At 43.4% G+C, this 140,841-nt stretch overlaps 10 protein-coding genes and 3 long non-coding RNA genes across 24 annotated transcripts; 7 read left to right on the forward strand and 6 right to left on the reverse strand.

The window, feature by feature from the left end:
- Nucleotides 1-4,922: 4,922 nt before the first annotated feature.
- LOC146300730 (uncharacterized) lies at nt 4,923-9,482 on the forward strand. Of its 2 annotated transcripts, none has more exons than XR_014766609.1 (3): nt 4,923-5,022; nt 7,881-8,034; nt 8,315-9,482. It is a non-coding gene; the product is annotated as an uncharacterized LOC146300730 (long non-coding RNA). The 2 variants fall into 2 exon arrangements; XR_014766613.1 differs by having other exon boundaries at nt 4,930-5,022; nt 7,984-8,034.
- A 1,020-nt stretch (nt 9,483-10,502) lies between these two features.
- LOC146300731 (telethonin) lies at nt 10,503-11,856 on the reverse strand. Its single transcript, XM_084705334.1, has 2 exons — nt 11,619-11,856; nt 10,503-11,335 (listed from the first exon to the last, which is right to left on the reverse strand). The coding sequence occupies exons 1-2, from the start codon at nt 11,750-11,752 to the stop codon at nt 10,927-10,929; spliced, it is 543 nt and encodes a 180-aa protein (XP_084561460.1). The 5' UTR covers nt 11,753-11,856; the 3' UTR covers nt 10,503-10,926.
- Nucleotides 11,611-13,212, forward strand: LOC146300732 (uncharacterized). Its single transcript, XR_014766614.1, has 3 exons — nt 11,611-11,722; nt 11,903-12,022; nt 12,402-13,212. It is a non-coding gene; the product is annotated as an uncharacterized LOC146300732 (long non-coding RNA).
- Nucleotides 13,213-18,459: 5,247 nt separating this feature from the next.
- Nucleotides 18,460-19,868, reverse strand: mrpl32 (mitochondrial ribosomal protein L32). Of its 2 annotated transcripts, XM_084705423.1 has the most exons (4): nt 19,696-19,716; nt 19,553-19,598; nt 19,142-19,332; nt 18,460-18,995 (listed from the first exon to the last, which is right to left on the reverse strand). In XM_084705423.1, exons 1-4 carry the CDS (start codon nt 19,699-19,701, stop codon nt 18,741-18,743), a joined length of 498 nt encoding a protein of 165 aa, XP_084561549.1. In that variant the 5' UTR covers nt 19,702-19,716; the 3' UTR covers nt 18,460-18,740. The 2 variants fall into 2 exon arrangements, with proteins under 2 accessions (XP_084561549.1, XP_084561541.1); XM_084705415.1 differs by having other exon boundaries at nt 19,553-19,868.
- On the forward strand, nt 19,844-22,114 carry psma2a (proteasome 20S subunit alpha 2a). The gene is made up of 8 exons (XM_084705403.1): nt 19,844-19,976; nt 20,354-20,430; nt 20,608-20,740; nt 20,956-21,078; nt 21,246-21,327; nt 21,490-21,563; nt 21,670-21,727; nt 21,847-22,114. Exons 1-8 carry the CDS (start codon nt 19,936-19,938, stop codon nt 21,961-21,963), a joined length of 705 nt encoding a protein of 234 aa, XP_084561529.1. The 5' UTR covers nt 19,844-19,935; the 3' UTR covers nt 21,964-22,114.
- Nucleotides 22,115-22,643: 529 nt separating this feature from the next.
- atad2 (ATPase family AAA domain containing 2) lies at nt 22,644-36,251 on the forward strand. 4 transcript variants are annotated; one of them, XM_084705365.1, is made up of 28 exons: nt 22,644-22,981; nt 23,276-23,430; nt 23,550-23,602; nt 23,704-23,857; nt 24,094-24,175; nt 26,917-27,004; nt 27,083-27,259; nt 27,517-27,634; nt 28,218-28,334; nt 28,492-28,600; nt 28,722-28,837; nt 28,997-29,171; nt 29,317-29,405; nt 29,832-29,991; nt 30,149-30,239; nt 30,486-30,800; nt 30,978-31,101; nt 31,268-31,454; nt 31,667-31,852; nt 31,966-32,101; nt 32,485-32,681; nt 33,663-33,822; nt 33,973-34,095; nt 34,247-34,393; nt 34,637-35,233; nt 35,366-35,499; nt 35,610-35,738; nt 36,074-36,251. In XM_084705365.1, exons 1-28 carry the CDS (start codon nt 22,808-22,810, stop codon nt 36,104-36,106), a joined length of 4,326 nt encoding a protein of 1,441 aa, XP_084561491.1. In that variant the 5' UTR covers nt 22,644-22,807; the 3' UTR covers nt 36,107-36,251. The 4 variants fall into 4 exon arrangements, with proteins under 4 accessions (XP_084561491.1, XP_084561508.1, XP_084561517.1 ...); XM_084705382.1 differs by having other exon boundaries at nt 34,640-35,233; XM_084705391.1 differs by having other exon boundaries at nt 27,089-27,259.
- A 613-nt stretch (nt 36,252-36,864) lies between these two features.
- On the forward strand, nt 36,865-43,001 carry zhx1 (zinc fingers and homeoboxes 1). Of its 3 annotated transcripts, none has more exons than XM_084705438.1 (3): nt 36,865-37,209; nt 37,657-37,919; nt 38,057-43,001. In XM_084705438.1, exons 2-3 carry the CDS (start codon nt 37,757-37,759, stop codon nt 40,450-40,452), a joined length of 2,559 nt encoding a protein of 852 aa, XP_084561564.1. In that variant the 5' UTR covers nt 36,865-37,209; nt 37,657-37,756; the 3' UTR covers nt 40,453-43,001. The 3 variants fall into 3 exon arrangements, with proteins under 3 accessions (XP_084561564.1, XP_084561556.1, XP_084561572.1); XM_084705430.1 differs by having other exon boundaries at nt 37,660-37,919; XM_084705446.1 differs by having other exon boundaries at nt 37,737-37,919.
- Nucleotides 43,002-43,122: 121 nt separating this feature from the next.
- c2h8orf76 (chromosome 2 C8orf76 homolog) lies at nt 43,123-45,524 on the forward strand. The gene is made up of 6 exons (XM_084669521.1): nt 43,123-43,362; nt 43,648-43,749; nt 44,019-44,162; nt 44,241-44,581; nt 44,709-44,841; nt 44,960-45,524. The coding sequence occupies exons 1-6, from the start codon at nt 43,258-43,260 to the stop codon at nt 45,143-45,145; spliced, it is 1,011 nt and encodes a 336-aa protein (XP_084525647.1). The 5' UTR covers nt 43,123-43,257; the 3' UTR covers nt 45,146-45,524.
- Nucleotides 45,525-46,507: 983 nt separating this feature from the next.
- On the reverse strand, nt 46,508-50,133 carry sack1a (scaffolding CK1 anchoring protein A). Its single transcript, XM_084705517.1, has 4 exons — nt 49,028-50,133; nt 48,766-48,930; nt 48,486-48,610; nt 46,508-48,210 (listed from the first exon to the last, which is right to left on the reverse strand). The coding sequence occupies exons 1-4, from the start codon at nt 49,526-49,528 to the stop codon at nt 47,679-47,681; spliced, it is 1,323 nt and encodes a 440-aa protein (XP_084561643.1). The 5' UTR covers nt 49,529-50,133; the 3' UTR covers nt 46,508-47,678.
- A 142-nt stretch (nt 50,134-50,275) lies between these two features.
- tbc1d31 (TBC1 domain family, member 31) lies at nt 50,276-60,131 on the reverse strand. Of its 2 annotated transcripts, none has more exons than XM_084705477.1 (22): nt 59,711-60,131; nt 59,346-59,409; nt 59,127-59,242; nt 58,774-58,952; nt 58,481-58,632; nt 58,184-58,343; nt 56,649-56,849; nt 56,330-56,500; nt 56,031-56,110; nt 55,725-55,871; nt 55,386-55,519; nt 54,991-55,124; nt 54,541-54,720; nt 54,206-54,438; nt 53,730-53,882; nt 52,929-53,064; nt 52,591-52,683; nt 52,032-52,178; nt 51,455-51,649; nt 51,177-51,330; nt 50,904-51,068; nt 50,276-50,768 (listed from the first exon to the last, which is right to left on the reverse strand). In XM_084705477.1, exons 1-22 carry the CDS (start codon nt 59,712-59,714, stop codon nt 50,632-50,634), a joined length of 3,135 nt encoding a protein of 1,044 aa, XP_084561603.1. In that variant the 5' UTR covers nt 59,715-60,131; the 3' UTR covers nt 50,276-50,631. The 2 variants fall into 2 exon arrangements, with proteins under 2 accessions (XP_084561603.1, XP_084561595.1); XM_084705469.1 differs by having other exon boundaries at nt 59,346-59,492.
- A 303-nt stretch (nt 60,132-60,434) lies between these two features.
- Nucleotides 60,435-65,442, forward strand: derl1 (derlin 1). Its single transcript, XM_084705528.1, has 8 exons — nt 60,435-60,800; nt 61,835-61,946; nt 62,141-62,205; nt 62,914-62,940; nt 63,156-63,251; nt 63,347-63,399; nt 63,660-63,770; nt 64,204-65,442. Exons 1-8 carry the CDS (start codon nt 60,648-60,650, stop codon nt 64,379-64,381), a joined length of 795 nt encoding a protein of 264 aa, XP_084561654.1. The 5' UTR covers nt 60,435-60,647; the 3' UTR covers nt 64,382-65,442.
- A 105-nt stretch (nt 65,443-65,547) lies between these two features.
- On the reverse strand, nt 65,548-75,473 carry zhx2a (zinc fingers and homeoboxes 2a). Of its 3 annotated transcripts, XM_084705497.1 has the most exons (4): nt 75,129-75,473; nt 72,726-72,862; nt 67,098-69,729; nt 65,548-66,424 (listed from the first exon to the last, which is right to left on the reverse strand). In XM_084705497.1, the coding sequence occupies exon 3, from the start codon at nt 69,568-69,570 to the stop codon at nt 67,108-67,110; it is 2,463 nt and encodes an 820-aa protein (XP_084561623.1). In that variant the 5' UTR covers nt 69,571-69,729; nt 72,726-72,862; nt 75,129-75,473; the 3' UTR covers nt 65,548-66,424; nt 67,098-67,107. The 3 variants fall into 3 exon arrangements, with proteins under 3 accessions (XP_084561623.1, XP_084561615.1, XP_084561631.1); XM_084705489.1 differs by lacking the exon at nt 72,726-72,862; XM_084705505.1 differs by lacking the exons at nt 72,726-72,862; nt 75,129-75,473 and adding an exon at nt 70,073-70,320.
- Nucleotides 75,474-97,898: 22,425 nt separating this feature from the next.
- On the reverse strand, nt 97,899-110,441 carry LOC146300742 (uncharacterized). Of its 2 annotated transcripts, none has more exons than XR_014729682.1 (3): nt 110,180-110,441; nt 110,047-110,103; nt 97,899-98,223 (listed from the first exon to the last, which is right to left on the reverse strand). It is a non-coding gene; the product is annotated as an uncharacterized LOC146300742 (long non-coding RNA). The 2 variants fall into 2 exon arrangements; XR_014729680.1 differs by lacking the exon at nt 97,899-98,223 and adding an exon at nt 108,408-108,825.
- Nucleotides 110,442-140,841: the final 30,400 nt, after the last annotated feature.

Genomic DNA, 140,841 nt, shown 5'->3' on the forward strand with positions numbered 1-140,841 from the left:
ATGTTACATACCCTATTCGGACACCTTAAGGAACAGTGTGAAATACCCCAAAAACCCAGTCAATCACCCCTTTAAACAGGGAGTGCCCAGGGGTGTGAAGTGTCTTTTATGATATTCTGGGCTTTTTTGAGACAACGGGATCTGTGTAGGTCTTCCAGTGCGGGGAGAGGGCAGCCAACAATCTTTTGAGTGCTGTTAATGACCCTCTGGAGCTTTTTCCTCTTAGCCACTGTACAGCTGGTATACTAAATGCATATGCAGTATGTGCGGATGCTTTCAATGGAGGCTCGGTAGAAGGACCTCCATGTGATGTTATTCCTCCTGAGTGTTCTCAGGAAGTACAGTCTCTGCTGGGCCTTTTTCAGCAGCTCAGAGGTGTTCACACTCCAGGATGAGCTGTCCTGTATGTGGACCCCCAGGAAGCAGAAGCCTGCCACCCTCTCCACACTTCACTCCACACACGTGAAGTGTAACAAGTTTACTTTGCACGCTGTGTTGGTTGACTGTGATGGCACAGAGCACTGCCCAGCTTCTATGTCCAAATCTGTGCTCACTTCATTTTCAAATAGCAGCGCAGCAGCCTGGTGAACAGCAGAGGTGGATAGTGTCAGTGTCATACTTTGCTGAGGTCATCCATGTACCTGCAGTATTAAAAAACAGGACACAAATTTGGAACTACAGTCAAATAGTAGCCTTTGCCTCAGATAGGACAGTGGGGAGCGACAGGACACAAGTGTGAGAGAGTTTGCCCCAGCCAGCTGCAACACAGGTAAGGGCACCATCACAAACTGTTTAATGACACACCTTTTGCATATTCTGATTGGATAGCCAATAACTTGTCATGCAACACCATAACCATCTATTGGCCCTTATTGTTAGAAGTAAGCTAAGCTAAATGCAAGTTCCATTGTGTAGTCATTGCCATGATGATTGTTCTTTTAAATGTCTCAAAGCATAAAAATGTCACTTTATGAGGTTATTTAACATTAATATAAGTTCCCCTAGCCTGCCTTTGGTCCCCCAGTGGCTAGACATTTTGATATGTATAAATCAAGCCCTGGTATTCTAGCAGGCGCTGATTAATGCACAGGCTTGCCTAGGCTGCAGCCCCACGTGTGCAGGGAGCCCCCGGATTGTTTTTTTATATTTTAAATGTACTTCAGCGGGAACAATATAAAGACCCTAATTGGCCCATAAGAAACTTTTTCTTTTTTAATAAGCAAGTTATTGGGTAGATGTGACTTGGGTCACATCTGTCCAATCAGCTGCTGCTGGTCAAATCATGTCAATCATATTCATTACTCACTGCTATTGCTAGATGCACAGCTCCAACCTCCTTGTTAAGTTTGCTGACGACACAACCATCGTGGGCCTCATCTCTGACAGTGACGAGTCAGCCTAGAGAGAGGAGGTTGACACCCTGACATCATGGTGTCAGGACAATAACTTCTCTCTCAACATCAGCAAGACCAAGAAGATGATTGTGGACTATAGGAGGCGGCGGCAGGAGGAGGAGCATGCACCCCTACTCATCAATGGATCTGAAGTGGAGAAGGTCAGCTGCTTCAAGTTCCTCGGGGTGAACATCAGCAACAACCTCACCTGGTCTGTTCACACGGACAAGGTGGTCAAATCGGCCTATAAGCGCCTCTTCTTCCTGAGGAGACTGAAGAAGTTTGGTATGGACTCAGTCATCCTCACTAACTTTTACAGATGCACTATAAAGAGCATTCTGACTGGTTGTATTACAGTGTGGTATGGGAGCTGCACAGACAGGGACCGTAAGGCCCTACGAAGTGTGGTCCGTTCTGAGTTCATCATCGGCAGGAAGCTCCCAGCCCTATAGGACACCTACTACACACGTTGCCTAAGGAAAGCCGGCAGGATTCTAAGAGACTGTTCCCACCCATCCTTCAGTCTCTTTACCCAGTTGCCTTCTGGAAGGTGTTACCGCAGCATCCGGTCGTGCACACGCAGACTGGACAACAGTTTCTACCCAAGGGCCATCAGGCTTCTGAATGGACACTAATATGGGCATTGATTTACTGCACACTAGTCACTTATACATTGTCACTTTCAGCTACTGGTTGCGCTATCAGTAACATTGCACTACTGTACCTCACTGTACCTCGCCACCAGGCTCCTGTATGGTCATTGGCATAGTCACTGATCTGCAATTTGCACTATTGTACTGTACTCCACTTAGGTTAGAATAGGTTATAGGGTTGAAATAGGTTTTATGTGCATTTAGGGTTACTATCGTGTAATATTTATTGTTATCTGTAATTTAGAAAGTTTTAGTATTAGGGTTAGTGCAGTCTATTATTTATTGCTATCTGTATATTTAGGAAGTTTCACTTATTTAAGCTCAGCATAGACGTAAATTATGTTCTGTGTACTTATATGTTATGTTATGCCAGGTGCTTGCGTTGTCTTGTCTTAAGAATTTCAGTGCCCAGTCTGACCTTGTGTTGTTCTGTGTACCTGACAAATTAAAAAAGACTTGAGACTTGGTACTAGTAACTTTAAAATAGTGACTAGTACGTTTATAGAAATAGATGTTAAAACGGCTTGCCATATGCCATAGCTTGCAGCTGTCAGTCACAGTAGGCTACCCATTCTCGTGACGTCACATAGATGACGATTCTAAGATGGCCGCTCCCTGTTGTTAAGTAGTAAAGTGTAAAACGTTTTTATTAACAAATGGAACATTTTGCTCTTTTAGTTGTCAGATAAAGTTTTGTGACCTTATTTTAATAATATGAGCCGTATTTCATAAATCAGTTCAGTTCCACTTTAAGATCGCTAAAGTGCCCACTAGATGACAGTGTGAGAGCACAAACGGTAAGGGCAGAGCGTCTGGTTACTGTGATGGGTAAATTGTGGCACAACAGCAAGCAAAATAACATTACAATAAAACAGGTTAGGAATACACAGGGTTGAAGACAGCTGGATAGTACACAGAGTAGCCTTATTCAAGAAATGAAACACAGGTAATACCCATGGCAATATACAAGTACTATTCATACAGGGAATGTACAAAATAATTTTTATGTAATTGAGACTAAATGAAAATGTACAGGGTCTGTTTTTTCCTCTCTGGATGGGGATGGGAACCTATAGAGGAACCTATAGTGGATAGAGACCTGTGTTAGTCAGAGCATGTTTGAACAGAATTGTAAATTAGTGGAGCAAGGAACAGAGTGCCATTAATTAAACCTGAGCAAGGAGCGCACATTATTAATGGTCCAGTTTCCCAGACATGGATTAAACCTGTAGTCCAAAAGTAAGAGAAAAAGGACTAGGCTTAATCCATGTCTGGGAAACGGGGCCATTTCGGCTGTAAGAACAAATACAGTATGTAACAAATGTGAACAGATTTAATCTCCATGCCGCTATGTTGCATTGGCTGAGCAGCACCTTTGGCCAGGTATCTGGTGCATTCCTTTGCCTATTTGGTAGGTTACTGAATGTTTGAATCACTTCTGACCATACATGGGGCATTGCGCACACATTGTTTTTTCACTCACATTTTGGTGGTTGTAAAGTTTCAGCATAATACTTTTTCATGCCAAAACGAATCTTTAATAAATGTGTAAACCTTTCATAAATTATTTACAGTCTCTTTGCATGCTCTGCGCTTAGTCATTATAGGCTATGGTTGCATTCATCCCCGTTCCCCAGTTTAAGTGCATAATTTTTGTAAAATGAATGACACTGACTAGTTTGCAAATATGAAATAATAGCTATGTAAGAGCCCACATGATCACAGTAGGACTACGTACACTCTAGCACAGACACTATGTCAAAAAAGGGGGTGGGTATGTTGGTCCCAATGATTTTATTCAACGATGTTGAATACAAAATAAAAAAAATGTTGGTCCCAATGTCAAAAAGGGGTGGGTATGTTGACGCCAACCAATAGCATGGAAGCATAGATGGTCCAAAAGTTTACCCGTGGTTGAGACAGGGCCGCATTATGTAAGCAAGGCGGCAAGGGTGGTCAACACACGGGGGCAGTGCTTAACATTTTGCTCACCAGCCTCTGTGGCTAGTGGTTTTCCAAAGTTACTAGCCACTCAGCAATTTCACTAGCCAAATTTTTTTGGGGAAATTAAGTTTTATTTGATTAAAGTTGACTACGGTTTGCTACATGTGTCGCCAATCTTCAGCTCTTATATGTGTAAAGCTCCTTTTGTATGAAAATATGCAACTGATTAAGACAAAAAGAGTAGCTCATTGCATATAACAGGGTGAAAAGATGTATTGAAAATATATGAACGAAACAGAATTTCTTTTTGTCCAGTTAAATATTTACAAACACAATTATTTTAGTCTCTTCATTTTCGGTTTCACTTTCATCACCAGTTTTTCTCTTTTTTTGTCTGCCATCCGGGTTTTCCTACACCCGTTATGTAGCCAGATCCCCACCCCTCGCCCCGTTGCTTGAAGCAACGGCCCCGGTGGATGTAGGTGGTGTTGCATTTAGGTTCCCGACTCTTCCGGTCGTTTTTATTCTATTAACTCCAGTCAACATTTACAAAACTATCTCCCCCAATAATTTTTGTTCGATTCTCGCACCTGGCTCATACTACTAGCTTTTTTTCATAGAATAATTGTTCCTGATTTTTGCTAAGTTGGAAACCAATACGAAATGGGTAAACTAGCACACCATTTATTTGCCTACGTCAATAAAAGTTGCCTGCAAATGTGCTCGCGGGTACTAACAGGCAGTAGCGGAGCCAGAGGGGTGTCCGGGGTGGCATTGGACACCCCTGACATCTGATTGGCCACCCCGGGTGCCACCCCAAAATGTAATTCGCTATTGGAAATTTGATGCTGATTGACATCTCATTTGACCTCATTAGAGAGAGGCATTTATTTTGCTGCGTTGCGGTGCATTATTCAAATCGAAGAGAGACTGTTGCCAGATACAGAAGAATAAGAACAGCCAGCAGAATAGAGAATATTTCCACAGCTTCACAAGCTCTTTTCGCGATTGACAAAGGCATAATATTTGAAGTAAGTTTTAAGGTTTGGATTGGGTTTAAGTTTCCAGATTTTTTTTTACGAATGTTAATTTGCCTAGCTGTGTAAGTTAATGTTAGAACTTCGACTCCAATAACAGACAAACTAAGACAGTCAGTAGGCTTTACAGAGACATGCTAAAGTATTGTAAGTAGGTGTTGTAAGTTTTTACAATTCATATTTCAGCTAAACAGTACATGTAAATCAGCATCTGAATTAAAATGTGACGAGAAATGGGCAGTGTAGTTGCTAAGAATGTGCTTATTTTATTGATGAAGCGGCTAATTTGTAAATTTGCTCCGACTTTTCGATAACCTAGCGAGCATTGCAGTGCAGCGCCATCTACTGTTCTAGCGGTGAATAGCTTTCAGCACGCAGAGCCGTCGGAGTAGTATAAATTCAACCAATCCGTCCGACTCTGTGCGTGCGTCTGTCCGTTAACGGAGACACAGAAGTATAAATCGGCCTTAACGGTATACAAACGTTTTGTGTGGAGAAGAGAAGAAAGGTTAAGAAAGGTTAAGAAAGTTATGGCTAATGGTGGAAAGCATAAATTACTGTAAAGATTCACAAATTCTTAAATGTCTAGCTTCAGTCGACAGGGGAACAAGGTTTGTGATATAAATTAAGGTAGTTTGAGCAATTTGAAATGTGTATGTATGGAACGTAAAAGTAGCTTACTCTAGTTATATTGACTCTATGTCAAAAGCCCCTCGAGACGAGCTTTTGTGTGTGTTCGCGCGTCTATGTTGCTTAGCAACTAACGTAGGGGAGACTGGGGATGGTTGCAACACTTTTTGCATTTCTCTCAGTTACTCAGAGACTATTTGCACTACGAGACCAACCAAATGTGTATATATTAAACTTGCATCTGTTTGCTAATTACCCATACCATTTAAAGATGATTACATATGACATATGTTCACAGTATTTATTTGAATGGAAGAAGCCAGATGTTGCAACTGACCCCAACCCAGGGGGCTGTTGCAACACAAGTCAGGGACAGTTGCAACATGTTAAAAATACCTTAAATTTCACTAGTTAACTTAAAGGTGACATGACATGCTGTTTTTGGATGCTTTTATATAGGCCTTAGTGGTCCCCTAATACTGTATCTGAAGTCTCCTTCTCGAAATTCAGCCATGGTGCAGAATTATAGCTACTACAAGTAGTCCCACAATCAGCTTTCCTCAGAACGCGCTGTTTCTGTGTCTGTAGCTTTAAATGCTAATGAGGAGGAGAGGGGCGGCAACATGCGCTAATGTTTACAACGGATGTATCGCAATGGCTCGTAGCCCCCGTTGCTGTAAGATGCCTCGAATTTAGCCATTGTCATCTGATCACCCTGGTTTGCAGAGATGCACACTCATTCATTTCAATGTGGAGAAAGGCGGGTATCGCGAGCCATAACACCAACAGCAGAACGGTTATCCAAATAACAAAGAAGTGTACAACACTGGCGTTACAGCGTTTGTATTCACACACACACTTGATGCCATTTATCTTTAGCAACACTGTTGCCAACAGTCTCAGTTGTTAGCTGCAGAGCTAATGTTACAGCCACATTCTAAGGGTAGCAAGCTAGGTAACCATATACAGTAAAGCAACAAAATGATATAGCTTTAGTTAACTTACTTGTCCAAGTTTTGTAGCTTGACCAAGGAGATTTAGTAATTATCCAGAATTTAATTTCAGCAAGGCCAGCTTTGTGTTGGCTCAAGTTCAGGAAACAGTAGTGGCTGAAATGTTTGGCGCAGACAGGCAATAGGCTACTTTGGGAAGTTGTGTAGGCGCATTTCCAGCGAAAATAAAATTGAGATATTGGTTGTGCAGAGGCTCGGATGAAGGAATTAAATAAAGATTTGAGCTTGCATTTGTACATCCACGCACTGAGCAACTGTTGTGCTTCGTTTGTTTGCTCGCCATGATGTCTCTCCAGGAAAAACCGATATCGCACTTGCCCTTGCACGGTGGTACTGTAGCTCTGTTTCTCATGGGCGGGCCAGATGATCTGGGCGGGCAAAGCATATGAGAGGGGAGGTAACCTTTCTCGTATCTACGTCACTTGGAGGAGATTTTCAAACAGAGCGTTTGAGCCTTCATTTTGTCAAAGATGGAGAAGAACACCCAGGGCTTTGTTTAGACCTATCGAAAATTCTAGCCACTGGGGGACCAAAGGCAGGCTAGGGGAACTCATATTAATGTTAAATAACCTCATAAAATTACGTTTTCATGTCATGTCACCTTTAAGCTTTTTGTCTCAATGAGCATAGAAATCTGGAAATATTAACTAATTTACTTTAATATTAAAGTATTATTTATTTATACAATAATATTATTGTATTTTATTTAGTAATATTGATCACATAAGTTATTGAGTTTTGTTTGTTTATGTGTAGAACATAGGCCTACATAGATTCAGTGCAGGTGTTACAGATGCTATTCAATATCTCCATATTTCAGTGTCAGACAGGAAGAATTGAACAATTTGCAATCTGATGCTTGTTGCAAAATATTGACGTGTTCATGTTGAAAAATACTGTTGTGTGGTCTGTTTTGATATGGATGCTTAGGTTGCTTGTTGCAACCGTCCCCAACCCTATCAGCCATGACAGAACATCATGTGCCAGCTAGACACACTGACCTTGACACATGCTAACCATCTCACTTAGAAGTCAACAAAACAATAATTCAAACTAAGTACGTTTTCATTAATTCATACAAAAGGTCAGGACAGTATGACAAAAATACAGCTCATTAAAAATTTTACTTTCATACTACCAAAACAAGTTTTGTTCAATGAATGCAGCAGCAGATGTTGAATATGTGTTCTGTCTTCTTGGTGGGGGGAGGGGTCTAACTGTGCCTGTGCAGTATGAGTGTCATCACTCTAGCATGTTTCTGATTGGAGGAATAAGACTTGTTTCAACTGTCCCTTGTTGCGACTGTCCCCAGTCTCCCCTACCGTGGCCGAGACTGTTTAACACAAGGGGAAACGATACGTAGGTAGGTAGGTACTGGTTGAAATGCGTGTGTCTCACAGTCAATGCGTCATGCTTGAGAACCCTGCAATGAGTTTATTATTTTGTTGAGAAGACTACAATAAAAAATCTTATAGTGAGAGATATGTAGAATTCCACCTGCCAAAGTGGCTTGTACGAGTGACTGCTTTACCCGCCAAAGCGGGTAAAATAATTCTACCTACATTTGGCGGGTGGGCGGGTGCTATGTCCTGCCCTACATGGGGGCATCTTAATACTTGCCCACTTGTCCTTCCATATCCCAGAGCCAACAGCTCATGGAGGAACACAAGCAGCTGCAGCAAGAAAGGGAGTTTCTGGATCAAGAGAAGAGGAAGGTTCTGGAGTCGGGTGCTGCCGGGGATGTTTTGCACCACTCCTTGGACCGGTAAAGCTAATGGCACAGGCGTGCGTCGGCCACGCTGAAGGAGCTAGAGGGAGAGCTGGTGGAAAGGCAGAGCTCCTACTGCAGCCTCATCCTGCCCAGGGAGCAGAGGCTGGAGATGGAAAGGAACCTCCTGATATTGGTTCTTGATGCCTAAGAGTGGAACTACTTGACAATTACTCTTTAACATGTTATCATGAATAAGAAATGGATTATAGCCGTGAGTTATCTTAATCTGTTATTATATTATTTATTGGCTTTATATCTTGCATTGTGTATGAAAGGATGGGTGTCACCCTGCCCCTACCTCTCATATGCTAAAGTCTGGAGTTTCTGGACAGATTCTCTACTTGATGGCTCTCACACCCCAATGTGTAAAAATTCGGTCTGATTGGTCGTCCTTGTGTATAAAGGGAATGGCAGAGTATTGTTCTGTGGATTCTTCATCTCCAGAGACATTCTCCTCAGTTCTCCCTTGTAGGCTACTCCTTGCTCACCTCTTGCTTACACTGACTTGCCTACATTTCAGTGACGTGCCGTGAGGTTCGTGGCTGGGGAGGCAGACTCTTTTAAAGTCAGATTTACAAATAGGCCTACATTAATTGAACAGAACAGCATCAATTCACCATTCAACTGTCTACTTGCACATTGACTAATGGTTATGTTTCATATCCCATATCAGCATTCTTTACACACACATATTTGGCCAAAGAAAAGTGTTACATTTATAGAGGCTCAGAGAGAGCGCATTTGCTCCGCATCCTCTGTGTTCTTAATTTGCCATCACAATTCCACAATTCATACTCATTCAATAGAAATGAAAGTATATACAGTCCAAAACAACAAGACAAATGTTGTTTTATTCTTTAAAATAACATTTTTTTTTCTTATCTGGTTTTATATAATTTTGTTATCTTTTTTCCCGCTGTTTGAAGCAAATCTTTTAGCTCCGGGCATCGATCTTCCATGATTTAGCGTTATCACTTCCAGTTTTGATTGAAAGTCCAGTTTTGAAAAATGTTAAGCTTATAAATAGGCTATGCAAGACTATAAAAATGCAAGATTATATATATATAATCTTATAATCAGTCAGGGCAAAATAATACAAATAAACGATAGGGTTCACTTTTTCTATTTGACCTTTTTAGCTAGAAACAACCATACCAGAGAATGTCTTATATATATATATATATATATATATATACAGAAAACAGTATATATATATACTTTTAAATATATATATTAGACATTCTGTGGTATGGTATATATACTTTTAAATTCAGTCTCGTCACATTACGTGACTGTTCGGTGCCAATGCTAGCTCGCTAGCCCAGCCTACAAACCACTGGTTAAGTGACTTAACTATTAACAATTCAGTATTTTTACACAAATGTTCTGTAAAAGTGGTGAGTAGGTAAGAGGTAACTATTTTTATTTTTACACGTTTGCCTTTTAATTGATTTCATTTATTTGCAATGTGTTATTCAATGTTTATATCATTTTAACCTTACTTTGACCATTCTTGCTCTGATTTAACCCATAGAGTCAAATAACGGTAACTATATTGTTTTGGCATAATTTGGTTCATGCTAATACACTGTTCAGTTTCCATCTTCCTTCAAACCACAGGGGAATTCGTTTAGGTTGTTTGGCCAATATTTAACCCCCTACATGTAGCCTACATGTGTGCTTCATGAATGTGTGTAGGTGGTGATTCAGTTTCTCGTTTAATCTTGTCCATATTATCAAATGTATCATAATTATAAAAGGTAAAATGCATCCTGGATCCACACTCTTGATTTTGTAAACACAAGATCCAAACTTGACCACGGGTAAACCTGTGGAGCTCAACCAAACAGCTACATTGTTTAGCAGCAGCACTAATCTATGGTTTGTTTAAACTCTACACCTCCTAAGCCAGATAGAATAGCTGGTACCAAGCTTGAATTAAGAGTTAGATTTGTCTTTGTAAATGTAAAAATATACCCACAATTGTGTGTAAATAGTATGTCAATGCACCATCAAAAATACATTTGGAGACCATCCTGTACGATCCTGTGAATAAAGCCTTTGTGTGGATTTACTGTTTATTAGCTTTTGTCTTCCTGATTAGCTTGACCAGTTAACATTTCACACTAGCCTATGGGTTGTATATACAGTACAATCACAGACATTATAAACCTGAAGTGCAGTAGTTTATGTGTTTCACCAGTAGATGGCGAGACAAGCACAGCCCTCTAAAGACTTTTTGATAGTGGCCTTTTGTGTTCATTCTGTTTTCTGTGTCTAATTTAGAATGATAGTTTTGACAAAAGTTATCAGAGCAAACATGGTAAATATCTATGGTACTGTTTCATACTGGAGAGATCAAAAGAAGACTTTACATGGGAACTTCGAAGTTTGTCAGTGTTTTTTTCCTTCCGGATTTTCATATGCTTGATATGCTGATTTACTGTAGCCCATGCATCAAAGTTAAACAGTCCATCATCCCTCTCATCTCTGAAAGTACAGGGAGGACTGCCGCGGTGGGGAGATGAGGCAGGAGGCTCTGAAGTTGACGCGGATGGGAGGGCTGACCCTCGGCAGGTCCTTGGTAATGAGGGAGACCTCCTGCTTGTCTAAACACACTCCGTTACTCTTCAGGTCCATGATGGACTTAAGCTGCTGCTGGAGATTTGTGGAGGAGGGGGACCGACAAGAGGCCTTGGGAAGAGTCGTCTGGCTGGGGTTGAGGGGAGGGTCAGGGACGGTGCTCCTGTGGGGGAGCTGGTGTTTGGTTATGGTTCCTCCCTGTCTGCCAAGCCAGAGAGACTGGTCTGGGCTCCTGCAGAGCAGAAGGTGGGCCACCTGCTTCTGCTCATAGCTCTCCCTGCGTGAGGTGTCCTTCTCAGACACAGTTGTCCTGGAAATAAAGAAAACTAAATGAGCTGCATGAGTTTGTCACCACTGCAGACTGTTGTCTTATAATTTTAGACCCATCAAATGTCTATGAAGTTTCCTTTCTTAATCTATCTCTATTATCAAGACATGGTGATGGCTGTGTATAGTTAGCAATATAAAGTGAAATTTACTATGCTGATGATATCTGAAAACAAGTTGTGTTCTTTCAATTAATGTTTTTCTTCTACTTTATATAAATTGAATATGCAAAGTAATTACTGTATTCTTCATAACAGAGTACTTACTCTTCCCATGGTCTAGTTTCCAGCACCAGGTCTAGCCAGGAGGCTTCATAAGACTCCCTTTGTCTTTCGTTAGAATCACTTACATCGCTGTGACTGTTCACAAGGTAGCAGCTCCCCCGGTTTAAACAATGCATGTTGTGTATATAGGTACAGTCGGATAGTCTGTACTACTAAACCTATATAGACTCTAGCTATGAATGAAGGATCTGTTTGTGTCTGAGAGCCTGTTGCTCACCAACCTTTTAAATAATGTCCAGTGCTATTTCCATCCCACTTTATCACAGCTAGGAGAATGTGTCCAAAGGGGAGTGCTGCAGGATGGTTTACATTTGTGAGGAACGAGGAGAGTGACGAATCCGACATCTATTCCGATGAGATGTAATCACACAGCGCCCCACCAAAAGGTTAGCTGCCTCATCATTCTCAACTTTCTCTTGCATCACTGAGAAATGCCTTAGTTGGAACATCACCGAAGGGAACATTTTTCCCAGGTTAGTGTCGTCAGTGTACAGAGCGTGGTATGTCATACCATGTATACCAATGCATAACGTATCAAATGAATCCTGGCAACAAGTGCATGACATAGTACACGTTATTCAGGAGGAAAATCCAATGTCAAAAGTGTCTGCCACTATACAAAGAACGTTTAACCTTCACACCTTCTGTACGTGTCCATCAGACTCTCACCATATCTTAGTTTTCAAATAATTGTGATACATTTATAGACCTATTGTAAGTGGTGACATCTTAGAGTGATGCTTGGAACCATTTGTTCTGTTTCAGATGCCATTTGGGTTCAATGCTTCTTGGAAAAGTAAAACTATTAATGTGCAGTCGCTCAAGGAAAACCAGGAAAATATTTACAAAGGCTATTGTATTCTGCTAGTAGATTTTGCAGTTGCTCTCCTGTCTTGTGGACAGACAGGAGAGACAGGGAACCTGTCACCATCTCTACTATGATGATGTGAGGTATGCACCATGGCAATGTAATCACATGACACTGTACTGTAGATTTGGATATGGATGGATGGACCTGTCCTCACATTGTTTTCTTATAGTGCTGTTGGCATGAAATATATTTTACCCTGAACTTAACAGAAGTCAGACAAAACATTAGTCATTAACAATAATAATGAAATCATTAATGTGCCTTAATAAGCATGTCACAAAACCAGTTGTTAATACTTACCAAATATACTAATTATCTAGAAATATTTATCTATGGAAAATACAAATATTATGAAATGATTACAGATGTTGCTAGAAACATGCCGTGTGTCAGAACAAGTTTTTGTGCCTTAAAAAGGTGTTACAGTGTCACAAATCCCATGATGGGACCCAAATGCAGACCGGGACTGGTAGGTGGTGAAAAAAGGTATTTATTAGTGACAGGTGAGTACAAGTGATGGTGGTAACAAACGTGCAGGTCGATGGTGAGGGTGGCTAGACATTGATAAAACACGACTGATGGGCCAAAAGACAACCTAATGCTAATGATCTAACTGCCCCTTTAAGATGGAGGAACGTCAGGCGTTGGATGGGGGGTTCCTGAGGGTCGTTCTGTTCAAAGTACAGGAATTAAGTTTCAAGCTGAGGGCCAAGTCCACATGCACGTAGTAAAAAGACACCGAGTCAACCTCTGTAGCTACACACCAACCATCCTCCACTGAAACAGGAGCCTCCGACAGACTATGTGATGAGTGCCTCAAGCTTTAATGATGGATGCAATGATAGAAGACAGTTGAGATGAACATCTTCCCCAGCCCACATTCTTCCTCTGTATGAACCATCAACTATGGATAGATAATATACAAAGAACATAGCAAACTTGTATTTAAACTTAATAATATCCACTGCAATAATGTTTTAGCCCAAAAAATCCTCATCCAATTGAATATGATAAATTATTGAGAAATATCATCACACTATGATGATGTTTTAATGTGACATATAGTATATCATATATATGACTTTCAATATAATGTATAATTTTTCTTTGCTTTGTTTTGTATATGTACCAAGACAAAACATATTGCTCTGTAGGTATGGTGTGAAGCCAGGATATAGAGCTTGAGAATCCGGAGAAAGGGGTTTCTGCATTCATAGAGAGGGGTAATATAGACCCACGGAGGGGTTGTGGACAAGACAGGGGTGTCAAGCTGCAAGGTTGCCAAAGGGGCTCTTGGATGATTAGGAGAAAAACATTATATCAAAACTTTTATACATTGTTATGTATAAAAGCAATTTACTCTATCCCAGATAGTTTGTCACTGAACAAATCAAATTTTCTTTCTCCATGGAAATAAAAATACAACCCCTACTGGTCAGCCTTTATGTGATATCTGGATCTATCTTTCTATCCCATTATCCTTTTTTGATTTGCTGTGTCTGTCAGGGGAGCAGCCGTTTGAAGACACTAACCCTTTCAAGCTGGCTCTATGGATTGTCTTGATAACCACCTTCACTGTTAGAATACATTCTGGAAAACTGCTGGCTGCTGTTGGGAACTTCATTCATCCTTGTCAGGGTAGTATTACACTTATGCTGCCCTCTGCTGACGAAAGACAACCTAACCCTGCGTGAAGTACAAAAGTAATGAGTTTTGTCATTGTACAAAATAACTTTTCATATTTGTCAAAGTCTAAGTTTCATCAATTACTGAAAATATCTTCAGCATTTTTAAGTAAAAAAGTTCACAATGTAAAAAGGTGATAGGGATAAAAGCCATTGCAGCCAAAATTAAAGGTACAGGATTGTTTCAGTAAAAATTGCCACCTTTAAACATGGTGTATAAGTTGCTGAGGCCCTATGAGAGTTGTTTATATTTGAATTTAGTTTATAATTTTACCTTGCAGCTTTAATAGTTATTTCATGATGATGTGGCAGCCACAACAGAACAGCTTAGCCAGGCCAGAGGCCAGTCTGGAGCCTAGAGAATGTCTCTGGGGAGCCCCACTTACAGGAGCAGCTTTCTCTGGTGAAACACATTACAGTTTTTCTCCATTGGTTTGGCTCATTTCACGAAACAGAAATGGCATTTTCATAACAACACGTGCCGACCTCCAAACCACTGGGCACTTGTTCACTACAGATTGGAATTTTTCATTCCTTTAATCAAATTACAATTGTATTGGCACATCCTTGTAAATGACAAGTGCAATTGCCTACAGTTTGCACACATTTCAAATGATTTAGCACGTCTTTGAAATGGTTAGGTATAATTGCCTAGCCTGGCTGCCAGCCCAACTTATCCGCGCCCACAAAAAAATTGGGTCGGGAAGTTGGGTCTGGAGGGTCTCGTATTGGGAACAACTACATAAATCCAGGATCGGGACGGACCAATGAAATTGCCAGGGCGGGCTTTATACGATGATGGACAGATGATCAACAGTAACGTAATCAACAACGTCACAAAAGAGCCCTTGGGTTGAATTCGTTTTCAACAAACAACATATTACGTTGCTCTGATTGGTTGTAGGTCTATCCAATTGAGCGAAAAGGCATTTGTTTTACGAGTTCGGTTGAAACACGCCCCGTAGTCACAGCCCAACGGAGAGTTTTCAGACTCATATTCTGACTAGAATTATGAGTATGACAACGTCAGGCTAATAATTGCCTTCAATTAGGCCAATTATCAATTGAAAATATCTTGCTGGTCTAAACTGACTGTTGCTTCTCAGTCAAGTGGTTGTTCTCTGCAAAACATATTGTCATAATTTCCTGGTGTACATCATCACCTGCATAATAGTTCACTCCACTGTCAAAATCTTTCAGGCACATAATACCATGAAAAACATCATGGTATATACTGTAATATGGATCTCTTGGATGATCTGCTTAATTGTCACGTGCAATTAGAACTTTACTAAACAAGTGGGAGCGTCACACATCCGATCACCAATCACACAGTAAGTTCAGTTAGCTGATGGGCGCTATCCAGGAGTATAAATGCTTCCATCAAATATGTAGAGCTTGACCAAATTCAGTACAATTCATGAACATGGAAGCACCTGGCCAGGGAAACAACCAAGAACAACTGCCTGCTCGAGGAAGAGGAGGAAAAAGAAGAGGAGCAAGGGTATGTGGTGGTGGAGTAGGGGGAAGAGGCCGAGGAGGACGAAGGCATCATGCTGTGGCCGATGAAATTCGGGCTACACTTGTGGACCATGTGGTCAACCTTGGCCTCACAATGGCAGAGGCAGGTGATTGAGTTCAGCCTAATGTGCCACGCTCTACAGGGTCCTCTATCATCCAAACATTCCGCAGGGAAAACAGGTATGTGCTCAGTCTACCATGGAATTATTGATGGTAGTTACTGTAACTGTAGTATTAGAATGTATATGTAATTAAAGTCAAAGTAAAACAACTAATTACAAATTATAATAGTCTATTTGTGAATTCTGATGTTTAGGACTGGGCGATAACCTGGTGTGGGTGGCAGAAAAGCAATTCTCAACCAACAGCAAGAACAAGAAATCTGCAACATTGTCATGGCAAACAATGCTATCACACTGAGAGAATCCGGACCATAATCTTAGAGGACAATGCTGGCATCTTCCAGGACGTAAACGCTGTCAGCATCTCGACAATTGACAGGGTCCTGAATCGAAATCAGATGAATATGAAGCAACTGTACAGAGTACCATTTGAGAGGAACTAAGAGAACGAAGGAGCTGCGCTACCAGTATGTACAGGTAAAGAAGTGGTGTGCACTACGCCTAGTATATTGTGCAGTCAGTGTTGTGCATTGTATATTATTACGTAGTACCAGTTAGCAATGTAGCATAGAGCCCAGTTACAGTATTGAACTTGCAGAGAACACAGAACATTTCCATGTAATTTGTTGTATGATTCTACTGCTTACATAACCATTTTGTTTACTGTTTTGTAGAGAATAATGGAACTGGAGGCGAATGAGACCCCTCACACCCTCATTTTTGTGGATGAAGCTGGCTTCAACCTGGCCAAAGGAAGACGGCGTGGCTGTAATATCGTTGGCCACCGGGCAACGGTGAATGTCCCAGGCCAGCGCGGGGGCAACATCACCATGTGTGCTGCCATTTCGTAGAATGGTGTAGTCACCCACATTCCCAGTTTTGGCCCATAAAATACACAGAAGCTCCTGGTGTTCTTGGACCGACTGCACTCCGATCTTATCCCTCTAAATGAGAGGGGTTTGGTAGGGCCTCACTTGCCTACATTTGTCATTGTGTGGGACAATGTAAGCTTTCACCGTGGCCATCCAAGAATGGTGATGGGGCTCTTATCACCCTACTCCCCACTCCTCAATCCTATCAAGGAGTGTTTTTTCTGCGTGGAGGTGGGGGGGTCTATGAGCATCGGGCTCAAAACCAGAGGTCCCTGCTCCTGTCAATGGATGCTGCTTGTGGTGATGTCACAGCAGATCAGTGCAGGGGATGGTTGCGGCATGCACTACGATTCTTCCCCTGTTGCATCGCAAGGGAGAACATCAGATGCGATGTAGATTGGAAATCTGTGGCCAGACAGACAGGAGCGCGAGGATGAGCAGGAGAATGAGGACAACAACTAATATAACTCCAGCTTTGCTTTAAAGTACTTTCTTACTATATTTGTTGGTAGTGTAGGCCGTGCATAATTTCAGTTTGTGCTTGCGTATTGTATGACAGTATATTGTGCTGTACACATTTTCTGTTAACCACGATGTATAGCAATTACAGTATTCTGGAAAGAAAAACATTTACTACAGTAACCAGTGTCAAATAACTGAGCCAAGATTGAAATGTGTACATGACAGGGTTTTTCTATGGTCCACTGCCATACTGACAAAACATCTAAACAGTTTGACCTGCGGTGTTTACACAATAGCAAAGGAACACATTTTGGGGGCACTGACTATTTGTATGAGAAATTGATTTAGTTTTGAGTTGTCTGTTTTAGGAGAGAGATGACCCTCTGCAGGTGTTCCATGGTGATTTGCTGAACAATCTAGGTTATTTTGGCAAATGTAAACCTTTAAGAATGTCGTCTTTTTTTCTCTCGAGATGAGCCAAAGCAATCGAGAAGGAACTTTTCATTTTGGGGGCACTGACTATTTATATGAGAAAATTATTTGGTTTTGAAGCATGAGTTAACTGTTTTGGGAGAGGTATGACCTTTTGAAGGTGATTTATGTATTTGTGCTGAACCATATTGGCAATTTTACCAAATCCCCTTGAAGCTTTGAGAATTTAATTTTTGTTTCAAGAATTGAGCCAAAGCAATGGAGAAAAACTGTAAAGGACTTTACTTACCTGGAACTGTTGAAACAATTGGCTACTCCAATCTTGGAACAGGTATGCATGCATCTTTTGGTCAAATTAATTATAATTGACCCGTCTGTTAGTGAGGCACCAGTCTCAAGATGCACGGCATTCTGCAACATTCTAAAACGACTTCTACAGATTTCTAATGCAATGCAAAAACGGAGTAACAGAGTAACAATTTGCCAACTGACTAGTTACAAACTACTGTATAGAAATAAGCCACATTATCGCGTATTTGTCAGAGTTGGAGAGTACTTTGTAGAGCGGCAGTAGTGTTTCCTGTGAGAGGGAAGTCTTCCTCTCTTCCAGATGGTCAGTCACAGGTGTCATGGCAGACAAATGTGTGGCAAGAGGTACTGATCTGGCTGCAGATCTAAATGTGGCGTTGATCATATTGGTTGATTCTTCCTGGGCTGCTGTAACTTCTGGAGCACCCAGCTGAGCTGACCTCTTTTGAGAGTCTCTTAGCAAGAACTGAAAGGACTGAGGAAAATGACTAACCAGTTTCAATAGCGATCATGAAAATTCTTAAAAATGAGTTAATCAATGACAAAGGGTCTCAAGACTGAAAACTTTATTTATAATAAGGTATTCTTTTAAATAATGCTAAAGCTGCATGTTCTTAACGTGTAAGGAATTCATAATTTATACACAGTGGCCCTTATATTTCGTTATGAGTGGAAATAAACCCAAGAAGAACCTGGTATGGGAAGTCACTATCAAAAAGGCAGAGCATGGTTGATGATGCAACCAAGTCAAATGGAATCCATTAATATTTGTTCATCCACAAACAGCGAAAGAATGTCACGGCACAACCCCAATAAACTGGCTACCACTCTTAGTAAAGGTTGAACCAGGAGGGGCGTTTCCTGTTCCTTTCCACTATTCTCTTGTCCTTGTCAGCTTCCCCTGGCGTCTCATTCTCATACAGCACCACTGTTTCAAGAGCTGGGCCGTTCAGGGGCTTGCCCTCCATGGTCTTGATCTGTGCCCGGATAACAGCTGTCTCCCTTCGAACCTTTTCATAGCAGAACCCGCACAGGATGTGCTTCTGTTTCAGGTGACCACACTCCTGACATGGCTCAATGTTGTTCTGGAGTTGTGTCATAGGGAGGTAGGGAAAGAGAGAGAGAGATAAGGAATTATATACCATACATGAAATTCTGTTGTCAAGAGTTGTGATAATCATACATTGTGATAAAGACATTGTGATAATCTTGAGAATGTCACAGCCCTTACTTGGACTTTGATGAGTTTTGTCTCATCTCTCCTCCTAGTCCTGTTGATTTCTATTGTGCGTCTCTTCTTGGGTGCTGCCATCCAGAACACATTGTCCAGAAAGCTGGGCTCTGTGGTCAGCTCATTCTCCTCTCTCTCATCATCCAGGGGCTGAGGGAAGAGACTTGAACCCTGGACAACCAAGGCTGGGGCTTGGTAGAATAAATAGTAGATAATACAATAAATTAACTTATCCTAGTTATACACAATCATTCGACATTGTGAACCTAAACTTACCAATGACACCAAAGTGATTTCAGTTGCACTAGCGTTAGCACCCTTCGATTGTGTTGTAATGTGGTAGCAAACAGGTTAGCTAGCTAGCTCGACTAATGTTACATAAAATATAACCGTATGAAGGTTCCAACTCACCGAGTTGTCTATCAAGTCCTGTGGCTTGTGCAAGTCTGCTCTCCAACTGTAATAAAGAACGGCTGAGAAAATTCACGAAACCAGACAAATGTATCATTTTAGAGGTGTTCATGCTGGTTTTCGACTCATGTCACGCAACTCACGGTCATTTGGGTCTGATACGTCATAGCACTGCGACAATAACCCCTTAAAAACGGGAATAGTAGTTATAACACAACATTTTTAAGTATTTCCTTTCCTTTATTTCTGTCTATGTTACAAAAATATGTAAGTAGGCAATATATACAGAACATTTTGTCCTAATGCCTCGAAAGCTTTTGCTTTAGACGCATAAACAGCTGCATCATCGATACGCGACGGCTAATCCCAGTGAATGAGCAAAGATGGCAGAAAGAGGCTACAGTTTCTCACTCACGACATTCAGGTAACTTTAAATGATTGCGTTTATTGTTAACTCTACACGTTAGAAGGGAGTATACGCTTTTCAAAACTAACTCGATCGGTGTTCGTTAGTTGAAACGTCTACGACATTTGTGTTCGCAGTATGCGATGCTGCATCGTCATTGTTGATCACGTATACAAGTCAATTGTGCTTCACAATCAAAAACCCGTTCAATTGAAAGGCTAAAGTGTTGCTTCTGCGCAGCTAGCAGTGCTGAGGTAGCCAAATGTATTTCAACGGCAGCTTCAAATGTCTAGTTTATCTACCACATTGATAGTTAGCTAAAAGACCGTGTGACTTTCGCTTTCATTTTTGAAAGCTCGGTTTACAGACCTGTTACTTTGCTTTTTCCCACACAGCCCTTCAGGAAAACTGGTTCAGATTGAGTATGCACTTGCAGCAGTAGCAGCTGGAGCTCCCTCAGTTGGAATCAAAGGTTAATATCCCGGTGTCTTAAAAATACATCGGTCTATAACATTTTACTAACCATGACTATTTATGCAACTATCTTCCATGCCATTGTCACATTGCCATCATCCTTAATATTTCTGTCCTTAACTCACCAAATTACAGATTTGAGGCGGTTGATGATAGATGACTGTTTCCCTTTCAGCAACAAATGGAGTCGTTTTGGCAACAGAGAAGAAACAGAAATCAATACTGTATGATGAGCAGAGTGTTCACAAGGTTGAGCCCATAACCAAACACATTGGCATGGTCTACAGTGGCATGGGCCCAGACTACAGGTACATACAATAAAGTGATAACACTTGTTTAGTACTTTTAATTGTAACGGTTACTTTTAATGAATAACAATGCATATGCTGCAGATGTCCATTCCATATGCTGAGACATAAGTTGAGAGTATATCATGTATAGTCAACCGCTAAGCCTTGAGATACTCTGGGCTTGCTTGTGAGTATGGATACAACAGATATGAGTAAAGTGAATGTCTTTTCAGGGTGCTGTTAAGAAGAGCGCGTAAGCTGGCCCAGCAGTACTTTCTGGTGTATCAGGAGCCAATCCCCACAGCCCAGCTGGTCCAGAGGGTCGCCTCTGTTATGCAGGAATACACACAATCAGGGTAAGGTGTATATGAATAAATATCTCATAAATTATTGAATGTATTACTGGTTGATGGTCAAACCAAACCAAGGCTGGTATATTTGTTGCTGGTGTGAATCATGCATTTGCTCTTGTGGAAAAAAATTGTCAGCATCAGAGTCATCATATTTTGTGTTTTGTTAACAGTGGTGTAAGACCCTTTGGAGTTTCATTGTTGATCGCTGGATGGGATGAAGACCACCCACACCTCTTCCAGTCAGACCCCTCAGTATGTTTCTAATTGTCTGCCAATTAAATAGTATTTCATCTATTGTAGTTTGATCTAAATTGATGAAATATATAAAATAATAAGGTAATCATACTGTATCTGACTACAGTCTGTTGTCTCAGTGCCCATCTCTCCTGAACATGAAACTTATATTATGTCCAGGGTGCATATTTTGCTTGGAAAGCTACAGCGATGGGAAAGAGCTACGTCAATGGAAAAACATTCCTCGAGAAAAGGTACGATAAAAAACCTAAACATTAATTAGTAATTGAAGAAATGTATTTGGCAAATAATGATTGGATTTATAGTAATAAGTTCAATCAACAATTTGTCCTTTCATAGGTATAACAATGACCTGGAACTTGAGGATGCAATCCATACAGCAATCCTTACGTTGAAGGTCTGTTTGTGTAAATATTGTTTGACTATATGACTGAACATTCTGTTTACATTTTTTTTTTTAACTAGCATCCTTTGTTACCATTTGTAAATGACATGGATATGTTTCATGTGTTACAGGAAAGTTTTGAGGGTCAGATGACTGAGGAGAACATTGAGGTGGGGATCTGCAACGAGGCTGGTTTCAGGAGACTCACTCCGGCAGAGGTCAAGGACTACCTGGCAGCTATTGCTTAAAACATTGCCCCTTGACATAGTTGTCTAATTCAGTGGTTTATCAGTTTTCATAAACATACCCACACACTTTGCAGTTTAGCAACATTTCTTTGATTTGTATTTCTCCTTTGACACTTGTTGACCCACTACCAAATAAAATGGTGATAATGTATTCCTATTATATTTGCCTTTGTTGATGATGGATTGATTGCAAGTACCTTTGTAGGTTTCATGGTTGTTTTGATTATTTAAATATTACGTTATTAGTCTAGTGTTCTTTATAAGACAGTAACACCAAGACATGGGCTATAATAATTTTGTCATTTATTAAATAACTGGTTGTTATTTTCAAGTAGCTACATCGTTGATGTTTTTGCTGAAGTTAAATATTTCTCAGATTATGGGCACGACCCATTTGGTTTACCAAAATGCGCATTTTGCAAGGCGCGCTAAATGTAACCCCTTGCACTTCCCCCCCAAATATGCCTCATATCCTTCCACTTTCCAACGCTGTTACAAAATATTCGTCCAGACCGGCGTTAAAATAGCCTTGAGTACATAATCTATTGTTATTCAATCCAAACTTGTATCGATACATCACCTTGATTTTTTATTTTGAAATTGTGTTAAATCAGGCTGATGTAGTATCGGGGGGGCCTATATTTCCAGTCGGATGTACACTGGACACGGTAGTTCATCTGTTCGTGACGTTTATGGCGCCAGAAATCAAGGTTTGGGAGAAGGGGTGTGCGCAAACCAGCAAACTATGTCCCTGAATTTAGAAAGATATTAAGGATTATTGAATAGTTTCATATTTTGTGTATAATACTTTTATGCTTACGTGAAAGAAGCATCATATATTAAAATGGTGATGCTACGCAGCAGCAGCGGGGGCACAGAACCAGCAACTCCGAAGAATCCTGACTTGGATATCAGCTCTGAGTTTCTGTCATTAGTTCCCGCTTCGCAGCGAAAGTCAACCAGGTTGAAAAGGGGCCTCGATGACAGCTGCAGCAGCCCTGAAAACATCACGCAAAATGTGAGTTTCTTTGTGAAAGCTAACAAGTTTTTAAGAGTATTTTGCTAGGACGTTAGCTACATAGCTTACGATGTAAGGACACGGAGAGCTTATAGGTTCAGCTGTGCTAGTGTTGTTGATCACTTGGCCAAGTTAGCATGCTAACTGCCGTGCGTGTGTGTTAATGTATAAACATGTACGAAGCTAAATCGAAAGAGACAGCTAACCTTAGATCAATTACAAGTTTGTCGCTTTAAAATATACAGCTAAGTAAGACTGCGTGTTCATGGATGTGTGGTCCGCCCAAACGCACAGGGTCACTTGGTGGTAAAGGAGGAGAACGGCAGGACCCGGGGAAGCCTGCAGACCAGGGGGCAGAGAGTCAAGCATGAGGTGTCATTTGCTGAAATGAATGGCAAGATTCCGCAGCACCCACTAGCAGAGAGCAAAACTAGCGAACATAGTACAAGGTGACTCCTGGTACATCACTGTCTGTTGTTTGGACCTCTTTGCAGGAAACGGTACGAGATAGTACTGCACTGTTCTGTACTTAAATGTCAAACTTCTAACACCATTCCTCTGTCCTCAGAAGATCTCCAAGATTGCAGGGAGATGGGAAAGCATCTAGCGACAAGCAAGCAGGTAATTGGATTTAAGATGTAATGCAGCAGGTCAGTTCAACAGCAACTTGAAAGTATTTCTTTGATGTGTGCTATTTCTATTTCCTATGGTCCAATTTACAGATGAGGTTGAGGAAGAATCGACTCCTAAACGGACCCACTTTGGACTGCGTAGCAGGGACAAAGACAGTGCTGCTGCACGACGCAGTTCCAGTATCACAAGATCCAAGAGGAACTCTAGAAATCAGTCTGTTCTTTATGACAGACTCATCACTAAGTACGACCACTGAACTCAGTCCCGTAAAGCCACAAATACCCCCTTGAAAGTGAATGTAACAAAAGCTAATTTGGTTGAGCTACCATACACAGTTTTGTTGAATAGATTCCAATGCAATTTACACTGTCCTTTCAGCCCTTCTGAGTTACACCAGCCTACATCTTTATTGTCAGGCTGTTATGTTTCAGTTCAAAGAATATTTGATAAGTCAAGTTTCTTTTTGTTCTCCTCCACAGTACAGCTGAGGCTGTGTTGCAGAAAATGGACGACATGCAGAAAATGCGACGCCGGTTAAGAAGCAGGGACACTCAAGAGGAGGTAAGGTCCTGGTTTACACAAACACACACACACACAAAGGGCCCTATCTTGCACCCAGCGCAATTGACTTTGTCAACGACGCAAGTATGATTTCTAGTTTGCACTCGACGCAAATCTGACTTTTCCCTCCACAGACGCACGTCGGTAAAGTATTTTGCAGTTTCAGAAAAACAATTCTGCCACTGACGACAAAACGTAGCCTAAAGTCAATGGCGCGTTATACAGATGCTCTTTTAAGGGCGCAAGCTTGGACCGTGCGCACTTCTGGCACGGCCAGGGTCTTTATGCGAAGCTACGTTACATTGTTTTGCTTTATGGCGTGTTAAATTTTTTCAATGATAAAGATTTTCATGAAAAATCTATGTATGTGAACTTTATTTGTAACAATTATGGCAATTTCCTCCCACGCATGTTTAACTGAAGCTAATTTGGGTGGGTTTCTTCTTCCATCAGAATCAGAATTCGGTTTATTCCCCATGTAGCTTATATTACACAAACATGGATTTTACTGTGGCGCGAAGGTGCATAAAATAAACATATACAGGTCTTAACTTAAGTAAAAAAGTACAATAGTTAAACTAACTCTAAGAACTAAACAATTTTAAAATATAACAATTTAAGAAATAAAAGACATGATAATACGAATTTGCATGTGCAGGCAATTTATTACAATGAGAAAACTGCTCTGCCTTCCCATACAATGTCACTTCTCCATCTGTTACGGCCCTGACAAGAACGTTGGCTGTGAACCGCTCCTGGCATGCGCTTGGCAAATCCGCCATTATAATAGCAATCTGCCATGGATCAAGCGCTGCTTTTAAAGGGAATGTGAGGTGATGCTCTGATTGGTTTATTGCACGTTACACCCAAACCACACCCATTAGTAATGTAGCTACTTTGGACCAACCCATTTTAGATTTGCACCAGGCGCAGTCATTTATCCCGCCGGCAAAATAGCAACCCTGCCAGAGTCCTGCCCACAAAGTTACTTGCGCTTTGCGTTTTGATACTGCTTTTCAGATCGTTAAAGTGGAACTGACTGATTTATGAAGTAAGGCTCATTATTATTAAAATAAGATCACAAACCTTTTATCAAACAACTAAAAGAGCTAAATGTTCCATTTGTAAATAAAAACGTTTTAAACTTTACTACTGAACTACAGGGCTTTGAATCGTCATGTTTGTGATGTCACAAGATTAACATTGACAGATTGACAACACAGAGGTAGAAATGGCTTCAAATGAACCAGCTAAAAAACTATGCAAAGGGGGGTGTTATTGTATAGCCCCAGGTTGTACAAACAAATTTTACAGGATAGAAGGCATTCACTATCGTGTCCTAACCCTCAAGCGGCAACCGGTTTTATGAAAATGGCTTGTAGCTATGAAGGGCCAAAGCCAGTTTACATTTACATGTATTAATTGACATTTGTTCATCAGTTGCCCCCAGATTCAGAGTTTGCAGTGATCACTTTACAGAAGTGGATTATATTTATGAACCTGTTACATAGGCTACACACACTGGCATTTTTGACATAGCTAGCTCTAGCTCCTAAATTCACAGATATGATTGTAGCTTAATATTTAACACACAAAGCTAGCTCCGTAACGTTAGCTACATACACTGTAGTTTGTTATCTTTAACCTAGCAAACAAGTTAACAACTCGACCAGTGAGCATGTTTCACACAACTTTAATGTAACAGTACTAGTAGCTGAAACTTACCAGCTATTTATAGGGCTCCAAACTTTCAAGTTTAAGTATTTTATTTTCAGATGCACAGAACAACACAGGGTCCAACCAAGCACTGAAATTCTTAGGACAAGACAACGCAAGGCTACCCAGCATAACATGACATATAAGTACTCAGATCATAGGTTACACGTATGATAATCTAACAAATATAATATACTAAACCTCCTAAATATACAAAATAATAAACAAAACAGTCTAGTAAACCGATGATACACATTATCCTATGACGACCTTATTACCTATACTGACCTAACCAAACATCTTTCAGGGAAAGCATGGCCACCTCTAAAAGATCTTTCAGCATGGGGAAGAGCCAGTGGTCAATGATGCATGATAATTTTGGTGGACGACCAACACCATGGTCATGCAGGTCTGCCTCTATGATCAGATCAATTCTGTCTCTGTTGGCATTGTCGTGCAGTTATGACAAGTAGCCTACTAGTTAGTTGTCAAGTAGCCTACACCACTCGGTGTTGTTCAACCTGTCAGTTTTAACTATATTTATATCTTCCGACAAAACCACATTTTCTATATTATATGAAACAACTGAGGGAACATAATTACGTATTGGTTCGAAAGCATACGCCATGAAATGAACAGGGATAGGTATGATGGGTCAATCTTCTTACATTTCTTTATGTAGTTTGGCAGGTTCAAATTTAGTGCAACCATTCTCGTGCCGTCAGCTGTATATGTAATTTATACGTAATATCTTCCTATTCTTTTTAAGTACATAATTTACACTACAGCTATACATTTTTCTATAATATGGCATACAGTTTTGTTATATTTTTTATGACTAAATGTATATACTATTATAATATCACTGTGTCTAATCGTGATTCAGTTCTACTTTAAAATAGGGCCCAAAGCCTGTCAGAGGGTTACCAAACTAAATTTGGATGAACACAGGTTAAAAGGTTAGACATTGCTGTAGTAGAGGAACATAATAAAATAATGACTTTTTTGTATTTATTATTTTGTAGCTAGGGATGTACACAAGGGCCAAGAGAAAGAGGTCTTCTGAGAGGACAGATGAGGATAATGAAAACACTCAGAAGAAGGAGAACGGAGGTAAGTTTCAGTTTGAGCTTTTTAATTTTCATCTACTGAGTTCTATTAGTCTTCTTGCTCTAAATCTCCTTTGTTTAGCCACAGATTACAGTGAAGATGAGGAGGTAGAAGAAGATGAGGAAGGCAACAACGAGGCTGATGATGATGATGATGATGATAATGAGGACGATGGTGAAGATGAGGAGGGGGACAATCAGAAACGCTATGATTTCAGGCAAAGGAAAGCTGTGGTTCGCTACCAGGCTCCACAGGACGGTTCGTGCAAAGCTTGTATTGCCTGCATTTGTCGCTTCATCAATGTATTATTGATAATCAACACACAAAATGTAGAACTGAAAAATGAGGAAAGCTCTACCTCCTAGAATAATATATTACAGACAAAAATATATATTTTTTAATTTATGTAGATTCCTTTCATGTTGTTATTGTACTATAACATCAATTGTAATATCTATATCTATAAGGAAAACAAATACAAATCTAATAATCCCCCCATGCCTCTCCATCGCTAGAGCCCAGGAAACCGCCCATGTACTTCAAGGGTCACTCGTCCCCCGCCAGGACAAGGAGGCGGTTCAGGTTCAGCACCTCCGGGCCAAGGAGCCCCTACAACAGAAGGAGGAGCAGCAGGTATGCCAGCTGCAGCACCACACACACTACATACACCCTGAACACTGGAGGCATAGACCATAACTCATATCTTTCACACATACACGGACACACTAGGCCTAGATCAGGTTTCCCGAATGCAGACTAAGGATTGATCTAGGTCTAAGGATACCTATAAATGGACAATGTCACAATGTGTTTTGAAGGCTGACTAGAGTACAACGTGTTCAGGAGATGTCAGTCTTTTATATTTATGTTGAATGCAGTAGAAAACCCTTGCAATCTTTTCTTAATGTGCCTTTTCTTGATGTGAATCCTTCGTAGTGGGTTTGTTAGGTAAGCTGTTGGACCAGCCTTTAGCTGTTATTAGGACCTCCATAATGGAATAGGCACTGTGGTAGGTAGGCTGCATGGAGTGGGGTACTGTGTGTCCATGGGGTTAACATGTTGAAATAACCACGTCATGGTTCTTAGCTTAAGGCCATCCAGTTGTCGTAGGAAGTGGTTCCATCTTTTGTGACTAGTCGTTCCTAGCATGACTCTGTGACTTTGCCCTGATCCCAGTGAAACTGACAAATAGACTGATGTGCTTCTCGGCCCGTAGAAGACGACACGCCATCCACAGCAGCGACTCCACGTCTTCTTCTGCCTCTTCCTCCTCCTCGGATGAGGAGAAGTTCCAGAGGAGAAGGAGCAAGAACAGAAACAGACCGATAAACAGGTGAAACGGTGATCGCTGCTTGGCCGGTTTCACCACAGGCATAAGGAACACAGTGCTATCTATCACTAAGATTCCTAATTCCACAGTGCTCCTGTAGTTAGTCTGGATGATGTTTCTTTTCCAATTGTGCGGTACTCATTCCTCCGCTGCATCCCAGGTGCCTGCCCATGAATTTGGTGAAGGAGGATCTGTTGGGAATCCACAAGGACAGGATTAAGATTGGGGCTAGTCTGGCCGACGTCGACCCCATGCAAATTGACCAGACGGTGAGTTTGATTTCTTCCTGGTGGGAATTAATTCCATCAGTTCAGTAACTTCCTGGACATCACTTTGATTAAAAATATTTCTAGATAGACTTAAGCCAATTCCCTATGTGGGTTTTTCCAGGTGCGTTTTGACAGCATCGGGGGTCTGACCACACACATTTCCGCCCTGAAGGAAATGGTGGTCTTTCCTCTGCTCTACCCCGAGGTGTTCGAGAGGTTCAAAATCCAACCACCGAGGTAAAGAAACAATGGAGGAACCAGGATAGAATGATGCTGTGAATTTAAAGCTGCGTTCAAAAGCTGAAACTTGGCTTGGAACTGTTAATGATTTGCTCATATGTTTAGGTATACAAATACGTTGCTTATGGTGTGCGTGTTTTTCCTCCTCCCCCTCAGGGGCTGTCTGTTTTACGGCCCACCGGGGACAGGGAAGACCCTGGTGGCACGAGCACTGTCTAACGAGTGCAGCCAGGGGGATAAGAAGGTGGCCTTTTTCATGAGGAAGGGAGCCGACTGTCTTAGCAAGTGGGTGGGAGAGTCTGAGCGCCAGCTACGACTGCTCTTCGACCAGGTGAGGACCTCCCCGGCAGCAGCACTGCCAGGAAACCTCCATGACAAACAAATCCCCTGGGGAGGGGGGGGGTCTGGGTGCTGGGGAGATGGGCAAGTGTGTACGTACTAATCAAACCTATCAATTTTGCTGCTCCATTCCCTAGGCTTATCAGATGCGGCCAGCCATCATATTCTTCGATGAGATAGATGGTTTGGCTCCGGTCAGGTCCAGCAGGCAGGATCAGATACACAGGTGAGGTCACACACGAGTCAGGACATCTGCTGTCAGCTTCCCCAAGGTGCCCCAAAGTTATCGAAGAGGGATACAAAAATATTTGTTTTGCTATTTCTTTTATGGCTTTATTGGACAGAGACAGTTACAAAGAGACAGGAAATGTATGGGAGAGAGAGAGGGGAAGGCTTGCAGAAATGGCCCGAGCAGGATTTGAACCCGGGCAGCTGCGTTAGGGCCTCAGTCCATATGGTACGCACCCAACCCGGTGAGCTACCGGGGCTAAAAATAATTGAGATAAATAAGTATCGTTTTCGATAATCTGGATATAAAGAAATGCAATAAATTATATCGGAAACCCAGGTCCATATGTGCAGAAGACCCTGTGCTGACGTAGCTGCAGCGTCCTAGCTGATGCGTGTCCCTGTGCTGTGTGGTTCACTGCAGCTCCATTGTGTCCACCCTGCTGGCCCTGATGGATGGGCTGGACAGCCGTGGAGAGGTGGTGGTGATCGGAGCCACCAACCGGCTGGATGCCATCGACCCCGCCCTGAGGCGGCCCGGGCGCTTCGACAGGGAGTTCCTGTTCAGTCTCCCAGACAGAGAAGTAGGAAGACACAAAGATGATTCATGATCTGTTATATTTATATATATATATACGTGTGTGTGTGTATGAGCAGTCTTGGGGGGTGGGGAGATGTATATTTAACTGAAATATCACAATGGCAGTGTAATGTTTGAATTATTTGACCTGGCCTCCGCAGGCACGTAAGGACATTTTGAAGATCCACACCAGACAGTGGGACCCTCAACCATCTGATGCTTTCCTGGAGGAACTGGCAGACAAGTGTGTTGGTATGTCCAACGTTGATTTAAAAATGACTTGCACTCTATGAAAGTCCTCATATGAGGCCTGACTTCCCAGTCTACACCTACGCAAAGAATGCCAATGGAGATTTTCCCTCAAAAGTGAATCTTCGCTCTATATTAGATTTACTTATCTGGTAAACTATTACTGAAGTGAAGCTGTGTACTAGAGGGGATCCACACAGACAAGTCCCCCCCCCCCCCCCTCACAACCCCCGTCCGTCCGTCTCCTAGGATACTGCGGCGCCGACATCAAGGCGGTGTGTGGCGAGGCGGCGCTGTGCGCCCTCAGGAGGCGCTACCCTCAGATCTACTCCTCCTCCCAGAAACTCCTGCTCGACGTCTCCACCATCTGTATCGGCTCCCGGGACTTCCTGTCGGCCATGCGTCGGACCATGCCCGCCTCCCAGAGGGCCGTGGCCAGTCCGGCCAAGGCGTTGACGCCGGTGGTACAGCCGTTAATGGGCACGGCCCTGAAGAATGTTCTGGAAGTCCTCGGAAAGCTCTTCCCCCACGTTGAACAGGGCCTCAAGAGGAAGAAAGATTCCGGTGGGTCAAGAATGACAAAATGGTGCTGTTTCGCACCCTTTTACTCCCTTGTAGTTTTGTAATGGTACAATTTTCTAGCTTTGCAAGACAACAAGGGAAAGAAAAAAAAAACTATGTGAAGCAGTGTGCCTATGATGTAATTTGATGGTATTCTACATCTTCGTGTCTCTGGAACAGGTGTTCCTGGAGGTGTGTTTGAGGATGATCTGATGTTCAGTGAGGACGAGGACTCCATCGTTAGCCCTAAGGATCTCCATCACCCTCTGCCCAGGCCAGCCAGAGAGTTCCTGAGCTTCCACAGGTGGGCCACAGTTTGACTCTTCTGTCTAGAGCTCTCACATGTCTGTTGGAAAGTACCAAGCTATCAACTATCCTTTTGCTTGGTATAGTAATCACACGTGCTAACATCTCTTGTCTCCCTCTTTCACTTTCTCTCCCTGCATCTCTCCCTCCCTGCATCTGTCCAGGAGTGTGTTGAGCCAGCCCACCTCCTACCGCCCACGGCTGCTGCTGTCAGGTCGCCCCGGGTCGGGTCAGAGCGCCCACCTGGCCCCGGCCGTGCTCCACGCCCTGGAGAAGTTCAGCGTGTACACCCTGGACGTGGCTGTGCTGCTGGGGGTCAGCTCCACCAGCCCCGAGGAGGCCTGCGCCCAGGTGGGTAGTGGCGCAGGGCTAGTCCCAGGCCCTTTGGAGGTCATCTTTGTGACTTCGCTCTTTGGTCTTTACAGTCTGTTGGACTTGGTTTCTCAAAACTGCAGACTAAAGACCAAGAACTGTACTCCTCCTTTTCTTTCTTTTCCTCTCTCTCCCCTCTCCTCTCCTTCTCCCCTCCTGTCTCCATCTCTTCCTTTGTCTCTGTCCTGTAGATATTCTGCGAGGCCAAGCGTACGTCCCCCAGCATCCTGTATATGCCCCACATCCAGCAGTGGTGGGTGACCATGGGCGCTGCCCTGAGAGCCACCTTCCTCAGCCTGCTCAGCGCCATCCCCTCCTTCTCGCCAGTGCTGCTGCTGGCCACATGCAGCCTGCCGCATGCAGACCTGGCCTACGAGGTCGGACACCACACATGACCACACACACCTTGCAGCCTGCTCCACACAGACCCATCCCACTTTGTACACGCGCCCTGCCCCAAAGCTAATCTGTGTTGTCTGTCCTTGTTCAGATCCAGGACCTGTTCCGTATGGAGTACGGGGAGGTCTACCACGTCCAGCCCCCAACCCAGAAGGAGAGGAGGAACTTCTTTGAAGACCTTATCCTCAACCAAGCAGCCAAAGCCCCTGTATCAAAGAGAAAAGCAGGTAAGATGCTCTAGTACATTATTTTTGTTGTTTTTATTATCATTAAACCTAAACAATGTTTTTGCGCCTCATTTGAAACATTGAGTGAGCATGTATACTTGATTCAACAACAGTTAGCTCCGATCAAGTAATTTGATTGGACAAGAGGCATTCCACAAGTGCTGATATTTGCCAGTACACTGGGAATTTTAACTACACTTGTACCACCAGCACTAGTCCCATTTGTGAAGGACAATGTTTGTGTTGCTTGGCAACAGTACAGAGGAGTTGTGGAACTATTTTTTGTGTTGGCCAAATAAATGATGAAATAATAAACACACTCTTGGGATATCACTTTCATTTACGAGGACCCTAATGTTTGCCCTTGCTGTCCCTCCCTCCAGTGTTACAGGCCCTGGAGGTGCTACCTGTGGCCCCTGCACCTCCCCCTCGCCAGCTGACCGAGAAGGAGCAACAGCGGCTGGAGGAACAGGAAGAGGACACTCTCAGGGAGCTCCGCCTCTTCCTGCGGGACGTCACCAACCGGCTGTCTCTTGACAAGCGATTCAAGGCCTTCACCAAGCCTGTGGACCTGGGGGAGGTGAGTGTCTGGGGCATAAGGGTGGTGGCTGGGGACATTGCTCAGTTCTAATGGTGATTAGACTCACTGTCCAGAGCTCATGTAGGGCGAACTGAGTGTTGCTCTGTCTACAGTTATTGTGATTTATTGCTGGTGCTGTCAGGCCAAATAGTGTCCTAGGGACAAATACTGTCCTACCTGACATCACAATGCAGTTCCGCAATGCCGACCTTAAATTCCTGAGATATCTACACATGCTAGCAGGAAACTGTCATGGTTGCTATACTGGTTACTAGGTAGGAAGTTTTGTATTTAGGCTTATTTAAACCAGTTTATTCTACTCTACTATTTGAAGTTTTCACTAGTTCTAGCTGGTGCTAGCTAGCTAGTTGTTTTCGTCAAAAAAATTACTTATTTAACATACATTTTAACAGACTGGGAAGGCAACACGTATAGTATTCTACCTGCACGAATTGCTGTCTCAGGAATGTCGAACGAGTGAAAACTTTAAATAGTACAGTAGAATAAACTGGTTTATAAGCCTAAATACAAAACTTCCTACCTAGTAACCAGTATCTCAGAAATTTAAGGTCGGCATAGCGACGGACGCGTCCTTGCTTCGGAACGGTCATGTGACATCAGGTAGGACAGTATTTGGCCCTAGGACACTATTTGGCCTGACAGTGCCATTTGTTGTATTTATTTATTTTTGGACAGTATATTCTTTATTTATATTATATTCATTTTTTTTGTATGTTATATTTGTACAATTTTTGTCGCCTTGTGATCATGCTGGATGTTGCCTTACCTTGTCTTAAGAATTGTGTTACCCAGAATGACCTGTTTTATGAGGTGCATATGACAAACAAATCTCTGAGAACTTTGATGTGAATAGCCCATGCACAGAGTGGACAAGTGCACACTTCAGTGTCACCTCCATCATTCACAGGTGGTGATCCTGTGTTTTAATTATATATGTTTTAACTTTTTCCTCCGGGACAGGTTCCAGACTATGCTACAGTGATCAAGCAGCCTATGGACCTATCCACCATCATCTCCAGGATCGACCTGCACCAGTACGGGACTGCCAAGGAGTTCCTCCACGAAGTGGACCTCATCTGGCAGAACGCCCTTGAGTACAACCCTGACAGAGACCCTTCAGGTAGGAAAGTTCCCAACCCCTCACAAGACAATTATTCTCACGATATCATCCATTTTATTATACAGTAACATTGTCATGATGGTGTGCGTTTGAGATTTCTTAATTGCTGAAGTAAAACAACCAAACGTCAAAACGTGTTTGTTCTTCCAGACCGTCAGATTCGCCAGCGTGCCTGCGCTCTGAAGGACACAGTCCACGCCATCATCCGAGACGAGCTGGACGAAGACTTTGAGAAGATCTGTGAAGACATCAAGGAGTCACGCAGCACAAGAGGTGAGTGTGCTTCATGTTCCCTGTCTGGAAAGACCCACAATACGCTAGACCATTTCAACAAAACTGTCATTAAGTGTTAAGTAAATGCACCCCTGTGGAGTTTGTGTCTCAAAAACGTCCCTGAGACAGCCTCCCCTTGTGTTCCCTGTAGGCTGCTCAAAGTCAAGGTTCGCTCCGTCCTACTACCATGTTCTGCCCAGACAGCCCCAGGCAGTGGAGCCCCCCACCGCTGAGGCTGCCCCTCCCAGAGACCTGCCACAGGCCTCTCTTGCAGTCGCCAGCACTCCTCGACACCCAGGTACCACCTACTGATGCCCCTGGGAATACCAGCAATACAGAACTACAATACTTAATATCACTAATCAACCTGACATCTAGCTATGTTATTTGTATTTGTCTGTGGTTCTTTAGGTCCCTTTTTAGAGGGGTACGGTTCATTAGGAAGATGCTTCCTTGATTTTCAGTCCCGTACAATCAAACTGGTTCATTCAAATTCCTTGCGTCTTGTTCCAGTGTTTCTCAAAGTGGCTTGTTCCCACAGCAGCCTATAGGAGGAAGAGGAGGAAGGGCCGCTGGTGCAACGGCTACCTGACCAGGAAGAAGGCTTCTCCTCACGCATCCAAAGACGACTCAAACCTGCCTGACTCTGGGGAAGACGACGAGGAGGAGGAAGAGGAGGCTGATGGAAAAGTGATGGAGAGTGAGGAAGGTGAAGAGCAGGAAACAGAGGGATTTGATGCTGAGCATGCCCAGATGGAGAAGGAGAGCCAGCCAATGGAGGAGGAGGAGGCTGGGGAGATGGCCACTCGGGAACCTGCAAAGAGGGACAAAGCAAACAGCCATGTGCCAGGGGAGGGTGGAGACGGGAACAGCCAGGCTGCAGTAAAAGGGGGAGAACAGACCTGCCAGGCGACATTGGAAGGGGGAGAAAGGAACAGCCAAGTGTCAACGAAGGGTGGAGACCAGAGGAGCTGTTCCCCCTTTAAAGCGGGAGACCAGAAGCTCCATGGCCCAGTAGAGGGAGGGGATCAGAGCAGCCAGGGCCCGTCAGACGAAGGAGAACAAGGCCAGAAGTCCACCACTCAGATCACCGAACCTGAGACACTAAAGCCAGCTGTGGAGGAGGAGGCGAGTACAGGTTAGTGCTAAAACATAACCACTGCCGAGTCACCAAGTGCTTTGCTTGTGCCAAGAATGCTGCTGGCTAAGTGCTGTTTGTTAATATGTTCATGGGCTCCAGTAAGTCCTGTTTTTTTGTGTCATGTCTCAGAGAAGGGCACAAGGCGTATGACCCGTGGCCAGAAGAGCCAAGTTCTGCAACAGCAGATGATCGATGTGGACAGAGCCCTGGAGATCCTGGACCAGAAGATACCTCCACTCGTCGTGGACAGAGATAAGCTTAAGGTGAAATATCGCTGCCATGCTTTTCCAGCAAGGAACATTACCCATTCGGATAAATCAGCCTCTGCTGTATTGTGGTCAGTTGGTATAGAAGCCGCTTTCTTGTGTTTCAGGAGCTGCTACTGAGAGTGGTTTCGAAAACAGAGGGCTATGAGGTCTATCAGCTAGAGAAGCTATACGCTCTGCTGTCTCAGAGCATCTACAGACACCGCAGAGACTATGACAAGACCAGTCTCCTACAGGTTGGTTGTTTATTCAGTTTTTCTGCCTTCTTTTCCTAAAAGTCTGGACATGTTGACATCAGATCTAAAACAGGCATGTAATCAAAATACAGGATATCTGAATGTGTATGGACAGCTGTGGTTCACAGCTAAAAATGAAGAACGCTATCTGCAGTTTCCAATTGTCCACTTACATAAAAATATAGATGTGAGATGAGATTTTAATTAAACATTCAAAGAGCCCCAAGTAAGACCTCACATCTTCTTTTTTCTTGTATGAAACCACAAAATTGTATTATTTATTTCAAATAATTTCATTTGTGTTTACGCATTTTGGCCTCTTTGTGTCTTTCTAGGAGATGGAGAAAGAAATTGAAGATTTTTGCTAGTCACAATGATATGACCTGCTAAAAGGACCCACACTTTTTTGCTTAAAAATTTATGAATTTTGATAGAAATATACAGATTGTATTTTGTGTATTTCCCATGAATTGTTTTTTAAAATTCTGTTTAATTAAAGGTTGACACATTTGATTAGAGTGGTCTTTCTCTTCTTTTAAATGTGTCACGCAACAACAGTGTAATGCCGCTAAAAAGACATTTCACCTGTGTTGCTGACTTGTAAGGAGAGGATTCTGAGGCTGAGACAGACATGAGATATGTCAGATATATGTCTGACCAAGCAGTGTGACAAAAAAATAACCCATTCTTCACCAGCAACAAGCTTGTTGATAAATCATGTTGGGCTTTGCTTTTACAGACCGAATGCCAGTGGATATGGCTGTGCTTGTGAATGTTTCTTTCTGGAGTTAATTTATTTTTCACTAAAGGGATCAAAATGGAGGCGGCTAAGCCTAGTGAAATAAAGTTGAAGTGGGCCAGTACTAATTTTTGTATTGTCTCTTCACTCCTGAAAAGGAAAAGTGGCGTGGACATATTTTTAAATTAAAAGGCGCATGTTGTCAGGTCATGTGAGGTCTGCTACTTTGCACTGTCAAATTATACCACGAACTCAATCGAGTCTTATGTCAAGGTTGCGTGTTACAAGAACATGAAACATGATTTTACACATAAGACTTTGATTTTGTCCACTGCAGAGTCGCTGTGGAATGACGTCAAGACGTATCACATTGAATGATGACGCCGTTTCATCATTAAAACTGCCATTAAAAAGAAATGAAATGTAGGTTTGTTGATACATTGCATGACTACATGTGACAGACTTAGTTCACCTTTGGAGCTTGTTGGTGTTTCAACAAGTTTGTTAAGCCGTAGCAGTTAGAAAGTAACTGTTGAGCTAGGGAGAATGTCAAATTCGAGCATCTGCAGACAGCGTTAGACTGGATTCGGCTGACTCCCCTCCACGCACTGTCTCGGAAGACCCACTAGCCTGCGAGTACTGCAGTCCGGCCAGGCGCGGGCTAAACGTCATGCCGAGGGCTCGCTAACCGCAGACCAGAACACATTTAAGACGTTCGCCCCCATTGTTGCTGTAAGCTATGCTTGTTTTAATAAGTTAGCTAGCTGTTGAGCTAGCTTGCTATCAGACCCACGTTAACGTTACCTGACTGCATAGAGTGGCAGACAGTGCACCTATGGTGCGATGAAACAGTACTGCTAGCATTTTGGATAAGCTAACTATAGCTAGCTAGTAGTTATGTATTGTAGAGTAAGCATTGCTATTGCTTTATCGTTTTACAGTATAATGGTTGACATTACCATTATCATAAGACAATGTGATGAGTTTTTTTAAACTAAACTGTAGACAACTGACAAGTTTACATTTACAAGTTCAGTACACAGTGCAATAAATTATTTTATATCACTGTCATTGTCTATGTAAAAACAATGCTTTAAACAGATATCAAAAGGATGACATTCCACAGTTGTATTTCAGAAGTAATACAAATGGAACTGATCTTGCTCTCATGTGTTTCAGCAGGACCATGAGGATGTGAATCCAACCATCTGCTGCGCAAAGACCCAAGTTGGAGGCTAAGTAGATTCTTCTTCTCTCAGTTTCCCAAGGAGTGTGAGCAATGTCCAGCAGGAGGAAATCAACCACACCCTGCATGTTGCTGCCATCTGATGTGGAGGAGCAAGAGGACCCAGACATGGAGGTGAGCGAGGAGAGTGTTGGAGGTACGGATGGCTCCTCTGAGAAAACTGCTGAAGCCCTTGGTCCAGTTGAACCAGACGCAGGTGAGGAGTTAGACTATCAATATGCTCTTAGTGGACAACATCAAATATACATAACACCTAGCCCATATTCTGATAACTAGTATCTCTTGTTGTCTGATTGAACTCAAAGCCTCTTTTCATTCCATGTGTATTTTCAGAGCATGACACCAGTCTACCTGAGGGGGAGGACAGTGTCATTTTTGGAGCAGTCAGACGTAGCAACCATTCAGAGGAGTCCATCAGTGACCTCATTATGGATGGGGGGTTTGTTGAGCCGGATGCTGATGGTAGCGAAGACCCAACCGTAGCTGCAATTTCCCTCAGCAAGACTCCCATCATGAAGATGAAGAGCAAATCCGAATCCAAGAGGATTGCGCTGTCTCTGAAAGCGGCAGAGGAGAGTGATGGCGTAGGGGAGAGTGAGGGAGAGCAGGAACCGATTGAAGCGCCTCTGGGCTCCCTCACGCCGGCAGAGCTGATGAGTCCGCTGCTACATGCCGAGGCGCTAAAACCTGGCCTTTTGTTTAACTTCCCCACCAGCGCTGACCACAAGCAGAAATCCGTGCTGAACTCAGCCTCGATGCTGCCAGCGGGCCTTGCCCAGGTGCTGTCAGCCCTGCAGGCGCAGCAGAGCGCTGCCCAGGCCCAACTCCTCATCCCCCTGAGCAGCATCCCCTCCTACAACGCAGCCATGGACACCAACACTCTACTGGTCAACACTTACAAGAGGTTCCCTTACCCCTCGATGGCAGAGATCCTTGGTCTGGCCTCCCAGACTAAGTTCAGTGAAGAGCAGATCAAGATCTGGTTCTCGGCCCAGCGGCTGAAACATGGAGTGAGCTGGACCCCAGAGGAAGTGGAGGATGCCAGGAGGAAGCAGTTTAATGGCACGGTGCATACAGTACCCCAGACCATTACAGTCATCCCAGCGCACCATCTCTCTGCAGCAGCCAACGGCCTTCAGTCCATCCTCCAGACCTGCCAGATCGTGGGCCAGCCCGGCCTGGTGTTCACCCAGGTGGGCACCACCAGTAGCTTGCCTGTCACCGCCCCCATCACCTTGACAGTGGCTGGGGTCCCCAACCAGAGCCATACCCCTAAGGCCTGCTCAAGCCAAACTAGCCCAGCAGGTAGTGAGTTGAAGAGGGCTACCACAATCCAGCCCCCTTCTCTGACCCCCCAGGAGAACTCCGCCCTCAGCGCCGACCATTTCGGGATGCGACCCAAGAAGTCGAAGGAGCAGTTGGCGGAGCTGAAGGCCAGCTACCTGCGCAACCACTTTGCCAGTGACGCTGAGATTGCCCGTCTGATGAAGCTGACCAACCTGACGAAGGGGGAGATTAAGAAGTGGTTCAGCGACACACGCTACAACCAGCGCAACTCCAAGAACAGCCACGTCATTGTGTTCCACGACGGCAACCGAGGTGGTGGAGGTGGCAACGCCACCATCGTCATCGATTCCAGTGATGAGACTCCTCAGTCCCCTCCCCCCGCAATTCCGCCACCGGTCAAGGAGACACGACCCAAAACCTGGAACCCCTTCCCAGACTTCACCTTGCAGAAGTTCAAGGAGAAGACTCCAGAGCAGCTGGTGGTCCTGGATGAAAGCTACCAGAAGTGCGACATGCCCTCCGACGAGGAGCTGAGCCGACTGAGGACGGAGACCAAGCTGACACGGCGAGAGATCGATGCCTGGTTCACGGAGAAGAGGAAGACCCTAGCTCCCTCGGCAGCTGCTGCCGCTAAGTCCCCTGAACCAGGTGGCGAGCAGATGGATCAAGAGGCAGCAGGCACCTCTCCCTCATCCTCGAGGAAGGGCTGTCAGACCCCACCGGGTGGCAGGCGAGCCAGCAGGGACAAGGTGGTGAAAAAGAGCCCCGAGCAGCTCCACGTCCTGAAGAGCACCTTTGTCCGAACCCAGTGGCCCTCAGCCGAGGACTACGACAGGCTTGCCAAGGAGAGTGGCCTGCCCAGGTCCTACATTGTCAACTGGTTCGGAGACTCGCGCTACGCATGGAAGAACGGGAACCTCAAGTGGTTCTTCTTTTACCAAAGCGGCAACGTGGAGGGCATCAACGGCAATAAGAACAGGAAGCGGCGGGTCCGGAACCGCGGCTGGGGACGTTCCCGGAGCAGGAGGGCCAAAAGGTCCGCTGGCATTGAGAAGTCCCCACCTGTCAAGTTTAAGACGGGCAGGGACATCCTGAAGGAGTACTATCTCAAGCACAAGTACCTGAACGAGCAGGACCTGGACGAGCTGGTGGCCAAGTCCAACATGGGATATGAGCAGGTGAGAGAGTGGTTCGCCGAGGTCCAGCGACGGGAGGACATGGGGACGGACCCGTTTGAGGGAGCTGCTGAGAACGATGAGCAGGAGGGAGGGGAGGACCGAGAGGGGAGGGAGGGGGCAGAGCTAGCACCCGAAGAGCAAAGCAGCACAGTGGTGGAAGAGGAGGATGATGAAGAGGATGATGAAGATGACACTGATGATAGCGAGGCCTGGGAGCCTTCTCGGGGGGTCAGGAGGTCAATGTCGGGCCCAGAGGACCAGTGATGGTCAGATGATCCCAGAAGTCCAACAGCACAACACAAAGAAACCAACAGACTGACAATAATCTGTGTCTTTTAAGGGGCACCAACTGAATAGGTCCCTGGTGTAAACACACAAAACAAGCACCTTTTACACTTACTGTTGTGTAGATGTATTTGTTTCTCTTGCTAATACTACCAGTTGTTACACAGAGTGGACATGACAAGATCAGATGTTTTAATATTGGAAAGAAACTATTTCGTTATGGCTAATGAATAATCGAAAAACCTTGATTTAATCACACTTATGTATGTATGTATATGCATAGAAGTTATATATAACTTCTCTATGTCAGTGAAAGACAGTTAAAACCTTCCAGTGAATCATTTGGAACATGATGAGGATGTTCCGTTGGAAGTTATGGAATGCAAGGAACGGCTGTGCCAAAGTAAATTGAATGTGTTGGTATCTGTGCTACAGATGAGCTGATAGCCGGAGGTCCAGCGTAGCATGGCCTCTTTGGGTAAATTGACATTTGTAGTACAGACAGACGTGCACTTTTGACTCATCACTTGATAAACGTGTGGTGGAATCAAATCTTGATTGGGCACCTTAGATCTCTTACACCATTAAATGGCTGTGAGAGACCAGATCTGTTTTCTCTGAACTAACCAGTATTTTGCCTTTTTTAGTCCTCTGATTGTAAATTCAAGAGGATGAACCACACTGACTGCCCCTGTTGATGTTTCAAATACAAGTCCAGATTGGATATTCATTCAGCACAATAGATCATTATTAACTAGCTTAGCTGCTTTTAACAACATTTAACTATTAACATTGTACCAGTGTCCACATTTATAAAGCTTTGCTGCCTTGAAAGTTTGCATGAATTTTGCATTCATTTAGCATTTGTTACAAAATAAGCTTTATGCAAGTTCAGAAGAGTAAGCTTCAAATGTTTTCTAATTTATGTCCAAATGCATGTTTGCGTACTAACATTGCTTTTATTTTGTCCATGTGCAGAGGGCTCTCTTTGACACTTATTGCAATCTAAATACCAGTTTACTTTGTGTGATTTTCTTTAGTCAGCTTTTTCCACTTCTGTAAGATGTCGTAAATGTCCTAAAAGCCTGTTGGATTGCTGCCTGCTAAATGGTTGAATATATTAATGAGGTAAAGACTGGATATCAACCTTTGGCCTGAGATCTAAAGCTAAATTAAGCCTGGCTCATTAAAATGAGCTCAAGTAAACTGTGGAACAGATTCTTGTCTGAGATGATTCACCAAATACTGTGGTCTTACCGCCACTCTGACCCTGACATCCAACTGAGGGATGGTTTCAGCACCTTTCGAAGAGACACACCTCTGTGCCTGACAGTACTACACATGGCTCATTAATTTTTTAGGGGGAATTTAACAGATAAGCACTGGGAGGAAAGAATGCCTTCTGCTCAAAAAGGTTGATGTTTTGCATGAGCGTCGAGCATATAAGGTGCTTGTGTGCATTTGTTCAAAAGTTTGCATGGACGCTTACTTGTACTGAAGTATATATATCAATAGAGATGTCTATGGCCCTGTCTGAATTCTCTGAAAATGCATCCTTCTTACCCACCTTTTATGTTAGAATAGGTTATCCCTCATCCTTCTTTACACAACAGTTTCCTAATATCAATGTACAGTTAGGGTTCTGTTTAAGCAAGGGAGATATAAGGTTGCATTTTAGAGAATTTTTATGGGTCTGTAGATGCCCCATGAAGTTGAATTTTGAGACTCCATGTCCTTAATTCTATAGTGCATGCAATAATCAAAACAGGAGAGCTGATTTTGTAAATATAATATTTGTTGTATTTGTATTAAGTAGCCCCCATTTTGTATGTTTCTATTTATGATCATGATGAATCCTGTCTTAAGTGTACGACATTGATTTAAATGTACAGGTTTTTGAAATGGATAAAGTTTTAGAGCGTAGTCCTTTTGCAGTGTTCCCTGTGGCTTTGTGTTACACACCTGTCAGCAACACTATGTATACAAGTTACTCCTGTACAGTAGATCAAATGTGTCTATAGAAGTTACAATTGTCTTATACAAGTAGGTAGAAGTACTGTCCTCTTTGCAATTTTTGCAATTTTTCTGTATTTACAAGGAATTCTGTAGTAGTGAGCCGAAGTTGAATACAAAAATTACTTTTAAGAATGTGTCTGACCAGAACTTCAAACATTACAGACTGCACAGTTACTTTTCCCTCTCTATTTAATTGGAACTCTAACTACAGATTGGATAATGCATTTCTTTTCGCAGCTTTATTTATTTATAGTAAAGACTTTGTTTCAGAAAATATTTTGTCACAATGTTAAGTTTCTTAATTGTGTCAAGATTTGAGGAAAGCGTGAAAGATGGTTGCAAACTTTGAAATATAAACCACGGAGATATGTTACTGTGGAGCTTTGAAAAACACTATTGGAATCAGCTTTATCCCATGAGAGATAGACTTTGTACAATGCATTTTTAAGTCTGAATCTTTGGTTAGACAAAATTTATATTTTATACTTGTTTGAGGACAAAATAAAGTACATTTCGATTAAAATACATTCATGCATTGGTCGTCATTTGTAAACATTCTGAAACCTCTCGTCTAAGACCGGAACGTAGGTTTATCCGGAACTAACGTTTACAACCCCTTTGTGTGCTATCGTAATGCAGAAATGGTACACATCTCAAATCAACACATTAGCAGAGCCTGTTTAAGTGTTTGTCTATATTAGACATTCTCTGACATCAGTTTAGGGCAGCTGGCTGGGATATAATATAGTTTTTCATACACATTGCAAAATGGATGTATTTGGGAGTACCTTTGACGATTCAATGTTCGAAGAAGCAAGAGACAAAGCCACTGTTCCTCTTTCTTCCTACAAGGCAAAGTTCTGTGCGGCAGAGGTATGAATCTAGAAACACCAGGGCCAGCTATCTTACTGACTGCTAATACTTTTACCTTAACTAGCTTTATCAAAACACTGAGTCATTAGGTGAGTTCAACTTCATGCAGCGCCGGCGTCGCCTGCAACCGCCTGCAGCCCGGCTAACTTGGAGTAGCCAATTGCATTCTCCGCTTCACGCCGCCGGTGCTGCATGAAGTCGAACAAATCTAATGATTGACTGCTGGAAGTCGAGCAAAATATTTATATAACGTTTAACGATCACTTTTGTTTTTTTTCCCCCCAGTGGTTTTGTCAGACAGATGCTACTGATACAGATGACTTGTTGGACAGGCAAAAAGTGTTCAAATTTCGAGCTGATTTGGAGTTTAGGAAAGGAAACTACCAGGTACAGTAGCTAATGGATAATTCAATCAGTCAATCAATACCTTTAATTGTCATTGCTGAGAACTGCACAACGAAATTCAGTGCCTCTCAGTCTCAGTGGTACACACATACATGGAAACATGCTACATACAACAGATCGACAAAGGGCCTAAAATGTAAAAAAAAAATATATATATATATATAAAAAATCTCTATTGTAAAGTGATTTTGCATCATTGGCTTTGTTGCCATACTGATTTTACTATCATTCCTTTTCTGTTTGTTTTTTAGAAAGCGTTAAACGACTACACCAGCTGCCTTGCATTGGTACCAGAGGGTAATCTAACCATCAAACGCGATGTGTTGGAGGCCATGGCGCGATGTCTGTCTCACATTGGACAGATGGAACAGGCAGTAGAGACTGTAGAGCAACTGGTAAGAACAATTTTCCAGTTGTGTAACTCATTGTTCTTTATTAAATAATCTCAAGTTGACCTGTGTTACCCCTTGCAGAGTAAAGAAGCCACAAACACGTGTCACCTGACATGCATCCTACTTCTGAAGGTGAACATCTACCAGTATTGCGGAGACCTTGGAAACAAGATAATTGCTCTTCAGCAGCTCTGCTGTCTCCACCCCTACAATCAGTGGCACTGGACTGCTCTCGCGAACAGCTACATCAGCCAGTTGGAGTCACTGAGTTCTCAGGCCCCAGGCTTGAGCTCTCTGCCACAGGAAAATACACTGAACATGATAGGGCAGCAGCAAGTGATTCAGTTGTACCCTACAGCACCAGAAAGGGAGGACAGAGACAGTGTCTGGCTGAAGGCCTGCATGTGTTTGCTTAGAGCAGGGTAAATGCATACTCTGATAAATGTGAACCACATCTCCTACCTCCCACATGTTGGCAGACATTGTCTTCGACAAGGACTAAGACAAGGCAGCTTCCCTTGCTCAAAGTGTGTGTGTGTGCATGTTTAGGCTGCTCCTGAGGATCTTGAGGAACCAGCAGTCATCCTTCGTGCTGCAGAGCAGTGAGAAAGCCCTCCAGAAGACAGAAGAGGCACTGCAGCACCTGCATCCAACAGAGAGGACTCTACAGCTCGTCACTGAGGTAAGACATTTAGAGGAAACTGAGCGGCATTTTCCCCTCCGTATTGTGTTCTTGTGTGTGCTTTACCACTGTGCTAGGGGAGTTCGGGCCCTAAATGGCCTCCATGCTTTGCCTGCAGGTGATGGGAGAGGATCTGGTCCCAGAGAAGATGCGAGAGGAAAACCAGGATGGGGAAAGTCTGGACAACATTAGTTTGAAGAACTTTGAGGACAGGTGGTGGAACAGGCTGCTGCAGACTGGACTGCTGGGTCCAGATAGAGGAAAACTGACCACAGAAAATACTGAAAGTGTATCAGAACCTTGACATTTTTGTTTCGAAAAATATATAGTATTGCATACCTTTCAAGCCAACACAATGGGACTTTAATATGCCAGATGGAAGGTCAACTGCTAAACCAGTATTGTAAAATAAAAACTCATACCTGGGAGGTAAAGATCATTGGTTTGCAAGTGTAACCAACAGAACAAATGACATTTGTACCCTGTTCTGCATTGTGGCCCTTTTAAGAACATTTGGTTGGCATTTTTGCAACACTATATTATCTAGAATTACTGGCAGGGTCACTCAGATGCAGGCCGCAGCTTCCTGAAGCCTACCATGTCTGGACGTTGCAGTGTGATCCGGAAATGTCACCAACTTGAAACAGACATGAATAAAGAGAAAGCCCTGAGTCATCTTTAAATGTGATTGCACATAACATATTGTGTCACACAATTTCACTTTTGTCTAGTCTACAATGTAGACGTTCTGTGAAGCATTTTAAAATGAAGTGAACATCACTTTACATTTATGCATTTAACAGACACTCATCCAAAGCGACTTCCAAGAGAGAGCTTTACAAAAGAACATAAGTCACTGATCATAACAACGAGGTAGCCCCAAACATTGCAAGCGGCCAAAACATGAAGCATACATTGTGAAAAAAACTAATAAGTGCCAAAAGTAAGAACCATAAGAGCATGCAGTTAAACAAGTTACAATTGAACAACATGAAACTCAAAAAGTGCAAGTACATTAAACAACATGAAACCCAAAAAGTGCCAGTGTACCTGTAGAAGAACAATCAAAGGTAAAATATTTCACAGCAAGTGCAAAAGTTTTAATTCGTTACAACTAACCAACAAGAGCAACAAGTCTCTCAATAAGAGTAATTGTGAACCTCGAGGAAACTAACATCAGGTCCAGCCAAGCATTCCTAAGTGCCGTTGTACTCACGGAACAAATGCGTCTTGAGCTTTTTGTTGAAGGTGGGGAGACAGTCAGTGTCCCTGATGGAGGTGGGGAGCTGATTCCACCATTGGGGGGCCAGACAGGAGAAGAGCTTGTGTTGGAACCGGGCGCTCTTGAGCGGTTGGGATCACCAGACGGTTGTCAAAAGAAGACCGTAGGTGGCGAGTGGGGTGTAAGGCTGGAGGACAGACTTGATGTAGTCGGGTGCAGTCCCGTTTACCGCAGTACCAGAGTCTTGAATCTGATACGGGCTGTGATGGGAAGCCAGTGGAGGGAGATTAGGAGCGGGGTAACATGGGAGCGTCTGGGTACATAATATCACTGCCATTATGTGGACTTGACTTTGTATGTGACGTATGACATGTTTTGGTCTTTCACCAATACAGTATTTCTGAAAATACGTAAAAGTCTATAGCCGTTGATTAATACCTTTTTCATGATTTATTTTATTTATTCAACCAGGAAGGGCTCATTGAGATACACTATCTCTTTCAAGAGCGTCCTCGACAAAATACACAGCAAAGTCATTACACCATTAAAACATGAAAAAGAACAAGGAATCTAGTCAAATAATAACATAATCCCTGGACTATAAAATCCTTAGCAAATTATGAAACAAATATTAAAACATTTACAGGTCAGAGAATAACTTCAAAATCCTTCATTAATTATTTAAAAACACTAATCTGGAAAACTTCCAGTTTAAAACGAATTTGGAAGAAGTTCTAGGCTAATATAACAGTACATAGAAGCCCTTTTACCAAGTCGAATTCTGAAATGGAACAGTTGACAGGATAACTTGCTGCAGGCGACGTGTGTATGGTTCAAAAAGTATTAAAAACAGAATGGCTTTGTACATAAAAGTATACCAGTGAGTGAGTTTACAAGGGAGTAGAGGTGCCCAGCCAACCCTTTAATAGGAAGTGCAGTGGTGCGTAAGTGTTATGCAGTTTTAAATAAATCTCAGCACTCCATGATTAAGGATGTTGATTGTCAAACTCAGACATTGAGTTGAAGCAGTGAACCTCCACGTCATCCTGTCACTTGTGCACATCATAAAAGCAATTTCTCATTATTTTGAACAAATTGTCAATGCTCAGGTAAATTCATGCACATTATCTAATTGTTTTTGCTGCTTCTGACGTTGGTCAAAATGTATCAAACTGGTTTTCTCAAGTCATTACCTGCCAAATGGTTGAACCAGTTGTCCTAATTGTAATTCCCCATGCAGTGCTGACTGTACAGTTCTGCAGTTCCGGTTAAGGGGTCTTTCCACTGGTTACAGTTCTACTCTTTTGTATTTTTTTCCTTTGTGCTATGCAGTGCTGTATAACAGTCTTGTCTTTTTTCAACATCACAATGACCTGGTGAACAAATAACAGTACAAACAGGAAAAGCATAAATGTGAATCATGTCCAATCTCTTGCAATCAATCTCCTACATACATTAACCATTAAAGTTTTGTATAAAATGTCAAAGGAACTGATGGTCATTTCGGAAAGGCTTCAGACAATCTCTACAGAAAACACAAGTTGACAAAAGGCAGATTTTTCTACGATATTCAAATATTTGAATCTAAGTGAAATTCTGCCCAGTCACTTCTGAGTTATTCAGATGACTTATGTGTGAACCACAGATTGGTCATGAGAAGATGGTGCCTATATATCAAGCCCACTGTCCCTCCTAGAGGTCTGGCATTGCTGTTTGGGAAATGCCAGGGTAAGTATCCAGCACTGAGATCACAAGAGAAAACTCTCTGGTGCGCCATGGGCCTGTTGATGTTGGTGTGCCTCTGGGGCATCCATTGGAGCCCTTGGGGGGCCATGTACACCTGCTGGTTCCCCAGGCCCAGGGAAGCTGGCTGGACGTCTGGCTGGTGGAGGTGGGGGCTGGGCTGGGGTGGGGGAGCTGCTTGTTCCAACTGGGTAAGGTCAGTTTGAGTGAATGTAGACATCGGTTGTTTCTCTTGGAGATGTAGGACAGATGGAGGAAGTTTTGACTGGCCGGTAACATAGAGACCTGGTATAGGTTGGGAACAAGCGTAGAGTCGTGTAAACTCCTGGTGGAAGGGTTGGACTGCACTGCCCTTGAAGAAGGCAGCCAGGTTCCTGTGGACCTGCCAGGAAAGCCAGGTGAAACTGCAGGAGGGGGTACCAGGAAAAAGAGGATCCCAGTTTTAAAAGGCAGACAAACAAGGTAAACCGGTAAACGAGCATTGTTAGCATTGTAACTGAACATCATTTTTACAAAAGCCAAAAAGATGCTACCATTTCGGTTGATTTTCCAAACATGAAATCAGCAACAAAGTTAAATACTTGTCAGATTATTCCATTACATAAATCAAATACCTATCATTGTTAATATCACTGGGGGCCAGTCATTCCTTTTCTAAGGTATGTGGCAGCAGACATACCTGTATGATCCAGCCAGCACCTCGATGCTGTCTAAGATGATGAACTTCTCTTTGATCTGACCAGTCACTTTCCTGCCAGACTTTGAACAGTAGGTCTCCCCTCCCACACTGCGAACAGACATATTCTGCAGCAAGAACAGAGACTTTCTGAGAATCCACATGAGCTACAGCACTAGCGGCAGCTAGAAAGCACTGCCTGTTTGGGAATGCTATGAAAATGATTTTCAACCACGTCCAGTGCACAATGTTGCATCAATTAAGTGTGTTTGCTGGAGCTCACAGTAAGATGAGTGCAGTGTATGTGGAGATCCCCACACATGTTCTCAAACAGGGCCACGTTGAGATGGTCCAGGAGGAGATGGACCGACACGCCGCGCTTCATCGCTTCCAGAATGTCACAGAACACCTCCACATCAGTGAAGGTGTCCATAACTATTGCAACCTCCTGACAAACGCAAACATTTTATTAGTACCATTTTCTTTTTGTGGAAAGATTATGCAAAGACACACCCAGACACAAACATACTTCTGATTCCTCCTACCTTGGTGGATTTGCTGATGAACTCCCTGACTAAGTCTTTCATGCTGGTAGCTCTGTCTGACTGGAAGCAGACCTCCACGGTGGGTGTGCCCTGTAGGTGGTGGTCAAATTTTGCCTGCCAGCTATCTTCCAGTGTGGGGACGGTCCTCTCAGACACAAGGGGGCAGCAGCTCTGGTCATCAGACTGCAAGAACTCGGAGGAGCGTGTCGACCCTACGCCATCTCCTCCTTCCTCCTCTGCTTCACAAACTCCGCAGCTCTGGTTCCTGGCGCTCTCCAAAATGTAGCGCTTCTCCTCAGAAGACAGGAAGTCCACCTCTCCTTCTCTGGCCAGCACTTCCTGGTAGGCCTGCCGGCCTTGGTCGAGGAGGGCATCGGTGGCCAAACGGATGTTCTCGTTGTGGCTGAGGTCTAGCAGGGCCACCGGGGAGGTGGGGCTCCTGATATCCAGGAGACGCCCTCTCACCTTACCCAAAGGCTTGGACCTCCGGTACGACAGCATAGACAGACCGTTGTTCTGCAGGATCCAGAGTGGCAATGTTGCCTTTTCTCCACCTGTGAGAGGAGCAGCCACACACACGCATCATATCTCCAACCGTCACCACCCCTTCTGTGCCCCGGAGCGTTTGGCTGATGTGTGTAGAAGGGTGTCAGACAGGTGGCGACAGCGTGTTTTGAACATGTGAGCTTTGAAGAGAGATGAGCATTGCTTGGTAGTTGTTCTGACACCTCCCTACCTGGAGGGGTGTAGGAGGGGCCAGGCAGCGGACAGTGATTGACAGGTGTGAGCATGGCTGTCACATCCCCTCAGTGAAACCTAACCGTTCACCTGATAGGCTGTCACCTGTCAGTGTGCAGCCATCACTCACCACTCCCTCCCTCCCAACTCCTGTATGAATACTAAACATCCAACCTTCCCCATCTCCGACATGGAATCTCCCCTTTCCTCATGAGCGGATAGATGAATGCCGCCCTGCACAGCTGTTACCAATCTAGGCATGCCAGATCAGTGATTTCTCGAAGGAGGAGAGGAAGGGAGCATGCATGTTGAGACTAATCACTCAGCCCTCGTACGTTCTTGTCCAGCTGTAGTGGTGTAACGGGTCTGCATCTGAGAGCAGGTTCTGCTGCCTGTAAACCCATCAGGAGATACATGATATCTCCAAAATCTCCCCTCTCTACCGTAGGTACTGGTAAGGATTTGAAATTGAAACGTGAGAAAGTCATTCACACATCATCCATAACTCAATGTTATTGATTCAGTTTTATCCAATATATATATAAAAAAAAACAAATACATAATAAAAGCACACAGGAGAGATTTAACCAATGTACTGCCATTTTGTGGGATTTGGGTGTTAGTATTTTGACAGCTGGTTGGAAATTTTGATTTGTGGTTTCCCCTCTCACTTCACCACAGTGAACACCTGGGCTGTGAGGGACTTGCTCTCAACGCTGAAAGTGAGACTATGCATTCCCAGTCCAGTCTCCTTTAAAAAACACAAAAACGTACAGTCTGTCTTTCAAGTCTAGCTATAGAAATGTCCCCAGCTCCGGCCAGGGAAGGAGGGAGGGTGGTGTAGAAGGTGTGTGTGTGTGTGGTCCTTAGGAGATGGGGGACAGAGAGGCGGACGAGAGCGTCCTCTTGGCGCGGGCCGCCAACTTGAGGCGCAGCTCCAGGATGTCCTGCATCATCTCCCTCTCTCTGGTGTCCAGCTGTTCTCTGCCTCGGTCCAGAGAAACTTGACACACACACACACACACACACAGAGAAAATAAGGAATGAGTCAGCAAAGAGGATTACACCTGTGAGCCTTTGAGTTCATTTGTTTGCTTGTGTGTGTTTGTAAGCGTCTTGCCAAAGCATCCGTACTCACAGCTGATGGAGTCGTCGGAGGCGGACTGGTTGTTGAGACACACGGGGGAGCCGTCTATCTGGGCGGGGGCCAGGGCGGAGGTGAAGGCTGCAGCAGCTGTCTCTGGTCTGGGAGGCAGCCCTCTGGTAGAGCGGGGAGACGTCGCTCTCTTCTCCCTCTGTCCGTCTGACACACACACACCTCTGTCAGTTACCATACACCATACCTCCAACCAGAGAATGTGAATTGTGTGTTCATTGTGTGTGACACAGACAGTGTGTGCGCTATACGCGCCTCGTGTGTGTTGCTGGCTGCTCCGGAGGTTGTCCAGGTGCTGCTGTGTCTCCAGTCTGTCCTGGCTGAGCTGCTGTGTCCTCTGAGTCTCGGCCACGCAGCCCGTTTGTCTGTCCTGCTGCAGCTGGCCCTGCAAACACACCACCTCCTCCCACTGAGGCACGCACGCCAGGCATGCACACTGAGTTTATATCTATATTTGCTCAAGAGATGTTTACATTTCTTTCTTCCCTCAGTATTTTCTCCTTCCCCATCCCCTCTCCCTCCTCTTCTCCTACCTTCCTGCCCTCCGTGTCCCTCAGGGTGTGGAGGAGCTGTTCCTCCCGGACGCGGGCCTCCCTGTGCAGCCCGGCCAGCCGCTCGTACCGCCTCCCCTGCTCCTCCTCCGCCCACTCCAGGCGCTGCGCCACCTGGCCCTGCCAGGCAGAGTCCACCCCCAGCTGGCCCGCCTCGGCCAGGGACTCCTCCAGCACCTGAGGGATGGGGGGAGTTAGTGGAGACGGCTGAGTGAAGAATAATTAGAGGAGCCGTGTTGAGCTCATACTGAGTTTGTCTCCCCCCCCCCCCCCCCCCCATTTTTCAGCTGTATCTATATGGTTTGTAGATCATTTACACAAAACATTTAATTCACGTCAGCTTGAAGTATTGATTGTAATGGTTAGAATGAAAATAAAAGGTTAAATAAGGTTTAATAAAAGATAAATTAGAAGGAATTGTGTGAGAATGTGTGTAGTGGCATGGGTGCGTGTACGCGCATAAAAGGTTTTTGGGAGCCCAGTGCACCAGGAGGTGAGAGAACGCAGGCGGTCTGTCACGTCTGTTTCGGCCGTGTCAGTGTGTGTTAGCATGACTCACTCTTCTCGTGGCCGGGCCCAGCTCTGGGTCATCGTCTAGGCTCAGGAGCCGCTGCTGGGCGGCCGCCTCCAGCTCAGCCCTCCTGGTCCTAGTGTCCACCTCCACCCTCACCTCCTCGCTCACACGCTCCTGCTCCCTGGCCAGGCGCTGGAGGACAAGGACACTCCATTCACTTCACATTACATTCCATACAACACAACTTGACTGAAAAGTAAACAGTACACGCTGACTGAACGATAGACTATAATGAGTGTTCAGGCCTTCATGATACAACTGCTTTAGTCTTTAAATAAAACACATTAAGAATGTGTTTGTATTGAAAGTCCTGTCATGTCAATCTACACATGTAACCATTCACTACAATGTATTTTGAATGTAATTGTATCAAATGTATTATTTGTAGAAAGTACGCTCCAAGAAGGAGATTACAGGAGAAGTGTTGGGCCCTCTCTCCCTGTGATCTAAATGTGCTTAGTTCTGCATCGGAGAAGCTGTATGGATGGAGCTCTGCTGGAGCAGTGCTCCTTGTGCAGGAGCAGTGTTCTCCAGGCTGGCCCACCTGTTCCAGCAGCTTCCTCTGAGCCTCCAGCTCCATCTGCCTCACTTCCAGATCCTGCACGGCCACCGCAGTTTCCTGGTCCCGCAGGTCCATCTGCACACACACACACACACACGTTATATTCTGTAGTACACCCCCGCAGACAATACCTGCATGCAATGCATACACAAACACAACATCACAAATAAACATGTACACACACACAAAGTTATAACACACGCTAACACCTACGCACACAGAAAACATTTACTCTTCACACTAGAACTCAATAAGAGCATTGCTGCTGGGGCAGAGTGAGGGAGTGTCAACAGCAGGTTATGTGAGAGGGCTTTCCGGACCTTTCTCTGGATGTCGTGGTCTAGTCTGTGCAGCTGGCTGGTTCTCTGGTCATGTGTGTGTTTCAGGAAGCGCGTCCTGGCAGCATCCAACAGCTGCAGCTCTTTCACCTTCAGCTCTCTCTTCATGGCTGCTATCCTGCACACACACACACACACGTATCAGAATTGGACTAATCTGTCCCTCTGTATGTATTTCTTGTATCTGTGCTTCTATATTGGCAGTTTGTGTATGTACATCATTTGTGTGTGTCGTACATCTGTTTTTACATATGTGAGTGTGTTTTTGTACAGTATTTTAGATCAACATAGATCCAGTTTCATATACGTGTAAATATGTCCTGGGGTTGTCACAATACCAACATTAGGACTTGGATACTGCTACCCTTGAAAGTATCAAGGTACTGGATACTAATGATTTCACGAAAAAGGGGGCAATTTGACTATGTAATAGTCGGTTATTTTCATTGGAACCTCTCTGTGGCCAGTGCTAATTGACGTCTCTCCAGCCCCTCGGCTCTCTCCCACGCCAGCAGCATGAGGGCGTGATGTCACACAGTCCTGCTCGTCTTAAAGATACAAGTCAGCTTTTACCACTGTACTACAGCCTTTTACCACTGTACTACAGCCTGTTTATCTCTAAAAGCCAGTTTAGTACCACAGCTAATAAATTGTATCTTGATATGGTATAATTTCTTGTTTACCATGCAACACTAATATGTCTATAGCTGTGTATGTCTGCATTTGTGTGTATGTGCATGTCTGTGTGTGTGTGTGCATGTGTGTGTGCATGTGTGTGCTGACTTGGTCCTCTGCAGGGTGAGCTTGGCCTCCTCCTCCTCCAGGATCCTCCTGCGCTGCTCCTCAGCCTGCTGCAGCAGCTCCTGCTGACTGTACCATGCCTCCTCCTCCGCCCGCCGACGCACCGTCTCCACCCGCAGCTGCTGCAGCGCCTGCCTGCACACACACACACACACACACACACACACCATGCACACACATACATGCACCCAAGCACACGCAAACACATACACGCACACACACACATGTGCACGCATTTGCGCACACACACATTCCAACTATTTAAACCTGGAGATAGTCAACTACAGCGACACAACAATGCAGCAGCAAGAAGCTACTTATATTGCACTTCAGTCGGCTAACAGAGAGCAAAAACTGGACCGGTTCACACATATTCATTGCTAACCAGCCACACCCGACTTGTTTTTGGAAACGAAACAAAATGGCGGACGTCTTCATGGCTTCTCCAGTGTCCTCACCTCTCCCTGAGGTAGTCCAGCTCCTGCTCCCGGATCCTCTGGCGCTCCTGGGACTGGTACTCCACCACGCAGGAGGGGTACTTGTTGAAAACGGGGTACTGGCCCCGGGTCAAGGGCTCTGCGTCAGCCAGCAGGCCCCTGGGGTGGAGCTCCGCCGGGGTGCTGTCCATTAGGCGGTACGCCTCCTTCACCATGGAGACCAGGTCCAGGTTGTTACGGTGGTGGAAGAAATACTGGAGGGGGGGAGGGGTATAGTTAGTACAGGAGTTAGGAGGGACAGACCTAATGTTTTTCTTTCTCTTTAAAATCTATACGGCAGGGGGGGGGGGGGCTACCTCAAAGTCCTCCTTGCGGGAGCAGAGGAGGAGGGGTGCCCTGCAGCTGGTGACGTAGGCCACTGCGGCCATGAGCAGGAAAGAGGGGTGGTTGGAGAACACGTTGTCAAACAGGCGCAGCCACTCGTCTCGTGTGAGCACCTCGGAGAACAGGGTCTCCAGCAGGGGCCATATGTACAGCTGGTGGGGGGGGGGTGGGGGAGGTGGGGGCAGGGGGAAGTAGACGGAACATGGGAAAAATATACAATTTTATCTATTGTCCTCTGTAATGCTGCTGGCTTCAACTTTATTTTCAATATTATAACTGCGCAATTAACACATATAAAATCCAATGAGCTGCTTTCCATGCATAACTTGCGTTGTTCACATTCATCATTGACAGGAGAAAAGACTTAAAAATATATATACAGAATGACACTGTCAAATCTAAAAAGATGTTCAGTTCAGTACTTGTGAGGTCACCCCACAGTCTATGAAGTGCTGCAGAAGCTCCTTGTCGTGGTGTGCCAGGACGTTTTCAGCCATGCTTAGCACGTTTAAGGGCGGGTTTGGGAAGTACTCAAACCAATGTTGGCACCAGTTCACTGCAACAAAGGACAGGACACAAACTTTCTTTATGTGATAGCCATTGGGCTGGGTTTCAATCCAGGAGGTTTGCCTGCTTTGAACAAATCTGACAGGGTAGGTGTACATAAAAAGGCCTAGTCCTTTTCTACCTGTGAGGATGGGGTAGGAGCAATGGAATGGAACACAGCCCAGCAAATAATACAACAGCTTTCCAGTAGGATGCACAAGTCATTCCATTTAAATGAACGGAAGTATATAAACGTGTGTGCTATATGTACCTATAATGGTGGCGACCACCTCGAAGCAAACCAGTGGATTATTCTGGAAGAGCTTGACGAAAGGGAAGGCCACCAGAGGAAGGTAGTCTGTCTCACCAAAGATGGCCGACCAGTGAGCCAGGGCAGAGAGGACCCTGCGCAAACAGAGGACAGACGACGACCGAGTGTGAAACACACATTGAACGATTTCACTAATCGAATATTCAAATGACTTTCAGATCAGGGAGAAGATGACACTCCGTTTTGAGGTGGCAAACGCGTGCCTGACACTATGTAAATGCACAACAGTGCAATTGGGTTCCATCCGATCCAGCCTGGTGTCAACCGTCCAGCACAGACCTCTGGAGTCCTCGCTGCAGCTTGTGGCTCTTGATAGGGTAGCGCTCCTGCAGGCTGGCGTAGGCCGGGTGGAGGCCCTTGTCCGTCAGGCTGCTGAAGGCTGCGTGGTTCTCCGGCAGACGCAGCAGAGAGCGCCACACAAACATTCTGTTGGGGGGGGGGGGGGGGGGAGAGTCTCAAATTTACACAAGATCCAATAACGGGGGTACCGTGATTGAATATTGGAACTGTATGTGTCAGCGACCGTGATAATCTTCCCCATGTCCATGTTGGCGGTGACATGACGTCTCTGTGGCTGTGACTCACCGGTATTTGGCAGGATACTCTCCAAAGGCCTTCAGTAGAGCTACCAGCCTTTTCTTGTTCAAACCGTCGGGCAGGTCGTTCTAGACAAAAACAAACCATACCAGTTCACCAAGGTTCGAAATGAAAATTTAATTATATTAAAACTAGGCCTATTAATTGTTTTTGTGATATGTCTTAAATCAAATCTATTGGATGCGCCAGGTGAATATAGAATCCTAGTGCCATCTGTCTAATATGTGGGGTACTGCGGTTCCCAGATGCAGAAAGCTGCGCTGTGGTGGCGGAACAACATCCCGCACCTCTTTGTCTTCTGCCATGGAGACAGCTGGAGGTCTGAGCCCTTTGGTCTGCACCCTCCGTCCCGATGTCCTCGCCGGTCTCTGGACCTTCTCAGACTTCACTTTCACCCACAGAGCCGACTGTTCCTCACTGTCCCCTCCAATCACAGCCTTCACCAGGGGTGGGGGTGGCTTGGGGAGGGGCAGAAGGCAGGTGTGTATATAAAGGCATATAACGGCTGATATATATTAAGATACTGTGTCGTTATTTTACGGTTTTTTACACAAAAGCCAGCATTCTGTAGGTCCTGAGGGCTTTTTAGAACCTGGGAATGGCTACCTTGTTGAGGTCCTGGGTGAGTCCCTGAACGCTGTAGATGTTAAGGCTGCCGTCGTCCATGACAGCGACCACGTTCCGCCCGCTGGGGCTGAGCGCCACTGAGGTGATGGCGTTCTCGAGGGAGCCGATGTCAAACAGGAGCTTGCATGTCTGGGTGTTGATGAAGCGCATGATGCCGTCCTGGCTCAACACACCCAGGGTCTGAGCAACACCACAACACAACCAAACAGGCACAATGAGTTCGCTGGATAGTTAGTTTGTTTACTGTCAAATAAACTTGCATAACTGTATAGAAAGAACAATGGAATTCTTGAATGCAAGGAGGTTAACTATTATAAATTATATAGTAATAATAGTAGGATCACTATTCAATTAATAATATACTCAGAACATGCTAAATGAAAGCAAAGGAAAAATGATAACACCAACTAGTATGCGCACCTCTGATTATCTCTTCTTTAACATAACCCTAAAACCTTCCCAGTTTACAGACATATTTTCAATATGCATAATATTGTATCTTAATTTTGACTTTCCAAAAAGGAAATTGATCTCAGATGCTGTTTTGGTGTAAATCAACAGCACTTTAGTGTGAAGAGACACAAGAAAATGAATAATCAGTGTTGGGGTAGTTACTCAGAAAAAGTAACTAGTTACTTCTGAAAATTTTAACTAGATTACTTTACTAGTTACTGCAATTTGAAAAGTAACTTTTTAAGTACATTTTTTAAGCAAATGTCCAAAATTACCGCAAAGATACATGGACCAACATCATGGCCCTTTCATCACTTTATTTTTCAATTTTCAATAAAGGGCATCTCTTACCCTTTCCACATAGTGTATTGTAATTGTAAACGTGTAAAACAAAATGGCATATAAAACTCAGCCATTCACTTGAACGAATATTAAGCCTGTCCACACTATCTGACCAAAGAAATATGCCTCACTTTAAAATCTCATTGAGTTGACGGCAGTTGAAAGACACCTCTCGCCTGGACATAAAGTGCATTTTACTTTAATATTTTTGTCCTTTCAAGCAACAAAGTTAGAATAATGACAATATCGCCACTGGCTGAACCCTCCTGTCTCCGTCTCATCCATTTTCCCGCCATTTTTCCGCCTGCGGCGCTGCATGAAGTCAGCCCATGTCAAACGTGCCTAAACGCACCAGCAACTACGTCACTCAAATCACTCAAATCGGTCTCTGTGGATACGATGCCCAGACAAGCAAGCACACAGGCAAGCATGCAAGTGCCACTAAAAGAGAACTTTTCGGACCGGCAAAAATGGCTTGGGTAACGCAGGAAAGCGCGTTCCTGAGATCTAGTAAAGTAGTGTAGTTACCAATATTTTGAGTGTAATGCGTTACTTTACAAAGTAAAGTAACGCATTACTATGATAGTAATATTGTTACTGTAATCCGTTACTTTGTAACTCGTTACCCCCAACACTGTGAATAATCCCCTGATATCTCTCCAAACGTCATTATCACACATATCAGAAAATCTAGAAGTTCCCCTTATCCTGCCCAGTACCTGGCTGGTGCCGCCATCCAAACTGTCATGGAGGAACTCCAGCTGTCTCACAGTGCGGACCTTGGGGGGCATCTGGACAACCCTGAGGAGCTGCCTACTCTCCAGACACCACAGGTGCAGGAGGTTGGATCGCCCCCCTGCAGCCAGGGTCTTACCGTCACTGCAAACACACACCCGAGGTTGTTTTAAAACAGCCAGTTAGAATTTTTTATATACAATTTTTATTTGTTTTACACACAGACATACACTCGAAAAACAAGTTAAATCTTGGCTCCTGTATCTGAACCTCGGACCCACCTTGTTACAGAGAAGGCCTTGTAGTGGAGCCTGGGCCCCTGGTCTGGGATAGGCAGCTGGTATTTACAAGACAGAGTGTCGCTCTCCCAGGCAAAGATGGAGTCATCACTGAAGCAGCTCAGAATGGTGTTACTCAGAGGAAGGAAAAACACCTGAACACACACAAACAAACACACACAAGGCCAAGCATCAGCATTACTATTTGAACCGTTCGATTCCACCAAGCGAGACCCCAAATCTCACTCAAGGGACTGTCTTGTGTGTTCATGACAGCCTTCTGTGAGGGAGCTCACCCTCTGCATGGCCACAGACTGGCGGACGTTGAGCTTTCTCTTCCTCTGGAAGGTGTCTAGGTCCCAGAGTTGAGCAGCGTCGGCCGAAGTGGTGATGGCGTAGCGGCCAGACCCGTGGACAGACAGGTGGGACACCGCCCCCTCGTGGCCTCGCATCCAGCTCACTAGCTGCTTGGTGTCTGGCAGGGACAAGACACCACACCCTTCACAATCAGCGCTAGCCATTTTCAGAAGTGAATAAATGTCAGAAAAAAACTGATGTCAGAAATGAGAATCATCAGAATTTCATTTGAAAAAATCACACACCAGCCACTGCCAATAACTAGGCAGTAAAGTATCAGCAATATTCCTACCTTTGTCAAAGCACTTGATGGAGTAATCTGCAAGAGCAACCAAGTATTCTGTTGTCCTGCGCAGGTTGAAGGCCAATGCTGTGCATGCTTGCCCAGTTCTCTGAACAAGTCTAAACCTGGTGGAAAAATACGAGAACACACAAGAGGCCAGCATCGTTGCAGTTAACCAATTCAGTGAGAGACAGTACATTCTTTATATGAGTAACCAAGTTAAATCACCTGTTTCTGGTGATATCAAACACATATATGTTCCCATGGTGGTCTCCAGCCAGGAATGACTCCCCTGTCGTGTCAAAGGCGACATGTAGAAAGCGCACAGTTTTTGACTGATAAGCCGATGCACTGCGAATCACTGTAACAATAACCCTGAAAAAGTCAAAATGATGATGTATTAAGTTTAAATCCCTGTTGATCTTAAGAAACTGTGTAATGTCTTTCTCTATTTATATCGTTTTAATGTAGTCGCCATCCTCACACTCTGCAAAACAGCTGGAAGTAAGTGATTTGATTGAAAACAAAGGTAAACTATCTACCTAGCAAGGTGACAACAGCACACATTAGGATACATATTTTAGCAAGCCCACCCATTGCTAGTTGGTGTTGGTTTACGATGCCACACTTTCCCCTCCTCTTTGGTTCCTATATCTGTCACCTGCATTGTATTTGAGGAGTAGACTTTTTGGAGGGTAAACTGCTACGTTGCAGTCTGACTGAACATTTGTTAGTGTAGTAGAGCTAGCTCGTTAGCTAGCAAACTTTAACTAGCCAGCTTGCTAAACCTATCGTCTGGCGGTAAGTACAGCGCGAAATTTAAAAAATGAACATAGCTACTTATGAACAGTGTGAATAAGTCAAAATGACAGAATAATTATTAACCCTTATACAATACGTCTTGGCTATACAAAGTAAAAACTGGTGTATCACATTTATAGATTTTCTTAGTTTCTAATTAACTTTTTAAATAGCCAACCATCCACTTGTTCTAGTGATGTCAGTTACTCTTTGTCGCCTGATAGTGGCGTAGTGCATGTAAATAGATTAATGCATTGTGGGTATTGAAGTTCATTATAAACTCAACAACTCCCTCTTAGCTTCTGTCAGTTAGCCCCCGCCGTCCTTTAGCTAACTTAGACAGCATTTACATTTTTATCAGTGCTTGTGCTGTTAACCATTTGGAACCACTAGGAACTTTTATTAATGCAAAACGTTAGTTTAATAATTATTAATAGTAGTATTCATTTGTATTCCTCACTCACCTGTAAGCAAATCATACGCCCCCTTTCCGCCGCTTGCTGGCTGTTCTGTATCTTGGTGGATGATGTGCAAATTTGACAGGAAGTAAGCAAAGCAAGAGCTAGCAATGAGCAGCCACGTCATGTAAACTTAACTAAGGAAGAAAACGCTTAAGCAGAGTGTAGATATCGAAACCAACTATTCATAAGCTGAACTAATCGGAGTATTTTCTTTTTTGGAGGACCTTCATTCGGCAGTGTTTATTTTTTGCCGATATCATATGGAAAGATGTCTGACATCGGGGACTGGTTCAAAAGCATACCGTTCATCACCCGGTATTGGTTTGCTGGTTCAATTGCTGTTCCCTTGATAGGGAAATTGGGATTGATCAGTCCTAAGTACCTTGTTTTATGGCCTGAGTATTTCTTTCACAAATTTCAGGTGAGTGTTGAAGTGGGGTTAATGTTGTATTTAGCTATCTTTGCGCTGTTAATTAGCTAGCTATTTGCTAGTTAGCAACGCTTGCAGGCCTTGTTGGTCCTGACTTTGAGAGATGTGAATTGTGTCCAATCACAAAGCGAGTATCAAGAACGTGAGGTTGCACTTCCGGAATGTATGACTCTTCAAAAGTCCCTACATCGCTGATGGTATCATGATGATTGTCTCTTCATAAGCAAACTTCAAGCACATTTTTATGTGAATGGCAACGTTATGATCAAGTAAATTCATTGATTTGACTAAGGGTTTGCAACTTAAATTCATAATGCCACCAGATGGTGCCATTTAATCCCATAACACAGCACATTCGAGTATCAGTAACCAAATCTATGGTATAGTTGGATGACAGACAACAGTCAGGCAGTGACTCAATGGTTCATCCACCACCCAGTCAGATTACACTGAGGCTGCCCTATAAATATACTTGTGTACATCTATGTACTGTGTTGTAGTAGGCTCATGTGAACAACTCGTATGCTACAGATGAGATACATGCTAGTCTACTAAACAAACATGCCAATGTTCAAGACACCCCCAAAAAGATGGCTACTAAGATTAAATTGTGACACTGACATTGTTTCAATAATCTATTATGTCATACATTTTGTTTATGTGACAGATATGAGCAGCAGACACACTGTAGCTGTCAGATCAGCTTAGTGCCTGGCTAGACATCCCATTCTAGGATCTCACTGTTAATTCATGCTTTAAGTCATGTCTGGGCCTAGGTGACATTAGGGAGAGTCTGTGTGCAGTCATTTATAAAACATGGGGAGCTGCAGTAGTCTATACAGACTACATGCCTCTGGCAGAATATGATTTGAACTATGAGTTTAGCATGTTTAGATCTCAAGGCCCCCTGTTGTGCTCTTAATAGGAATGAAAAACAAACTATATTCTTGTTCCCTGGGCTGAATTGTATTTTATCTATAGTGAATGTTGTCTGGTAAAATCATCTTTCTCCCACTTCTGGACAGATATGGAGACCGTTGTCCTCAACACTCTACTTCCCTGTGGGTCCAGGGACTGGCTTTCTGTACCTGGTCAATCTGTACTTCCTCTATCAGTACTCCACTAGACTAGAGACAGGTAAGGTCACACAGTGGCTGGCTGGCTGATAGACTTTCTAGTTGACTTGTTTGCTGACTACCCGAAAGCCATACTTCCATCAGTTATGTTTACTGTGGTGTCTGGATCTTAAATAATCCATGTTGTGCTGCCACTCTGGTAACTGTCTGGTTTGCCATGAAATGGTACCACTGAGTCTTGGTTGCTCTGTCTAGGTGCGTTCGACGGACGACCAGCTGACTATGTGTTCATGCTGCTCTTCAATTGGATCTGCATTGTTGTATCCTTTCTCATATGTACACTGGCCTCCCATCCCACCCGCCTGTGAGATGTATTGCTTTCCAGTGGTACTTTCATGAGCTGTTGTTAAATGCCTAGTAAACATCGGGTGACAACAATGACCCCTACCCCTGGAAGGGACATAATAAAGAGAAAAGGTGAATTTCTTGCTTAAAATGGTTTGACTCCAAAATATGTTCTTGGTTCTCAGATAAAATAATACATAGTCACATGATATATCATTCTCCATCCTAAGTATTCACCTAGTGATTACAATATGAACCAGACAGTGATTACAATTAAAAGTAAACATTCTACATGTTCTGCTCAACGCATGCTGCCCAGGCTTATACTGCTGCTGTGTTATTATGTTCCGCAGCCTGGCCAGTGTGCCAGGTTAGACTGGCACTGTGCCCGTGGCACAGTGGCATACAATCTCCCTGCACAGTCAAGCACTTAATCTAGGTCATGTGAGGCTCAGCTCACATTAGAGACTGGGTTAAGTCTCACACACACTGCCTCAAGTCTTAGCCTAGCTTTGGTCAAAATGAGGTGTGTGCATTTTAAATAAAATCTCTGTGTGAGCTGTGTGCGGTGGTGTGCTGCCTATTGTTAAATCCCTATAGCAGTGAAATCATCAAGCTGTGTAACACAGATCTAAAAATGTCACTTACTTGAAATTATGTTGTCCTTGACCCACATGGTGTAGATAACTGGCTTAATGATGGACATGCAGGTAAGCGTCTCCAATCAGAAAACTACTGATGTGAATGAAAAGGCTGACTGCAGAACTTTGTGTTCTTCAGCTAGCTATGATATTCCATTCTGTTGCTTTCACTGTTATTATAATCACATCATAGTGCTGTGTGAACTAGCAAAACAGTATAAATCTTAGATTAGATCATAGATTCTAAGATGGCTGATGTGTTTTGTGTGTGTGTGTTCCTCCAGCTCCTGATGATCCCGCTGATCATGTCTGTGTTGTACGTGTGGGCCCAACTCAACAGAGACATGGTCGTGTCCTTCTGGTTTGGTACACGCTTCAAGGTACAGCAGGCTTTTATAAAATATTCTTTAATGGCAATTCCTGAAAATATATGAATTTCAAATGTTTTCCTCACACAGTATCTCTCGTCCTCTAGGCATGTTATCTACCTTGGGTTATACTGGGCTTTAACTACATAATCGGTGGCTCGTAAGTTTTTCGATTCTCTCATTGGTTTTGGTCGAAATGTTCGTTATGACAATAGTTTTGTGTGATAAGTGGCTGGTCCAAAGACAACAATGGTATCACTCACTCTGTAAATTTATTTTACTGTACATTCATGTCATGACCTTGTGCATTCTCGACTCAGGTTTTGCCCTCTGAACTGCAGCCTCATTGTGGAAGACAAGCTACCACCTAGGGGGGAACCAAATGAGTAACCATTGCGTTCTGTTGTGTCATGCTCTCAGGGTTGTCAATGAGTTGATCGGGAACCTGGTGGGCCATCTCTACTTCTTCCTCATGTTCAAATACCCAATGGACCTGGGAGGCCGGTCTTTACTGTCCACACCAGAATTCCTGTAAGTTCCTTAGTATCAACGAACCTCAGTCCCCTTGCTCATACCCTCCAGTTTATCTCCCAATTTCCTTGTCTTTTAATATATGTGTGTGTGTGTGTGTTGAGTTCCTAGTCGCCTTACATAGAATCAGTAGGGCGTAGTAGACCAAAATCTATAGTTTTGGTTTCTTACAACAGTCTGTAGTCCCACTGCTTTACATCGCTGTAGCTTCACCTTTAGTCCTTTACCTCCTATACTTGTGAGCTTGAACTCATACACGTTTCCCAGTAGTCCCTAGTTAGCTTACAGTCGTATTGATTTAACCACATATCCTAGTATCAAATATCTAGCTCTTAGACAATAGCCTCCTACTGTATGTAGAACTATCTTTCGTATCCAGCTCTCTGCTTCCATCCTTTTCTAGAAGTCTCTAAATGTTCCTCTCTGTGTACAGGTACCGCTTCCTCCCCAACAGGAGAGGGGGGGTGTCAGGATTTGGAGCCCCTCCAAGCAGGAGACCTGCTGCCCAGGAGCAGCAGGGGGGTGGGGCCGATGGTGGTGGTGGTGGCGGCGGCGGCGGCGGAAGAGGCCGTCACAACTGGGGCCATGGCTTCCGCCTTGGGGATGACTGAACGGGCAGAGGTGGGTCTCTGGGGCTGTCACCCAACTCTGCAGGTAACAGGACAAAGAGACTGTTGACGCCCAAGTTCTCCTTCCAGAAGACCACTGCTGCGGACCTCCAGATGATGCATAAACAGAAACATGGATTTTATACTCTGGTCTCTCCTCCCCCCCTCCTTTTTTCTCCCCCATCCTTTGGACTGGTTCAGAAATGATGTTGCAGCTGCACACAAACCAGCATGTTGTTATTTTGTTCCTGCGCTCTCACAAGATGCCATATCAGATTACACTGTAATTAACCAGTTGCTCTGTGTGTGTGTGTATGTGCAGCCACATTCAGCCTTTATAGAAGATTGCATTGTTTGTTGTGGCATAAGGAGAGCCTATACGCCCATCCCTTCTCCACTGCTGCGTTCACACTCTCACACGTTCGTCTCTGTATAAAAAAGCTCATATAAACTCCATTCATAACCGGTTTCCATTTGTTGACCGTGCTGTTACGGTGTTTGTGTTGCCATGTCATGCCTGATTCTTATATTGTATGAGTTACGAACACGTTAAAATGATTCTTACACACATGGCATTTTTATTTGCCATCATGCTGGGGTAGAGCATGCCACACAAGTGGTCAGGTTGTCCTAGTGCAGCTGTAAACATGGTAGATCGCTGGCTAGAAAGTTTGTCAAATAAAACGGCAACACTGGCTAGGATTCCCTCCTTTACTATGCGCCACAGAAAAGCAACTTAAATGAAACCGTGAGATTTCACTGATGCCATGCAAATGTGTGTGATAAGATACTGAACTGTGAAAAAACATGAATCAACAAGATGCTTGGTCCACCAATATTTTAGATTAGGACGTCATCAGCATCTGTTGTATTGCTACATGCCCCGAGGTTAAGAATGGTACCAACAGATGGACTGTGACCATCGACACTTGAGTTGTCTCAGTTGCATAGCTCATGACTGCTGTCTGCTCTTTTCCTATGGGATGGGTCTGTGCCTTCTTCTGTTGACTTTTGTACAATAGTATTTTGTACTTCAATAAACAGAAGGATGCATCTCTGGTCAATACTGTCAATCTGAAATATTGAGGATGAGGTCCTGAAGTGATTCACTGAAAAGGTATTTTTATGGCAGTATCCTTTAATGTATAGAGGTACTACAAGGGACACCGTTTTCAGTTGGTTGTGTTTTATTAAGTTACAGCAGACTGATAAAAAAAAAAAGAGAGCAAGCAAGACTTCATGGTAGTCCTACAATATCCCAGATACATGAATGAACATGACACTAAAGCAGTAGAAGCGGAAGAAACAGTCTCTTATCTGCTTTTGCAATGGAACACCTAAGAGATCTAGATAGCCATTGAGAGCTAGCGCGTAATGTGCAGCAGCTGTATTGAAAAATTAGACCTATGGGAAAAAAACTAATGTACAGTGCATTTTGTCTTAATGATTGACATTATCCATTTCTTGTCCATCTTAGCGTGTCAGTACAGAATGACATGGGGGTGTATGACGATGATTCTGGTTTAACAGAAATACAGTGCACTATATATTCTATTAAGTACTCAGGATGGTTATTAAGAAATCCATTACTAGTCTGTGTAATATTTGTTTTAAGTGCCATCAATGACTAGCTGGTGGCCACATTCAAATTTTCAAAATATTACATTTCCCAACTGATTTAATGGATTTAACTTGATCTTAAAGTAGCGAAACATTCCTCATTTAAGGGGTTATAGGGGGCTCCTAATATAAATGTAACAAAACCATTTCCCTCTAAAAACATTGTACAAAGCTTTTTGCAATACAGAAAAATATTTACAAGGGCCCTTTTTTTGAAAGTGTAATAACAATAATGCATCAAGTCCAGCTTTGGCACTCAACGGTCCCGCCCCCACAGTCAGTGCTTCATGTGAACTTTCTTCAGTGAACTTCCTGTCCACATCCTGGTGTCAGAGGCAAGGTGTGATATCATTGGTTCCCGATTCAACTTTCCATAGATAATCTTCAGCGTAACTCCAGCATTCTTCAGAACGTCTGTCTAAAAGACTAAATCACAAGACAAATAGCATTAACAGTAGACACAATGTTGTCACCTAACATACCATATTTTATCTAACCACCACAAGCCTATTATAAAGTAGCTTACCTCACTGGCCAATTGGTTTGATATAACCTAGTGCAGAGACCCTATTCAGTAATCAAATAAATGGCCTATTTACACTACAGTATGTCCAGATCTGGTATGAACTGGCTGGCAACCCTCTTCCTGCCAGGATGTTTTGCTAACCGACCAATCAGGCGAAATTATAGGTTCCCTGCTTCCCGGGTGATTGGAGCAGCTGCTAGATTTAAAGAGATAGCTCACCCATTCCACAACTTGATAGACCAGATTCGTATTACTTTTTTCCAGCGGGACCATCATTCATTTCACGGATTACATAATGACTATTTAAATAAAGGATGCTTGCAAGGATGAATACACATGATCCTGCATTAGAGGAATGACCATCATACGAGGAACTTATGGTATGAGCATTTATTAAAACTTGATAAACTTGGAAAAATTGTATGCTGTAAAACTATTCAACAGCAACAGCATGAACATTCAATCCAATTTAAACAGGGGCCAGTGGCCCACCCCTCATGGCGTGGATAATAACATTACCTTTGTAAACTTCAATAAAAAAAGAATTGTTGGCATGTTGGGAGATTACCTTACCATGCTTATTTCAGCCAGTCACCCTTCCAGGGTGGTCCACCGCCAGTACCTCTGCCTCTGGGCCTAGCCGTTGCATGTCAAGACCTTTCCCCTCCTCACCCACAGCCATCGTCACTTTCACCCACCTCCCCCGGTCAACGGCGGCCTGCCCAGGCTGGTCTCGGGCACGACTCAGGTCAGACATGCTCTGTCCCAGCTTGTTGGTGAACCACTGGACTATATCCTGGTTGGAAACTGGCTGGAGTTTTGAACACTCAGGCATCTTGTCAGCCTCTTCCTCCAACTTCAAGACTTTGGCTGGGGAAGGTTGGAGAACGCTCTGGGTCTTCTCTGTGACTGCTAAGGAGCTCTGGCTGTTTTGAGCTTTGCTGTTCAGGTTCTGGAACTGTTCCATCCACTCCAAGGTTCCGTTTTTCAGCGCTGAACGGTTGTCCTTGAACCATCGGACTATATCAATGCGAGCCAGGCCTGTTTGGACCTCCAGATGGTTGTACTCCTCGGGTGAAGGCCACTGTGTCTGTGTAAAGACCTCTTTGAGGAGGCCTAGTGATTTGCTGTCTATGGGTTCAGGGATAGTGGAGGCTAAGAGGAGAGGGAGGGGAAGAGGCAGAGAGGAGGATTGGATCTTACCATCCTGCTGCTCATGAACGCCGTTCTGCAGCCCTCGATGATCCTCTGAGATTTTGGGACCCATAGAGTTCAGCAGGGCTTGCTCCAAGTTATCCCTCAATGCCCTTCGCTCCAAAAACCAGCAGTCGATCTCAGTTTTGGAGAGCCTACTGTTCTCCACCAGCTGGTCTACCTCAGCCTCCGTGGGCGAGCAGCTCCTCTGAAAGCTCTCCTCCAACGTCTTGAGCTGCTCAGACGACTTGCCTTTGACCCTCTCCAGGAGAGGAAAGTGCGTGGGGATCGTTATTTTGGGCAGCGTGTCTTTAGAGGGGAGCTCACTCTTCACCTGGGGGGCACTTTTGAGGTTGAGCAGACGCTGCTCGCTGAACCACTTCTTGATTTCCCCCCTGGAGAGACCGGTGGTCTCGATGAGGCGGTACACCTCCTCCTCCTCTGGGAACTGGCACTGTGTGTAACTAGCCTTCAGCACGGCTAACTGGTCAGGGGTCTTGTTCGAGTCTGCTGTGAAGACAAACTTTGGGGGGACAATCTTGGGGGCGGTCTGAACGGTTTGGATTATAGAGGGACGTTTGATCTCTGTCCCGACAACGACAGGGGACGCCAGTGGACGTTTGACAGACTGTGCAACCTGATTGGCCAGAGTTAAGGCTATGGGAGCACAGGTGACAGTTGAACCGTTGGCCACTTGTGTCAGAACTAAGCTGGTCTGCCCCAGAACTTGGCAAGGGATGGTCTGAAGGAGGGAGTGGGGCGATTTGGTGGACTGAGGGGTAAGCTGGGCGGGCAGTACAGTGAACGTATGAGGAACTGACTGGATGGTACCATTGAACATCTTCTTCCTGGCCTCTTCCACCTCCTCAGGGGACCAGCTTATGCCCTGCTTCAGCCTCTGGGTGGTGAACCACACCTTGATCTGCTCCTCTGGGTGTTTGGATGCGGCAGTCAGCCAGGAAAGCTCTGCCTGGGTCGGGTAGGGGAACTTGTTAAAGGAGGTGATGAGAGTCAGGTTACCATCCAAGGAAGGGTTGTATTTGGATGTGTTTAAAGGAACAGCGATTTTTGGTACCAAGTTGTAGTTGGGGGGTCGCTGTAAAGACGGCATGATGTGAGAGAGACCGTCTTTGAGAGTGGCCTCGGGGATGATTACGGTTCCGTTCACGTTCAGAGCCGTGATCTGCTTTTTACTCAGCTCCGGGGTCAGTTTTCCCAGCTGGCCTTCTGGCAATGTTCGTTTGTTGTCTGTTTTTGACTTGCCAATCTTCACGGTGGTGGACTTGCTCAAAGGGAAGGTGGCAATGTCTGCTCCGGACACGGCGCCACAGGCGTTGTAGATGACTGTGTTGCTGGAACCTTCTATTGTCTGCTCTAATATGGTCTGGTTGTTCAGTTTGACCCTCTTGAACTTGAAGTTGCTTTCACCAGGATGAAACCTCTCATTGTGCTCTGTCAAAGTGTCAAACTTCTTGGTGTTGAAGTTGCAGACTGCACATAGGTAGAGAGGGTTGAGGATGACGTTTGGGTGATTGGCATCCACGTGCTCTTTGAACTCATTGATGTTCTGGGTCGAGAAGGGGCAGTACTTGCACTCATAGCCTCCTCCTTGTTGCTTTCTTTGTGGGGGCCTTGGGTCTGTCTCTGGCCTCTCCAGTGCTGGAGAAAGCTGTGGTGGGCCACTGGGCTCCACGACTGGGGGCTGCATCTCACTGGGAATGTCCATCTGAGGCGGCCCCTCCTCAGCAGGACTGTCCCTAGACGCCTCCATCTCATCCTGCTCTGGATCCCCCTGGTCCAGAGCATTGGGCCGGATCATACAGGGGGTGGTGGACTTCCTCCGGCTGGACATTACTTGGCTCTGCTGCTCTGGCTGGGCTGTGGAGGGGGGGACAGCAGGGGGAGAAGGTGTGTGTCAGCGGTGTGGAGGCGCTGCTGGGACTGACTCAGCTGACGGTCAGTGTCAGCTACACTGGGTGACTTCATGAGACTTCATCACACAGCACCCAACCTAGAAGGGTTTGATGATAGAGATATATTAATATTTGCTCTGATTATTATCATTATTATTTGTAAACAATAACCTAAAACAAATGTAATATTAATTTGATAACCATTGAGACAAATTCCAAAGCATCCATGTTTGTTTGTGATAATTAATTAGTATTTGGCTTGGACTAACATTAACATTACAATGTTATGGTTATATTTGGAAAGAGAGCCTGTATGCAAACTAATGCACAACTTGATTTCCCTGGGTGATATTTTAATGAAGGAACAGCAGAACTAATACAGCACAGTAAAAAAAAAAAAAAAAGTAATTGATATTCTGTCTGCCTCACGCACCGACTCACATTTCAATAAAGCCAAATGAAACGACGACCAAAATGGAAATACCACTGCAGAGAACTCTTGTTGCATCTGACAATTCAAGTCTCAATCAAAGTAGAAACTGCATGAGAACTTTTATTCATCATCACTAGAAGTCACCCATTTTAGTTCTCTGGTACTGGCATCCTATCAGATGACAGGTGTGTGGAGAGGATTCGATTTAAGTTGTGCCCCATGCTACATCACTGACCATATTAGCGCAAAAATTAATAATCACCTCAAATTTATAAAACAGCTAGCACCATCAAAAAACCAAGTCGAGCCTCAATTCCTTGTTGTAGCCATGGCAACCAAAAACATAGAAAGCTGCTCCGGTGCCATGGCGATCTTCCATGGTAATCATTCTATACTGGAGCAGACAGACAAGGAGGGCAGCGAGAAGCCAAAGAGACTCAGTGTCTGACAATTCTGCAAGCCCAGGGACTTGCCAGGAAACAATAGCCTCTCACCTCACAAACTTCCGTAGACCTGAGAAGATGACGATAGGCATTAAAACAAGGTGACTCATGCTCCACCGTTACCATTGACTATGGGGAACGATTTGCCGTCTTGCTTATACCCATCAAATCCCTGTCATCTCTAAACAACAGAAGTGCGGGCTGGTTTATTTCAGGCAGGGCCGTTGTCTGATGAGAACAGTTTCAGTGCTTTGTCACTCACGGCCAACAGACTCTGCGGCTAGCCTATGTCAGACAGGGAAATGGGAACAACTGAGGTACTGATGCTGCAGCCTGTCTGACTGGACCAAGCTTGCAATCTTGGCCAATTTTAGTGCAGCATACTGGTCTTTGTGGCAAGTATCGCTAGCTAACTAGTTAGCATGTGTCAGACAGGAACAGAGGAAGAAATCCTGGCCAGCCTGCTGCTGTGGCCATGCTAGTGTGACCGGGGGCTGGGACACGGAAGGAGGGAGGGGAGCGCCATACTGGTGCCTCATTAAACTTGCAGGAGATTCACGCCGTCTCATATCACCGCTTTAGCTCGTCCTCCCAGAGCCAGACTGAGGACGAAACAGCGCAGCCCTGGCCCCTTCTGCCAGGACCTGGGCAGATCTTCTATTACAACTGGAGAGATAGAACAGCAAGATATAGGCTAGGTCATTCGACCTCAGACGATTCGTTTGAAGAACATAAAAAAGGACTATATACATTGACAACGGCCCTTCTGCACAACCGATGATGCTACCTTCTTCACACATTCCAGACAGTCACCATGAACCTTGAGGGTTCGACAGCCATCAGAAATGGAGATGGCTTGAAAAGAAGCTGCACACCAACAGCATCATTCTTAATTATTGTTGATACGGTGAAAAATAGATTACATAGTTTACAAGGCCAACACAAACTGAACGAGGCCTGGCCTGGCCTAGGACAAAGGCAGACGAATCTTACACACACACACACACACATAAAAATACACTGGCCAACCCAATAGGACAAGACACAGAGAGCGATCACCCCTATATGCTTGGCGTACTCTGCGAGACAGCAAGAGAACTTGATCTGACAGCAGGTAAACAGTAACAAACCAGTCATGCTCTCGAGACTCTCTCACACAGACACACGCCAGCTGCTGGTAGACTGTTCCAGGAGACATCTAACATCTCTACAACGTTCAAAAGACAAGAGGCTAAATCCACAAAATGCTGTAGACGGTAACGGCAATGCAGACACTGATGTTGCTAGGAATAACACTGCTGAGAGTTTGCGTACGAGGCTGCCTCGTGTGTGTTTGTGTGCAGCGTTCAGACGCAGTGTACCAGAGGACAGCGGGGGGTATGGGGAGAGGGAGGTGGTGGTGGGAAGGAGGGGAGGGGGGTCGTTGGAGAACCGCTGTGTGGGCGGAGACACATCTCCACAAGTACAGCCTGTCCCAGCAGGGGTGGGGGTGGAGGAGGGGAGGCTGTATTTGGGATCGTCGCAGAATTAATTTAAATCTCATCAAATGGCTTCCTAAAACCAACCCAACCCCCGTGGAAGCAATGCATGGAAACGGACAATCGCTGGCTCTCTGTGTCCTTGCCTCAGTGCTCTATTCCGCTAAGCCTGGGAGAGGAAAGCTGTCAGCTTTGAACAAATTCAGAGAGAGACACTATGGACGTGCTCTTCTTTTGAGCTGAAATGGTACTGCTGTTCCTATTTGACATTTAAGTTGCAAAAACATTTATGAGTTTGAGACAAGAGCTCGCTAGACTACTTTTGGGTTGGTGTGAAAATAGCTTGTGCTCTTTTTCTCTTCACAATAAATATCCCAAATAATCTGCATTGCTATTTTTGGCCAAACCAAACATGCAAGATTAACTTTTATTCAATCAACAATGGGCAAGGCTACAATACAGTCATAAAGAACTGTATTAGGTGATTCTGATATGGGTGTTCTAAATCTGACAGAGTACCGGAATACTAGCCATCCAGACCCTAAGGCCACACCAAACTACGCAGCAGTAACCAGGCAAAACATTTCCAGCACTGACTGACACTATAAATAAACCAACCTACATGCTGCAATCCAGAAGGATTCCGAATAATTGTTGGCTATGATGACCATAATCAATGGCTGTTCATATTAAGTGCATGCATGTTATCCAACACACATTCTCCCATGTTTTACTTTTACCTATCAGACTGCCTTCTCTGCAGTGGGCCGAGCTTAGAGGGCTCGCTAGGCGGGCGGGATTGGTCAAGAGCTGGGGAGAGAGTTTCTCTGCAGTAGTGATCTGTGAGAACTTCTGCCTCCTCTCTTTCTTCCAAGACCTGAGGATCAAGACAGAGGATGGGCTCATTCACTTAAACTATAAGAGGGGGGGGGGGGGGGGGGAGTGGTAGCGTGACCTGGTTCCAGCCCCTGCTCACACCTATACAATGCTCAGTATTCACATTATAAAAGTTAGAATGGTGTGGGTATGGCATAGAGAAATGATCTGCCCTATTCTCCCCCTCCGCCCTCTCAACACACACGCACTCAGAATCCTCCTCTGAACAAAAAACCCATACATAACTGTGTGTGTCACTTCCAACAGGCTATTAACCATCACCATCAATGGCAGTAGATAACGTTACTGCTCAATGCCAAAGCCCTGCTAATGCTCTGCAGTGGTTATAAGGACAAAAGCGCTTCGTTTCAATAAACAAGACCTCATCTCAAAATCAAGAGGGGCTAGTCAGCATAATATCTCAATGACTAATTAGGGTGGTGGATTATGTTTGGAGTATGAGAGCATTTTGACCTTGTCTGAACCCTTTCTCACGGCGCGCCCCCTCCTCAAAACATACATAATCCCTGCTATTCTATAATGACCTACACTACAAATCATTTCCTGTTTGTCATCTGAGGACACAGGAATCAATACTGCACATTGGACACCTACCCAGCATGCTTTGTCTAGTTGTGCAGGGATAGTGACGGAGACAGGTAGGAAGTTAAGACTATAGAGATGGTGCCCATTCCCACGAAACATCACTTTGTCCATGGCTGTGACTTCATCAGTCAGGCAAGGGGCCTGAGTCACTTCCAGATCGTGTAGGAGCTGAGCTGCAACAGCCCTCAGAGGTGAACACCCCCTGAGTCACACACAGGCAGCCATCTTTAATCAGGGCAACTGGCTGGAACAGGACGAAGGATGTATGGGGAAGGAAGAAAGGCCTGTTATCTTAAACCATGTAAAGGGCTTTTAGGGAAGATTATTGCGTTGAACTTGACAGTTCTGTCTGAAAATCGAACGTATGCGGGTATTGAGCACATGGAAAAACAGATCTTTGAAAGTGTGCTATTATTATTATTATCATCATCATCATCATCATCATCATCATCATCATCATGCCATTGGTGTAGCATATTACATTCAACTCTAGACTCCCTTTAATGCCAGTCAGTCAGCCCTAAGGTCCTGTTCTCTCCACTGGCATTATTTGACTCCATAAGCAGCAAATTCTGATAGCCCCAAATTAATCACACCACAAACAGAAAACATGTATTATTTGACCAAAACGTTTTCATTCAGGAATCAATACACGAGTTGATTGATTTTGCCCAACTCTGGCTTTGAGATATACAGCATTCAATTGCATTATGGGATGTTTACTTAGGCCTTGAGTTTTACACAGAATGACCCATCAGTAGCTAAAAGACAATAGTTAAGCTGCATCACTGATTTGAAGTTTATAAAATCACCATATGTTATCGTTTCCTCTGATAAATAACGGGATTCGTTAAAAAAAACAATGATGACTTGTTGACAATGGCAAACAACATCAGACGTAGCTTGAAGCAGACACGTGTTGGCTGCAATCAAAACAACTTGCTACTGAATGATCAGTGGGTTATATCTGAGGCTGGATCTACTTGTTTTGATAAATTCAATCGGGAGCAATGCTGCAACGAGGCGTCACTGTGCTACAGTTTCGCCACTATGAGCGTTGCAGCCTATGGCCGCGGTGGAAGGCGTCACCTTCTACATCATACCACAAACCCGAAATCAAAGTAACACGCTGGCCTCTAAAGTAACCTTCTGTGTTTTGCACTAGTATGACTTAACTATAGAACGTTCTATGAGTGGTCTGGCAATATCATTGTCCCAATCCCTATACTAGGTTGAAACGTTAAGGGACAAAATCTGCTCCAAATTCTTCTCTCGCCATCGACGTAACGCCATGTCGGCATTGGAGGCCATATTTTGCTGGTTATGTCGACATAGGGGAAAAGTAGACATGTTCCCTCCATCTCGTTTGACGGTGCACGATAATTGTACCCACAACTTTTCATGCGTGAGGATGTCCATAAACGCATTGACTTGCCTTATTTATAAGCAGACATAATGTAACTTCGCGGGTAGTCAGGTGTACACCGGGGCAACAAAAGTTCAGTGGCTAGACAAGTTGAAATATTTATACAGTGGCGTGTGCAGTCTATGAACAACAGCAGCCGCGGTGGTGGTGGAAGGTAAAGCATAAAGCTTTAACTTTTAGACTTTTTTCTCAATGTAGGCTACATAATGATATAAATACTTCAGCCGAATCTTACCTGTCCACCGCGAAAGATGTGATGTGATGCCGGGGCAGCTGTCCCAAACCGACTTGATTCCAATAGAAACACAAAACTGGGAATTATTCTTGGGATACGTCCGAATCCTACAGACAACGACTGAAAAGAATTGGCGTTCACGAGGGGATCTACGCCAAAAACCACATGACCAACTACGTCAGCATACGTATTTGCATACGATACAAGCAGTCCTTCCATAGTGAGGGTCTTATAATGGTTCAGAAAAGTTCGGCAATTGGACGTAAGAAATGGCATGCTATCTTCGACAACAAACAATCAGTCAGAGCTTGACACGCTCTGCTTCCGATTTCGGAATGAATGAATTGCTGTTGCCGAGTTCCCTCTGTTGACGTCCTCTGCGCCAGATCAACGTTCGATATCTCATGGAATATTAAGTAGCTAACTCAACACTTGGCCCTCCTTCTCATTGTCATACTCTCCGCCCCTTAGCTCCAGCATTGACGCCCCCACCTCATGCCTTGCTGCAGTGAGTTCAGGTGAGCGTTACCTTGCGGTTGCACTGACCCCATACACTCACTCACAAGCAAACTCTCCCTTTCTAATAGAATAGAATGTACTTCCCCCCTCTATTTTATGTGTGTATACAACTATACACACATCTCTCTCTCTCTCTCTCTCTCTCTCTCTCTCTCTCTCTCTCTCTCTCTCTCTCTCATATATATATCTATATACAGCATTGCATACTACTCAATCCTCAACATCAACCACAATCCTAATTACATTGGGATCATATTTAACAGTAATCTTCTGCTGCAGAGGTAGCTGTATTAATGCATTATTCATAAGAGTGAGCAGGGCTGCTCCAGTTTGTGTAGACTAATTTACATACAAATTACCACCTAATGGAATATTAATAATTCATTTACAAGGTCTGTTTTTGTGCCGTCATTGACACTGTTAACCTTGACACATATATCTTCTTATGTATGACTAAATGTACCTGAGTCTAGCATAATGGCCAAAATATTTAGGATTTCCCAGTTTGTATTTGAACTATGTCATCCACTAGATGGTGCCAAGGGATTTTATCAATGCATTCCTACTTGGTATGCAAAGCTTGATCATGAATTTGAACCCATGGCAATACGTAATATAACCAGTTTTGGTTTAATATGTTGTAGGAAGGGACAGCATATTTGAAATTATAGTCTATAAAAACAAGATTCCAAAAGCTTTATTTTTTGATGTAATGTTGTCTATTCATTCAACACAAAGATCTATCACACCCACCACATTATGAATGAGCAGCTGGATGGTTGGAGAAGGAGGACTGGACAGTCCTCTCACAATGGACGTATTCAGGGATAAATGTCAGCATGTGGATGAGAATGATCTGCATCTAGAGTTAGGTACATAAATATTTGCACACAGACACAAGTTTTGTTATTTTTTTGTTTACCAAAACATATTCAAGACTCAGTTAAATAATGAATATGTGCTTAAACTGCAGTCTCTCAGCTTCAAATTGAAGGTATTCACATCCAAATCGGAGGTAAGGTTTAGGAATTACAGCTCTATAATATGCAGCCCCATTTTTTCCAAGTGAAACAGGCCATCATTAGGCTGCAATTAAAAAAAATCCATTAGAGAGATAGCAGGAACACGAGGAGTGGCCAATTCAACAGTTTGGTACATTCTTAGAAAAAAAGAATGCACTGGTGAGCTCGCAACACGAAAAGGGCTGGACGTCCAAGGAAGACAACAGTGGTGGATGATCGCATCCATTGTGAAGAAAAACCATCCAGCCAAGTGACACTCTCCAGGAGGTAAGCATATCATTATCCAAGTCTACCATAAAGAGAATATTTTATGAGAGCAAATACAGAGGGTTCACCACAGGTGCAAACCACTCAAGTCTCAAGAGTAGAAAGGCCAGATTAGACTTTGTCAAAAACATAAATAAAAAAAAGACAGCCCCAGTTCTAGAAGAGCATTCTTTGGACAGATGGAACTAAGATCTCCCTGTATCAGATTGATGGGAAGAAAATATAGAGAAGGCTTGGAATGGCTGATGATCTGAAGCATACCAAATCATCTGTTAAACACAGTGGAGGCAGTGTAATGGCATGGGCATGCAGGATTTCCAATGGCACTGGGACACTAGTGTTTATTGATGATGTGAAAGACGACAGAAGCAGCTGGATTAATCTTTAAGTGTATAGGGATATTTTGTCTGCACAGATTCAGCCAAATTCAGCAAAGTTGATTGGATGACACATGAAAGCAACCCAGGAGGAAGGCAAAGAAGTAAAATGTTCTGCATTGGCTGGGTGAATCACCTGATCTCAACCCGACTGAGCATGCATTTCACTTGCTGAAGACAAAACTTTAGGCAGAAAGACCCACAAACTAACAACAACTGAAAACAGCTGCAGTAGGCAAAGACCTGGCAAAGCATCCCAAAGGAGGAAACACAGAGTTTGTGCAGAGAGTTTTGTACACAGGGGTGGTTTTAGCTAATTGGAGGCCCGTGCAAAGAGCAATTTTGAGGCCCCCCATAAGCCGCAATCCCCCAGAGAGAGCCCTTTGTGTATGTGAAGCGGAATATAAACCGTACTTTGAGGCTAAGAACGTTACCGTTGCGTCTGCCCAGACGCACTTATTTGCCGGACAGCTTGAATACCAATCTAACTAGACAACATTTGCAATCAAGGTGAACACTGAAATTATTTAAACTATAGACCATAACATTTTACATTTCAAAACGGAACAAACACAACAATTGAACTCCAAACAACGCTTATTTAACTAAACTAATGCCCTTAACTTTGTAGCTTTTCAGCTTGCCGCAGGGCATTCTGGGTACCATGAGCAATGCACAAGTATAGGCGATCTTACAGCATTGTGTAACACACTTCGGTTGTGTATGTCCAGAAATAAAGCCAAGTCACTCATTTAGTGTCAGAATCCATTGTTATGTCTACAAAATTAGTAAGGGATAATGCCCGATGAGGTGTCCAATATCACCTGATAATGGACTCGGCGGAAGCAACGCCTCCGCATCGTCCATTATCAGGTAATATTGGACACCTCGTTGGGCATTATCCCATATATAATGGACACCCCTGCAGCCAATCAGAATCGAGTATTCACCCAGACCATGGTATAATTTTAGATATAGTATAAGTTTGCCTAGCTTGCAAATCCGGAGGATAGCCTACTGTAGCAGACCTTTCTATGTGACAACGGACATGGGTGTTTTGTTCCTCGGGAGTTGCCTTTAGGCCTGATGCTGAAAGCATTACATGAAATCAGTGAGGGCTGTTCGAATGGTCAAGAAAAGCAGTGGTAAAATACAAGTTATGAAAAGAGACAGCCTCCGTGTCTTATTGTCCACACGATCATATATATCTAAAACAAACTTACAAAGAGCTTGGTTACACTACCAAAGTTGAATTAATGTTGTTAGCGATGCTAGCGTTATTTTGCTAGCTAGCCTAAAACATTTCACTGGGTCTTGCGGCTGTTTGATTAACTGAAATTATTATGAAATGTTATGTTCTACTAGCCATTTGCCTACTTTAGCAAGTCATGTATTTCCAAGCCCTGATAATGTAACTAAAATGACACAGTAAATAATTCCTCTTTCAAGCAATAAGCCCCCGTTCAATTATAGATCCACTCAATCATACACACTCCACCACACGACAAATTCTCCTGACAGAAACATCATGACCTGAATCATATGTTCCTTGCTGGATTTAAGATAAAAATTTAGCTATAAAGAATAGAAGAATTGTGTTTTCATGCTTGATTTGAATTGTCATTCATTTACAACAACAAGGTATTTATTTTAATTATTTAAAAAAATTGTACTATACGACGAGGCCCCCCTGGTGGGCGAGGCCCTGGGCAACTGCCCGACTTGCCCAATGGGAAGCACTGTCCCTGGTTGTTAATGGATTCCAGACTTCAAACAGTCATTACCTGCAAAGGATTCTCGACAAATTATGAAAAATGAAAATTTTATTTATGATTATGTTCATTTGTCTAATTACTTTTGAGCCCCTGAAATAAGGGGACTTTGCCAACAAACGGTTGCATGTCCTAAACGTTTCATACAATATTTTTGTTCAACCCCTTGAATTAAAGCTGAAAGTCTACACTTTAATTGCATCTCGGTTCTTTCATTTAAAATCCATTGTGGTGATGTACAAAGCCAAAATTAGGAAAATTGTGTCTGTCAATATTTAATGACCAAACTATAGCTCGGTCTGCTGAACAAGTCATTGGAAGAAAAAAAAAACCTAGTGGTCACTAGGTCAGACCAATAGGCAGGGGAATCTCCTCATCCATCACTCCTTCTCACATCCCTGTTGTCTCTTTTGGTTGCAGCTGAGGTTGCAGATGGGTAGAAGGGATGTCAGATGACAGAGCCAGATACAGAATACAGAGTATAAGCCTTTAAACCTGGTGTACAATTTTTGCTGACTTTACATTAAGGTTACATTCACTATTAAGTGACGATATGGCAAGTAAAAACATTGTTTGAACTTATATGTAGTTACACTTTGGTTTAGCAGTAAAAGTTACTGCAGAATTAAAACTTAGAATGGGAGTGGTTGGGCTTGCTTGTGGATATACATGTTGATCTTTTTGGTATCGTTGGTTTTGGTATCACAACCTTCAATAAGAATCAGAATCAGAAGGGATTTTATTCGGCATGAATGTTTGCACAAACAAGGAATGTACTTGGGCAGGGAGGTGCATACATTAAACATATAGGAATCTTGAAACTTAAATATGTGGTCTAACTATACAAAAGGAGCAAAGTCTAGCAAATGCTAAAGGGATTTAGAATAAAAAATAAAATATAAGTAGCCATAATTACAATCTAACTTAAAAATACAGATAGATAATACAATTGCCCCCTTATGACATTCACTTAACCTTACACCCTTCCCCCATACTGTACCTTCGTACACTTTTGTAAACTTACCGCTAAAACGTATTTCGATTTATTTACATTGCGATTCCTATCTACCTACAATGTTACAACTCTAGGTATTTCCATGTAATTAAATGGTAGTTAATGCATCTTCCTGTTTGACATTCTGTCCTCCAAGTGTAAAAAGTGCCTTAATCAGGTCCTTTGGAAAGCCATGTCCATAGGCTGGCTTGAATCACACCAAGTTATCATAATATACATGCATGTAAGATTACCACAGCTGTTTAGGAAGTGAACGTAACAGTTTAACATTTCGAACATTATCTACCCTACAGTGTGCAGTGACTCTAGCTGACCAATGGAGGGAGGTGTAGTCTGTCTTTCAGAACAATTGACTCACATCAGTGACTCCTCTTGGAAGGAGGTGAGGAGTGAGGGGGTCTGGCTAGCAGCATTGGCTTTGCAGACCAGTAGACTATGTTAAAGACATTTGGAAAAGATGTACTAAACAAACGTTTCTCAGGAGGCCTCTAAAACATACAATTACAAGACCACAACTTTTCCCACAGTTCAGTTGGTTGTTGGGTCTACGGAACCAATCACTAAATGAAAAATACTTAGCAAATTAATATGAAGGGACTTTGAGGGACTTATAACTCATACATTACATGTACAAGTTACTAAGCAAATCTTATTGGGCTTGTCATGTGTGTGTTCTGCTTCTATGGCATCTCCCAATTGCACATATTGTGTCAGTTCTGACACTGCAAATTTTGACCACTCCAAGCTCCTCAACAAAGACTGCATCATCAGCTTAACTACTGAGTACTGCCATGGAACTCCTACATGTCAGGTAACAAGGTTAAAGCATGAACATCCGAGAGCTTTACTCTCCATTGTCTCAAAGTGTAATTCAGATACACAGCAGATTGAACTGGCTACTAAATTTGGTGCTCAAAAGGAAACACATTTGTGGATAAAATGGCCAACTGGGAAGAATACAAGTGTCTCATTCTCATAAACGAATTGCTTGGCCTAAATACCCCAAGTAACATCCCTTAAGTGTGTAAACTGACTTGGTGGAGACAGAAATGTAGGCTCTCTAATGGACAAACTGACCAGAGTGGATCTCAGTTTCACATGACATAGCCCAAGACTCCGACACACACTCCTTTTAATTGATATGTTTAGGAGTTCAAAAGATGACTCAAACACACTTCACTCATTGAGACCTGCTTGCGTTAAACAATAATTATGTTGGATGAAAGACCTGCCTGTTGTGGATAAACTACCTGAGAATCTCTTTCCTCTTGCTCTCTCTAACTCCAGCCATATGCTCTAATTGCAAACACATGTGGCTTTGATAAAGGCTCGCTCAGTGGTGGTTCAACATTTAGTTCCCTCAGAGCAGTTACTGTAACACAGAGGAACAGTGTTGCTGGACTGACCCAAGAACCTCTTCCATCACAGACGTCAGACAGACAGATGCAGATGAAGACGACACCAGCACTCTCATGAGAAAGCAAGTCACAAAGATCCACACCCCAATAAAAGATTGTGGTAAAATTAGGTAGTATGATTTTATGGGATATCAAGAAACTGAAACAAGCAATTCTAAATGACAGGGTTTAATACATCAAAGAAACCAGTGACACTGGTACAATCAAAATATTGTTGAATGACACAGTACAGTAGAGTAAAAGCAGAGAATAATGCATCTATTGTTTCTTATGAAGGGTGGCTGACTATAACTGACAGGATTGGATTTAGCAGTGACATCAAAGATCAAGATAAAGCATTATCCCTATAAATATTTGTAAATGTGAATAAATCTCTATAGGGATCTTTGTGGGGGTTCCAGCGTGCTCACTTGTTTATGAACGAGTAGTCTTATGTTTTAAGATTAACCAAGACTCAACACACTGTACAGTCTTTTTATAACGTACTGTATTGGCCTTGTTTTGTCTTTTCATCAAGTACAAAGTATAATCTTACATTTCAACATGTTGGACTTTTCAAGTTAAGCAAAGCCTTTGTGAATAGAACAGAACAATGCTTCAGCATCTAAGTCTAAGCAGCAGTTAGTAAAGAAAGCCCCCTATGTTTATATGAGGTTTATTGCTAGACTTGGCAGTATATTCCCCAGTTTTATGTGGCATCTGACAAAATGATTTTACAGCAACCCACTTTCTCTCATTCTTTTGGGGCCATGATGAGGACTTGAATACGACCATCCATTATGTTTGATTTTAAAACAGCAATCCTTAAGGAACCGTAGGGGACCACTATTAAAGTAAAGAAGCTTGTTTCACAAATAAAAACATGTTTTTGGTATTTCTGTGATACCAACAATTTGTGACAAGAGTATTTGAGACTATCTTACAGTGACTGATCTGTAGGACTGTAGAAATCTGCCAGTCCCTCACACTCCTCCCAGAATACTTGTGCTACTGTACTAACTTAGTGATCTGGAACTCTTGGTGGGCTACAGACAAACTGAACCCAGTATCACACTGGACTTCTCCAAGACAGTTGCACATCACAACAAAGCTTGCATTCTAGACAAGCTCTTTCTTTCTATCTCAAGGTTGAATGCAAGCCCACAAAGGCCCAACAGTGTATGGAACTGTATGTAAACAGTGTGTATCAACGTGGTATCTTTGTAGCATAATCTTCAATCATAGTCAATGGGCCCATGGTAACGACTGACTGTTGGTTAGGTCAGACTCAGACAGTAAAGAGCTAAAGAGCTCCCTCACACTCCAAGATCAATAGACAGACAACGTCTCTCTGTTTCAATGATGGGGAAATAGTTGTTCTGCGCATATTCTTTTTCTCCAGTTATTAGATTGATAGATCGCATAAGCCTTTCCAGGTTCTATTGAGAAACGCAACGTATAATGTAACTGTTGATGGGATGATTCTCAGAACCCCACTATCATGCTGCTGCTTAGTTCTAGGCTTAGTGATGTACAATACCAGTCACCTCTGCTGAAACATTGGTATAACTGTGGTAGGATCGCAATGTTTTACTTTTTTATCTGTACCCTGTATGTATTTTGTTAGTATTTTGACAGTGGTTGTACATGTTGTATGCTTTTCCAATTGGACTCTGAGTCTGACAATAAAGCTGAACTGAACATGAGTGTGTCTTAAACCCATGAGGAAGCTGACTTGTCATTGTTTCTCCAAGCTTGTGGACAAGGCTGAGGACAGAGTCAGTAGGATGATCGGCTAAGTTTGCATAGGTAAAGGAAATAAAGAAATTCCTCACCTCTTTTCCCTCCTCTTCCACCTCCCTGCCACCTCTTCCTGACAAACACGTGACCTGCCGGACATTCCTGACCAGTTCAGCCTCCACCTGAATGTCTAATCCTACTTGTGGCAGCCACTGGCAGATTACGGCCCTATCCCCTGTCCTCATCTCCGCTAGATGAGAGCTAAGAGGGGCCCACAGACTGAGTGTGTATAAAGCATCTTAATTGCCCTCAAGGCCGGATTAACCATGAGGGCAACTGGGCACTTGCCCAGGGGCACATGACATCTAAGGGGCCCTGGACAATGTCAACTAAAATGTTATATCACGTTATGAACGCAGTCCTAACTTTCCTTAATGTGAGTACTTTATTGCAACTCGTAAATATTAAAATGTTATGTTAAATCACGTAAAAAACAGTCTTTGTGTAGTCTAGTACAGGGTTGCCAAATTTTCCAAAAACCTTGGCGTGAAATTTGGTGGCACAAACTCGCTGTGGGTGCCCTTCCCTCAGTGGCCTGACGAACATTGACAGTAGGCAAGGTCAACTTTTCTAAAATGGGCTTAAAACAATAACAGGAGTCAGGGGAAGAAAAAAGAAAGAAAGAGACTGCAAGATGGTGCCCGCGCATCACTTTCAGGTAAGTCCATGTTTAATCATTGTTAAATATGGGAAATGTGCTGCTAATTTAATGGTTAGCCTATGCATACACCTCAAACTTGCTGACGTTATTGCTAATGTTAGCACACTCAAATATGTTTTAACTTAGGTGAAGCTAAATTTAGATTTTACTGTTAAACATTATCTATGCATTTTACAAGTAACTGACGCCAGCTAGCTGTTACTTTCTTACTTACAGTCTGATAACATTTTAACAACTGAAAAACGGCTTGTAAAATGTTTATTTTACATAAATTCTCCCAAAATTCTGTCTCTTCTGAGATCACAGCACTCCTATTTAGGTCAGATCTGTATGATAGGAAGGATACAGGTCTGGGTCCTCTAACACCACATTTGACAAGACTCCTCTTACCAGTGTTCTGGCTCCTTTGATTTTGTCTGAGTTTGTGTGTGTGTACGTGTCTGCCTGGTTCTGCCAGACGGACACCAGAGCCATTCTGGTTTTCTTTTACAAAGACTTATAAAACCAGGGGACCATTTGTTCCATGTTTTCAACTTCAGTTATGTACAACCATCTGGGCCACAACCCTAAACCACAGTTTCACCAACAACTCTCAAAATGGATTAACTTAGTTTGTATTTGAACCCATTTCCCAGCTGTCCTGTGTCATTTTGATTTAACCAACAAATCAATTTCTCTCATTAGGTGTAATCAAGATTGTTTCTTTATTAGCTACCTCTTGCAAGGCCCGGCAATAGAAGGATATATCCAAATATGTGTGGGTAAATGAAAAAGGAAACGAAATTAGGGTCTGAATGAATGTCATTAATTTATTGTCCGGCATCGTTCAGAGGATGACAGCTGGTTGAAGCAGTCCAAACCTCAGACGCAGATGTGCGTACGTGTACAGCCAACACTGAAACCGACACAGAGGACCAAACATACACAGCCAAATCTAAATCTGTTAAGGACTGAGCAGCACTGTGGATGAACAGTGTGTTTTGTTGGTTGTTACAGCTCCTGATATCTTTTCTACTCCAAGGAACTGAAGCTAGAAGATCAAGATGGGCTTGAAGTGGTGAAACATAGCACAGTACCTACTGAATATTGACCATTTATTGTGACATAGGAGGTGGTTTGGAACCACCTTGTTTGTCATAGACCTCAAGACCTGTCCATGAGGACATAAAACAAGTTATTTTGGTTAAATGGGTAGACCGTCAGTGGGAGAAGGTCAAAATGTGAATGTGAGCAACTCAATCCTTACTGATGTGATAGCTCCCTTGGGCATCCAGGCCCCATCGGACCCTATGGTTCTGCCATTGGAACAATTTGGGGAGGTGTGGGTTTACCTGAGAGGCAAACAAGTCCACCAGTGTCTTCATAAACCTCTTCCAGATCTCAGAGTACTCAGTGAGAGTAGCTTGCCTACTCCTAACCCCTTGCTTTGATGTAATTCTATAACCCTAAACCCCCTAGAAATAGCACTTGAAACATCCTCACAAGTTCAAATTTTCTTTACTATTCTTGCAGGCACATCAGGTCCCTGCAAGCAATAAGCATACAAGCTCATGCACACACACAGGCCTGTGGTTAGGGAGTAAGGAAGACATGGGGAGAGGAGCGTAAAAGTAGGGAGTAAGATAAGTGTAATGAGGAACACGTCTGTGTGATGGCTCTCCTCCAGGTCTATAGTGTCTTCTCTTTGTTGTTGTCCCGATGTTACGTCTGTTCTCTTTCATCTAAGTGTTTATGGCAGGGGAAGACCACATCCCGCCACACACACCTACCCCCATTCACACCAAGGAGGACCCCAATGTTTACTGTTCTGTAGTAGATATCGCCTGAATTACCCATCCTCAGCACATGCCTTGTGGCTGACCATCCCACTGCCTGGTTGAGGCATGGCCTTATAACAGAGACTAATGCATTTACCTGTTATGTTACCACGTCAGTCACTGTACTGTGTTGTTGTCTTAACACCACTGTCGGTCAACCACCTTTGACCTTATGAGGGGCACACAGGAGGCTCCTTCCCGCAGTGTGTCTGTGAAAGATCAGGAGCTAGGAGAGGAAGAAAAAGTCTAAACAACAATCTACTTATTGAGATAAGCTTACTGTTCCATAGATGAACTGGTTCATGTAATCATGCGCGGTAAGTAATCTAATAGGGATATCTCATACTGACTGTGGGGCGCTATTAGAATGTTTTTGTTGTTTACAAATCAGACTTTTGTAAGATAGTCTTAGCGGTCTTGACGGGTCTTGGAGAAAAGAAACTTACATAATACTGTTAATGACACAGTGGGAAGCATCAAGTCCCTATACTTGCAGTCTGTCTCATCAAGCTTGATGGAAAACAAGACCTGAACCCTCAGTCCAGGAGCTGTGCTCACTGGATTCCAAATACACAACAATAAATGCTCAGGCTCAAGGTGGTTAGAATAACCCACTAGTGTCTCTTACCATGAGTCCTTACTCTATCCATCTGCCTGCCAACTCATCTCATATTAGCATAGACATCTGAAATGCTATTAAATACAATGTGTTACAATACAATATAATGTGTTGATTACTTGGTGAGACAACTTCCACAGATATCGTTCCACTTAAATTACATTCACTTCAAGGACATGATTCTTAACAGTATTCCTAATTAGGTGGAGCGAGAAGGAGGATAGGAGAGTTGCAGCAGACAGAAAGGAAAAAGGACATTTGCATGTACAAGCTTACAGAGCCCGGTGAACAACACAATTTAATGTAGTATATACATTTATATTATACCGTAATTCTTCGATTATAATACACAATGTTAATTTTTGGTGGTGTTTATATTCAAGGGCGGCGTTTATTCAAGGGCAGCGTTTAGTTAGTAAGAGAGATTCAGGCCGCGTTCACACTTGACTTCTTTTTTTAGAAAAAAGCGCCGTCTTCAGCGTCTATTTACATGTAACCCTATGGGAAAATGAAAAAGGCGGCCGCCTTTGCAAAAAAAGTGGCCGCCTTTTAAAAACGTCTAAAAAAGCTCTGAGCCCGACGCCTTTTTGAGTTCAATTTTTTCAACTTTTCAGAAAAAAGCTGGGTGACGTCAAGCGCCTTTTTGACAGCTGACCAATCAGGACGTGGAGAGTAGGTACGAGTGTACCTTCCCTAGTAACCTACCTTAGGCCGCGTTCACACTTGACTTCTTTTTTTAGAAAAAAGCGCTCCCTTCAGTGCCTTTTTACATGCAACCCTATGGGAAAACGAAAAAGGCGGACGCCTTTTAAAAAAAGCAGCCGCCTTTTAAAAACCTCTAAAAAAGCTCTGAGCCCGATGCCTTTTTGAGTTCAATTTTCTCAACTTTTCAGAAAAAAGCTGGGTGACGTCAAGCGCCCGTTAGACAGCTGACCAATCAGGACGTGGAGAGTACGAGTGTACCTTCCCAAGTAACCTACCTTAGTTACCAGGCTTGGGCTAGGGCTATGGCTATGGCTCCTCAAACGCCAAAACTAAAGCAAGTAATGGCATTTTATTGGCCACAGTAGCTGGCTGTCGATAAGTAACCAACGGAAAATAGTTTAGAGATAGAATTAGCCTATAAAAACTGAAGACATAAAACATGCTGTCACTTGTGATGATAACACAGTAATGAAAGAAAGTATTTGCACACAGAAATGTGAGTGTGATGACTTAACCAATAAAAACTTGAAATCCCCGCTGGACATGCTAACCAATGTGTGAAACTTCTACTGGTTTTACTATTCACAGAATTTAAGATTTTATCAACACCTATTGTATGGCTAGACCAATAATTTAATCTAAGTCAGACATGTTGACCAAATAAAACTGTACCCAGTGTCGTTAGACTGCTGTTACTCCTCTGACCTGGAAACCAACTTGAAACTTAGCAGGAATGTGAGCAATTCCCTTGATCCAATTACAGAGGGTCTTTGCATGTCAAGAGAAATTAGAGTAAGGTGCTGGCGTTCGTTAGGGAAGCTAAAGGCAGACCAGTAATTAGCCTGCAGCTCGTGGCTGTGTTAGCAAGCATGTGTGCCAGTTACTGGATAGGGGATCTCTGTAACACAATGCTTACCTGAAAATCCATGTCTCGTGCTCCCGCTGGGAAATAGGTGAGATGAGGGAGAATGAAAAACATGTCCAGTAATCAGAACAAATCCTTCAGCTTGGAGCTTGGTTTCCTGCCAAATTTCAAATAAAATGTTCAGTCACTAAAGAGTAAATCGTTAGTAGCATCAGGATTATGATTAAAGAAAATGGAATGACATTTTTAAGTCCTAAAATGTACTTGCTCTTATGTACAACTAAAATGTGTAACAATAAATTATATTGGGGGGAGGGGTATTTTGCAATACTGTTGGCCAAAAACCTGATAGAAAAAGCTGTTTTCTGTCAAGGGCTTGTTCCCTACATGGATGATTCATCAAATTTTATGAAAAGATATTCTTCCTCAATTAGATTTTTGGATTTATGAGAGCCAATTAAGTGGTCCGAATGTTTCTTAGTCACTTCAATTATTCCACTAGAGGCATCATCAGAGGACCTAAACTTGCCTGTGGTGGAAAACAGTGGGGTTCAAATTGGTGTTGCACAGAACTTTTCATTGTTGTCCAATATTATTTAGGAGCTCTCACGCTTTCTCCCGCTAAAGCAGGAGTGGGATGATGAAGGAGCCAAGACCCAGGTTTCCTACAATAAAACCAGCAACACAACACAAAAGTTACTAAATGACAATACTCAAATACACTTTTTCATATTAAGCTGAAGTTGAAGATTGAGTTTTGATAGACAGCTCTAGATGTCTGCATTACTCATCAAGTGTGACTCTTCAAACAATCATGGTCCCACAACCAGCTCTTTACACTTTACACTCTTTTAGCGTCCACTTCCTCCTGAATGTCCCTCTCTAAGTCACTAAATGACAAACCTGCTGAAAAACATAAAACAACCTATAAGTTCAGTCAAGACACTCACGTGATTGATTTCTCCATTTATTCTACACATGACAAATGGTTTTACATTGGCCGAATGGATGTACATGGGGAAGCGCTCCCTGTCTTCACTGCAGCATGCATGACATGAGGCAGGGAGCAACAAGTTAAATCCCCCACGGGGAGCACAGACAGACAACATGGGGAGAAGGGGACGGTGGTGGGCGGCAGCAACGCAGACAGCAGGTTCAACAATGTGTGTGCGTGCATGAGCGACTTTATAGCGCTGCCTATCGAGCCAAGCCTATGGCCTGAGCGCACGGCGATGGGTGATCTGACGCGCACTGCCCTAGTGCCATGCCTGAACCTGCTTCGCTCATTTAATTTAGCATTAAAGAACAAAGCACGGCCTGTCGTCCATCCGCATTGTAAAGTCCACAAATCTGCTGGTATGTTGCCAGCCATTTTCAACACCTTATCATCATCAAAGGCTCTCTTGGATCTCAGTCCACATGCCTGACTTCACTTGACAGAGAAATGTCTCCTCTTACAAGACAAGCTGAGGTTAGAGAGAACCCTACACATAGGGCCCTACTGTACACTCCGGCTTTCCCAAACAAGTCACATTAATCCTGCACACCAGGACACTCTGACCTAACGGATGACCACATAAGCAGCTGCAGCTTGTTCTCTTATCAGCTAAAGCTAGCGTGACATACGAATTACACTTAGGAGTGGCCTGCAGTCAGTAGTAAAAACAATACAATTTCTTTCCTTTCCCCACCACCATTTCTGTCTCTCTCCTGCTCTTTATCCAACTGTTCACTCTGTCCCTGTTCGTGTGTGGAAGTGTGACAGGCTTTGCTCCCAGAGGTGGAAACCAAAACATCCAGGCCACTTCAGTACAACTACACCCAGCTCTGGTCTGCAACAGAACCATGGCCGCTTTGAATTATTTAAAAAGTCGAGTTAAATTTTAAGATTCTCCATGTCTGCTCGGGTCCTTTGTGTCCATGGCCAGAAGTGAACTGGTGTGTGACATCTTTAAGTAAATCAACATCAACGTTTATACCCTGCACTACAATTTGTCAAAGCAACAAGTCCCATTGTACTGTGCCTCCATGAACCTGGAGGTCAGCATGTTCTGTTCCCAGATTCAAGTGGCAAAGTGGTGCTCTGATCAATCGCCTCCGTTACCATAGCTAAATGAATAATTGGCGGCGAACGTTAAAGGAGTGGATTATTGGCGCGGTTGTCATCCAGCATTGTGACATTTACCCACCTATGTGTGTCATCTGTTCTCTATGCCGTGAACGTACCATTGGTTCCCATTGAGCCATTTAAATGGGGACCAAGCCCCAGTTCTTACCATGATGACACCAGAAACCACACCACTCCCCTGTTAACAAGCTGTGGCAGAGACTCACCCTGGTGGAGCCCACACCCCCATGGTCCGTGGCCAGACAGTGTTGAATGGTCAGAATGAAACATATTCAAATCAAAAGTTGTTTACCGTGGGCACAGCACGGTTGGAATCGGATTCATAGAATGAGGTACTGCGTGAGACTTGAATGCTGTGAGATCTGGGATTTAATGGAGAGAATGTGAAATATTTTGATGCTTATTGGTGAAACATTATAGAGAAATTCTTCAGTCCAAAGAAAAATAGCAGAGTCCCAGTGTCAGAGTAGTGAGTGTGATGGGTTGGAGAACAAACCCTACTTCTGGTAATTTCTCAGATTCCACAACAGAACATCTCATTAGGAGGCGATAACCATGCATGAAGAGGATGGAGGGATAGAGGAAGGAGAAAGTGAGAGAGGGCCACATCACTGGTGTTTATATCACCATAAAATCTACAAGCAGATTAATCTCTTCCTGTGGCGACCTCTGGGGGAGGAGTCAGCTGATTAATCTTGCCTGGTTGGCCGTCTGACCCCTGGTGAGTCGTCTGTCAAACAGGGCCAAGATCACAATCACAGTCAGCCCTTTAAAAATGAATGAGGTTCTGTTCTGGGACGCTGTGTGGCAGGCCATGTACTCTCGATCCCAACACCACCACACCCAAATACTCTCCCTCTCATACACAAACAAATATTTTCTCTCTTTCTCACTCAATCACTTCTTTCTTTTTTTTTGCTGATCAAATATTTTTTTTTCTTTTCAAGTTTTCAACGCAAAAACAAAACACACAACACATAAGACCCCCCCCCCCCCCCCCCCCCGTGGCGACCATCCCTCCCTCACCCTTCCCTTCACAATTGAGACATATATATGGTGAGACATATATATAACCTGACATTCAATGTCAGGTTGCATATTTTGAAAAGAAAAAAAGTTAAGTACTAAATTATCAGAAATAGATCTTCCATGACAATTATAGTAAAACAAAAATAGTAATAATAATAATATTCTTAGAAAAAAGTATCGTAATTTTCGGACTATGAGGCGCACCGTTATATAAGCCACAGCAGCTAAATGTAATGATGTGTACATATATAAGCCGCAATGGACTATAAACCGCAGGTGTTTTAATGTTTAATTACCATATGTAATTAGTTGTCGGGAAAGGCGTGGCTTATAATCCGAAAATGACGGTACTAAGTTTTGTATAAATTTCAGACCATGTTGCTATCGTCGTTTCGCAGGCGCCATGCATTCTGGCAACAGAAATTTCAGAAACTGTTATGTCAAGAAATGTGTTCAGCCATTGTAATGGAGTCAGTGTATGTGGTGGTAGCCCGCGTTGAACTCTGATCTTTTTAACAGCAGTCAACCCAGATAATGCTATTCTTTTTTCTAATTTCGGAAATGGAAAAATATTCAAGTGTGGCTGTGAGGGTGCAAGGTAAGTCCGTCCCTAACAATTCTGATAGTGTAGATGTCACCTTCTTCCAGAAATGAGCCACAGGGTCACAATACCAGTACATGTGCATAAATGTTCCCACATGACCACCAGTGCACAGATCACATAACACAGGATTCTCAAAGGATTCTATAATTGAACCCCACAGTTAATCCCATTGTATGGAGTCATCATTTTGATTCAGGTCCTTTAACCAAATATTTTGTACATAAAGAGAAGTGTAAGAAGATAATAGAAAGTGGGAATACAGTAAAGACCCTATACCCTTTGGATTGCTTTTGCTTAAAATATTATGCAGGAGATAGAGCACAACTGTTGTGTTCCAGGGAACTCCATAGGTTTTCATAGAGGACCTTCATTGAAGGTACAGGAAGAAAGAGAAGCCAGGCAGTTTATATAATTTACATAGGTCATCAAAAGAACAAAGGCCATTATCATCAAAAATATCACTTGAGACATGAATACCTCTGTCACTCCAGGCAGGAAAAGTAAATGGAGCTTTACCAGTTAGGAGTGCATAGTTATTAAATATTAGGGTATTCAGATGCCATTTCTGGGCAGGTTTTAGGGATTTTTCAGCGGCACACCAGACAGTGAGAAGATAAGAGGCTATTGGACCTAATCTTTGCTTTGCTTGTTTGCAAGAGAGTGCTGAATGAATCAGATGTTGGAGTCTGTGGGGGGGAAGCAAGACTCTCCTCCACAGGCCTCCAAGAAACCGATGCATTTGGGTTTAGCCAAACTGAAATTGGACGGAGAATGAAGGACCAAAAGTCCAATTTAAAATTTGACACTGAAAGACCACCCTGTGCTCTGTGTCGTTGGAATGTGGACATTTTAATCCGAGGCTGTTTCCCTTTCCAAATAAATTTAGATACTATTGACTGGCGTTTTTGTTAGGGTTTGGGGGGAGGGGCTAATGGTAACATGGAAGAGAGAAAATCAACCCTTGATGAAATCTTCATCTTAACCACAGAGACACGGGCCCGCATTGTGAGCGGGGTGTGTAACCATCTGTCAAGGTCCCTATCAATGCTGTCAAGGATGCCCTTAAAGTTTTAATATGCTGTGTTTGTCAAAGATGGATAGACATCAATGCGCAGATATTTAAAGTGCTTTACAATGGGTATGTCAGGGGGCAGCAAAGAGGGGATTCATCTAGAGTTAAGTGGTAACAGTGACGATTTGGACCAGTTAATTATATTGCCTGCGATCTTACTAAAATCACTCAATGTATCTAGGATATATTGAATAGAGGTGGGTGTCTGATCTATAAATAATATTATGTTGTCGGCATATAACGCCAAGTGATGTTTTGTATTTTGATAAGTGATTAATTAAGAGGATGTTGTCGTATCGACTGAGTAAGTGGTTCTAGTGAGAAAGCAAACAACAAAAGGAGAAAAAGGGCATCCTTGGCGGCAAAACCGTGAGACTGGGAATTGAGAGGACATATTATAATACATATTACAACAGAAGGGTTACTGTAAAGTAATTTTGTTAGATTGTTGAATTGACGGTCAAAACCAAATTTTTCTAAAATCAGCCATAAATAATCCCATTCCAGTTGGTCAAATGCTTTTTCTGCATCTAAAGACACCACCGCACATGGTGACTCAATATCCCAAGCTGCATGGATGATATGTAGCAGTCGGCTGAGTTAGCATCATTAAAGAAGGAGCCTTGTTTGATTGATGAGTAAATCATATCCAAAAACAACTGGACAAGTACATCCCAGAATTTAATATAAAACTCAGGGGGAATCCCATCGCAACCAGGCGATTTTCCTTTTTCATGCCAGACATGGCTTCAAATGAATCATGAAAGCATGATGGTTCTACTTAGATGGTTCGCTTCCACTTATTTCTCTTGCCTTTACCTATCTATCTCTTCTGTCTTTCTTGTGTACACCCACTCTCTATCTTTGTCTCTCTCTCTTTCTCTAACTTTTCAGTCACCCCTCTGCCTCAGCTACTTTGTCAAATGTATTTTAGTTCCTTACTGTTGAGATAAGAGGTAAGTGTTGCATCTTGTGAAGGTAACACTATTGGACCATATACATGTATGGTCATGAAGAAAATACCCTTTCCACCAGGAAAGGTAAAAAACAGAGGCGAAAAACCAAAGAAGGCCTTTTAGACTGGCTCCTCTCTGGGTGGTCCATGCCAGGACCCTAGAGAACATTCAGGGGTCAAAGGTTGCTCATTAATCATGAATAAGAACTCTAAGAACAGCCAATTTATTCTGAGGGATTCACAGACAAAGTCTCACAATATACTTTTAAAGGATATATACAGTATGTTACTGACTGCCTTAAAATATATATTATATTTACAGGATGAATAATTACAATACATCAGAATCAGTTTTATTTGTCATGTAAGTTCACACAAACAAGGAATTTACTGTGGCCTGTACAATAAACATATACAGATCTTAAATAAAAAAGTGGAATGTACAAAAGTCTAACTAATACTAAAGAACTAAACAATATGTAAGATATGAAATCTAATATAAATATACAAATCGAACAACATAGTGCAACATAACTGTGAGAATTTTTTTTTATCACTGAGGTAAGTGTGCTGGCTAAAAGTGAGAAACGAGGGAAACTAAAATACGTTTAAGACTCAGGCCTAGAAATCACTGAACAACCATAGCCATTACCTTATTTTACAACTGGTCTGCCAAACCATTCTCTTCTGCTAGACATTTTTAAGTCTCTTTACCAACGCAAATTAACCATCTCAAGTACTTGTTGAGGTGTAAAACACAAATGGTCTTGTTAGGGCCCAAGATGTTATTAGGGTAAACGTTTGGGGAGGAAAAAGTGATAAAACATGGTGGGTTCTGCTGACACTGGTTAAGTGCTGTAGATGGGCTGCAGTGTGAGAGGTGTGACCGTGTTACACCTGAAGGGAAAGATGTTTTTCTCTGCATTCACTCATAACCTCCTACATCAGCAGAATTTGTATCCAACAGATTTTAGGGGCATTTGGCTTTCTTGATAACAATAAAAAAGTGTTTATGTCACAATAATGAATGTAACTTGTAATCAGCATACAAAGATAGAGTCTAACATTACGTGCTATTGCACGTAATAGCACGTGTTACAACAACGTGCTATTAAACATTACATCAGAGAACTGGTCCATAATCATTTTTGTTTGGCAATGTTTTAGTAAAGTCTGCACTTGGCCAGGCTGATACTCAAAGCTCAGATTTCAGAATCCTACTCTGATGAAAGGTGAATTTCATGTGCTGAACTACAGAGCACAGTGGAGCTGTGTTATCATTGCCAAAGCATGATCTAAATTTGCAATAACACACACAATCACTCTCCAAGGAATAAGCCATCCAAGTCAACAATTGTCTAACTCTGAGCCGTCAGTGGGTTTAATAGCTGCACAGTCTGTTACAACACTATGTATACAACCTACTTACTGGCCTGACTGGGAGTGGGTCAGACAGCTTGTGGTTACAATAACACAGTTCAGCTACATACTAGCTCTGCTAGATTTTGCTGGCTTATAGACCAAACACCAAAGCTCTTAGATTTGTTAGCGGGTTGCCAGAAAAGTTGCAGATGATCTTATGAATAGCTGATTGCGCCACACGCCGGTTATAGACCTGGGGAATCCCTGCTGTGTCAGACCTGGCAATTGCACCACCTCCGAATCAGCCTTGATTGGAACTGAATACCCCTCACTCCACCCCAATTCAATCATACCATTTCAGTCAAGACACTCACGTGATTGATTTCCCCATTTATTCATACACATGACAAATGGTTTAACATTGGCGGAATGGATGTACATGGGGAAGCACTCCCTAACTTCACTGCAGCATGCATGACATGAGGCAGGGGGCAACAAGTTAAATCCCCCACGGGGGGAACAGACAGACGTGGGGGAGAAGGGGATGGTTGTGGGTGGCAGCAGCGCAGAACACAAGGTAATCGAGGACGCGTGTGCGTGCATGTGTGCGACTTTATAGCGCCGCCTATCAAGCTAAGCCTATGGGCTGAGAACACGGCTATGGCGCGCGCTGCCCGAGTGCCATGCCTGAACTAGCTCCGCTTATTAAGTGTTGCAACATAGGTGATGTCCCTGCGTTAACCTGTTTGCCCCAGTTGTCATGGGGACATGTCTCACTGTGTTTTGGAGGCAGTGTCGAAAGTCAACAATGAGGCCATCAGCTTGAGGCTCAAGAGAAGTCAAGAGTGTTTATCAACCTTCAACAGCAATACTGATATTGCTAATATACTACTAATGGAAAAAGCAGTGTAATTTGTGACACGGTCTGCATGACACGGACATAGCAAGCACTTCCATGTGAAAAGAAGTGGGTGTTCACTCTGTTTCTTTCCTTTGTATCATTTGAATATCTGACCTTCTTTTTCACATGTGTTTCTATATGATAACAATGATTTAACAGAACACTAAAAATATCCTGCATTTTTTGGTCTCATGATTCGAGGGACCTTTCGATGAGCTCGGACTGGCTGCAGCGTAATCATGCATCACGTCTCTTGCTGATCCTTCATTAAACTTTGAGACGCAACAAATGCAAGAGCTTAACAAAATGATCCCATGATTTATTTCCTAGGAGCATGGAAGATGACTGTTTTAGTACTGTTGCACAGAGCAGATCGATGTCGGTGTGGAAATGAATTTGAATCATAAATAAAAGTCATGACTGTACAGACATATTGAGAAAGATTGATGGTCATAAATTAACCCTGAGATGAATTGTGAAAAACAAGATTGTTCATAGAGTTGGAGAGAGCATGCACACATGAAGATACATAAACACAAACATTTAATCAGAGATACACACACCCAAACCTGGTGACAACAAACATAAGCACAAGGCAATTTCTGAAATGATTAATTAAAACTAGTAGCGGCCCTCTGCTTTCAAGCATGGCTGTCTGTAGAAGAGGGGACATTTTTTGCTGCTATGATATAAATCTGCCTCCTACAGCTTTAACACATGAGCTCAACATTTCTGGAACAAAGTTACCCCCTTCACTCCACCTCCCTCATCCCTCCCTCTTTCTCTCTCTCCCTCCCTCCCACCCTCCCTCCTCTCTTCCTCCCTCCTCTGAACAAGAGCCAGTCTACACTGCTGTTCTCGTTGTTACACTGCAGAACCTCCAGAATTCTCTCCAATTCAACTACTACTGACATCTCAACACCCTCCTATCCTTTCCTCCCTCCTTCCCTCTCTAACTCCTTCACTTTCCCCACCATCTCTGCCTCACTCATACAGACCAGTCGAGCCCAAGGCAGGGAAACTGGGGCAGTGGAAAACCCCATTTCTATTTCATACTTTAGCTAATAACTTATCAAAATAATTTTAAAATGTAGCCACCAACTGCAATCATCTCAAGCATCTGACTGTGGGAGTAGTTTGGGTGATCTTATCGTTTAGGGAACTGGGTTGAAGAATAAAGGGGTTTGAGCGCAGTAGAAGAGTTACAACAGATGTACTGCAATGTAAACATTGATGCAGGCGTAAACATTGATGCCCTTCATGTGTGTTGCACCTTTGTGAGTGTTAAACAGTAGGTCAATCTGCTGTGCTTTATTTGATCAAACTCAAGGTAACAAAACAATGGTCTATATACCAGACCATCACCCCCATGCTGGAACAGAATTGTATTTTCATAGACCTCTGAGGGGGAGTTATATTAACAGTTCACCAGAAAGGATGGTGTTAACCCCCCCCCCCCCCACACACACACACACACACACACACAACCCCCCCCCCCCCCCCCCCCCCCCACAACCAATCTACTGTGGACACTAGCCTGCTGCCAGCTTTCAGATTAGGCTGTAAAATTGAAAAATGAGGGCCTGGGTCAGAGATAACAATAAATCATTGACTTTGCACCGGCCCTGAGGCTTTCCTTTTTCTAGCTTCTACAACGTGAAACTTACAGATTTGTTGGAATCTCTTCTTCCCATGGGATGTTTGAAGGTTCAAACGCGCTATTCATCTGTGAGTGAATAGAGAACAGTGTGTATACCAGCTCTGATCCTAGACACTTCTGGTAGGACAGAGCAACTACAATGAAATTACCATTACAACAGTCTTACCGTATTTAATCAATTAGTATTCATCAATCAGTATAACATGTCTTTCATTTATTCTCTTTATAAAGCAACTGACAGTATGAAAATTATCTTCACACATCTCACACGTGAAAAAAAACACAAAAACAAACATTCAGTAATCACTCCAGCAGCTCCGTGCTTCACAGGAGGTAAAAAAAGCAGACTTCCAACCCGGTCACACCACTTCCCTCTGACTCCCCGCTGTGCACTTCCTGGAAGAGGTCTGAGCATGCTCAGATACGTAAATGACTCGAGGCTCGAGGGGAAGGGGGGCATGGTAGGATATATATTAGCCGTCTCAGCGTTCATCGGTCTTCCCCATGTGATGTGCTGACGCTGTTGTATGATGTTACAACCCTGTAATCTGGTGGAATGAGAAAGCGAAGCCGGAGATTTTGGCATATTGACGTCTGCAATTGTGATTTATATGAGGAGCTTGCCCATTGAGAAGGGGGAGGAGAAGGAAGAGGGGGGAGGCAAGAGGGGTATGGGGGGGAAGAGGGGATTCAGAGCATGAGGAGCAGCCAGCATAAACATCGAACATGAATTGTGCTGAATCACAGCCAAGGGCTCAGTTTATAACATTGAGGGACACTTGATCCCATTCGCAATGTTTATGCATTTCTTGTTTGTTGAAGAGCTTGATGATGTTTGCCCCACTCTTGTCATTCAAAGTTCTCTCGTTCCTAGCAGACCTGGGAGAACAGGATTCTTGCCAACCTCTTACATGTTTTTCATACTGACAAACATTCCTTGTTATGCTGAACGAACATATAGGCTTGCTTCTTAACAGAAACAAATTACCTTCTAATGTCTTGGCAACTTCTCAACCATATGTACTGTACAATCTTTGGGACTGCCTGGATCCTACAATGGGGTATTGTTTGGGAAGCTAGCGGCAGGGGGGGGGGGGGCTCTAGATTGTGAAAGCTATTTCTGCTGAGCAGCCCTCAAAGGATCGACATCCTGGCCTGACACGCGTTGACTTATCTTAACTGTACAGTGCATCTCCTCTTTCCTAAACCCTACTAACAGAACTCTCAAGGGCTATAGTCTGAGCTGTTCCCAGACATGTGTTTTGAGAAATGACTTAAGGTTTAGTTGGACGCTCATGTTGCACACAGCTTCATTAACTCTATAATGTGCTAGTGGATCGCAATTAACATGGCACACGGTCCTTTTCTCTCTCCCAGGCAAACCTTCTGTTTTGCTCTTTAACAATGTCCCTATTAGATTCCAGGGGAGAGCAACCAGGCAGATCTTTGTGGTTAATGCTTTGGCTACAGTGATGAGAGAAAAACGTTCATCACACTGAGCTACAGTTTTAGATCCCACAATGTACATCCAAGTTAATGAATAAAAGTTGTCTGCTATGAGAAGAGGTACTAATGTTTGAATTGATCTAGCTGTTGAAGAATAGATTGCTAACAAAATAAAATTACTTGGGTAAATGAAGGTTGAATTCATGAATTGTTGCCTAACAACTTTCATGAATTGTTTCTTAATGTAATTTAAAAATTACATGTCTCCCTTTTAATTTGGGATGAAGTGAGACATTGACTCCTTGCACATTTTCTCTCCACACTTTGTCTTAAAAAAAGTGACAAATCAATTAAGCCCTTTCAGTGGAGGACATGTCTGCTGGAGCTGTGAGGGGTTGGCTGGCCTCCGTTTCGTTTAGAGCCTGTATATACATATGTTTATATATAGACAACCCCCAGGAGTGCTGGTCTGTTAAGGTCAGACTGTAATGCATGGGGCTGCCGTGGACTGTCATGGGTTACTGAGTAGGTGCCGCTTCAAGGTGCTGAGATGGATCAGTGTGACTGGATGTGGAGGAGAGGTCAACTCACTAAAAGAGACTTTTCTCATTAGTCTCAGAGCTCATGTTAGCTCTCTTGTCTGCTCATTCAACCTCCACACAGGGTCTCACACTAGTGTTCATAAAGACATATGGATCTTTTACGACTTTGAAACAAATCAAGAAAACTATAATGGTAATTTTAGAGACCTCAAAGCACTGAATGGCACCTTTTTATTGGTGTACATTAAAAATATATTTCTGGTATGTCTAGTTCATTATGACACGTTTTCAAAGAAAATTGCTTTTTTAGCCTATGGACTGGGGTATTGGACGTCCAGTCATCAGTGATTGAAGATCTAATAGGGCTCAGTGGATCAAAGAGACATGTGTTTTACCTTGGGCTATTTGCATGGAGTCAGACAGTACATTGAAACAACAGCAGGCTCTAACACTGCACTCAGTGTTTCCAGAAAGCATGCTAAAGTCATTTAGGCAAACAGTACACATGGTAGGGGGAAAGTTACTTTAAGTACATGGACAATACACTGACATTGATTGAAAAAGGGGGGGGAAGTAGCTGCTGACATGCTATCTGAAACGCAAACATTCATGAGCCGTACACATGTGCACACAAAAACATATACGGACACGCTCTCACATATACATACAAACCAACACGCATGTACAAACACACATTCACACACACAACTTTCTAGAATATGACCAATGAGAATAAGAATGAAATGAATAGTTCCTGAGTGCCTGTTCATGTTCTGTTCATCCAAAAAGAAGCCAAGAAGATTGGGTGTGGTCATGGTTCTTATGACCACACCATCATGAGCAGAGAGCAGCTAAGCAGCAGATGAAAGAAAAACATAATTGGAGTCAAGGTCATGTTCTACTATATTGCCAAACTAATCTCAAGACATATCTCTTGTTATGTTTTGAGCACTGTGAATGACTTTCCAGTTAAAGTACTGTGAGAATGTGAAATTAATACTTTTGAAAGGATTGTTTATTTCCGACACATTTTTGACACACCCAGAGAAATACTTAACCAACTGACAGGAATTCTCATGCGAACTTGAGGTGACTACTTTGTTGGAGTTTTATCTTCTCTACTTCTCCAAGTCTAAGTCATCTAAGTTCAGGAACCTTCTCACATAAAAAAGAAGTACCCAATTGCACTTTAGACTGGAACTGATTGGTACATTTACATTTAGTCATTTAGCAGACGCACTTATCCAGAGCGACTTACAGTAAGTTCAGGGATATTCCCCCCCGAGGCAAGTAGGGTGAAGTGCCTTGCCCAAGGACACAACGTAATTTTGCACAGCCGGAAATTGAACCGGCAACCTTCCGATTACTAACCCGATTCCCTAACCAGCCAGCCATCTGACTCCCTGGTAGATGGCTACCCTGACTCTGACTGGTAGATGTCATTGAAATTCCCTAAGTAATTTAGTACACCTGGTACTGGGTGGGATCTAGGGTGAAGTCCTTCCAGCTCAAGGTAGGTAAGGAGGAGAGGGGGGAGTGGTGGTCAAGAAGGGGGGTGAACTGTTGAACCAAGACTATGTCAGGATGGCACGGAGCCAGGAGCTTACCAAACTGACCCACACTGCTGCGTGGAGAAGATAGAAGGATTTACCCTTGGCATACATTTATCCTAATCAGTAGATTGTCTTTTAATGTATTTGTATCTAATCAACATCTTGCATGATCTACTATACATTGTTTGTTCGTAACACTATGCAGATTGTCATAGACTTTTGTATTGCAGTCTTGTATATGTGTCCCCTTGTGTTTAGGCTGGGAAGAAAACTATCAGGACCGGGTTTGACACAATTTACATTTGATCTATTCATTATTCTCCCATTTACTGTCTGGTGTTACTCTCTCTCTATTCAGCTGACTAGAATGCATATAAACTCCAGAACCTAGACTGGAGTCGCACCCTTAGCGGAGACCTTACACCCTAACACCTTTTTTCCCCTCATATACACCTGCCAGCTAACAGTAAACACCTCTATCTTCTCCAAACAATACCAGAGTTGAACCAAACCACGTACACGCACAATTTTTGGGGTTTCATTTCAGGTTTGGGACCATGCATTCTTGATGTGATAGTTCTGCATTGAGACCTAGATTGCATTCTCTTGGTCTAATGGTAGACAGTTGTGCTCAGTGAGAGTTACATGAGATCCTAATAAAACTTCACAAATACGTTAGATTCCTATTCATAACAAACTGATCAAACGTCTCTACACAGCAACTTTTACCTGAACATGGACTTGCCCTGATTTTGTTTGTCTTGACCATATTCTACTAGGTTTTCCCACAGTAAAAGAGCTACAATGTTATAAAGATAGATAATCATTCCCAGCCAACAGCTATGCCCCTAGGAGCTGCTGGCCTTTTCCCGCTCTGAGGGGTCCGCTGCCTCCCATTAGAAATATAGGAGCATGGGAGGTAGAACTGCTGGAAAGGGGCCCTTGTTTGGGGCCTTCCATCTGTTGCAGCCCTGGCCCGACCCCCTGCCGTGGCTGTGTTAGCGTTGATAAGAACCACATTTTTGGATCTGGGTTGAGGTGACACAGGCAAGCGGAGGGAACACTTTGACCGTCCACACTGGGAGACACAGGTGATCCCTTCGGAAAAGTAGACACATGCACACACACACACACACACGCGTGTCTCCTGTGGAGATAATAGGACCATAGAAACCCTTAGTCTGGCTCCCATTAGTTCTGTACTACTTCCTGATAAACCCTTAACTGTTATTCTACAGTATGTATGTGTGTTACATCCATATTTATCATGTACACACGAGATACATTAGATACTTTCTGACCTTATTAGACCTAACCAAGTGAAACTGGGTAGCTTGAGGACCCATGAGCTTTTAGGTAACCCACAGCTGACATGGTGCTTCCTTAATGAGGCCCGCGATAGTTTAAATTGCGTGTAGTACTGAATGTAAATGGGTTGCTGTATGATTTAGGCCTACCTAATGCTTCAGGCATTAGCTCCGTGTGATGCAGGTAGGCTGGCAACACTTATTATATTGGTGGTAGCTCGCATGTTTTTATGGTGTTCAATGTGGTTGATGCAGCTTACTGTTTTTACCACGTAGTGACAGCCTCCTCACTTTCTGTGATGGTCGGCTACACCTCCTCATTTTGTGACGGTGGGCAAGCTTGGAGTAGCGGGGCTACAAACAACATGTCCTCGGTATGTTAAATGTTCTTAATGATTCATTTGTGTACTAATGCTGTGTGTCTGTAGTATGTAACTAATAAAGGCATTTCTACCACAGTTATAATGTGTAGCTACCGCCACTGTTTTTCCCATGTTTTGGTTTCTTTCTGTTCTCAGTTTTGTCTTTGTTTAAGGGGCTGTTCTGTGCTTATTGTTTAGGGCTTTAGCACTGCCCTTTAGTGTTTTTTATCTTTATTAGGGAGTACCTTTAGATTTTAATGTTGTGCAGTGCATAAAATAAACGTTAATTTTTTTGTGCTGTCGGTTATTAACGGCGTTAACATAAACCCATTTTAATGGCGGCAATTTTTTTAATCGCGCGATCAACATTCTTTTTGACCTAGCAAACGTTGGAGTTTTTTCACATGCTGTTGCAACAACTACTGACGTTAAAAAAAACATAACACCACACCGGATCTAGCTAGACCGGAAACAAAACAGGCACGCCGCACACGCTTGTTTAGGCTTGCGAGCCGGCTAAAGAGTAGCTAACGTTACGTTTTTGTGGATGGCGAGCGCGAGACGCCGAAATGGATGCCAATAAGATTCTGAATGGAAATTTTAGCTTTAAAATGTTGCCAAATGGTTCCATTGACAAGACCAAAGTGATGGTGTGTTTTGTCTTTGTGAACTGAGCTATCATCGTAGCATGTCTAGTCTGAAATACCACTTGATGGCCAAGCACACAGCTGATGCGATTTCTCCACGCCCTTTTCAAAGCTAGGCGATTGTAATGTTGTTTTCAATCAAATAAAATAAACATTTGCACCAAGCAATCCGACCCACTTCTCCATTTTGATTAGAGCATTAAAATGACAAAAAGAAATCAAGGGACATTTAGAATAGAAACAAATGTGCAATTAACTCAGATTAATCGCAAGTTAACTGACATTAATGCGATTATAATTGCAATTAAATACTAATTTTAATCATTTGACAGCACTAATATTTTTTGATACCACCACTTCTGCTTCGAGTTCATGTTAAGTGGACAGGACACGAGTAGGGAACCTTGCCTTGGTTATAGTATGCTCAACTGAGGGTCTCTCACCCCATCTTTGAGAGTGGCGTAGTCGGAAGCACCCCGCCACACAAGTATAGATCCTGTGCAAAGAGATACATATTTAGGCACAGAACTATGCACAACACATGTTCCCCGAATAGTGGGGTCTAAGCATAAAGCTATTGACTGACAAAACAATTCTATACTCCTTCTGACAGAGAATCAAAACCATCTTCCATGTTTATATATGCTTCTTTGTTTGCCTGGAAGCTTTAACAAACAGGCTGGAGAAGGTGCCAACTCATCGCCAGGCATCACTGGTAAATTCATTTGATAATGGAAGATCCCAAGAGGGGTGGGAAGCTAGAAAGCATTAAAGATAATCCTAACTGATCTGATTAAAGCAACTGGCTCTGTATGTATAATCTTCAAACAGGCACACTTGAACAATAAAAAAAGTATTGATTCGATTAGCGTTAAAGGCAAAGTAAAACGTTTAACAGTTTGGAGTATGACGTGTATGCCAGATCATATATATTCTATTAATGTCATTTACTACTAGGACAGTATCATTCCTCTTTGAGATGTAAGTCACTAACCTATTTTCATTGTGATTCAAGTGGACTTTTAATGCTGTTGGCATTCAATAACCACTTCTGCAACATCTAGAATTGGCCAACAACACAGGATCTGCTTAACCTCTTCTGCCACCTTGACTCTCAAGCTTTACTATGATAGTGTCTCTGTAAGTGAGTACCTCTGTGGTTTCACATATACTTATGTGCAGGTCTGGACTGGGTTGAAAAACGGCCCGGGACTTTCGAACGCAGACTGACCCACGACCATATATTATATATATATATATATATATATATATTTTTTTTTTGCGTCTGGAAATCTCCCGACGGCCAGTCCGACCCTGCTTGTGTGGCATATTAAGTTGCTCTCCAGGTTAAAGCCAATGTTATCCACAATATACTTTTCCACCAGTGGGACATTATGTCATACAATGGACCACTTAACCCGACATTTTATGAAGCAGTGTCATGCGACACAGACGCAACACATATATGCTATCGTTGGATAGCAGGGAAGAGAGAGTGGATGGAGAGGACCGCGCTGTAGTTTTTAATGAGAGTTCACATCTCTCACATGCTCTACAGGCCTATACTACCTTTTTCCCTTCTGTAGTTTGAGATTGCTTAAGATGTAGGTTCTTTGGAATGGTAATATTTAAGCCTCATCAGTCATGTGATGCGTGATTTCCATTTGCTAATTTAATGTCTGTGCATTGTTTTCCAGCTACAGGTTAACTGTGATAATCCAACAGAGAGATGGATAGAAAGTTAGAGATTAGAAGTCATGAACACGAACAATGGCTCTTTGACCTGTAAAATAAATCGCCACTTTGGACTAACTTTATCCTGTCTGGACTATGCAGGGCCTTGTCACTTCATTGTTTATTTCTGACACATTTCTATAACAGTTGACAACAACAGTTCTCCCACAAGGTTAATGTTAGCTACTTAATAACTATGTGTGAAAGTGGTAGCTAAGCTCCTGTCAAGGTGGTGCTATGTTTCTAATTAAAGGAAATGCCTGACTTGTGTCTGGGATGGCCTAGCGTTTGAAGCCCAGACAGGAACTTGTTATCCTTATCACATGATTCACTCTCGCTCCTCTGAGGGCACTGGCCCTCTCCTAGCTGTCACAACCCATCTCACACACACACACACACACACACACACACACACACATACACCCTCACAGACACATGCATACACACACACACATACACACACACCCTGACAGACAAAGATATACACATACAATTACACCCAAACACACACACACATACTCTGTCTAGAGAAATGAACAAGCGGGTGACCATGTGCCATGTAGGAAGCTGCCAAGCAGCAGACAGAGTATGAGTGGACCCAGCCAGGGGATTAAGCTGGAACAGGGAGCTACTGATGAGCACTTACTGGGCCAACTGCCTTGGACTGGGGCTATTACCTGATAGTTGTCCTATAGAATAACTTTACTTTCAAAGAATCCTAAATCAAGGGATTCCTCCGGTGTACCATACACAAGTGTACCTTTGAAACAATGTAGGAAAAAACTATCTGACTATATAGCATGATACAATCTGTTGTGGTACAACGGGCAGTAAGGGTTAGGGTTAGAAAATACATGACACACATACACACTTTTACCCTTTCTCTCAAACTATATTTACACAACCTACAAACAGTTTACAAGGAAACGGTTTATCACATCCTACATCATGCCACATTAATCCTATAGACTTCCTGTCTCTTACCAATGGTCCATTCATAGTGTTTCATCTGCCAAACCTAACCCCTTCACCCAGGGTGCCTCAATATATACACAGACAGTATACAGTAAACTTCCTGCTAAGACATTCTCCATGTAAAAACCTTAAAACGTGTGTAGGACAACTCAATTTCTCTCTGAACATTTGAATGTAGTCATGCTAGTTTGGATTTACCTTGATCTACACGTATTGGTGATAATGTGAGTGTGGCAAGGTCACTCAAAATGAATGGGCAGAAACATGAAATAAGTTAATACATTTAAATATACTTAAACACTTAAATTGAAAGGGCACAGTATCTTGAATTGAGTCATGGGTTGTCTTTGAACTGTGCTGACGCATCCATGACCCTCCATGCTTCTGAATAAAAGCCCTATGACATGCTTGGCTCCCTGAATAAAAGTAATTGGGTCAAAGTAAACAGGGTGAGCAGGGTGAAGTGAACCCTCTCATCACATGTAATTGCATGAAGGGAGAAACTAGTTTTGGATGGCATTGTTTCAGGTGATAGATAGCCTGAGAACCACTTGAGACAGCTTGATGTTATGTTGGCCTCTTCAGATGATGTTTTTAAATGTTTGCTTAAGACACACACACGTACGCTCTCACAGATTCACAACCTTATAGGACAGATTCATATTTTTGGAATTGAGTCACAATTTCCTATGAAAATTGAATTTGTAGGAAAGGTAAGACACAATGAGCAATTGCCGGTGGGAAGCTGAGTTAGGCGGAAGACTCCAAAGGTCGTTTTGCACCACCGTTATATTATGCACAATCACCAATCACCCTTAGTAACATTAACATAGTGGTCTATCTTACACCAGGAACTCTCATCCACCCCATTGACATTGCTGCTAATTAAGCGTTATAAATGCTAATCTTTTTCATTGTCCTCTCCACCCCCCCCCCCCACCTGCAGCCTCGGTTCTGTCTCTGCTTCATCTGTCAGCACTTTGTAGCTGGTGCCAAGTCCTTTATATTACATTTAGTCATTTAGCAGACGCTCTTATCCAGAGTGACTTATAGCAAGAACAGGGACATTCCCCCCGAGGCAAGTAGGATGAAATGCCTTGCCCAAGGACAGAACATAATTTAGCACGGCCCGGAATCGAACCGTCAACCTTCTTATAAACAGCCCGATTCTCTAACCGCTCAGCCATCTGATCCCTTCTAGTCCAAGTCTCTTGTTGGGTTTCTCGGGCAGAGAGTTCTGAAGCAAAACCAGACCGCCACAGATGACATGTCTGTACACAATAAAACCATGATAAAGTACTGCTTGAGTTTCCTGACTGAACCATGAGGTTACACATTTGGTCACATTTTGTGACTATGAAATCTAAAATGTTGTGCCTCAATCTTCTCCATTGTAATCTTGTGGTTGCAATGATCATAGTTTCTCCAAATGTAATGAAATTCCTTGAAAAGCCTATTCTTTTTTTAAATTTAGAATGAGCAAAAATTTTAGACTTTTCACACAATCCATTGACACAAAGGTGGAAAGTCTTTAAGATTATTTTTCTACATTCATGTTCAGTGGTATTCTGCGAGTTAACAGAGGGAGCCTGGCTATTTAGCCATCTTAAATCTACACAAGAAAGAAGTTTCCATGAGGTCATCCAATCCAAGCCCTATTTTACCAAATGCTATTTTTCCTAATACATCTCATGGCAAAATCCACCCTCCTTAACTATGACTCGCTAACTTTTACATGCATTCAGTAGAGTCTGTGAAAGACCAGATTCCATTTTATAGGTCTTAGCTGAAATGGGCTTTGGGGGCATTGCCTGTGCAACTGCCCCGGAATGTTTGTGTTCTTTTTCTTACATCATTTCCATTGGCTTACATGTGTCAAGTGAACCTGGCTAGACTCAGTTTTTCTAAAAAAGCTCTGCATGTGTGTGTCTGTGTGTTTGTGTGTGTGTGTTCGTGTCTGTGTGTTTGAGCCCTGGGGGTAAGTGTTTTCTCACACTATTTGACTCCAATCTGTGGTAATTGACAACCAAACTGACTCCTTGCTCTTGTTGTGGCAAACATGAACTGGGTGTTTTGATGTGAAAGTGTGAAATCACACACAACCACACTCACACCCACACACACCAGTGTAAAACCAAGGAATTGAACACAATGCGTTGAGGTTGATATTGAGTGTATTAATAACTTAGTGTACAAAGGATTCCAAATCTCACAATCTTGCGAAAAACAGTGTAATCCAACCGTCTAAGTAAAAAAAACACATTTTGAGGATATGATAGCCCATGTGAGAATTGCTTCTTGGCTCATCTGCTATTCCAGAGCGTGAAGATGATTGCTATGATTCTTCCACTAAACAATTCCTAACCCTGACCCTACAAAGAACCTTTAACCTCAAACTCCACTTCAACTTGGCCCCTCACCTCCCCTTACCTACTCCAGCGCCCTTATAGACCACAGCAACAGGGCGTTTCACTTGCGTTTGAGCATGTGCGTCATCTCTCACATGTGGTCAAGGAAAATATTGGTGAGATCATGTGGGAACGACCAGCACCAACCCCAACATCATGTCTTCACTTGATAGGTACTGTAGGTGAAGACAGAAAGACAAATACCAGAGAATAATGGATCATTGCAATGGATCAAAATTAAAACCCTTCTGGCTCACTCAGGAACTTGAGAGTCTGGAACAATTATCAAATAACTTGTCTACTACCTCCAGAGAACCACAGGAAACTGTTCTTTTTATGTATTTTTGATCCTCTGACAGTAGTAGTAATATGATGGTTATTAAACTCTTGTCCTTGAGAAGGTGAGTTTGACCAGAATGTTTCCTGGAAGTGTTAACTGTGGCCATGGAGCTGCTGTTATTGTAGTTCACAGGCCAAAATGTAATGAAAAAAAACATGAATACTGTTGAGAGCAGGTCTCCAAGCACAACAGATACAACTAACTGAATTGAAAACCTACAGAGCTCTTTCAATTGCCCCTCAGCAGCCTTGCTGGAAAAAGTCCCTTGAAGAACTTGTATATCAAACAGCCAAGAAGAGATCTGAAACCTGTGTTCTATCATTATTTTATGTTAACACAGTGTCTACATGTAAAGAGTGATGTACTGTAGGTGGTTTGGAAGACCACAAGTAACTTTGTTTAATATTTGATCTATTTCCGTTTCACCTTTAAGACTAAGAGTTCACTTTTAGTTTTTGTCTTCGTTTTATTTTTAGTCTGAAAGAAGCGCTTTACCAGAAATTCACATTTGTATATTTTCTAACAATACAGCATGCACATTTTGTCATGGGCACAGTTTAACAGCTGAACCCTATATAAGTGTGACGAGGATGTTTGTTCTAAGTTGTTAGTTCCAATTAAAGTCAAATTTGAACTTGCACATCACACAATTATTTGGTTGCAGAGAGAGCTATAAATCAGATATTACCACATATTGAAATATAAATGGCGGAATAGAGGAGCCACTAAACAAAAACCTTGTCCTAAGTCCACATATGCTAAGGGTTAGTTCAAAGTAGCTCCTATACTTCAGACCTCTGTGAGGTTTATAGTGGTCGTGGGTTTCCTTCCGATAAATGATATTGGTAAACGTGCAATAAATCTAGACTATAAACTTTGTTACCTCCACCATCATAATTACAAACAGGACTTGAGTGAACACACTTTGTGTTGGGATGCCAATTAAAATACACCCTGGTGTCAAAGTGGGGGTTTACTTCAGGGCCTGGGTGGTTCTTCGTACACCACATGAACAATGAACACACTGAGGACTAATTGTTCCTCTCCTTTTACTCACCTTTATAAGCTTTGATTTAGCCTCTGCTATTTTTATGAAATACTGGAGCACTTCCTGCTGAATGAAAGAGCAATTAAGACCAAGCCCCTCTTCCCGTAAACATACTGCATGAGTAAAACAATAATACATATACCGGTATGTTGAGTAATGTCACACCCTCCAGTTCCATGTAGTTTGTCTCTCCTGTCTGTGTCTTTGTGGTTCCAGGCTCCAGTATTCCAGTCCTATATGTCAAACCGACGCACCTGCGATCCACCACTTCATCAACCCAACAGCACATCAACCCTGGTGTTCCATCCACTCACTGCCAGATTGTCTGCTAAAGTTACGCAGTCAGTCTTGTTTCAGCTGCTTAGACTCTTGGAAAGGGGTGTTTAATCCTGGTCCTCAGGGTCCACTGTTGTGCATATTTCGTTTCCCTGCTCCAACACACCTGATTTAAATGAATAGTCGTTATCAGGCTTCCAAAGAGCTCCATAACGATACATTCATTAGAATCAGGTGTGTTGGAGCAGGGAAACATCTAAAAAATACAGGACAGCGAACCCCGAGGACCAGGATTGAACACACCTGCTCTAGAAGCTAACTTGTTTAAGAAAGTACTTACCTCTTTTTGTTACTCAGATTCGCCAGCTCTCATCCACTCTAACTCTGCCTGCCTGGTTATCCTACCCACCCTGCCTGTCTGGTTTCCTGTCCACCCGGTCTGTTTTGTCTGCTGTGCTTAGTAAAACCCCTGAACCTCAAAGCCGTGTGGCTTGGCTTGTGTCATACTCTTGGGTCCACTAGTCAGCCCTAACAAGTAACTCTTAATGTAGAATCCACTATATTAGGAAATAATAGGTTTTGCCGAATAAAAAAACTTTACTTGTAAATGTTAGGTACATCGTTAAACACTCTTATCCACTAACGTGACATATCATGTGATTTAGGATTAGGATTTTTTTTACTGGCTTTATGAGATTGTCTCTCGATTTAACTTTTATCACTCACCTGGGACACTGATTGTGTCCAAGATTCAAAAATCTTTCAGACGAGATGTATTTAGCAGACAGTTTCCAGCCACAAGCAGGCCTAGCAGGAGCAAGTTCCCACCAACCCCTCGCATCAGCAAAATTCCCCCTCGACTCATCTCTATCAGCAGTCCCACAACGACTGACCTCAGACATGCAAACTATGTCTGCAATACATTGTTCATTAGAGAGCTTAGATCTGAGAACCCATATTCTTATGTTAAAGTCCTTATTATAAGTTTTTGTTAGCTTTTTTTTGCTTTTGGTATTTTCTGGGAAAATGCAGAATCACTCCATTAAAGGCACCCGAGAGAGAGAGAGTAGGCTCTTCTCAGCACTGGGGGATGCAGTATCTAAATGTCCATCGCCTCTGCCATTTGTCCTTCAACATCTTCTGCCCTCTTCTCCTTCAAGATAAATACAGAAAACAATGGGATATGATCTAATCATTGCTTTCCCCTTAGACAAGTGTCAGCAAGGATTTCAATCAAACCCCAGCTGTCAGAAAAATGTGTTCACAGTACAACAGAGATGTGTTACTTTGATATCCCAGCCTTGCAATAACACTAACACTTGCGCAAAGCGCAAGTAACTTTGTGGGCGTGACTTCAGCTTGGTTGTTATTTTGCCGGCGGGATAAATGACTTTGCGCCTGGCGCAAATCTAAAAAGGGTTGGTCTGAAGTAGCTACATTACTAATGGGTGTGGTTTGGGCGTAACGTGCAATAAACCAATCAGAGCATCATCTCACATTCCCTTTAAGAGCAGCGCTTGTTCCATAGCGAATTGCTATTATAACGGCGGATTTGCCAGGCGCACGCCAGAGGTTCACAGCCGAGGAGATCGACGTTGTCGTCAGGGCCGTAAAAGATAGAGAAGTGACATTGTATGAGAAAGGCAGAGCAGTTTTCTCGTCATTCGTCATCTACCGCTTGTCCGGGGATCGGGTCGCGGGGGCAACGACCTAAGCAGGGAGGCCCAGGCTTCCCTCTCCCCGGCCACTTCCACCACCTCTTCCTGGGGGACCCCGAGGCGTTCCCAGGCCAGCCGAGTGACATAGTCCCTCCAGCGTGTCCTGGGTCTTCCCCGGGCCTCTTCCCAGTGGGACGTGCCCGGAACACCTCACCAGGGAGGCGTCCAGGAGGCATCCTAATCAGATGCCCGAGCCACCTCAGCTGGCTCCTCTCGACGCGGAGGAGCAGCGGTTCTACTCTGAGCCCCTCCCGGATGACCGAGCTTCTCACCCTATCTCTAAGGGAGAGCCCGGACACCCTGCGGAGAAAGCTCATTTCGGCCGCTTGTATTCGCGATCTCGTTCTTTCGGTCACTACCCATAGTTCGTGACCATAGGTGAGGGTAGGAACGTAGATCGACTGGTAAATAGAGAGCTTCGCCTTTCGACTCAGCTCCTTCTTCACCACGACGGACCGATGCAGAGCCCGCATCACTGCGGACGCCGCACCGATCCGCCTGTCGACCTCGCGCTCCATTCTTCCCTCACTCGTGAACAAGACCCCGAGATACTTGAACTCCTCCACTTGGTTCAGGATCTCCTCCCCGACCCGGAGATGGCACTCCACCCTTTTCCGGTCGATAACCATGGCCTCAGATTTGGAGGTGCTGATTCGCATCCCAGCCGCTTCACATTCGGTTGCGAACCGCTCCAGTGAGAGCTGAAGGTCACGGCCCGATGAAGCCAACAGGACCACATCATCTGCAAAAAGCAGCGACCCAATCCTGAGGTCACCAAACCGGACCCCCTCAACACCCTGGCTGCGCCTAGAAATCCTGTCCATATAGGTAATGAACAGAATCGGTGACATAGGGCAGCCCTGGCGGAGTCCAACCCTCACCGGAAACAAGTTCGACTTACTACCGGCAATGCGGACAAAACTCTGGCACCGGTCGTACAGGGACCGGACAGCCCCGATCAGGGAATCCGGTACCCCGTACTCTTGGAGCACCCCCCACATGAGCCCCCGAGGGACACGGTTGAACGCCTTTTCCAAATCCACAAAACATGTGTAGACTGGTTGTTTTCGCAGTTTTCTCATTGCACTAAATTGCCCACTCATGCTACTCATTCAAATTATTATTCTTATTTTTACATATATATATATTTTTTTTTATTGTTATATTTTAAAATTGTTTAGTTCTTAGAATTAGTTTAAGTAATATACTTTATTTATACCAGCATATGTTTATTGTTTGCACCTTCCTACCACAGCAAATCGCGTATTTGTGTAACATAAGCTTCATGGCGAATAAACCGAATTCTGATTCTGATGGGCATGGGAGAAGAAACCTAACCAAATTAGCTTTGGTTAAACAGTCATGGGAGGAAATCGCTACCGTTGTTACAAATGAAGTTCACATACATAGAAATTTCTTATGAAAATATTTTTATAATCATTGAAGAAATGTAACACGCCATAAATCAAAACAAAGTAACTTAGCTTCGCAGAAAGAAGACCCTGGCCTCGCCAGCAGTGCGCATGGACCAAGCTTGAGCCCTTAAAATAGCATCTGAATAACGCGCCATTGACTTTAAACCACGTTTTTCCTGGTCAGTGGCGGAATTGGTTTTCGGGAAACTGCAAAATAGCACCAGGGAACGTTTGCGCCGGAACACGCCTCCTTTTTCGCTGAACCGCCCACGGGAGCGCAAAGTCATTTTGATTTGCGTCTGTGGAGAGAAAAGTTGGCTTTGCGTCGAGTGCAAACTAGGAATGACACTTGCGTCGTTGACTAAGTCAATTGCGCTGGGTGCAAGATAGGGCCCATAGTGTCACTATCGCCAAACAGTGTTGTCAACCTGCTGTCTACTGACATCTAGCCCAGACCTCAGGGGTGTTACCCTCCGACCAGTGACCTGTCTCCTCTCCACAGAGTCATAGCCTTCCAGGAATAACAACGTCCTGGCTCCGTCAGTGGCTCCCCGATCCACCAACATTGGTGGTTGGCTTCATACAAGGTCAGACTGGGTGGGACGTAGCATTGACGCATATCACAGTCTCTTCCTCTTTGCTCCTATTGTTCCCAGTAGCCCTTCTTGTAGCCAACATCACCTGATAAGTTTCCTGGGAATATGACCTATGACCCCAAGCTGGAGCCTATGGAGGAAAGCTGTCCGTCTCCACCAAATGGGTGGTGTCCGTTGAGCTAGTAGACAGAAAGGCAGGTTGATGTACAAGAGTATGGTCCCAACAACTTTCTGATCTGAGGCCAGGACATGGGGAACACACTGGGCAAAATGGGATTTGTCTACAAGCCTGCAATGCAATTGAATATTAATTGAATTGAATGGGAAAAAATAGGAATCGATGATTCAACAGGAATCCACATGAATCAATGACTTTGACTCAATATAGTAATATGAAGAAAACAATATCATATTGTAAAGTTAATCATATAGTAATATAAAGATAACAATGGCAGATAAAATCATAGTACGGTTATGGACATGATTTAATGATTGACACAGTCAATCCTTCAATCACCCCCACAAGCCCACCCTGCTTGGAGCCATAAAGGTATATGCAGATGGTTGGACAGACAGACTGACAGGTAGACAGATTTACTTTTCTTACTTAGACATTCTTGAACGGTTTAGGTCAAGCAGACAAACAGGTGGACAAGCATGCAGGACTGACAGACAAGTACAAATCCACAGTTGTGCTGGTCTCATTCCTCCACCCCATTGCGCTCGATCATTCAGAGGACATAGTCGCAGACAAAAACACTGAGGCATGTTTCAAATCCGGTGTTTTCCTGATACTCAGTTTCCACCCAGACAGTATTGTCCTCCTTAGCCAGAATGCAGCCTCTACACCATGTGGGGGCCAATGGGAGTGTGCTCCTGGATAACACCACTGTGTATTTGTCACTGTGGCTGTCAACAGGGCAGCCCACTTCCTGTTGTCATATCTGCCCCCACCCAGTCCTCACCCAGAGTTAGATAAAACCATGCACCCCTCACCCAGCCCTCACTCAAACTCAAATAGTAGCATGCACCCCCATCCCCTTCACCACCCACCTCACTACCCAGCCAATGTTTCGCAAAGGGCTGTTCTTTCTCCATGGCACCTACAGTATCATCCAACCTCTCTGACACACACACACAAACAAACAGTACTCCGACACAGACATAATCCTTCCCCTGTATCTGCTACTGAGTCCCGTCTGGTGGCCCGGGCAGACAGGCAGATAGCAGTCAGGGCCTCTGGTCTGTTCCAGACGCCTGTCCTGTCGCCTGCCCTGTTTACCTCACCAACACTTCCCCCAGACTCTCTACAGCTGGCTGAATGGAGATATGCTGGGCTGGGCCATGTAGGCGACAGTGAAGATACATGAGACATAACTCTAAAGCTGGCAATGAAAATGACTGTAGGGGACAAGAACTGGCACAAAACAAGGCAGCACTTTGCATGGGAGCCTCTCTGTTATCTCCCACTCGGATTCAGTCACTGCTCCTCTCTGGTCATCATCTTAGCTGAGTGACTTGACAGAGTGCGGCCATCTACACGTTCTTGGTGGGTTTGCGGCTGAAAAGGGACCGCCACTGAAGAAGGGGGGGGGGGTCAAAGTTAATGTTGCGTAGAATGTTTTCTCTAGGGAACAAGCTCTGTGTGGGACCAAGCATCTATCAATTTCCCCAAAGTAAATATCCCCAACATAAAAAAGCTTTAAGCCTCCTAATACAGATCAATTACATGTCCTAGACAAAAGACAACCTGGAAGCAGACTGATGTAAGATCCCTTCTTTCCTGTCACGTCCATATGCTCCATTTCCAGATGATTGCTTCCCCCTCTGTGAAGATGAAAATGGTTTTCACAAAACTTATCATTTAGCTATATGATTGTCCTCATTTCACTGATGGGACGTTGGTGGGGCTCCCTGTGGCGTCCTCGTAGGGGGGTCCAGCTGGGTCTGGTCTGGCTCCATCTGTTTTAAAGCTGGATCTCCACCCCAGACTCCCTCACTCCCCCAGCGCTCCAGAGGCTTTTGATTTCCATTTCAGAAAGGGGCTCTCCTGAAATGTTTGAGGGAGCTATTTGACTACAGACAAGTATGAGATGTACCAGTCAGAAACATAGTAGGTTGATAATGCACAATTTAAGAGTCTCTCAGAAGTCAATCCTTCTGATCAGCTGGGATATTTATATTTTTCCTGAGGTAATCTTTGTTTTGACGTGATTGGAGTGGATATCCTCTGAAGTTACACCAGCTGATTGCTAAAGACTTCCAGTGCAGAAAACATGTCCACCACCGGTTCCTCTTGGTTCCCCTCTCTGGATCTGAAAGGAAATCCTGTCCATGAGTTCCATCTCTTTTCTGAGAGTCAAATACTTGACCAATTCCCGCATTCATCAGAACACATTTCCATGAAAATGTAAAGAGAGAAACAAAACAAAACAACATCTGTAAACATTGTTTTCTTGTGTTCCACCGATCAAAGATATCTTTCAATAAAACGATGTACCTGTCAGTTGATTGATTGTATGCCATGTTACCAGAGAAATCTAAGTCTGAACTTAGTCATAATTGGCTACATTGTCCCTCTGTGCTTGAGGAAAACCAGTCGTGCCATTGGTAATACGTTCAACCAATCATCCGTTGAAACTATAAACAAACTGAGGACACACAAACTACATTTGCAGTAACGTCATGATGATAAATCTCATCCTTCAAGTTCTGTACTCATATTCTACCAAGTTTTATGTATTTCTCTCCCCCCGGTAAGATGGCTGAAGCCTTACTGGTAACCTCATAGAAGGAATACATAATGTTGTATTTTATGTGTTGTTGTGCCACTGAACTAAACATGAGGGTGGCTTCAGACCTTCCAGACCCCTGCAACTTAAACTCTTATACCACACGTCCCTGATGTCCCTGTTAGCACCACTGGGCAACCCCAAGTAAGGAAAAAAAAAAAGTAAGGAAACACTCAGCAACATTCACATCAATATCAAAAGACAGCAGCTCTGCTGTCCAGTTCCGCTGAAGAGAAAAACAGCCCAGATGCTGTGGAAAGCACTGATTACTGGGAGAAAGTTGACAATCTGCTCAGCCCACCCAACGTCCATGAACTGGTTTGATTATGCCAGGGTTTGATCAACACAACCACGTGTCCAATACCTTGTTATTGTTTACAAAAAATAAATATAATGAGAGGCTGCTTGCCATTTGCCATCAAAAGGTAATTTGTGATGATTAGTTGCAAAGCCATCTTGTCAACAAGGATTTTAAATTGAGGACAAGAAAGATCAAATCATGTTACTAGTGTTTCTTACATTCCTCCAACTTTTTATGAGAGAGGAGGGGGAAGATGGAGAGGATGAAATAGAGGGACAGGGGGAGAGGTAAGACAGAGAAAGAGAGAGAAAGACTGGAAAGAAAAAAAGAAAGAGAGATAGAGTAGAACAAGAGAGCTGAGGGGAAAACATTGTGTGTTGTATGAATCCCTCCACAACCTCTATGTCCTCTGCTTCTAATCGCCATTGAAAGCAAGCTTTTATTTGATCATGTTCTGTCCTGGAGTGCACTGGGGGCCTGTAATGTAATTTTAGTAGGAGCCAGGGTGGCTGGTGATTCACAGGGTACAGGAACAGCCTGTTTTGGGAGCTGGGAGGAGGGCAGGGAAACACCCCTCACATATGTCTACAGGTTGAAGAGGGGTGTGTGTGTGTTGTTAAATGCATGTATGCAAGTAAGTAGCATTTATCAGTATTTTCCACTGGAATAGAGGAGCCATGCAGATATATCAGAATACTGACATAATTTAAAGATTTACAATGGGGATGAGAGTAAAGTACGCCACAAGGTTTTCTGAACACAAGAGTATTTAACAGAACATAACTGAGATTCTCATTACCAAGTATGTTTAATGTTACTTAAAACACATCTGAAGTTATGTTCCGTTTTCATGGTTTCTGAAACCAAACACATTAAACAAAGAGTTTGATTCCCGCAGCCCCACTTAGATACAAATTCAAAATAAATTAAAAGCCAATCATACAACTCATGGACCAAACTATGTTGATCATATTGTGTTCCTTTATGCTCTTATAATCAATAAAACCAAAACAACCTCATTTGCGACATGACTCATGAGAAGGTGTGACTTTCCATGGACCAGGACTGCTGGGCCAGACACTCCAAAAGGGGTGCTAATCGAGCGACTAATCATCCCTTCACAAATGTGCTAACAAATGGGTGCCTTAGCAATGGCTCTGTTGTGTATTGATATTAATTTAAGTTTGTTCCCTCGGGGCATCCGTAATGCCCACTGTTAACCTGCGTTGAATGCTGGGTATCTTAATCCTTGAAAACTTACAGTAAAGAATACACGTTATTTCCATCACAATCTCCTGTCTGATCATTACTTAGTTGTATGAGCATTGAGTGTGCTACACAAAAGGCTCAGACATCAGGCTGATGCAGTGTTGATCCACACACACACACACACTTTCTGTTTCATTCTTTTTCTCACCTTCCGGCCTTCCATCTGATGACATCAATCCTCTTTAAGTACAGGGCGGCTTCCCCTCCCTCCTCTCAAGGACATGCCGTGCTGGGTTATCTGCTAATCCCTAAATGACATCTCACTCTTGTGGTCCCTCTCCAATGATGACCAATTCCAAGGTGGATGTGGTAAGTGACAAAAAAAACATCCTTTGTCAAGTCAGGAAGATTTTCCCTGACCAGGGTGTCACTATTTTTTGATGGTTGTTACCTTCTGTGGGTGGTAACAACTAACATTCCCTTGTAAATTCATTGGGTGAGATTCCCCACAGTCAGCTCTGTACTGTCACTTAGGTAGTAATGTCTTCTACTACTAGACAACCCAACTCTTATTAACGTATAGCTGCCATACCTTGGCTTGCCAACTTCCTGAAATGGAAATGAGGAATGTTTCTAACAAGGAAAGTTTCCCATAGATATACACTGAATGCAATCTATACATGACAAATGTAGAATCAGTTAAACACATGTTATTTCTCACAACACTGTGGGCAAAGAGTCAAGGATGGTTTCTGTAAGAGGAGGCTATTGAGAGGTTAGTCTTGTATCGAGGGTTAGTTTTGTATCCTTCACAACATCGTGTTAGCTACCTGGTTAAAAGGTCTGGCTAGGGAAATGTACAAAAGAAAGCATATTCTGTCTGTTTAACTAAGGACCTAGCAACCAGTCACAATCTGAATATATACCACGGGTGCTGCACTAGTCTAACTAGCTTGCTAGGTTTTTTAGCAGTAGCATAGCCACGAGGGGTCTGGGGGGCGTCTAGGCCTTCTCATTTACATGAGAAACAATGAAACAACAGAGTTATTGTTTATGCATTGCGCAACAAAGGCTCTACGAGAGTTTGCTTCAAACAGTCTCCAATTTGGACATCCATGACAGAAACAAGGATACGTTAGAAAGAACAAAAGGAAGCAAAAAAGGAAGCTAAAAAAAGAAACTAAACAAGAAAGAACATGTGTATTTTATCTTGAAAAACATATTCATCTAACCACAACATAATTCAATAAAAAGACATTGCGTAATCCTGCTTGATAGAATATTTGTGTTTTGAGGTCACTCAAAACATGAAACAACTCAACAAAGTTTACCTATCCGCATGCGATGTGAAAACCACAATTGGATTATCAATGTGTCTGTGGTGAGGATGCCCAAGAGAACAGATTCAGCAACAGACTGACCATTCTACGGATTTTAGTGGAAGAAGACCAGCCTAACCCAAGAGTTTAAGGGTTTGTGACATTCCTTCATCAGGGTTCCCATCAGTGACCACAAGAACCGCTCTGTCAGCCTCTCTGTCACTTCACATGTGATCCTGAGGAGGAACACCCAAACACAGCATACGTCTGGTGTGAATGGTGTGTGTGAGCTTGACCACCCAGGTCCGAAACCTGATCTCTGAGGGGGGCCTGGGACTGAGCAACTCACAGTTCCCTCGGCTACGTATACGGATTAACAGCGGATCTGTGTGAGTGTGTGTGTGACGTCACCTCCAGGCCAGAAGGCCAAAGTGGGAGTCCTGCAGCTGACAGTGTGAGTGTGTGAGGATGTTCTTCAGCACCAGCTGGGGATTCCCCCAAGCCTGACTCCTCCTTGGACACACTGTACCTTTACACACCCGCACAAACACACAGTCACACACACACACACAGTGCAGGGATTGTGTGAGAGAATGTGAATTGGTCAGGCAAGGAAATGACAAAGAACAAGAGTCTAAACTGTAAAGAAGAGAACCAAATGTTAAGTGAGACCAAGTCTCAACAGGCCTGTGTCTTTGTACCTAAATGCGGACAACATGGAAAAGCTATTTCCTAACCCTTAATTATAGAACATCACAAGCAAGTGATTTAGTCTCGTTTGTTCGTTCATTTTTTCATTCATGAATCCATTCAGTTACTCAGTCACTCATTCATTCTATATACTCATAGTACGTTCATCTCAAAATGTAAATGATCATTCATTCAGACTTTAATCTGTGTGCTTCCGTAGCCTGTGTAATATGAACCATAAAAGGGACAAATCTAAACCACTGTCACAAAGACAACATTGAGCACAGTGGGGGAGAAAAACCACAATAAAAGTGCAACCCACAGAGACAGATGTGGGCCTGTCAACAATGTGCTTCCAGTTACATTACTGTCTGTAGGTTCCCATGGATCCTATAAGCAGAGGCCCTCCTGGAAAGATGTGTCCCCCATCCCCTGTGTCTGTGACCACGTTTCCTTCCATGTTTGAGCTCCTCTGATGACAAATGACCACAGTAGTACAATCGGCCCAGATGATTGACAACCACAAGCCTGCTGAACAGTTGCATTCCAAAATGAGGTTCAGTTTGCTGAGGTTATTTCTCTCCCTGCTTTGTCACTGTTTCATCTGAGGGGATAAGTTAACAATGCATTCGATGTCAGAATGACATCATTTTATCGTGTATGAAAAGGTAAATTAAATCATATATCATGAACAGCAATCAACATCAAAACCACAGGATGTGGACTTTCCCTCAAACACATGTGAAAGGCTGGGTGTCATCCTGCCCCCACCTTTCATATGCTAAAATCTGGAGTTGCTCAACAGGGTCTAAACTTGATTGCTCTCACACCCCATTTAAGATTTTGTCTGATTGGTTGTTCTTGTGTATAAAAGGTGAAGCTTGTGAAGCATTGTTCTGTGGATTCTTCATCTCCTGAGACGTTCTCCTCAGCTCTGGCTTGTCCTTGTACTCATTCTCTTTGCTAATCTCTTGCTGTCTCTCTGGTTTACAATAATCATGGCAGCGTAGATAAGAGTTAACGTTCATTTTGTAACATGTTTCCCTTTTGATTGATTTAATTGATTTCATTCATTTGCAATGTTATTAAATGTTTATTTTATTTAACGTTACTTTTACCATACTTGCTCTGATTTAACCCATAGAGTCAAATAACTAATTCCATTGGTATTGGCATTATTTAGTTCATGCTAATACACTGTTCAGTTTCCCATCTTCCTTTAAACCATAGCAGAATTAGTTTTGGTTGTTTGGCCAATATTTAACCTCCAACACATGTTTCTGCGACCAGGTTTTGGCACTGCCAAACACTGAGCTATTGCATGTCTGTGGGATGGAGATGAAGGGAGGAAGGGAGAACGTTGAGAAAGAGATCAAGAAAAAGAAAAAGAGGGAGAGATCTGGGTTTGAGGTGCTGAAGCCATAAGAGAGCTAGAGAGAACGTTTGAAAGAGTAATCAGGGCTTGAATGCCAAAGAGAGGTGCTCCTGGCTATGTACTGAAGCAGTAACAAGGCTAAGAGAAGCAGCCAGCGACAACATGAGACCAGGAGGCTTAGCTCCGCAACAAGCTCCCCCAACCTCCAGCCTGGTCACATTACCTCTCTCCCTGCGTCTATTAAGTGATATGGAGTTCGGCGTAGCATGGCTACGCGGTTTGTTTTCCACTGCGTGGGAGTGGAGGTTGTGCGTCACATGAGATAGTCGACTGGTGTTTGAGTTAAGTGCTTCGCAATCTCAAGAGGATGTGATACATTGACTATGGCTGCATACGTAGCCCTCCCAGATCATTGACCCTAGATAAGAGTTTGGGGGGGTTTCGCCTCCTGTGTTCAAGGAATCTCTTAAAACTAAACAAACACAGTGTGTGGCATGGGGTCTGAGTCAAGCTGCTGCTCATCCCCCGTGGGTGACACTCTTTTACGTAAAAATAAGTTTCAGGGTGAAATCTCAGATGACCCCGGCCCCAGAATATGGAAGTCATCTTGTAGAAGGCGCAACAGCACCTCCACTTTCGTAGGTGCCTCCGGAGATTTGTGGTTTGAGCACACGTTTGCTTGGAAACTCCGACCACAGCATCATTGAGTGAATCTTGACCAAAGGCCTCCCAATGGGATGCAACCTCATCACCCAGGACAGGAAGGCTGTGGAAAGGATCGGGAGAGCGACTCATTGAAGCAGAGCTTCCAGGAGTCAGCGACCTCTACACCACATGCTGCTGCAACAGAGCCCACCCCGTCTGTAATCGGTTCCTCCTCCCACAGTCAAGAGACTCCAGATGGTGGAGCATCATGACAAGAACCAACAGGTTCCATGGCAGCTTCTTTCCCAATGCGGTGTGCAGACTGAAAGTCTGGATTATGCCCCCCCCCCTCCCCACACACACCCTCGCCGCCCCCAGTCTCTCTGTCCCGTCCCGTCCCCCCGCTGCCCCAGCTGGACCCTCGCAACTCCATCCCACCTCCACAACTGCCAACAACGCTCACTTTACCCTTTACTACTGTACCATGACTCTTGGTCACTTACACTGGACACTGCACATTAACACAGCAGATACATATTCCTTTCATATAGGCTTTGGAGGATTACATAGTGTTAAAATTATTATAAATATATAGGATAATTATTATTATATGTAAATACATTATTATTATTATTATACATAGGTTGTTTATTGTTTATTTTATGTAAAAAATAATGGCAACACTTTCCATTAAGACACTGGACACCAATAACAAGTGTTTTTTTCTTACCTGTATGTAATTGTTTGAAACTATCAGACCATATTTTTGGTCTGATAGTGTCCATATTTTCTTCCACTGTTCTAATCTGGATTCATTTACGTTTTGTTTGGAGTGGGTTTGGAGTAAGAGATCTTAAAGAGCTATCCACTAGCAAATCCTCAATACATAATTACAACCATCATGGAACTGCAGCTTCTTAGGATGACATAGGAACATCAAAGGTCGTCTGAGGACAGAAAGCAAATGATCCAAGAATCCTGGATATTCATGCCAGCAGAGATTAATCTACTACAACTGCCTACTGGGAGCTGAATCACAAACACTGAGATCAGATAAACCCTAGCTTGTCCTCCCAGCCTCCCACTCTGTCTGTGACTGTATGGGATGTCAAGATCAGACTCTGCTTGTTCTAGACTGAATCACAGGAAGAGCAGAGTGTTCTTTGGGGTGGTTGAGAGCGGAGCTTGTTAAGGTTAGTGTGCCTGTGTTGTTAGTCACTGAATCCTAATCTGGCTCTGGTTAACAGGCTGCTGTGCTGCTTCCTCCCCGGGATCATTAGCTAACATGGAATTTATGCCCGGTGTCACACAGAACAGCTTCCTCATCTGAGACGACACACAAAGTGTCAAGTGAAAGGGCTGTACACCTTTGCACGCAAAGACTGATTACATACAAAGACGTAGAGCCGACACACCAGAAATACAAACAGCACAACCACTCAAACATGTGCACAAACACACACCCATACACACACGCACACATCCATACACACACGCACACATCCATACAAACACCCATCTCCAGTCTCATCCCCACACCCCTCACTCTCCCATGTGAATTTGAAGCCTCAAATGTAAACTGCTCGGCAACTTTCAAGACTTATGGTTGCATGTATACCAGGCCACAGTTTCAAAGTGGGTTCAAGATAAGTGTGTTTATTACAAGAGATGAGCTCTGTGGAAGAATTAGGGTCTGGTGCCTAACTGTTCAGGGAAACCAACCCTGGGAGTTTGTCAGTCCAATTGGCGGCTGGGTTTAATTTCCTGTATGCGGTCTAGAAACATAAGGAGACTGTGTTTAATAGAAAGTAAGCTAGAGCCATAAGCCTCCATACAGTTTTAAGATAGTAGAAGAATAGAATTTGAATGTATGCATAAAATATCATAACATTACCTCAAAATGGATTGTGGATGACGGCAAAGATTGATGATTGCTTATTGTACTGTACATAGTGTGTGACTAGTCTGTGTTACAATTTGCAATGTTACTTAATATGAGGCGAAACTTTACATAAAAAATGTACCTTTGAATAAGGACAGATAAGACTTGAAAATATGTGGACAAATACTTTTTTGTCTGAGTAGCCAGTACACTGGTGTATGGTATGCTGGGAATTTAGAAAAAAATATCCTTGAAAATGTTAGGGTTAGGGTTCCACTCTCCTTCCTCTCTCGCCAGCCAAGCCTTGATGACCAAAACCAAATATGTCGGGTCTGAACCTTGATCAAAAGAAAGACACGAGAGAATGAGAAAGAAGAGTGAGGGAGAAAGAGAGAGAGGCTGGCAGCAGTTCATCTTTTGTAAGTAGTCAACTAGTTAGGTAGTTCTTATTCAGTACAAGGCCTGATTAAAGAACAGGGACAACTTCAGCATAACTTTTAGCTTTAGTTTTTTTAGACAGATGTAAAATTCTAGTCACAAGACACTAGACACGCACACAACTCAGTAGCCTTCATTATCGGTGTGGTATCCCTGTCTATAAATCACCCATATCAGTACACTTATGAGGTACTTAACCCTCCTCTGACCGGGGTCAGTTTTGAATTAGAACATCACAGAAAGCGCCCTGGCTGGATGGCTGATTTATTTTGGGTCCATCCTAAGTTGTGCTGCTGATCATCCTGCTTTCAAACATATCCAGGTTGTCACAGTGCAGGGCATGGGGGACTGGCTCCCTGACTGGGTGACTGTGGCACTGATGTTGACCTGGAGTTACTTTGCATGAAGAAACCCAACTCTCAGGAACCAGAAGCTTCATCAGTTTTAACTCCTTCTCCTACCTCTGAGTCCTTCATTAGAAAATAATTTTAGTTGTTTTACTAATATGATGGAGTAAAGCCAAAAGCAGCCCAACCAGAGTGTTAATGGTGTTGAGAGAGCCTTAACAGCCTTCTATGCATGGTCATACATCATAATGAGTATTGCTGGCCAACTTATTCTCTACAGTGGGGTCAGAACTGGTCAAAACAGTGGAGCTTCCAGCGAACAGCAGAAATGCAGAAAGCCCAACCCCCAAAAGATTTAATAAACCTCATCAGTATGAAAAAATCACTGTAAGGCAGCCATTTCTAAAAACCCTGAGTTACATCTAAATATTATTCATCTTCATACTCCGAACGCCATATCTTCACTGACATATCTTAAGAGTTTTAAAACATTGTATTTTTTTACTTTCTTAATCCCTTCTGAGTGACTCAGATATCCAAGTGAACAAGAACTAAGATTTTACTTTCTACTCTATGGTCTTGGCTCTATCACTTTCAGATGTGCTTTACCGTGGTACAAGGTCTTTGTAACCCCCTCCCTGATATGAATTGATTCAAAATGGCCTGGCTGGACCCCTCTGATTTCCCCAGCAACAGTCTAGGAGATAAGTGTTACTGATTTATTGGAAATTCACTTCATATTCAGCACAAACCTTTTACCTTTTACCACTTACCTTTTATCTTCTGTGTTTGTGCTCTCCCAGGCAGGTTTGACCCACGTTTAGTAGGGAAACCATTGATTAATGGCATTGTTTTGCATCACCACAATGTAAAAATGAAGAAAGAGTATTTTGTGCAGATCCATTACTTGAAAACGGACGTGATTAATAATGGGGAATGGACGTAACCCCCCACAATTACCACAATAGAACTACTAGTTCATTATTTTGTAATAGATGGGATTTGAACCATCCATATTCTGAAGGAGAATCCCAATCAAAACCCATTAAATCCTACTGCACAGGTCCTACTGTATTTGGGCTTTTACCATCCGTGCTGCATTTGCACAGTAAAAAGACAGAGGATGATGATATCAGCCACATTGTGTTTAAACCTCTAATGACCGTGGGGGAAACACTAATGACCTTGAGTGGTGATGTATGACAGGCTGAGTAGTAAGAGCGGGACTGACATGAACTCTGCTACTCGCGGGACACCGCCTCGGTTTGTTGTGGTAACGGTTGAACAACATCAGCTGTCTGCAGCGAGTCTCTGGACTGTTGCTCATGTTGACTCGTAGACTCCTAGGTAGCCAGAGGAGAGAGAGGTGAACTTTGGCATACTACACTTAAAGTGTAGTATGCCATTTTGGTTTTCTTTGTTCATACTTGTTTTCTGTTTGAATTTCTGAAAATAGATTTGCAAGTGATGGAGGACAGAGACAATAATAGAGAATGAAAGAATTGGACAACTGTAGGATGCATGTGTACCGTGTGTGATTCAGAGTCCGCTATGCACTGGTAAACGCAACGTCACACAGAAAAAGTGGAACAACTGGAGGATGGAAACTCACCTCAGTTCCTTAAATATCAGTACGCTTATATTAGCCAATGGTGATAATATGATGTGATTTGATCATGTCTCTCTTGCATTTAAACCTCCATTAGCCAGGGACAAGAAAATCCTCACAGTGTAGTTGGGGCTATAGCTTGATAGTTTCTGTCCATGCAGATCAAACCCAAAGCAGGATTCTACCACCTAATGGCAGGACCTCTGCAGAGTGGCTCAGAGTCCCTGCTGATTGGAGCAGAGCTCTGCAGATGCGGGATCTTGGCGGGGTAACGCGGATCAGCTCATGTAACAAGAGAGAAACCAAAGGCTTTCACTGCCTCTCTGGAGAATGACCTACATACACACTGCCTGGCTGGCCAGAATGTTTACCACCAGGTCTTATAAACACTCCCAGATGTGACTGGTGGTCCCCCATGCGTCCAGAGCACTCCCTGTGTTGCTGCCAGCCAGCACTGCTGCCCTGATCCTTGATCCTGAGGGGTAACATTGTATTGGGGGTGGTGGTGGTGGTGGTGGTGTGGGGGGGGGGGGGTAACATCCCAGTCTCTGTTAGTAGCTTCCAATGTTTCAAGGGTTTCAACAAAGAGACCCTCACTGAGACATACTGTAGGTCAGAAGCAGTTGTTGGAAAACGGTGAAGAATTATGAGCCAATGCGTTGAAAGAACCCACAGCGTCTGTGCTGTGGGTGTCCTAATCCTGCCAACAGAATCGTAGGATCACACTGGCTCCTTTGTTGTGTAGGAAGCCTTTTTATTGTTCCAAGTAGAACCATTCCATTAAGATTTCGCGTTGGAAGCATTTTACCAATAATAAGCTATAGGTACAAGTAATGATTCTGGACTGCTGGGTGTTATCCAACAGCAATATTCTTTAGGACTGGAGGTGTATTTGATTTAGTTATCTCCTGGAGATGTGAAAAACTATGGAATGGTGTCAAAAGGCAACACCTAGGCCATACAAGTGCCTGCAATAAGATAAATCAAATGATCTTTGTTGTTTTATGATATTGTAACAGAATCCCATGTTCTACTCCTTCAATCAGTATTCGGATGACAGATTTTGGGAGAATCATAACAAGCCTATCAAAGTATTAGGAGCAGCGCTTCAGTTTGTTTGGGTCAATTATGCTGATGCTCCTGATGAAGACTAACAGGTAGATTCACTTTCAGCCACTGAAACAAAATAGAGGGAAGGAGTCTGATTAGTTTGATGAATGTAGAAAGCTCTGTATGAGAAAGAAACAGCCAACTGAAACTTGGTACAGTATACCAAGTTCACTCATTTAACGCATTTTGCGTTACAGCTGAATTATGGTACTTTTCCTCAGTTATGGTAACAAAGAGTGACTTGAATCTCCAGAAGAATTGGGCATAAATAGATTCATAGATTCAACACCAGAACAGTATTTTGTGAAAGTACCCTGGCAAGGAAACTCACTGTTCTAACAATGAACAAGAAATATCCTTTTAGACCCATTGTCAAGCCATAACAGTGAATAACTTAACCCTCTTCTGACCTTTGTCCACTTCTTTAATTACAAAAAAGAGAATGCCAGAAAAAAAGAAATGATTTCCCTGGCCTAATTTAGCCATACATATATGACATACCACTGTCAACAGTATCCAATCATTTAAAGTAAAAGAATTAATGCTGGTTTTCTACACATTGGTTTATCAGTTCAATACTATTTTCATATAAATTTAAAATGAGTTCATTTGAATTGTGGTCATTTCATTTTTCGAACTTGAACTGTAATTCTCAAAACCTTGGCAGAGTAACTGTGACTGACAAGCTCCCAATTGACCCCCTGCAGCCATCACTCAAAACAATGCAGGGCTGGTTTTCATAACCTACACTAGGGGGTGAGAGATGAGAATGGAAGTAGTCCTGGGATGAAATGGAAACCATGTGTCCTGATATAACAGAGGGGGCACCATCGCGGGGGTCTGACAGCAGAGAAACAGCAGGGGATCGAAGGGTGTTTTACAGTGAACAGTGTTGTGTAATCCTTAAAGCTTAACTCTGTTAGCTGTGTCACGGTCACACCAGGTAACAGTTGCACAGTAGTGGTTCAAAGGCACAAGTGAATTGAGGATTTCAAGTGTCATCAAGTGCAAAATCTTACTCAATGACATCTAAGATCCCTAGAGCTACATTCTCTTCATCATTTAATCATCCACACTGCTGACAGAACACAAACACACGGGCACACACACACACACACACACAGAGGATCACAACCTTTGTGCAGGTGGTGCTAGGTCTGTCTATATTCACCATTCAGACACCTTGTCAACCTCCACATGCCCCAAGTAAATCTTTACTAACTTGCTGTCCTAATATTTAGAAGTATCTTGACAGTTCTGCCAAAGACCATTGAATCTGGTTGGTTTGCAGGGTGGAAGAGGAAGTCATGTTGCCTGGAATGGATGGCATTCCTGGGGGTAATGGGATTGGTTTGTCTGTCTGTAGACTGCCATGGTCCAGTCTTCAGTTGTCAATCAGTTGTCTTTCTGTCCAACAACATGATTGATTAAGCTCTTATTCGTCGCTGTGATTTTTTTTCTGCACTGGTCTCATTAAGGATTTGCAAAGGGTTGAAAATGCACGGCTGTGCACATGTTTATGTATGTTGTGTTGCATAGGGGATGTGTTCATCTTCTTCGATTTACAAATGGACAAACTGCATCTCTGAGAGAATGTGGACGTCTCATGATTTTCCCATGTCTTCTCTCATTCATTCCCATTTATGCACGTGCCAAGTCAGTGATTTAGGAGCTAACATACAGACTGAGATGTACTACGTCATTCCCAGTCCCAGTCCATCCATGTCCATGATCAGGACTCATCTATCCTACTGTACATTGTGCACCTCTGTCCATCTCTGGCTCCCAGGGAGATATGGTCATTAATTATGGGATGGTTGCCATAGGAGGTGGGTGGAAGATTCCCACTCTAAACAGATGCCATTCCGGCACAGCGCTTCCGTAGCCCACGTTCGCATCTGCTACCTACATACACAGCACATTTGCATTGCTGCTTCCCTCACAAGAGGAAATTGTCTTAACATGAATGCATTTGACAGTAGTCACTCACAATAGCAAAAGCTCAAATATTTCTAAAAGAAAAATGCTGACACAGAGAATGTATGTCTATGCTTCCATTCAACGTTTGAGAGTAGAGCGATAGATCACCCACAGTGGAGTTGACCGTTCCTTGGGGAAATGATCACAGCTGAATGCGTTATATGAGGAGCTGTACTATGTGAGACTGTGATTATTCAAGGACTTTTAATGCAGAGGAACGTCCAGTCACCAGAGTTAAAGCAAGGCTTGGTCTGTGGTTAGAAAAGTCAGACTTGCTTCCAAAGCAAAGTCTATAAAAGCATGTTCACCTCTGTCTTTTAAGTCTGCATGTCCGTTGGTCTTCCCAAAGGACACATCAGGTCTGCCTCAGCGTGGAAGAAAGGCTTCTTGTTCACAGATTCCATTGTGTGTGTGTGTGTCTGTGTTTATGTGTGATCCCCCCTGGAGAGGTCAACAAGACAGGCTGCTGTGCAATAGTGATTTCTGCTCTGGGAGCACAAAGATAATCTTCCAGATAATTCTCTCCCTTTAGTCCTATTTTCAGCAGTGCTGGAAGGGCCAAATAAAACAAGCTTGAAAGGACCTTTATCACAACTAGTCGTCCTTTCCTGCTGCCTCTCATATCTGCGGCAGTCTAGAAGTTCACTCCTTTCTCAGACAAACCCTTTTATCACAGTTGTCTCTGAGGTCAACACAGCTTTTTCACCAACATATCAGTAAAGTGTGTCACAAGTAAACAGAATACTGGAATTGCAAAAAGTTAAATTGCACAAATTCACAAGAACCTTGAGATGAATTAATAGGTCTTTTCGGGGACATGGCATGGGAAAATGTTTTTTAGGCTTAGTAGGAACATTGATAAAGTAGTTAAATTAGGGGTGGCCCCTGGTTCCTAACAGTGGGAACCTTGGATCTCAACAGGTCTCTGAAAGCCATTGTTACACAGTAAGGCTTTAGTTACCTTGAATTATTAGAGTTCAGGAGAGGAGAGAAGTTGAAAAGAGGGGAGAGGAGAGTTGAGAGTTTAGAAACAAATGAGCATGCTATCAGGTCCTCCCACTGTATTCCCACACACTCTCTCTCTGCTATCTTCATCCACTGCCCTCCACAGACATTAGGAGACAGTGACATGTTTTGACTGGGACCATTATCTGCAGAGGCTTAGAATGTGAGGTTGGAGAGCATTTGCTTGAAAATGAATTTGTCGTTGTCACTCTAATTGTTAACCTAGGGACAAACTGGTTAGTGTTCCATCTTGGCAGCAACATTATAAAATAAATCAAACGATGAATTAACTCAACTCATGCCCCAACCAAGCACATTTTCCTTTTGGTTTATCTGTCATCTCGACTCCACTCTCTTCCCCTCACTCTGTCCCTAACTGTCTCTCTCACCCTCTCTCATACTACTTATCTCTCTTCCTCCAACTCTAAAACTCTCTCTTTTCCCCCCACTTTTCCTCTCTTTCAAAAAAACTAGCTATATTCACTAATCCCATTTGGTTTACATTAACCCTCACCTCCCTCCCTTCTCCACAGTAGCAGAGATCTATCTTGGTTAGTTCTGTAGGAACAGTGATAAAGTGGTTCATTAAGGGGTGACTACTGGTTCCTAAAATGGATGGCCTAAGTGGTCTCAATAGATCTCTGGCCAAAAGGCTCTAGCTACTACCTGGAATTATTATAGAGTATGATAGGAGAGGAGAGAAGATGGGAGGGGAGGGGAGAAGAGTATAGGGGAGGAGACAGTCATTCGTAGTCCTGTGTCTGTACTTTAGAAAGAAATGATCCCCCTATCAGGTCCTCCCACTGTATTCCCATACACTTTCCCTCTGCTATCTCCCTCCACTGCCCTCCACAGACACTGGGACACAGCAACATGCTTTGATAGAGACAATATCTCTATCAAACTTGTCTTTGCAAACATACAGTAATTGGGTTGTAGCTGTCAGCCTGTTAGCGTGTTAGTGAGTCCAACGTCATGGCAGCTGTCAGAAGGCAGCATTTAAAACACACCCATCAAACAATTAATTACTTCAATTTAGGCATCCAGCATAGACCCAGAATAGTGTACATCAGCCAAGCAAAATTTCCCTTTGGTTTCTAGCACCACATACTCTCCTTCTCTTCCTTCCAATCTTTCTCTGTTGCAGTGCCTTGACTTTCACGTTGCCCCTCCAACCCCCCCTCTCTCTGAACAGTGATGAAAAGACATGGTCTGAGTCAAGCCAGTGTGGAAATAAACATGCTGGGACCATTGTTTTTTTAGTGCAGTCAAGGGAATCTTTTATAATAACAGCATCACATATCCAGGTTGTCTTCAATTCCATTTCAGTTCCTTGGCAGTTCTGCCTACTGGTGTCATGAAGGACTCTTAGGAGTTGATGTATATTTTTTCAAGTGAAACAGATTGTCACCAAAGAAAACACACCGACCACATTTCAACAATGCTGAGTTAAGTGTTATGCCATGTCATGCTAACAACTTTAAAGGGATGTATTGTGAAGTAGTATATATTCCTTCCTACACTACCACTAACCAACCACAAACATACAGTTAGTTTAGGGTGCTTTCTACACTACTCCAGTCTGTTTTCATTCTGAGTACTCCATACAGTCTGCCAGATAACCACTATCCCTTGTGCATTATATCTGTAGTGCTTTATAACTGCAGCTACATTTAAAAAGCTGCCACGTTTATAAACTGTAAACACTCTCACCCCCACACCCACACAAACATCCACACACAGATATTGTGAAGTACTCTGTGTCTCTCACAAACACACAACCACACACACACACCAACACACCCACACAAAACCTACACACAGATAATCTGAAGTACTTTCTGTCTCTCTCTACAAACGCACAACTACACCCACACAAACACCCACACACAGATATACTGAAGTCTCTCTCTTTATCACAAACACATAACCACACATACACACCCACAAACATATGCTCTCTCTCTAGTAAGAGTACTCTCTGTCTCTCTGTCTCACACACACGCAAACTCACACACACACACACACACACACACAAAACACAAACACAAACACCCAAACACAAATATACTGAAGCACTCTCTCGCCCTATCTCTCTTTCTCTCTCACAAACTCTCTCACAAACACACAACCACACACACAAATACACAATCACATACACACGTTTAGGCACTTTTTTTATTTATACACATACACACACACACACAATCACCAAGTCTGTTGTCATTGGCTGGCTAAGCCTGTGTTCTCCACTAAACAGGCACGTTACTGCAATTCTTCTTACTGTGAAGTGAGACCGGGAAGGAACAAGTGCCTCACACATCGACCTTCCTGGAGACTTCTATGAATTTCCGACAGTTTCTGGAAATCTGACTGGAAGTCTTACAATGATTGTAATACATTTGGGATGAGGCTAGTAAACATGAAGTTGTGTTACAATCTCCATTGTGCAACATTGGGATGCTGCCATTGGGAGTGTGCCTGAATGAACCTTCGGTGGTCATGTTGACTGTGGTGATTACAGTATTTCAGGACAGTCCCTCTCCTCTGACACACAAAACCACAGTTTTTTTCATAGGCACTGTCCAGAAGTAACCTCTGGGTAGAGTTTCTAGCCAATCAGCAGCAAATGTAACAGACGCTTGATGACTTGTGATGACTTGATTGTTAACTATTAACTATGTTAAAGTATGGGGGTGTCTGTAACAATTGGCTAGCGGCTTGAGCCGCCAACGCTTTGGCTAGCAGCATGAGTCTAGATCTGGGTGGATAGAGTTTTTGTGTGTTGCTAACTGTTCTTCTCAGACACTTCAGTACAACTTACAGTAAAGCATCTGTTCAAGGGTGACTCACAGGGATATCTTTTATCTAAATATTAGTCATCTGTCAGTCAGCCTTCGCACAGAATCGACACAGGCACTCACACACATGCACCGCTGTGCTCACATGGATACACCCCCCCTAATAAACACACACCATACACACCCACCAACAACGCAAGCACCACATTTTGTGTGCAGCAAGCGCAGCTGTTTCATGTCTGATTCCTGACGTAGTTTTCCCTCTCTTCTGATATCAAGGGCCGAAGCAACTGTTGCCACACCCATAGCTTCAGCCAAGGAAGCCCGGGAACAGGCCTCCAGATGTAAACACCAGTCTCACTCCTCTGGTCCCAGGCTAAAAGCACGCTCACTCCCTCCTCCCGCCTGAAATAACTCCCAACACAAGATCTCCCGCATGATGGGATGATGATTCCTGAAGCCGACATTGTGCTTTGTAGCTCTGTTTGTCCCTTGCAGGGCAGGGCAGAAACAAGGACATTAATTGAAACACATCAATAGTTTAGAACAGCTCTTCCTGTTGGTCTGCCTGCGTGCTTCTGTGTTATCTTGAGGCCTGTTGTGTGCCTGAAGTCTGTGCTTTTGTTATTCATGTTGGACGGCTTGTGATTACAGTAAGAGACCAGTGTGACCAATAAAATAAAACTTTATTCTTCATTGTTCATGTTGAACAACATTTAATGCCCATGTTTACTTTGCAATGAGGTTGAAAGTTAAGCTAACAGTCATCCCACACAAACAAGTCTTTGTATTGGAGTGATCCTATACAGTGAGGAGGATGTATACAGGTGATTAGTATGTAAAGGAAGGATGATTACTGTGCGGAAGGAAGGAACCAAGTGCTGGTGAAGTCTGCACACAGCTGTCCCAAGCATGCAGTAACGGGAATATAACGTGTGCTCACTGACGCTCAGCTGTGGCCCAAACCACCCTCTTTATACGGGGAGAAGGTAATGTCAACCAGGTGCCAACCGACACAGCCCCCACCAGCTCTGGTAGTCATTAGGCCTGCGCCTTAATGCCATCCTCCCACTTTTACCAAACTTAACCCTGTTGTGACCCCGTCCACGTCTGGGGCGGAAACTAAAACTGTGGTAGGTAGAGGGGTGTGGGAATGGGGGGGGGGGGAAGCGAAGCTGACAGCTCATTTATTCAAGAATTGCTCCCAAAGAGAAGGACTGTGTTTGTAATGAAAGTCAACCCAGGCAGAAGCAGCTGTAAACAGATGACCCACAGGCCTGGTTGGCGTCCGAGCCGGAGTCAGATGATCTCATGTGGAGAAGGAGCCGTGAAAACCGGCGGGAGAGTGGCTGACCGATCAGAATCTTTTTTTTTTACCCATTTACCACATTACTCCTTTGTACAACACCTCTTAGCTATCTTATGCACTGTGATTAGTGTTTTAGCTTCTACTGACAGCAGTTGAGCATCACCTGGTGAATGCTGTACACTGACAAAGATGTTTCTAGAGAAGCAGACTGAGTCTGTTTACAGAGTCTGTATTGGGAAGAGCAATGCTGGTCAGACCTGACCTGAACTTCATTTGCTCAGCTCAGCAGAGGCATTCCCTGCACTGGTGTCGTGGATGAATGCACTCTGATTAATGATGGCAAAATAACCCCCAACATTCAGTAAGATTTGTGAGAATTGTATTACGTAACATGAAATGCTTGTTGACAATACAAGGATTAAATACACAACTATGTGACGATAAATATGAATGTGAAATGTCACATCAAACTGGTGTGAACAACAGGATCCGATAGGACAGTGAGTGACTTTGGTTGTGCACATTAATAAATCAACTCTCTGCATCTCACATTGCATACTGTTGGAGGAAACTATTTCTAACACCAACCACCAAGTTTCATTCCTCAACATTGGAGTTTTGTGAGTGGCTTTACTTGTCACCAAGAAGACAGTAAAACATCAATAATATTGTTGCACCCAGAACCAAATGTCCTGTATTGCATTTGATATTGGGCACAATGTGTTTTGTAAATATTGTGGTGAGTTTTTTATGGATAAAGGATTTGGGTGTGACCATCAAGACATATTTTGTGTAATATAAGTAGAAGGAGATATGGAGCGATGCAGAGAGAAAAGAGAGATATTTTTGCCTGTGCTTTCACCCTTCAAACTAGCAACCATTCCATCATGCATGTCTGTGTGACTTTTCTTTGTGTGTGGTTCCAAAATCACTCTCTGTTAGCGTTATTCCCTCCTCTTCTATCTGGCAGCACTGTTCTCCAAACAATAGACTAACAGTCTGGTTCCGTACTGCAGATTTAACAACACTTTTGCAATCCTGACCTGTATAAAGACTGAGCGAGTTTTGGCAAAGGTGAGATGTAATATCAACCTTGACAGCAATGGCTGAAGAACAGCAAGAACAGCAACTGAGCAACCCACCACCAGAACATGTTCTGGACCTTGTTCTGCACCTAGAGAGAAAAGGAGAGAGAAAGAGAAAGAAAGACAAAGAGAGAGAGAGAAAGATTGGATTTTGGCTCCTTTTCCAACAGATGGCTGAAGGCCCTGACTATGTAAACTGAGAAGCAAAGTTCCAAATCCTCTTTATATAAAAGCGCTAATATCCAGACCCACCACCCTCACAGCCGTGTTCTGGGTCGAACTGCTGTGGTAACAGGAGACTCCCCTCTTTGCAGCTCAGTTGAAGAGGGATAATTTATCACCACATCATACAGAAACGTCTTCTCCTAAAGGAGTGTGAAGAGGAATTTCATGGGCTATGTGGCCTGTTCCACGGATGTAGAAAAGAAATGAACAGGCTTCCACAAGACAGCATATAGACACAGACCAGATGACAAGGGAGTTGTTCTGGTTATATAGTTGAGCATCATATGTCAACTTAAACACCAAGACAACTTTATAGATGCTCGAAAGCCTTTCAGCAATCAAACCCACACCCATCCACTTCCCTGATACTTCATGAATTAGAATGTTTGTAGATCACATCCGTATTTTGAGTTCCATAATACATTGTCACCCACATTTAAAATCACAGCTAAATCAATGCTATGCACATAGTTGCTGAGACGTTTTATGGGAGTTTTGCACATGTTAATATGGGACTTAAGTAGTACACATGCCACAGAGCTACTGGTTGGTGTGTGGGAACCATCATGTGGTGGGCTTTATGAGTGTGTGTGGGTCGAATCTTTAGTGTTCGTAACAAATCCTTCTGGTGGTGAAACAAACCACATAATTATGACATAGCTGTTATGGTCTTGTTGAAAGTTGCCTACTCGGTTTCCTAGTCTAACGCTAAAAACCCCAACCTTCTCAGTAGCTTAGTCTCACCGAGCGGCAAACAACGACATTAATTATACATTTAGTAGACGCTCTTATCCAGAGCAACTTACAGTAAGTACAGGGACATTCTCCCCGAGACAAGTAGGGTAAAGTGCCTTGCCCAAGGACACAATGTCATTTTGCACAGCCGGGGATCGAACCAACAACCTTCTAATTAATAGCCCGACTCCCTAACCGCTCAGCCATCTGACCCCTAATTATACACACTAACCAGGTCAGGATTTTATTTCTGTGGTTTCTATTTCAAGACTTTTATCTGTTGAACTCTCCTTGAGAATGGATTTTATCATTTTGTAACTTTTGTCCTTGAGAGTACCGTAGTTGTAGTTTTTGTAGTCTTGTAGTTTTTGTCCTGTTGCATGGAGGGAACTCCCCTTTAGTCTAACCTAAACATGCGACCTGAAAGGTGTACTCGGTGAGAAATCTCCAAGAGCCAAACATGCCAGTTATAAAGAACCCAGTTTAACATCGTCCAGACAGGATGGATGGTTCAGGAGAAGGCCAGCACTCTACAAGTGCTTTCTGGCTTCCTGTTCTAAGCGCAAAAGCAGACATAAACCATGAAGCAAGAAATGCAACCTGAGGAGACAGAGCTCATTGTGAACTGGGTTTTGTCGCCTTCCTCCATAGAGCTGAGCAATTTAGCGAGTTTCACTTTTCTTGGATGGTGCCTACTCTCTGCCCAGTCCCACCATGACCCAGTTCTGTCATCCCCTTTTAGAGCCCCCAGCCCGTGATGCACAGTGCAGTAGCCTTCTCATTCAGAGAGCAAGAATGGGAAATATTGCCGAGAGTTGTTTACTATCCAAGATAAAAGATACATAAATAAAGTCTTACACATCTAAGACATGTCACATATTTTAACTGAACATCTTACATTATAAATCATACCATGGCACTGTTTTCTTCTAGGTTCTACAATGCTTCCATTTACAGTACTCACAACCACAAAAAATATTTGGCCACAACAAAACCTTTTGACAACTGATTCAAGATCCAGAGTTTCAACGTTCCAAGATCCAGTGTTTGTTGAAACACTTGTGGGAAACTAGTGCTGCCGTCTAGACACAGTCGTGAAACCACCTCTATGGGTCAAACGTTTATATACGTTTCTACCATTTGCTTCCTGCCTCTGTCCCACAGGGGAATGTGGAGACACCTGCTCCAAGACTGAGCAGTTAGTGTCACCATGGAGACGTCCCTGCCGCCAGTCAGTAGGGAAGTTACGACAACAAAAATAGTCATTTGTTGGAAAGAAAATCTTTGTCAGGATCTGCTGCTAGTTTATCCTGACCCTAATGTTGCGTCTGGGCCACACAGCTGAGGGTTTTCTGAATGACCATCAAAGGGTTAAGGATATGGTCAAGGTTACAATCACCGTGGGATGAAAACATGGTTGACATATGTACAAGTGGAAGAAGTGCAGCAATCCTGTCACCATCCTGTGCGATAGTCACCATCCTCCGCGAGATTAGGTTTGTGCTAGGACGAGGCGCTGCGACCGACGGCAGCATTTTCTGTGACGTGACACAGCGGAGCCTGGCCATGATGAGGTACAGCTTGTTCCAGCCCCCGCCACAGTGCCACGGTGTGTTCTGGGAGCAGGGTGTTGCTCCAGGTGCTCCTCCGCTCCTGGGGAGGCTGAATGCTCCAAAAGGTCTTGACTGTCGCTGGCAGGATGTCACACAGTAGGGGGGGGGGGGGGGGGGTACTGAGTGAGGTCAAATGGTTGTTTACAAGACTGAAATAACAACAACATGAACACCCACCATGTTTTGTTATTGTCTCTCAGCCTCTGTGGGAGGTGAGAGCTGCAGGAACATGAACTGTAGACTTCACCATGTAGCTGACTGTGTAGAGTAAAAGGGAGAAAAACAGTATATTAAGGTTGTCAGCGGCATGTTCTAGAAAACACCTTACTTGTTCATCAGTAGAGTCGGAGGTCAGGTTTTTTTTTTATCGATTCATTTAAAGGTTATCCACTCACACTGGGTGGCCCCAGTGGGACTTTAATCTGAAATTTTAGCTGATGGGTAAACCATACAGTAATATCCACCGGTTCACCAGTGTAAAAACAAAGGTTTTACAGAAAATAAATCCCCTTGCTAAATGAATACATCATCCCTTCTGGATTTTTCTACACATGGAAATCATCTTCTCACTAGCATCCATTCATCAAGACCAACATGTACCATTTGCTGCTATTTTCTCCATACACAGTATCAAATACAAATGTTTACATTAAAAACAAGAATCCCCTGGGATAATACAGCATCATATAAACTCTGCTACTAGTGGAAAAGAAGCTTATCAGCCCAATCAACTTTCAGGTTTGTGTTCATAATTGTTTGGCCTGATTACAGGATCTGACCCTCGCATTAAAAGCAGTGCCTGGGAAGAAAAACACTTGTTATCCTGAAAAACGACATGCAGTCAGCCAGAGAACAATATTTTAGTCAGTTCTTCAGGCTTGCTTAAACTCGGTCTGGGTTATGAAGAGGGCAGGTCTTGGCATTATCTGGAATTTTGTTCTGGTACTAGGTCCAAGGCTGGCCAAATAATTGGCTGTCTCTGCTGACTGGTGAGGTAAGGTGACAGGTCACATGGAATGAAGCTGTTAAGAAATACCCCTTACCAACCAGGCCCCCTTTTCTTGGTAGAATGGGAGTGAAAGAGATCACTATTGTGTGTGTTCGTCTACACAGTATGTGTGTGTGTTTATTTTGAACAGCTGAAGTTACTATTGTGTGTATGTGTGTGTGTTGGCAAGTGGTGCTTAATGCTACAGCCAGACCCTTGGAGGTGTGTGTGTGTGTCTCTGTGTGTATCCATGTGTTTGGTCATTGGGGCTAGGGTCTCAGCAGGCACAGTGTTGGGAGACCGTAATCACAAGTGACCTATCAGGACCTCCACGCCACACCCTCTGAGGGAGCAGAACATGACACCCCAAGATCCACAGCACAACCACACTGAGCGAAACAGTTTGACAACTTTTCTTTTAGCAATCAATGCATCTTAGGTTTAATTGGTTAAGGCTTTGCGCTGTGATACTGTATATCATCAAATAGAACTGCCAGTGCTACAACGGAACAGTCATTGAGTCATCCCAGAACAAGGTTTTTTCACCCAGGTGTAAAACCAAATGTGACCATGGTAACTTTCCAAAATCAACAGATTTGGCCGGTAAGATGGCTGAAGCTGTTCTCTTACATTTACCAAGCAGCCATCACAGTAGTATTCAAAAAAATGAGCGGATAGACACTGAGAAACCCCAATTATTTGGAATCCAAAATAAGGGAATGTTTTGGATCCAAAATGGAATGTGTTTGTTTAACATCCTAAGCATAAAACTAGAAAAGAGGTTCCAAGGCTAACAAAACATTTCTACACCAAACTATTCCACAAAACCTACAGTTCCCTGGCCCTGACGCATCTTCTATTGTTTCAAACTGAATAAGAGTGCTACTATTGACTGAAAGCCAGACCTCCAGGATGTGGTAAATTTGACAGTCGTTGATGGCATAAAACAGTTTTGGTGAATCATTGTCTTAAATCCTCCAGAAAGTGCAGGTCTCTCCGCTAGGCTACGGAATCTGTGTAAGCTCACACCACCACTTCATGCTAATGGAATGCCCTGACTCAATATCAACGTACAAGACACACAGCAGCAACCATCCAACCTAAACAAGACGAGGAAGCTAGACTGTCATACTTTATTAAGCGTGAAACGATAGCATGGGGCTGATAATGAATGAATCAGGCTGAGGGCAAAACACAAGGAGGCCATCAGTGCAAGACCTGTGATGAACCCTACTGGAGTTACTCAAGGAGATGTCTATCTCAGAATAGAAGGACTTCATTAAATCACAGATGCGACGTGAGATTGTCCAGGGACAATTTGAAGGAACACAAACTGCTCAC

This window comes from Hypomesus nipponensis, chromosome 2, assembly GCF_054491055.1.
Source record: "Hypomesus nipponensis isolate SF chromosome 2, ASM5449105v1, whole genome shotgun sequence".
NCBI lineage: Eukaryota > Metazoa > Chordata > Actinopteri > Osmeriformes > Osmeridae > Hypomesus > Hypomesus nipponensis.

Excerpts from the sequence above, each read along its gene's own strand:
- LOC146300731 (XM_084705334.1), bottom strand. The coding sequence starts at position 11,752 with ATGCATTGTTTAAACCGGGGGAGCTGCTACCTTGTGAACAGTCACAGC. Across the intron at positions 11,336-11,618 it reads GAAACTAGACCATGGGAAGA|GACAACTGTGTCTGAGAAGG; the intron begins GTAAGTACTCTG and ends CTTTATTTCCAG.
- mrpl32 (XM_084705415.1), bottom strand. The coding sequence starts at position 19,664 with ATGAACACCTCTAAAATGATACATTTGTCTGGTTTCGTGAATTTTCTC. Across the intron at positions 19,333-19,552 it reads AGGACTTGATAGACAACTCG|CCCCAGCCTTGGTTGTCCAG; the intron begins GTGAGTTGGAAC and ends TATTCTACCAAG. Across the intron at positions 18,996-19,141 it reads CAAAACTCATCAAAGTCCAA|AACAACATTGAGCCATGTCA; the intron begins GTAAGGGCTGTG and ends ACACAACTCCAG.
- psma2a (XM_084705403.1), top strand. The coding sequence starts at position 19,936 with ATGGCAGAAAGAGGCTACAGTTTCTCACTCACGACATTCAG. Across the intron at positions 19,977-20,353 it reads TTCTCACTCACGACATTCAG|CCCTTCAGGAAAACTGGTTC; the intron begins GTAACTTTAAAT and ends TTTCCCACACAG. Across the intron at positions 21,564-21,669 it reads AAAACATTCCTCGAGAAAAG|GTATAACAATGACCTGGAAC; the intron begins GTACGATAAAAA and ends GTCCTTTCATAG.
- atad2 (XM_084705365.1), top strand. The coding sequence starts at position 22,808 with ATGGTGATGCTACGCAGCAGCAGCGGGGGCACAGAACCAGCAACTCCG. Across the intron at positions 29,406-29,831 it reads AGGCAGGATCAGATACACAG|CTCCATTGTGTCCACCCTGC; the intron begins GTGAGGTCACAC and ends GGTTCACTGCAG. Across the intron at positions 30,801-30,977 it reads CAAGAGGAAGAAAGATTCCG|GTGTTCCTGGAGGTGTGTTT; the intron begins GTGGGTCAAGAA and ends TCTCTGGAACAG.
- zhx1 (XM_084705438.1), top strand. The coding sequence starts at position 37,757 with ATGTCCAGCAGGAGGAAATCAACCACACCCTGCATGTTGCTGCCATCT. Across the intron at positions 37,920-38,056 it reads TCCAGTTGAACCAGACGCAG|AGCATGACACCAGTCTACCT; the intron begins GTGAGGAGTTAG and ends GTGTATTTTCAG.
- c2h8orf76 (XM_084669521.1), top strand. The coding sequence starts at position 43,258 with ATGGATGTATTTGGGAGTACCTTTGACGATTCAATGTTCGAAGAAGCA. Across the intron at positions 43,363-43,647 it reads CAAAGTTCTGTGCGGCAGAG|TGGTTTTGTCAGACAGATGC; the intron begins GTATGAATCTAG and ends TTTTCCCCCCAG. Across the intron at positions 44,163-44,240 it reads TAGAGACTGTAGAGCAACTG|AGTAAAGAAGCCACAAACAC; the intron begins GTAAGAACAATT and ends TACCCCTTGCAG.
- sack1a (XM_084705517.1), bottom strand. The coding sequence starts at position 49,528 with ATGCTGTCGTACCGGAGGTCCAAGCCTTTGGGTAAGGTGAGAGGGCGT. Across the intron at positions 48,931-49,027 it reads TCATCAGCAAATCCACCAAG|GAGGTTGCAATAGTTATGGA; the intron begins GTAGGAGGAATC and ends TGCGTTTGTCAG. Across the intron at positions 48,611-48,765 it reads TACACTGCACTCATCTTACT|AATATGTCTGTTCGCAGTGT; the intron begins GTGAGCTCCAGC and ends TTCTTGCTGCAG.
- tbc1d31 (XM_084705469.1), bottom strand. The coding sequence starts at position 59,784 with ATGCAGGTGACAGATATAGGAACCAAAGAGGAGGGGAAAGTGTGGCAT. Across the intron at positions 58,633-58,773 it reads AGTCTGTGGCCATGCAGAGG|GTGTTTTTCCTTCCTCTGAG; the intron begins GTGAGCTCCCTC and ends GTGTGTGTTCAG. Across the intron at positions 55,125-55,385 it reads GGTGGTCGCCACCATTATAG|TGAACTGGTGCCAACATTGG; the intron begins GTACATATAGCA and ends CCTTTGTTGCAG.
- derl1 (XM_084705528.1), top strand. The coding sequence starts at position 60,648 with ATGTCTGACATCGGGGACTGGTTCAAAAGCATACCGTTCATCACCCGG. Across the intron at positions 60,801-61,834 it reads ATTTCTTTCACAAATTTCAG|ATATGGAGACCGTTGTCCTC; the intron begins GTGAGTGTTGAA and ends ACTTCTGGACAG. Across the intron at positions 62,941-63,155 it reads GCTTAATGATGGACATGCAG|CTCCTGATGATCCCGCTGAT; the intron begins GTAAGCGTCTCC and ends GTGTTCCTCCAG.
- zhx2a (XM_084705489.1), bottom strand. The coding sequence starts at position 69,570 with ATGTCCAGCCGGAGGAAGTCCACCACCCCCTGTATGATCCGGCCCAAT.